The 120142-nt window shown below is 48.9% G+C and overlaps 5 protein-coding genes, 1 long non-coding RNA gene and 2 other non-coding genes across 28 annotated transcripts in view; 5 read left to right on the top strand and 3 right to left on the bottom strand.

Moving 5' to 3' along the window:
• Positions 1–8465, top strand: part of DUSP23 (dual specificity phosphatase 23) — a 20170-nt gene extending 11705 nt beyond the window's left edge. For 4 of the 15 annotated variants that reach the window (XR_013529439.1, XR_013529444.1, XR_013529447.1 and 1 more), the window contains 3 exons: positions 1937–2042; positions 3641–3807; positions 7837–8465. The gene's annotated coding sequence lies outside the window, so the exon portion shown is untranslated. Of the gene's footprint in view, positions 546–1936; positions 3808–7770 lie in introns of those variants that run through there. The other 11 variants (XR_013529441.1, XR_013529445.1, XR_013529450.1 and 8 more) reach the window with 6 other exon arrangements.
• LOC118149393 (U4 spliceosomal RNA) lies at positions 1620–1760 on the top strand. The gene has a single exon (XR_004736764.1). It is a non-coding gene; the product is annotated as a U4 spliceosomal RNA (small nuclear RNA).
• Positions 8466–14886: 6421 nt separating the features above from the next.
• On the top strand, positions 14887–25788 carry FCRL6 (Fc receptor like 6). The gene is given in 8 exon segments (XM_035279144.3): positions 14887–16658; positions 16661–16786; positions 17269–17553; positions 17710–17991; positions 18395–18520; positions 22790–22924; positions 24707–24738; positions 24839–25788. Coding segments are annotated over 8 exon segments (1251 nt in total). The 5' UTR covers positions 14887–16399; the 3' UTR covers positions 24845–25788.
• A 12637-nt stretch (positions 25789–38425) lies between these two features.
• Positions 38426–49421, top strand: SLAMF8 (SLAM family member 8). 2 transcript variants are annotated; one of them, XM_002760161.6, is made up of 5 exons: positions 38426–38495; positions 41305–41631; positions 45037–45342; positions 45423–45530; positions 46991–49421. In XM_002760161.6, the coding sequence occupies exons 1-5, from the start codon at positions 38456–38458 to the stop codon at positions 47065–47067; spliced, it is 858 nt and encodes a 285-aa protein (XP_002760207.3). In that variant the 5' UTR covers positions 38426–38455; the 3' UTR covers positions 47068–49421. The 2 variants fall into 2 exon arrangements, with proteins under 2 accessions (XP_002760207.3, XP_017821881.4); XM_017966392.4 differs by having other exon boundaries at positions 45423–49421.
• Positions 49422–61957: 12536 nt separating this feature from the next.
• Positions 61958–62022, bottom strand: LOC118149357 (small nucleolar RNA SNORD64). The gene has a single exon (XR_004736739.2). It is a non-coding gene; the product is annotated as a small nucleolar RNA SNORD64 (small nucleolar RNA).
• A 415-nt stretch (positions 62023–62437) lies between these two features.
• Positions 62438–73263, bottom strand: VSIG8 (V-set and immunoglobulin domain containing 8). Its single transcript, XM_035280080.3, has 7 exons — positions 73079–73263; positions 69401–69579; positions 68760–68961; positions 68417–68638; positions 67270–67389; positions 66648–66843; positions 62438–65764 (listed from the first exon to the last, which is right to left on the bottom strand). The coding sequence occupies exons 1-7, from the start codon at positions 73125–73127 to the stop codon at positions 65488–65490; spliced, it is 1245 nt and encodes a 414-aa protein (XP_035135971.1). The 5' UTR covers positions 73128–73263; the 3' UTR covers positions 62438–65487.
• LOC118149250 (uncharacterized) lies at positions 65582–78517 on the top strand. Of its 3 annotated transcripts, none has more exons than XR_013529453.1 (4): positions 65582–65788; positions 66675–71542; positions 72003–77369; positions 77883–78517. It is a non-coding gene; the product is annotated as an uncharacterized LOC118149250 (long non-coding RNA). The 3 variants fall into 3 exon arrangements; XR_004736621.3 differs by having other exon boundaries at positions 66675–69682; positions 71344–71542; positions 72003–78517; XR_013529452.1 differs by having other exon boundaries at positions 65582–65706; positions 72003–78517.
• A 4543-nt stretch (positions 78518–83060) lies between these two features.
• CFAP45 (cilia and flagella associated protein 45) lies at positions 83061–112911 on the bottom strand. Of its 4 annotated transcripts, none has more exons than XM_054247825.2 (12): positions 112753–112911; positions 105474–105599; positions 102493–102635; positions 100389–100533; positions 99893–100063; positions 98249–98427; positions 96211–96340; positions 91770–91916; positions 88262–88375; positions 87479–87672; positions 83618–83842; positions 83061–83263 (listed from the first exon to the last, which is right to left on the bottom strand). In XM_054247825.2, the coding sequence occupies exons 1-12, from the start codon at positions 112765–112767 to the stop codon at positions 83185–83187; spliced, it is 1668 nt and encodes a 555-aa protein (XP_054103800.1). In that variant the 5' UTR covers positions 112768–112911; the 3' UTR covers positions 83061–83184. The 4 variants fall into 4 exon arrangements, with proteins under 4 accessions (XP_054103800.1, XP_002760208.2, XP_035135975.1 ...); XM_002760162.6 differs by lacking the exon at positions 112753–112911 and adding an exon at positions 111583–111646; XM_035280084.2 differs by lacking the exon at positions 112753–112911 and adding an exon at positions 111547–111646.
• Between the last annotated feature and the right edge of the window lie 7231 nt (positions 112912–120142).

The following is a 120142-nucleotide window of genomic DNA, read 5'->3' on the forward strand; positions in this document are numbered from 1 at the left end:
CTAAAGTTGGCAAGGCTAAGGGGAAACAGGAACTCCTAAACTGCTGAGGATAAGTAAATCAGTACAGTACCCTTGGAGAGTGATAAGTTGACTAGTTCACCCCCAAATCCAGTCACTTCACTTCATATATATTTGCAGACAAACACTGCATTTGAGTAAGTTGGTGACATGGATGAAGCTCCTAACGTATTCATTAACGTGATGCATGTTTTATTGAGCACCTACTATATGCCAAGCACAGTTCTAGGGTCTAAAAATTGAGTGTGAACATAAAACAAAATGTCTGCTTCCATGGAGTATATATACAGCCTTGTTTAAATAGGCAAAAGCTGAAAACAACCTGAAAATATGTTGTTAGGAGAACGGACAAACACTGAACTAGAGATACCAGTATCAACAAAGATGTGTTTTGGAAACAATGGTGGTTGGGTAGGGAAGAAACTTGCTGATACAAAATACTATGTGTATGACTAAAAACAATAGTATAAATTGTGTGTTGGTACATACATATGTTACACAAATAAATGATTTGGACGCCTACCAAACTTGGAATCTTAGCTGCCTCTGAGAAGGGAGAGAGAAAAGACCAGGAAGGAGAACTTCAATTTTAAGTGAAATGCTTTATTTCCTAAAAAGAAAACATCTGAAGCAAGAGTATGCATGAACGTGTTCGCCGTGTGTGTTTAGGATGTTAAGCATACAGATGTTTGTTGTAGCTCATTGGGTCCTTTTTTATTTTAGTTCAAGATAGGGAAGTTTTTGTTTTGTGTTGCTTTCAAATTTTGGAAAAGAATTAGGGGAGAGGAGGATTAAGACCTTATCGCCTAGTAACTCAGGTGCTGGAGGCTGCTTTAAATGTGCCTCTGAGATCCTGACCTCCAACCACCTGACCCTTGTACAGGGAAACTGGGAGAGAGAAGAGCAGAGTCCCCCTCCTGCTGCTGCTGCCCTAGATCTCAGCAAGCTGCTGGGTGCCGGCTATACCCACCTCCCCGCCACCAGCTAAGTCAGCGAGAGAGTGGAGCTCCATAATTTCACCCACACTGCCGTGGGAGTGGAAATTTGCTCAGCCACTTTGAAGAGCAATCTGGCACTATCTAGTAAAGTTGAAGAGACACATACTCTATTACTCAGAAAATCTGTTTTTAAGGTTTTACCTTAGAGAAATTCTCAAATATGTACCCAAGGAGACATGTGCAAATGTTCTTTGCAGCGTTGTTTATAATGGCCAAAAATCGAAAATGGCGTCATTATCCTTCATTAGAACAGATAAAATCAGACATGTGTATTCAATGAAATACTATGCCGCTGTGGAGATGATGAGAGCCACACGTGTCAGTGGGAATCCATCTCACAAACGCGGCTGAGGAAAAGGGCGAGTTGCAGAGTCCTCCACCGTAAACTACCATTTACATAAAATTGCAGCTGTTCTGAACAGTACCACATATTGCTGATCAGTGCAGGTATATGCAGTGAAAGTATGAAAACACTTGGGAAGGATGAATGTCAGGTTCAGGGGTTACTTCTGGGAAGGGAGAAAGAATAGAATTAGGGAGGAGTTTATACGGGACTTCAGCTGATACGGCGCTATTTTATTTCATTAAGAAAAACGAAAATCTAGCTTTGTGCAGAGGCAATATCGTAGCCAATGAGGTTTATCCAAGGCACGATTACTGCTAATTGAAAACTTTTCCCGATACGCCACCATGATGACTTGAAATATAGTCGGCATTGGCAATTTTTGCCTGTCTCTGCCGAGACTGAAATTTAAAAAAGAGAGAGAGAAAACCTGAAGCAAATATGGCAAGATTTTTTAATTAAAAAGTATTGGGTGGTGAGTACCCAAACATTTCTTATGCTTTCATATGCTTTTCACTTTTGAATATTTAATAAGATGTATTTATTATTTGTCTTTATTATTTGTTGATTTATTTAGAAAGGGCAGGAAGAGAGGTGGTGCATAGGGGAAGAGCCTCTGAGACGAAGAGAAGAGTGGGCCAGGTACGTGGCTCACACATGTAATCCCAGCTTGGGAAGCCCAGGTAGGTGGATCACTTGAGGTCAGGAGTTCAAAACCAGCCTGGCCAACATGGCAAAACCCTGTCTTTACAAAAAATACAAAAATTAGCTGGGCATGGTGGCACGCGCCTGTAATCTCAGCTACTCTGGAGGCTGAGGAAGGAGCTTGAACCTGGGAGAAGGAGGTTACAGTGAGCCCAGATTGTGCCGCTGCATTCCAGCCTGGGCAACAGAGTGAGACTGTCTTAAGAGGCCTTTACAGTAATGTAGGCAAAGGACATTGGTGAACTCCATTGTAATGGTGGCAGAGAAGATGGAGAGAATAAGGTGAATTTGAGATATATTTTGAAGAGAAATCAGTAGAACTTGGGAATGGATTAGGTATGAAGGATGACCGTGAGGTTTGGATTTGGGTAAATGGTGGTGCTGTTTACCAAGATGAGAAAGCTAGCAGGGATAAGAGCAGGGACCATGACAAGAGCTGTTTGTGTGTTTGTTTACTTGTTCCCAGAAAGGAGGAGAGGGACAGAGTTTTATTTTGGACATGTCAAGTTCGAGATGATTGTGACCCACCCAAGTGGAGGAGTAGAGCAGGGCAATTGCATATTCAGGTCCAAAGTGCTCGGGAGAGGTTGAGTCAGATCAGGAGATGCTAATCTGGGTGTCACCAGAGTATGATTTCCAGCCTTGAGACAGTGTAAATAGCAAACCCTGAGCATCCCTACGTTCAGTGTCAGGAGAAAGAGGAGGATCCAACAATCAGACTAAGAAGTGACTGGCGAGGCAGGAGAATCAGGAGAGGGGGACATGATGCGTTCCAAGACAGAAAAACATTTCAGAAGCGGTGCTGAACCGTGGAAATGCAGAGTGGCCAAGTCAGCAGAGGGCGGAGAATCCCCTGTTGGAGCCAGCAACACAGGCGTCGTTATGACTTTAGCAAAAGCAGTTCAGTGGAGTGGTGGGGGCTAAGGCCAGATCACCCATGGTTAGGGGGTGAGTAGAGATTGCAGAAGAAGGAAGGGTGTGGGTAAGTCTTTTGGCCCAAACGGAAGGGAGGAGAAAGATGGGGAGGAAGCTGAAAAAGATGAGCGAGGCAAAGGAGAGGCTTGGTTTGCTTTGGATGTTATTGTGCATGTCCATATGCAGATGAAAAAAAATCCAGTAGAGAGAGAAATTGATGGTGGGAAAGAGTAGAGGGAATGAATGCAGGAAGGAGTGCTTTGAAAAGAGGAATGAGAAGGGAATCCAAGCACTGCAGCCTCACTCAGCAAGTCAGGATTCTAACTCCAGCCCGTCTGGCTCACACGCCATGCTCATTCCCAGGTGCCTCTTTCACTCACCCATGACTATCCAACTCCCAAAGTCCAGTGCGCTAATTCCTTTGCCACCATCTCCGCTAAAGACACGGGTTTTATAGTCTTCACATTTCCATCTGGGTTCTGCATCTACCCGAGGAACTGCAGGAGAAAACACGCAAACTGAGGAAAATTAAACCTGACCGATTTTATGCATTCTAGATAAACGCACGAAATAGACTATGTTTGACAGTGGTAAACAGAGAACCCCAAAAATATCCAATTTATCACTTTAATTATATATGCTTTTCTTCCTCAATCTCCAGCCAAGAATGAGCCCCCAGCCATTTTCGGTTTTTTCTGCGGAGCCATCCCCTAATTTCTAAAGCTGTTTTTGGTAACCACAGACTTCCCGTCAAGGATGTGTTATCTGAACCACGCTGAAGACTTAACCTGCTGCCTACGATGGCACATGCGAGGAGGAATGCAGTGGGTATGTACGAAATCGAACGTAAGGAAATAGAGAGCAGTGTGGAGTTCTGATTCAAGGGAACATCATAAATTAAATTGACGTCCTCTGAAGAAATTCACATTCTCCTACTGCCACGAAGGAAAGTAATAGGTACTCAGTTATTTGGATACTAAGCTAATGCAGAGTCAACCAGCCACCGTTAGGAAAGTAACCTTATCCTAAAATCCACTTATTCGTGAATAAGAGAATGAGAGGGTAAGAGGGCCTGAAGGAGGGCAGGAGAGAAGGTGGTTAGCAGCCATCACGCTGACTGTCGCTGTACCTGAGCAGGAGCAGGGAGGAGGGGGCCTCTGCCTTATTGCAGTCTCCATCCCACACAAAGTGTTGAACACCTGCTTCCAGGCACTGAGGATACAGCAAAGAGCAAGACAGAAATGGGCCTTGCCCTCAGAAAGCTTGCAGTCTCTTGGGGTAGTGCACTCAAGAGGCAATCACAGTACCAGGGGAAGGTGCTGACTGCTCAGACAGGGGATGTATGTGCACCTAACTGAGCCTGGTGGGGGGACAGTGGTCAGGAAAGTGTTTCTGTGGGAAGGGTTGTTGTACAAACTTTTAAATCTAAGCCATGACCGAGATTTAGCCAGACTGGCAGTGAGGGTGGGCAGTCGGGAGATTACAAACAAGGAAAGCATAAAGCACGTGTGTGCACACAAATACACGCATCCATTATCTCAAAGGGTCATGTGAATGGGAACATTATTGCTGCTTTATCTTGCACTTTGGGGAAAGTCAGAGTCATGGCAAGCCGTTTCTGACTCTCAGTCAGGGTGAGTGGAGATGTTGAACAACGTAGGAAACAGAAAAGGACCAGGTTGGGAGGTTGAGGCTTGGTTCAGCCTTGACAGGGTCAGTAAAAGGAGCCTCTGAGACCTCCACATGGAGCTCTCCAGTAAGCAGCCAGATGCTTATATCAGAAGCTCAGGCTTATTGCTTGGGCTAGAAAGAGACATTTGGGATTCACTGGATTAGCGGTCGCAGTTTAAACCATGGCACAGATGAGCATGCTTAGTGAGAGAAACACTCTTCCTAAAAGGGGAAGTGAAAAGAGAAAAGGGCACGGGAGCAGGGGAGGAAGAACTTCACAGCCACTAGAGAAGGGAGGCTGAGCCTGCCGAAAAACATGGAAGGTGTTTCTGGGAGACATGGTAGGAGAACCAGGACAGAGCTGCTTCACGGTGGTTTAACATGGAGGGAATAACCACAGTAACGATAGCAGCGTGCACCCAAACAAAATGAGGACAAAACCTGTCCACTGGGTAAGCCAGAGACGTGAAAGAACCACATCTGAAGCCAAACTGGAATAGGCTGAAGACGAGTGAGGAGTAAACTAACACACACCAGTGCTTGCCAAACCTTTTTGCTTTGTGGAAATACAGAAAATTATATTTCAGTGGACAATGGGCAGTTGCACAAGGCTGCTCCCAGCTGGAAGTACGGCCCCACGCTGGTGCTCTGAGGGCTAAGGAAATCGAGATTTTATAACACCTATAGCCATTTGAGATACACCAACATGTCCCAGAATACCAAGTGGGAAGGTCTGCCACAGAGCACTTTCTCAGCTAGCGTGGCTGTGAACTGGGGCTCCCAGAGGGGTGTGGAATCAAGGTGCGCTTGCTGGCTCAGTTTGGTTTGGTTAGAAGAGTCTTTTTTAAAAGGATTTAGCATCTTTCAGAAGCATCAGTGGAAAAAAATCCAGTTGAGATGGGGGCACTGAATTCATGGGAGAGAAAAGGGTAGTATAGCATTGGTGGTATAAATCTCCTTAGAAGATACGAAAGAATCCAATTTTAGGTGGAGGGGCAAATGTACATGATACCGTGTGTGCAAAAGTGTAATTCACTCTACAATCCTAGAAATTGGATGTCCTTATTGCCATGTTACAATTTTAAAACCTGAAGCTTAGTTAGATTAAGTCACTGCCCCAGGTTCTTGCCTAGTAAGCAGCATAGCCAGGACTATAACCTATATTTTTCTGACTCCAAAACTCCTAACAATTATGTTTAGGTGCTAGGCCTAGAGATGCAAAGATGAGCTAGATTCAGTCCTTGCCTTAGAAGAGGTCATATACTAAAAGTAGAGAGAAACACTAAAATAAATATAACATGGTGTGATAAGTAGAATAATGGTGACAAGGGGAGCAATGCTTTAGGAAGCACAAAAACTATACCCAAGTATATGCCTGTCACTTCCTGAACTCATGGAGGCAGGGGTAGACTGGGCAAACCGCAAGGGCTAAAGAGAAATAAAAATACCCGGATGGATGGATGGGTGGCTGGGTGGCTGGGTGGCTGGGCGACTGGTGGGTAGATGGATGGATGGGTGGATGGGTGGGTGGATGGATGGATGGGTGGGTGGGTGGGTGGGTGGATGCTTGGATGGGTGGATGGGTGGATGGATGGATCGATGGGTGGATGGGTGGATGGGTGGGTAGATGGATGGATGGGTGGATGGGTGGGTGGATGGATGGATGGATGGGTGGGTGGATGGATGGATGGATGGGTGGCTGGGTGGCTGGGTGGATGGATGGATGGGTGGATGGGTGGGTGGATGGATGGATGGATGGGTGGGTGGATGGATGGATGGATGGATGGGTGGCTGGGTGGCTGGGTGGATGGGTGGCTGGGTGGATGGGTGGATGGGTGGATGGGTGGATGGGTGGATGAGTGGATGGGTGGATGGGTGGGTGGCTAGAGAATAATAGTTCAATATGAATAGAGTCCCTCCTTAGGGCAAGTGATGTTCATGTAACCACAAGAGGTCGCTGCAGACCCGATGCAGATGAATTTTTTCCATTGCCATGCTCTCTCCAGTAGCTTTCAGAGAGAAGGGTTAGGATGGATGGAGAGAGGGAATGAGGGTGGTAACCAGATGCCCCATAGCATTTTCTGCCCTCCATACGCCAGACCCAGGGTTTCATGCCTAGTCTGGCTCCATCTTCACCCTACTCCTCGTCATTTCCACTCCTGTCCTAAGTTCTAGGCTTTTGATATGTTTCTCCAACATGTTCGGCCTTTCAGACCTAACTCAGAAATGGTCTCAGGTTTCTTCTTGGGCCTGTAGCTCCAGCTACGAATGAGACTCCAACCCCAGCCAGCTTTCTGGCTAAGTGCCTTTGCACAAATTACTTCATCTTTCTAGGCCTCACCAAAAACACTAAGGTTGGGTGGAAGGCTCTGGTAGTTCAAGGCTTCCTGACCCCCACTTCTTACACCTTCACCAAGCACTTCCTGCTGGCCAGGCTTTGGCATAAGCCTACAGTATCCAAGAAGGCAGACACTTGTCACATGTAGCTGTTTAAACTTTTTTAATTTCAACTCAAGTAAAAACAATGAAAACTTCGGTTTCTCCATCTCATGAGTCAATTTCAAGTGCTTCACAGCTCTATGCAGCTACTGAACTGGACAGCCCAGAGAACGTTTTCATCATCACTGAGAGTTCTATTGGACCTTGCTGTCTGAGCGCATCGCACGTTTTTAATCGTGTTCAACTTTCATAACCAAACTGTGATGCAGGCATAGTTATTTATCCACTTTAGAGATAAGGACCCTGAGACACAGACTGGATACAAAAGTTAGCCAAGGTCTCTCACCACATTCGGATCCAGAGTGAGGGTCCAAGCTCAGATGTTTGGCTTCAGAGCCTATGAACCATGCAGAGCTGTCTGCTACCCCAGGTTCTCCTGCTCTCCCCTCCCGCCTCCAGGAGCTGCACTAACTTATCCTATTCCCCAGTGGCCATTGTCCCTGACTACTGCCTCCCTGACAACTGACTCTGAGTGATGAGGGCACCAAGGCCTGGAGCATCTTCTAGATGAGGATCCACACTCTATTTTTCTCCCAGCTCCTGTTAGCCCCTCAATTCCCTTAGAGTACTAGTGTTAGTATCATGGGTTTTCACATCTCCCCTAACCCATCCCATTCTCAGTTCAAGGTCAGCCTGGATCCTGGAAGATTTCTAACCTGCACAGCAGCCCTGTTGCTGTTCTTCTAGGGTCACCTTCATCCCCAAGGGAATGACGTGCAGCCAGCCCAGCCTAGAGAGCCCGTGTCACCAACACCTCTGAAGGTGATACAGCAGCATCTCACTCAGCAGAGGAAGTGCGAGAAGTCGGGCTGCAGTTCACACTCTCCTGCTGCTGGAACCCAGTGAAAGTAGAAGTTGCCAGGGCCGGGGCTTCAACCACTCTGTGTGCAAACCACAAGCGTTTGCAAGCTAGACCACTTGCGGTCATCCCCTCTCTCTCTCCTGCCCCAGCTGGAGGCCCCTGCTCTGCAGGGCCTCCACACCCCCACAGGACCTGCAGCTGAGCCAAGCTGGAGGCAACTCAGGAGATATATCGAAAAGAGAACGATAGAGGAAAATATACGAATGTTGCCATCTTCAGGTGACTGGACAAAATATCCACTTTCTACTCTACTTTCTCAGTCCTTTTACCTCTTTCCTAAACAACTGAGTCAGCAAAAAAAAAAAAAAAATGCCTGGCAGTGTCAAATTAATTTCCCACTTCCACCGAGTCAGAGCATCTAGGGCAAGAAAACTTAGAAAATTCTCTCTCTCCATTCCTGGCCTCAGCAATAAGCACATCAAATTCTGTCAGGCTGTGCAGAAGTTCTCACAAAGATTTCCAGGAAGAACTTGACCGTCAGAAAATGCCTACTTAGCCATGCATGGTGGCGCGCCCCTGTAATCCCAGCTACTTGGGAGGCTGAGGCAGGAAAATCGCTTGAACCTGGGAGGCAGAGGTTGCGGTGAGCCAAGATTACACTCCAGCCTGGGCAACAGAGCAAGACTTCCTCAAAAGAGAAAAAAGAAAAAGAAAATGCTTCCTAGTATTTTGCCTGACTCCGTGTTTCACCTTAAACTCTCCCATTCTGTCCACAGAGGAGATGGGAATGTGTGACCTCTTTCTCTGTTGAGGGACCGTTGAATAATTTCCAGTTTGTATCTATTACAAATGATGCTGCTGTGAGCACTCTTGTACATGTTTTTGGATGCCCATATGTATACATTTCTGTTCAACATGTACCCGGGAGTGAAAATGCTGAGCCATCAGGGATCCCTGTGATTAGTTTTGGTAGTTTCTACCCAGTCATTTTCTAGTGAGTGTACCAATTTATATTCCCACTAGTAGTGCACAAGAGTTCTAATTTCTTCACATCCTCACCAATACTGAGTAAAGGATTGCATGGGGAGGGTCACTGGGTTCCCCCCACCCAGCTCAGTCTCAGCCAGTATCACTCCCTTATTCTTACGGAAGGTGTAACCGTATCTCATTGTGGTTTAAATTTGCATTTCCATGGTGATTTATGATGTCAAGCTCCTTTTGCTATGTTTATTTGACATGTGGATATCTGCTTCTGTGAAGTACCTATCCAATTATTTTTGTCCATTTTTCTAGTATGTTGTCTGTGTTTTTATTTTGTTTTGTTTTGTTTTTTTGAGACGGAGTTTCGCTCTTGTTACCCAGGCTGGAATGCAATGGTGTGATCTCGGCTCACCGCAACCTCTGCCTCCTGGGTTCAGGCAATTCTCCTGCCTCAGCCTCCCAAGTAGCTGGGATTACAGGTGCGCACCACCGTGCCCAGCTAATTTTTTTTTGTATTTTTAGTAGAGACGGGGTTTCACCATGTTGACCAGGATGGTCTCAATCTCTTGACCTCGTGATCCACCCGCCTCAGCCTCCCAAAGTGCTGGGATTACAGGCGTGAGCCACCGCGCCCGGCCCATTGTCTGTGTTTTTTTACTGACTTGCAGAAATTCTCGTATTTCATACACAGGTTCTTTGTTGCCACACGTACTTAAGCTATCTCATCACACCACAGCTCACCTAGTCCCTCTCTTCATGGTGTCTTTTAAGGAAGAGTTCTTCTCAAAATAATACCTGCCAGTCTTAAAAGCCTCAGATTCTGAAGCTCCATCTGTGCTCTACTCTGGACCCATCGATGCCTGATTCCTTCCTGAACTGAGGATCCTGTGAACCATCCTCAGAGCTCCACTTCTCCATCCCATTGCAGCATCCACACACATCTGCCTCTGGAGACATGAGGGCCTCCGAAGCTGGGAGGTCACTCGGGGGTCAAGGCGTAGATGAGCTTAGTTTTCCAGTAGTGCACCGTCTCCCAGGCTGAACGATGCTGAGGCCAAGCAAATTCGGGCAGACTCTGGATCTTTCTAATGGAGGTGTCCCATAGCCATGGTCCATCCCGGTTCCCTGGCATGGGCTTGTTGAAGCCACAGAAAATGTCAGGGATTTATTAGTGATTTACTGACTCCTTCGTGCTTCACATTCAAGTAAATGTACTCATGTAATACTTCTTCAACCAAAGAGGAAACACCAATTAGAGCTTTTTAAGTTTCTTTCCCACTTCCTTTTCAACTATCAAGCTGTTGTACCACCCAGCTCAGGCCACCCACCCAACCTTCGGGCCTGAGGCCTGGTTGCTCTCTGCCAGCTTTGCCCCTGCCTGAATCTGACTTGTGTTCCCTCCTCTGTGCCGGGACAGGCCCCATGCTGCTCTGGACGGCTGTGCTGCTCTTCGGTAAGTCACCGAGCATGGGCATCCCCTCCCAGAGCACTAAGGATTATAAGTCATCCCTGAGACACCAAGTTCCTCATCATCCCTTTCCCAATTCCAGTGGGATTGTGACTGGAGCTCAAGACAGGTGGGTGCACCTGGGCATGTTCGGGAGAGATGGGCACTGGGATACGAGGGTCTCCCCAGTGTCTCCTATTCAATTGTCCTGGGTTCTTGGCAGGGCAGACCTTCGATGTGTCAGAGATAAATTAGGGAGGCAGAAAAACACATTACAAGGCCCCCTTACATCCCAATGACATTTCTACCTTATGACATCGGGTTAAAACACTCATCAGAGTTGCCTCAAAAAGAAATTGAGGTTACAGAAGGGAAAGAGGCTGCTGGGGGCAACAGGGCAGGGGTCAGGGAAATGAGGGAAAACAGTCCCTAGCATTTTGCTTAGCGACGGGAGGTGGAATCTTACAGGGTGACATATTTTTATGGAGCCTCAGCGTTTTCTTAGAACCAGTTAACAATGGCCAGACTTCTCACCTGGTTGAAAGGCCTGTGCTCTGAGCAACCAAAGACCTTTTCAAACTGACAGTCTCTCTTCTGCCTACATCTTCTCTCTGTTGGGAGCTATTTCAGATCCACGGACTGGTTTGAAGAATCAAATCCGTCATCCCAGCCAGGTCTCTCTTCTCTTCATTTCTCCTCATGCAGGTTACTTGTAACTGAAGGAGCTGGTCTAAGGGTAGAGGATTGCACGGGAGGGTCACTGGGCTGCCCCAGATCCAGCTCAGTCTCAGCCAGTGTACCTCCCTTATATCTAAAAGAAATAATTTGCGCATATATTTTGTTTCACTTTATAGTTTCCAAGTGGACCTACTGTTTGTTTAATTCTTGATCCTAATGGCTTGTTTGCTGTTTGTTTTCATTGAACTGGAAAAGCATAACTGTCCCTAAATATAACCTCTTCCTGAACAGACTTTTTGAGAATTTGACCCTGTGAGGAAAATGCCTGTCCCTTCTCCAGCATAGCATGCTACTCTGTTTGTTCTCTGGGTGGGCATTTGGACAAATGAAAAGGTGTAATGCTCACACTGAGGCAGGGGCGGGATGGCCTAGTGCCTGGACATACTCCAGGCAAAAGGCTCCCGGGGCAGTTGGCACTGCCTTGCAAATTCATCTAGATACAGTCTGTGACTATCCCAGCATGGAACCCAGGACAGGGATGCCAGACAGAGAAGGAGGAGAGAAGGGAGTCAGTGACCAGCTGACTGGTGCACCGCGTAATGGAGAACCCAGCACCTGCAAATGTGGCCCCACTTGATGCTCAGGGAAAAACAGCCTAAAACACAGGCCCTGGGGCTGGGTGTGTAGGAACATTTCCCGTACTGCGAGTGTAGAGCTGCTATTTCTGCTCTCTAGAGCAGGATGTGGTCACAATAAGTTGGTGGCTATTACTGTTATCGGCTGTCAGGGCTCCAGGAGGCTAGAAACCCCTACACTAAACATGCTGGAACCTGGATGAATTCTAAATATGTATTTAACATTTGGGAAATTTTCTTCTGAGTCTTCATTTTCTTCTGCGCTGAACATTAGACAACTTCCGTCCTGCGACTGGAGCCTGGCCCCGCATATTCACACAGCATCCACGGGAGTGTGTCACAGAGTCCCATACAACCCTCCCAGCAATGTGGCTGCTGCAGCCTGGCACGGCAGCATGTCCCACAGTGGTAGATCTCAGTGGTAAGATAGTTCTTCGTGTTGAGCTCAAATCTGCCTCCCTGATGCCTCTAGTTTCCATTTCTGTCCTATAAAGTGACTCAGAATAAGTCTCTCCCTTCTTTTAAGATTAGCCCACCAAGTATTTTGGTTACCTCCTCTGTTGCATGATTCCCAGATAAATATCTCTCAATGCCCCAGCCACTCTAAGAGGAAATTATCCTGCTCCCAGAGTTGGTGGGGCGGGGAGAGGCTGCTGCCTTCATTATTCAGCTCTATTATACAATTTGATTTGACAGTAACTCTTGGCCACCTCAACACACTGTCACCTCATCTTCAGCATATAGCTGGCAGAGGTTCCCGGCCCTCATTGCAGGAACTGCTGTGAGCAGGTGTCACCCACTGTGTATGTTCCCAGTTGGCTGCTTGTTTTGATTACAGGAGGCAATTTTGTAATCCCGCCTCCAAAATCTTACAGTATCATGAGCAGCAAGTCATTGGGATTTGGGGGCATGAGCTCATTTTAAGTGCATCTATGCTTCCTGAGTGCCTTCTCTCTTGTTTCTGGTTTCGGTAGCCTCAACCCTGTTAGTTTAGCACTTTGTAGCTGCAAAATTGTTTTCTGGTGAGGAGGGGGAGGGAAAGAAGACATAACTACAGAGAAAGGTCTCCGTCACTCTGGGGTCAGGCCTTCTTTCTGCTTTCAGTTAATGTAGTAACCACTTTCCCAGGCAGTGGGTCAATATAACCTTCACAACTACACTGTAAAAAAAAAAAATGACTATTATTATTTCCATTATGTGATATGACAGAATGAGATATTGAAGGCTCTGGAATTTAGACAACTTGTTCAAGGTCATACAGAAAGAATGAAATTCAAGACTCAAGTCCAGGTCATCTGATTCCAAATTCTGCATACTTTCCACTACACCAAGCTCATAGATAGGGGAATGATAAGGAAAAGACTCATTGTTCTGTACACTCTTGAGAACTTATGACTGAGCTGACCCTGAGCTGAATAGAGAATTGAGCTGAAAGATTCCATCTGTGTCCAAAGCAGTGTAGAAAGTAAAGATGACACCATGTGGCACAGCCAAACATCTGCCCTTGGAGGGTTTTCACCCACCCCTCCCAAAGCCAATCTTGCATTTTTTTGGTGTTATGCAAAATACCTAGGATGTGTCAGCAATGAAGGACACAAGTAAATGTGTGAGGATTGGCTGGACTCACTGCCCTCAGCCCTACATTCATTCATTGTTTCACCCCTTGCCCCAAAGTCCAGAATATCCTTCACTGCTTCGTATCCAACTATGCCCTTCAATTTAGGGTCTTCCATTGCTTGGGCTATTCAAACCTATCTAAGCCATATCTGTCATCATTTTGTAAGTTGGTCTCTCTTCCCAGGCCACCTATTCTCCTCACACATTCACTCATTTAAAAGCATAAATGCAGGGCCGGGCGCGGTGGCTCACGCCTGTAATCCCAGCACTTTGGGAGGCCGAGACGGGTGGATCACAAGGTCAAGAGATCAAGACCATCCTGGTCAACGTGGTGAAACCCCGTCTCTACTAAAAATACAAAAAATTAGCTGGGCATGGTGGCGCGTGCCTGTAATCCCAGCTACCCGGGAGGCTGAGGCAGGAGAATTGCCTGAGCCCAGGAGGCGGAGGTTGCGGTGAGCCGAGATTGCGCCATTGCACTCCAGCCTGGGTAACAAGAGCAAAACTCCGTCTCAAAAAAAAAAAAAAAAAAAAAAAAAAGCATAAATGCAGCACATAGAAGATGCAAGCATGTTGTGGGGTGCATCTGGCTTGTCTGTAGTTCTCTCATTCATCCATGCAGCCTGACAATGTCTCACATCTTTTAAAGATTACTCTTTCAGGGAGCTTTGCCTCCTCAGTCTGATCACTTCCATACTCTTTTCACCAGAGCTCCGTGGACAGATAAGACCACAGGAATCAGGTTCTGCCCTTACTGTATGGGTTCTCCTGTAGATATTGGTGGCAGGACCCTCAGGCACATTTGTGCAAGAGTCTAGTCCTGTGTTTTCTACTTTTTGCTTCCCACCCCATACAAGTGGATTCAAAGAAAAGCATTCATGTATTTATTCAGCAGATGCTTACTGAACACAGACTATATTCCAGGCACAGGTCCTAGGCGTAGAAAATATGGCAATGAGTAAGATAGGCAGAGTCGCCACTACTATGGGGCTTACATTCCAGGCAGAGAGACAAGGGATAACATGTAGGCAATTTAAGGAATAAGATAAATTCAAATAGGGATAAGTGCTTTGATGATAATATAATGGGGCATCATTTTAGTGATTGGGGAAAATTATTTTGATTGAGATCCCAGGGAAGATCTGTCTGAGAAGGCAGCATTCAATCTATATAGGGCAAAGAGTTCTAGGGAGATTTACCTTAGACGCTGAGTGGTTAAGAGCTGGGTGGTTGGGTGGCTGGGAGGCTGGGTGGCTGGGTGTCTGAGTGGTTGGGTGGTTGGATGATGGAATGGCTAGGTGGCTGGGTGGTTAAATGGTTAGATGGTTGAGTGGTTGGGTGATTGGATGGTTGGGTGGTTGGATGATGGGATGGGTAGGTGGCTGGGTGGTTAAGTGGTTGGATGGTTGAGGGTTGGGTGATTGGTTGCTGGGATGTCTAGATGGCTGAGTGGTTGGGTGGCTGTATAGATGGACAGTTGGATGCTTGATGGCTGCGTTGCTTGGTGGTTGAGTGGCTATATGATGGGTGGTTAGAAGGTTGTGTGGGTGGGTGGGTGGGTGGTTTGGTGGCTGAGTGGTTGGATGTTTGGGTGGTTGGTTGAATGGGTGTAAGTCCCCATTGCTGAAGTAACAGGCTCCCTGTCAGAAAGTTCTTTTTGCTACTTAACCTAGTTGTGTTACTTGTTCTCTTGTAGTTCCCTGTGTTGGGAAAACTGGTAAGTGTTGTCCATGTCTCTTCTAGCTCAAAGTATGTCTATGAGCCAAAACTTACTGGATGGGAGCAGGACAGTGCCATGGGGTCCCCCAGGAACATCTGCAGAGCGGCACCAGAGTAGGCCTCTTCCTCAGGGATCTTGGCCTGTTCCCAGGAAGAGGAGAAACCTGGAACTCCACTAGTCTAAGGCCAAGGGCAGTCCTAGGGTGACCCAAGCCTCAGCAGTGGGGTTCTAGACCTCTATTCTATTTCCTTAAAAGTGACTATAGCCTCTGTCTTTTCTCCATGTGGATCTGAAGCTCCTATATTCTCAACTCAACAATACCGGGACTCCGTTCCTTCCTTTTATGTTCAGAGAAGCAGGCACCTTTGTCTGCTGATCAGTCTTCTCCTTCCTTCCTCGGATCCCCTTCCCTCCACCCCATTCTGTCCCACTGACCTCCGTGGAGCTTTCTGTCAAATAGGAAAAATTCTCATCTATGAAATCTTGACCTCCAAGGATATGCTCTGTGACTCCAGGGGAACAGAATTCAAACCAACACTTAGTGCTGCTAGAAAAAGCAGCTGTGGGAGCAAAGCTTACCATTTAGTAATGCAGTGAGCATCATCACTTTCAGGGTGAGGAGAGTGGGTTCTAAGGATCTGGAAGATCCAGGCAAGAGCAGGATGTTCCGGGGCTCCCTAACTGCTTACTCCTCATTACTCTCAGGCCATCAGGCCTGTTCAGAAGGCTGTCTGGGAACGGGGGTGTCTGGCTTATCAAAGAGATGATGCTGCTGCTGCTGTGCAGGTGAGGGTGGATCCCTGGGAGCTCTTCTGCTCACATCAGGGCACAGAATACATTTCAGGAATAGTGACAGAGAGAACAGATCCCTTCCGTGACAGTGGTGGAAGCTGAAACCCTGCTGAGTGGGGAGATGGAGTCTGGGCCTCAGAAAACCCAATGAGGAAGGCAGGAAGGAGACAGCTAAGGCTGTGACACCTCCAACACTCCTTACCAACTGCTTTCTGGTGGACAGAGATGCCACTATTATCAGAAGTGAAGGCTGAAGAAAGTGTCACACTAGGTAGCCAGAGGATGAGAAGTTAGTCCAGGCTGGAGGGAATTGAGGCAGGAGGAATGAGGCAAGACAACGAACAGGATGAATGCAATTAAGCCGAGCTTGCCAAGGCAGACAGGAAAGTGCGATAGAAAGAAGACAAGGAGGGTGGGTAGGAAGAAACCCAGAGAGAAGACACAGAGAATGGGAGGGGAAGGGAAAGGAATAAAGAGAAAGAGGGAAAAGGAAGGAAAGAAGGAAAGGAAGGAGAGGGAGTGAAGGAAGTCCAGTCCTGCCCTGCCCTGGCCGGCATGAAGGACTGGAGACAGAGACAATGCACCGGTGCCATCCAAGGGCCTCCATCCCCAGCAGAGGCCTTAGGCTGGGGGACAGAGGGAGAGAAGTGACCCATGGGACCTGCTGCTCCAGGGTTTCCCTGTTTCTGTGTCTCACAGCCTGGCTGTACCTCCAAGCCTGGCCAAACCCTGTATTTGAAGGAAAGGCCCTGACTCTGCAATGTCAGGGATGGAAGAATGCACCACTGTCTCAGGTGAATTTCTACAAAGATGGGAAAGTCCTTCATTTCTCTAAGGAAAGCAGGCTCTGTCCATGGGAGCAGCAACAGTGCAGAGCCATGGCCAGTACCGCTGCAACGGGCAGGTGATGTATATTCCACAGACATTCACATAAACTTCAGAGGCTGCCATGGTTCAAGTCCAAGGTGAGTCACCAGCTTGGGAGTTTGTGGGGCAGGAGGTACCACTCAGGGGTCCTGTCTCTAGAGGTCAGTAGCTCTCTGGGCAGGACCGTTGTCTCTGGCTGCCCCTCATGCTGGGCCAATGTGTGGGGCCCTGAGGTTTCCCAAGATGTTGTATGAATGTCTCCCTCCCTACCATGGGACACATCTGGAACCAGGAGAAGGAGCAGGGAGATCCCTGGGAGGGGGTGCTGGGAAGAGGATGGACCAGTCCAGGCTCACCCTTCGCCTGTGTGGACTAGAGGACCTCGAAGGCCCCCACTGGCTGTGAGGGAGTCAATTCAGAGCTTGTGGGTGAGGACAAGAGGACAGGTCCTGGGGATGAAACTGCCTCCCATCAGGAACCCCGGGCTGCAGCCTGGGATGAGTAGAAGCTCAGGCCTCAGCCTCCTGGGGCTTCATCACCCTGGACTTGCCTCCTGAGCCCTGGGCCTGCATCTCCCCAGAGTTGTTCCCACCTCCGGAGCTGAGTGCCGTCCCCTCTCCTGAGCCCCGAGAGGGGAGCCTGGTGACCCTGAGATGTCAGACAAAGCTGTACCCCCTGAGGTCAGCATTGAGGCTCCTCTTGTCCTTCCACAAGGACTGCCGCACCTTCCAGGACAGGGGCCCCCACCCAGAACTCTGCATCCCAGGAGTCAAGGGTGGAGACTCTGGGCTTTACTGGTGTGAGGCGGCCCCTGAGGGTGGCCAGGTCCAGAAGCAGAGCCCCCAGCTGGAGGTCAGAGTGCAGGGTAAGTGCACGAGTGCAGTGAGACGCCCCCAGGGGTCTGGGCATCAGGCAGTGGGACCCCCTGGGAGGAAGGGAGTTGGGAGAAGGGTCCCTGGGAGAGGTGGAAGCCAGGGTCCTGGGTGGTCAAGCTAAGCCTCCCACCCCATATATGTCCCAGCTCCTGTGTCCCGCCCTGTGCTCACTCTGCACCATGGGCCCACTGACCCTGCTGTGGGGGACGTAGTGCAGCTCTTCTGCGAGGCCCAGAGGGGCTCCCCTCCGATCCGGTATTCATTCTACCTTGATGAGAAGATTGTGGGGAACCACTCAGCTCCCTGTGGTGGAACCGCCTCCCTCCTCTTCGCAGTGAAGTCAGAGCACGATGCTGGGAACTACTCCTGCAAGGCTGAGAACAGAGTCTCCAGAGAGAGGAGTGAGCCCAAGAAGCTCTCTCTGAAGGGTGTGTTTTGTCCTCCAACAGAGCTTTGAGCCCCAGCAAGCTGACAGGGTCAGATCTCACCCTCTGTGTACCTCCCACCATGCCTGGCACAGTGCCATGGCAGCCACTGCATGACCAAGCGTGGACCCTAATTGGTCCATCTGTCCCCTGAGCCTGGCAGGGAAATACTGAAGTCCATGGGGAGTGGGAAGCATCATTGGGGGGGAGCAGTAACATGGTCACTCACGGTGTCACTGTCATCCTTGCTGACATCGCCTGAGCCATCCCTCATGCCCACCTACAAGGCTCCTCCCAGCCAGACGGCTCCCCCAATACCAGTCATTCTGCCTCCTGTTCCAGGCTGGAATGCATTTCTGAATTTTATCCTCAGTGCTCATGGCCACCTTCCTCTCCCCACTCCCAGGTTCTCAAGCCTTGTCTACTCCCACAGGCAGCAACCGGCTGGTTCCTTGGCTGCCTGCGAGCCTGCTTGGCATGATGGTCATTGCTGCCGCACTTCTGGTTTATTTGAGACCTCAGAGAAAAGCTGGTCAGTAACTCTCCTTGGCTTTCTTAGCTACCTGCCTAACCTTTGAAAAGCCAGAGTCTGACAGGACCAGCCACTCTCTTCTGGGTGCGGGGTGGGAGGAGGGACTTCTCTCCCTGTGTCACACAGAGGGGCACATGGAAGGACAGTTAATGCTTCCAAAACATACACACACACACATGCACTCACTCACATGCTGGCAGTCATCCGGAGATGCTCACAAACACGACCACACAGTCAGGCATGAACAGAACATAAACCGATGAATTACTACAAGCCAAACATGATGCATGTCAATGTCCTTTACATTAGAAAGACAATCTGTGGCTAGCAGAGCTCTGGTCTGCTTAGCAGAGGAGAAAGAAGACAGAATTACAGTGCATATGTACAGGCTCACTCACACACACTCACGTTGTACAGTACTTTACTGTGGCAGAGTGTGCAAAGGATATTAACTATCACAAAGGAAATACGATCAACAAGACTGAGCAACGGCCTGGCCCCAGCAGTACCTTTAGTTCCATAGCCTTGAGCCAGTTCACTATAAGACTCACTAAATCAGCTTCCTCTCCAGGGATACTGAAAGGGTTTAAGTTAATGAAGAGCATTTATCTAACACCTCATGTATTAGAGTGGCACATAGTGGGTGCTCAGTAAATTCTCATTCTAATCTGAGCAGATCACACCAGCAGGTTCCCAGGCTGCCCTTTCTCCTCTGTGCGTTCTCTAACTCTTGTAATCAAAGTCACCGAAAAGAAAAAGGTTGGCTAAAATTCTGATGTGGAGGAAAACAATCAGACAAATGACATATTCCAGACTCTCTTCTTCTTCCTGTCTCAGTCGTGATAATTAAGAATGAATGTTGGCTTTCATTCACAAATGGTTACGTGTTTATTCCAACTCTAACCTTTGCTCGCCTCAGGCACATGTAAGGAATGGCTACCAGTGCCAGAGCTATCTGGTGTCATTTCATTCCTAGGGTTTCAAATAAGCCTACAGAGATTCAGATAAACCCCACTTCCTCCTCTGCAGGGCAGTGTTTTTCTTTTCTACTTGTCTAGGACAAAGGTCATTGCTCTCATAGACCTCCAAAGCTATTTGCTTATTTAAGTTTGCAGCCCCCTCTGCTGAGAAATTTGGGATGAGCTTTCCAGGAGCTGGGCCAGCCTGCTAATTAAGGAAGACCACCCAGTCATATGTTCAAAGCATTCCTTTCTGCATTCATCAGGGTAGCTGAAAGGGTCGCTCCTCATCCCTAGTCCCAACACCCCGCCTCACCAGGCGCCTAGTGGGGGCTTGGACGAGACTTCAACTTCCTCTCCCCTTGTGAATTTGTAGTCTTCTGTCCATACCACTTCCTATCCCCACCCTTCTCACTAGTCTTGCCTCTGGATTCAACACAGGCTAGGTTTGCTCTAAGGTATCCCTTCCTAGTGGGGAAAAAGGAGAGGAGGCCCAGAGCTATTGGGGAGGTAGCTGGAGTAGGGAACCACAAACCAAAGATCTGTGAGTTGTATGTCATTGTGTCTAATAAAACCTCCTCCCAACGATGCAATCTTCCTTTGCTCCAGAGTCAAGGTCTAAACAGGCCAGTCCCCAAAGTAAGATGGAGTCAAGAAGACCATGAGCTTCAGCCACAGCTATCAGAGTCAGGTGGCAGAGATGGAGGAAAGACTGGTCCTTTAAGAGAAATAGGCCACATGGCATCATGGGAAGACTGGGTGTCAGAGCTATTGGGGAGGCAGCTGGAGTAGGGAACCAAACCCAGCACACTGCCTATTTTTGTAGATAAAGTTTTACTATAACGCGGACATGCTCATTTGTTTATTTTGTATGAGAGCTTTCATACTACAGAGTTGAATCATTGTGACAGAGACTATACAGCTCACAAAGCCAAAAATATTTACTGCCTTTTTGACAGTAAGATCTGTGAGTTGTATGTCATTGTGTCTCATAAAGCCTCCTCCAAATGGCCTCAGTAACACAGGCATTTCTGTTTCTGTCCACTCACCTCTGAGTCAAAGCATTAAAGGCAGGGTAACGTAGCACAACTTTCTCCCTCTCCAGCCCCGGACAAGGTGGTGAAAGTGTGGTCACTAGTGAAAGATCCTCAAGAAGAAGATGCCTTTCACAGGGAACAAAAGAGCATCCTCTTGATGTAGAGATTATATACCCTCACAACCAATCCTGAGCAGATGGGCTCCATTTTACCAAGGAGCCCATCTCCCATGCAAACAGGACGGCTGGTGGTGATCTTAATATCTCAGAATGTCGGGCACACAAAATATTCTTTAGAATATTGCTCAGAAAGTCACTTTCAGGTCCAAATCTATAGCTACACAGGAAAAACAGCCAGATCAATAGCCTTATTCTCCACACCCAGTTCTGAGAGTCTCAAACCATTTCCAGATAGCAAAGCCATTCTTCAACAAACAGAAATATACTGCCCTCAAAGACAGTCAACAGATGAGGTGTCCAAAGTCAATTTTTAGAACATTTGACCAAGGATGGTGTTACTGGAATGAGAATGAGGATATGGCCGTGCAAGGGGTCCACTTCAAAGTAGCACATACAGGTTCTGCTGTGCTTGTTTAAAAGTGTTCCTTTTACTACCTGTTGTCATACATCGCATAAAACAAAAGTCTGCCAAACTCATGGAACTCTTCATCGAATGGAGACTCAGAAACTGGGCTCATTTCTCAGCCCTGACAAATGAGCATTGGAGAATGCTTAATCATCAGGGATCTGTCTAGGTGTCCATAAATGCCCTCCTGATTTTATAGAAGAAGCAAGCCATTTCCACATATTCTACCCAGTGATTCTGATGCTTTCCAGCTGTTAGAGTAGTAAGTATTTTTTGGGCACCAGGCATGAACCAAGTGTCCTAAAATCTACATGTGACCCAATGCCTATCCCAGGAGTTACCTTTGAAGGTATGAAACCACCTGCTGTTTCAGAGGCAGTGTACTAATGGAGAAAAGGCATGAAACCTGGATTAAGATTCTGTCTCCACCACTTACCATGACCTTAAAAGAAGTCGCCTCTCCCAGCCTCAGTCACCTCATCTATGAAATGGATGTAAAAGTATCAACCTTTGCAAGATGCTTGTGAAGAACATTAGACACCAAAGAATTAGAAAGCAGGGTGTTTTTGAAATCTATGTGCTGGTCACTGGTAGGCTCTTTACTAGGAAGATTATGTTTTATTTGGATTGCCTGGCCTATGGTCAAAGTTATTATTTTTTCTTCCTTCAGAAAAGTGGCCTGACTGGTAAGCCTAGGCCCTCTCCTTGCAAAAATGTGATCCATTCTTGCTGGTAAGCCTAGGCCCTCTCCTTGCAAAAATGTGATCCATTCTTGCTGACCTTACTTCCTCCTAGTTTGTGATTCCCAAGGAGCCATCTAGGGTATTTTTTAAAGGAAACATCCCATAAAAATCAACCACGTCTAGACCTGTGAATCAGCCCTCCTAATCAAACCAGCCTCAAACTTCCAGCATCCTCTCTGCCATTCTTGCTCACAGCTTTCCTGTCCCCTGTCCCACCTGCCTTCTAAGAGATGCCCAGTGAATTGTGCCTTTGTATCTCCTAGGACCCTTTCCATCCCAGATACCACCCACAGCTCCAGGTGTGGAGCAGTGCCCACTATATGCCAATGATAAGGACTTCCAGCAGGATGGCGCTTTGCCCATGTGGGCCAAGAGCTTCTTAAGGGCAGTAAGAAAAAGGAAGCTCTCCCCAGATGACTCCAGTTCCTGAGCCCTGAGTCTCAGGAATTGGAATCATCTGGGAAAGGAAAACAAACAGCTTCTAGGAGGGCGTGATGAGGGAGCGCTGTGGAGCTGGTGGTGAGAGAGGGAGGTGGGAAGGGAGCCAGGGCTGCAGGAGATGCGGCAGGGAAGGTTTGGACCAAGGGTTGGCAACTTTACGGCCCATGGTCCAAACCCAGCTCACTGCCTATTTTTGTAGATAAAGTTTTACTATAACGCGGACATGCCCATTTGTTTATTTTGTATGAGAGCTTTCATACTACAGAGTTGAATCATTGTGACAGAGACTGTACAGCTCACAAAGCCAAAAATATTTACTGCCTTTTTGACAGAAAAAGTTGGTCAACCTGTGGTTTAAACCATATCAGGGCTAGGGAAGCTGCAAAAAATTGCTAAGGGGTCCAGACTCCTCCTGCATGATGGCTACCCCCACGTTAGTGACCAACCCCCATTGCCACTTATCACCATGACAGAGCCCAGATAGGCTTCTCTCCATGTCTTCAGGACACTTATGGCGTGAGGTGGGAGAGTCAGGTGGATCCTCTTTAAGCCTCATTCCTTCTCCAGTGCATCACCAGGAAGAGAAAAATGAAGGTGTCATCTACTCTGCGGTGCATGGAACCTCAAAGAGGAGTGGAGGTGAGTGATCTCGGGCCAAACTTGATACCTTTCCGAACAGAACTTTTGGACCTATGATGAAAGTATCACTGCAACTCTCATTGCCACCTTACCATTACTGTCATTACTGTGACCACCACCGCCACCATCAGCAAGACCATCGTATTTACCTCCATCATTGTTACCACCATCTCCTCCTTCACATCACCTCGGCCTTCACACCATCATCAGTGCTACCAGGACCACCACCACCATCTCCTCCTTCACTACCATCTCTGCCTTCACCATATCATCAATGCTACCACGACCACCACCATCATCTCCTCCTTCACTACCACCTCCGCCTTCACACCATCATCAATGCTACCACGACCACCACCATCATCTCCTCCTTCACTACCACCTCCGCCTTCACACCATCATCAATGCTACCAGGACCACCACCACCATCTCCTCCTTCACTACCATCTCTGCCTTCACACCATCATCAGTGCTACCACAACCACCACCACCATTTCCTCCTTCACTACCACCTCCGCCTTCACACCATCATCAGTGCTACCAGGACCACCACCACCATCTCCTCCTTCACACCACCTCCGCCTTCACACCATCATCAGTGCTACCAGGACCACCACCACCATCTCCTCCTTCACTACCACCTCCGCCTTCACACCATCATCAGTGCTACCACGACCACCACCATCATCTCCTCCTTCACTACCACCTCCGCCTTCACACCATCATCAGTGCTACCACGACCACCACCACCATCTCCTCCTTCACACCATCGCCGCCTTCACACCATCTTCAGTGCTACCATGACCACCACCCCATCTCCTCCTTCACTATCACCTCCGCCTTCACACCATCATCAATGACCACCACCACCATCTCCTCCTCCATAGCACACTCACCACAAATACCTCTAGGACCACTACATTCATCCCATTCTCAGCATCGTCTCCTCCACCACTGTTACCAGGATAACTGCAGAGTTTTTTGCCCTTTCCGAAACACTGGGAAGGACAAGAAAATATTTTTAAAAAATGATGCAATCTTCCTTTGCTCCAGAGTCTAAGTCTCAACAGGCCAGTCCCCACAATAAGATGGAGTCAAGAAGACCATGAACTCCAGCCACAGTTACCGGAGCCAGGTCACAGAGATGAGGGAAAGGCTGGTCCTTTAACAGAGAAATAGGCCACATGGCATCATGGGAAGAGTGTGTGTTTCTGAGTCTCAGAACTGAGTTTGAAACCTGACTTTATGTACTTACTCACTGTGTACTCAGCAAGTCAAGGGCCCTCTCTGAGCCTAAACTATAAAGGAGAGACAATGCCTGCTCTGCAAGATTACTATAAGTTGTTAGCAATGGAACCCAGGTTCTAGAAACAACCCTTAAAAATTGCCTACATGTAATAGATGTTCAAAAACAGGGAATTTTGTTATTGCTGTTGTTTTAATGTCTTACCTGCTCTGCTATTTCAATTGCTAGTCTGCAAAAATGGCGTGAATTGGCCTAGGGTTTCTGCTCCTTTCTGCAAATGGCAGTAGGGAAATGAACAACCAAGGAATCTCTTTACTGAGGGCAGGTTGCCCAGGACCTGAGGTCACACCACTGGTGTGTAGTACAACTGGAACTACAACCCAGGCCTCCCAATTCAAGGTTGAGGAGGAGTAAAAGGAATCTCTCCCGCTGGGTTCCCTGGCTCTCCAGAAGAAGACAGCCAGCCAGGATGGGTGGGAAGGAGAGGTACTCGCTGTGGTGCAGAGACCTGACCTGAGTGCGCTCTTTCCCCACAGCCAAGCCTGCTGAGTTCACCGCGGGAAGAAAGGTGAGCTGGGATCCCTGTTCCTTTCTCACCCTCTGTCTTACATCTGCCTCCTCATCCTGAGCCGACTCTTTCACAGGACTGTTCTGTGTCATCTATGCAGAGGTGAGATGCCTGCAGCCCAGTGAGGTTTCATCCAAGGAGATGAATATAAGAAGCAGGACCCTCTGCGATCCCCTTGGTGACTCTGAGGAGGTTCTCTGCTAGTGATGGTGTTTTCCTGTCAACACACACCCATTCCCAGTCTCCAGTGCTCCCTGGGAGGACAGTGGGCTCCTTGCCTCTTTTTGTGGGTCCTTCAGTTCCCAAGCCCAGCATCACAGAGCCCTTGAGCCCTTTTCCTGACCAGGAGAAACTGAACCCTGAGTTCTCTTCATAGCAGAAGACCAAGCAATGGAGTGGAAAGGGAGATGCCCCCACCAACAGACACACTTAAGTTCAAGCAGTGACACTGGACACAGAAGCCATAGATGTTTTCTTTCCATGCAAGCATGTGTTAGAGTCAGTTGCCCCCAATATATGTAATCATCCCCTCCACCACTGTAACCAGGATATATATATGAAACAGTCATGTGCCACATCACATTTCAGTCAATGACGGACTGCACACACAACAGTGGTCCCAGCAGAGTATAATGGAGTTGAAAACTTCCCACTGCTTAGTGATATCATGGCTGCCTTAACATCACAGCACAGCACATTTCTCACGTGCTTGTGGTGATGCTGGTACAAATGAGGTACAGCGCGCTAGTCATAAAAATATAGCACATACAATGATGTACAATAGCTTATATAAAAATGTAGCACATACAATGAGGTACAGTAGCTTATATAAAAATATAGCACATACAATGATGTACAGTAGCTTATATAAAAATATAGCACATACAATGATGTACAGTAGCTTATATAAAAATATAGCACATACAATGATGTACAGCAGCTTATATAAAAATATAGCACATACAGGCCAGGCGCGGTGGCTCAAGCCTGTAATCCCAGCACTTTGGGAGGCCGAGGTGGGTGGATCACGATGTCAAGAGATCCAGACCATCTTGGTCAACATGGGGAAACCCCATCTCTACTAAAAATACAAAAAATTAGCGGGGCATGGTGGCACGTGCCTGTAATCCCAGCTACTCAGGAGGCTGAGGCAGGAGAATTGCCTGAACCCAGGAGGCGGAGGTTGCAGTGAGCCGACATCGCGCCATTGCACTCCAGCCTGGGTAACAAGAGTGAAACTCCGTCTCAAAATATATATATATATATATATATATATATATATATATATATATATATATACATATATATAGCACATACAATTATGTACAGTAGCTTATCATATAAAAATATAGCACATACAATTATGTATAGTAGCTTATACTTGATAATGATAAACAAATATGTTACTGGTTTATGTATTTATTATAACTTTTTTTTTTGAGATGGAGTCTTGCTCTGTCGCCTAGTCTGGAGTGCAGTGGCACGATCTTGGCTCACTGTCACCTCTGCCTCCCGGGTTCAAGCGATTCTCTTGCCTCAGCCTCCTAAATACCTGGGACTATAGGCACGTGCCACCACGCCCAGCTAATTTTTGTATTTATTAATAGAGATGGGGTTTCACCATGTTGGCCAGGCTGGTCTCAAATTCCTGATCTCAGGTGATCCACCTGCCTTGGCCTTCCAAAGTGCTGGGATTACAGGCATGAGCCACCATGCCTCACCCTGAATTTACTATAATTTTTATCATTATTTTGGAGTATATTCCTTCTTCTTATTTTTTAAAAAACAAAGAAAAGTTAACTATAAAACAGCCTCAAGCAGGTCCTCCAGGAGGTATCCAGAAGGAGGCATTGTTATCACAGGAGACGACAGCTCCATGTGTGTTACTGTCCCTGAAGACCTTCCAGTGGGACAAGATGAGGTGATGGAGACAGTGATATTGATGATCTGACCCTGTGTAGGTCTCGGCTAATGTGTGTGTTTATTTATGTCTTAGTATTTCACCAAAAAGTTTAAAATGTTAAAAAACAATTAATGGAAAAAACTTATATAAAAATATTTTGTATAGTTGTACAACGTATTTGTTTTAGTCTGTCTCCCAGGCTGAAGTGTCGTGGCACAATCTCAGGTTAATGCAACCTAGAGTCTCACTCTGTCCCCCAGGCTGGAGTGCAGTGGCATAATCTCGGGTCACTGCAACCTCAGCCTCCCGGGTTCAAGTGATTCTCCTGCCTCAGCCTCCCGAGTTGCTGAGATTACAGGCATGTGCCACCACACCCGACTAATTTTTGTGTTTTTAGTAGAGACAGGTTTTGGCCATGTTTGCCAGGCTGGTCTCGAACCCCTGGCCTCAAGTGATCCTCCCGCCTTGGCCTCCCAAAATACTAGGATTACATACATGAGCCATCATGCCCAGCCTGAAGAAAATATTTTTATGAATTTAGTGTAGTCTAAGCATACACTAAATTCTTAGTGTTGATAGGGCCTGCAATAGCGTACAGTAACGTCCCAGGCCTTCACGATCATGCACCACTCACTCACTGACCCACCCAGAGCAACTCCAGCCCTGCAAGCTCCATTCATGGTAAGTGTCCTATACAGGTATATTTTATTTATTTATTTATTTATTTTTTTTTTTTTTTGAGACAGAGTTTTGCTCTTGTTACCTAGGCTGGAGTGCAATGGCATGATCTCAGCTCACTGCAACCTCCACCTCCTGGGATCAGACAATTCTCCTGCCTCAGCCTCCTGAGTAGCTGGGATTACAGGCACGTACCACCATGCCCAGCTAATTTTTTATATTTTTAGTAGAGACGGGGTTTCACCATGTTGACCAGGATGGTCTCGATCTCTTGACCTCGTGATCCACCCGCCTCGGCCTCCCAATTTTTTATCTTTTATATTGTATTCTTACTGTACCTTTTCTGTGTTTAGATATGTTAACTACAAAAGTATTATTGCATTATAGTTGCCTATTATTCAGGTTTGTAGCCTAGAAGTAATAGGCTATACCAAAAAAAGAAAATGAAAAACAAACAAAAAACAAAGAATAGGCTATACCCTGTAACATAGGTGTGCAACAGGCTGTACCATCTGGCTTTGTGTAAGTACACACTGTGATGTTTGTACAGTGATGACATTTCCTGGCAACACATTTCTCAGAATGCATCCCTGTCATTAGATGACTCGTGCATAACTTTGTACATGCGCGTGTGCACGTACGCTTCTCTTATGGTCCTCAGTCCGTTTGAATATGCTTACCTTGATGCTGAAAAGAAAGAGCATCTGCTGCCCTTTCAGAGCCCTTGGCAAGTCAGAAATGCTTCGAGCTGTATTTGTATGCACTTATTTTAAAAAGAAAAAAAACACATTGTAATTTTGCCTTGCTGTCTGTTTTTTCTCATCACTGGCCCCTTTCTCAGTCCAAAGGCCAATAGTTGAAGAGGGAAAAGAAATGAATGAAAGGGGCACTGTTGTCAAGTGGTTCTAGCCAGCAGAAAATATTACCAGGTTTACCCCAAAACATTGTTCTCTCAGAGGAACAGGAAAGCATTTTGAATCTCTCTCTATTTTGTTCTTAAAGGTCGGTTCTTGGGATATTGATGAGTACTATCTGAGAGGTGCTGCAGGGAGATTTTCAGGATTGTGTGGTCTTTGAGGCTGATTTTTTTTAAGACAACATTGACCACTGTTCACTGTCCACGTGATCATGTAAGATTGCAATGCTGCATGCTAGTTGGTTACATAAGACGCAACTCCAGTGACCAAAGGTGGTTATAAGGGATGGAGGTGTGTTCAAGATGGCGCTGGCATCTTTGAGCAGAGCCTGGCTGTGCAGCACCATTTGATTGATTTAAACACCCCAGAGGTCTGGTTGTTGCTGTTGTCCTTTCCTGTGAAAGTCACAAGGGAAGTTACAGTCTAGGTGAACTTGGAGTTTATAAGGTTGGTTTTGTTTCTATTTTGTTTTGTTTTTTAACATTTTCCTGTAGTGCTATAGCTGTGGATACTATCACCTGCATGCTATTTCTAGTGAGTGCTAAATACAGTATGGGCTAATGACAATAACAGCCTAGGGTGCTGCCAGGACTGCCGTGGGCTTATCAGTGACAGCCCCCATGTGGGTGGAAGAAACCTGTCATTTCCTTCTTACATGTGTTTGAAATACTAAATGAATAATTTTTTGTTCTGAGGAAACATGATGATAGTAAAAATATTTTTATATTAAGGGTATCATAAAATGGATATGCCCCACCTCTCAAACTAAAAAGAGAAAAGAAAAGAAAGAGCATGACTCTACATCCCAGAGGGCTAAACCCAGGGCAGCTCTGAATGCATTTCCAGCTTCCAAGCTGCTGCTGAGCGCATGAGTGACCAGTGGGCTGAGGAGCCTCCCAGAGATTCAGCAAGACCAAGGTCAGCCAGAAAAGGGCCTGGCCCAGGCAAAGTCATAGAATCCTTGACACCAGAGCCGGAGCCCCACAGGCACTGAGAGCTCTGTCTTTCCACACAGCCCCACTCCTGTTCAGATTCCTTCCAGTTTACCAACGACAGAGCTGAGGCTGGCCCAGAGCCCTGGCTTGTGGAGTTACCTAGTTAACCCTTACTTGTTTGACAAGTCATGTGGTTGCAGCATCTGGTTTTTTTTGTTAATAGAGGTCTATCAATTGGTTTCATATTGTTCATCAATATCGACGATTTGCAGCACCTAATAGTTCTATTTGCTTTGTTCAAGGAGTCTATCCTCCTTGATGACTGAAAGTGGTCAATAATGGATTGGTTATACTTGCTCCTCTGACACCCTGTCTCCAGCTTCATACGTCCCTGCTCTGGAAGCAGAGAAAGTAAGGTTCAGCTTACAGATGCTGGACTGCATCAGACCCCACCCACCTGACTGATGAAGGAGACATTAGTGTTATCAGGGATCTCCTGGCACCATGGAGCTGCAGGCATCTTGCATCTCCCCTGGACCAGCCATGTTGACATCACCTGGGAGCTCGTTAGAAATGCAGACGCTCAAACTCAACTCCAGACGTGCTGAATCAGAACCTGCGTCTCAATAACATCTCCAGGCAATAAGTATACCCATTAAAGTTTAAAGTCTAAAAAGCACTGGTCTACTTAGAAGATACAGACCTCATTGGAGTACATCCAACCTCTCCCCGTCCTCATCTTTCTCTTCCTCATCCTCCTCTTCATCTCTCTCATACCAGTCCAGTCCATGTCCAGAATACCCCAGGGATTCTCCCATTTGTCAATAATCAGAGACTCCCCCCACCCTCCCCGGGAGGACAGAGAAGCACAAGCCAGCTACTCTAGAACCTCAAGGTCCTCACTAGTCAGTCAGGGGGTACCAGCAGAACCCAAGTCCTTGCCACTCCGTCTATAAAATAATGCCCCCTTGTAAAAAGTCAAAACATAGACAAGACAGCTCATGAAAGAAAACTGATGATGGGGACTTGGGAGGAACCAGCCCTTCCAGATGTCCCCAAGGTCCACTCCTCGAGTTGTCACATCTTTCCCCTCCCTGTCCCACAGCAGTAATACTCAATGTATGGGTCATAGCTTCGTGCCAGTCTGTGAATTGATTTTTACTAGTCCGTGACAAGTTAAGTAGAAAAATTGAAGCAAGACTTTAGAAACATTTAGAGCAATCTGACAAAGTAATTTTATGTTTGTTTAATACAATCATAAAAATCAGAGCTTGTCTTTTGTATGTCTTCTCAATTTCATTTATCTAGTTGTTTTCTTCAAATGTCTCTACAAAAGTATAGGCCTGCAATGAACTGGAAATTAAAAAATAAAAAACAGGTCCTTCAACACAGATAGGTGAGAAGCCCTATCCTACACACACACACACACACACACACGCACACACACAATCGGTCTGGTCTCTGAGGCACCTTGCTCTATGCCTGTAACACCTCTTCTCTCCACCCAGCTCTATTTGCACGGCTGAAAACAACCTTTTCCCTTTGTTTAGAAAAGAATGAGCTGGGATTTTTCCAAATGAACAATTACTAAGAAAATTGAAGAAAAAGAAAATCTCAAACCCAATAACTTAAAGTAGAGATTTCAAAGGAGGCCCTGCCCTTCAGCCCAGATTCACTGGTTTCCCTGCTGTCAGCCCACCCCGCCCTTCAGCCCAGATTCACTGCTTTCCCTGATGTCAGCCCACCAAGCCCTTCAGCCTAGATTCCCTGGTTTCCCTGAAGTCAGCCCACCAAGCCCTTCAGCCCAGATTCACTGCTTTCCCTGATGTCAGCCCACCCTGCCCTTCAGCCCAGATTCACTGCTTTCCCTGATGTCAGCCCATCAAGCCCTTCAGCCCAGATTCACTGGTTTCCCTGATGTCAGCCCACCCTGCCCTTCAGCCCAGATTCACTGCTTTCCCTGCTGTCAGCCCACCCTGCCCTTCAGCCCAGATTCACTGCTTTCCCTGATGTCAGCCTACCAAGCCCTTCAGCCCAGATTCACTGCTTTCCCTGCTGTCAGCCCACCAAGCCCTGAAGCCCAGATTCACTGCTTTCCCTGATGTCAGCCCACCAAGCCCTGAAGCCCAGATTCACTGGTTTCCCTGCTGTCAGCCCACCAAGCCCTTCAGCCCAGATTCACTGGTTTCCCTGATGTCAGCCCACCCTGCCCTTCAGCCCAGATTCACTGCTTTCCCTGCTGTCAGCCCACCCTGCCCTTCAGCCCAGATTCACTGCTTTCCCTGCTGTCAGCCTACCAAGCCCTTCAGCCCAGATTCACTGCTTTCCCTGCTGTCAGCCCACCAAGTCCTGAAGCCCAGATTCACTGGTTTCCCTGATGTCAGCCTACCAAGCCCTTCAGCCCAGATTCACTGCTTTCCCTGCTGTCAGCCCACCAAGCCCTGAAGCCCAGATTCACTGCTTTCCCTGATGTCAGCCCACCAAGCCCTGAAGCCCAGATTCACTGGTTTCCCTGCTGTCAGCCCACCCTGCCCTTCAGCCCAGATTCACTGCTTTCCCTGCTGTCAGCCCACCCTGCCCTTCAGCCCAGATTCACTGCTTTCCCTGATGTCAGCCTACCAAGCCCTTCAGCCCAGATTCACTGCTTTCCCTGCTGTCAGCCCACCAAGCCCTGAAGCCCAGATTCACTGGTTTCCCTGATGTCAGCCCACCAAGCCCTAAAGCCCCATTTCTAGTCCGCAGTCATCACAGCAGGAACCTGCTTCTGCTCTGCAGGACACCGGTGGGCTGGGGCCATCTCCAAGAAAAAATGGGACATCCACCATTCTCTAGAGACAGACCCTGCAGACACTGAGGAAGGGTGCCCTGGGGAGGCCAGAGGGCTGCTTTCCTACTCCCCCTTTTCCATGGCGATCCTGGCCTGACACAGAACTACCAGCCACACTAGCCACAGGCACGGGCCATGCCAGCCACAGGACTCCCGCCAGTAGCCTCCTCACATTCTCAAGGCTCTGTGCTGTGAAACATTGCTTCTCGCTTTAAGTCAAAGCTAAATGCAAACACTTATTCAGCCAGAGTGACTTGTCTGCCTCATCTTAGGGACCTGGGTTCTATGAGGCCACATTACCTACAGGGTAAAGAGAGAGGAAAGAACTCTATCTGGGTTGCGGGTGGAGAGGCAATCTGGAGCAGCTCCTTAAGGGCGAGAGCGAGAAAGAAGCCTCCACCTGGAGGCCTTGTGGCTGCCCTCTGGTGGCCCTCTCAGGCATTTGAGGTCTTGCAGCTGGCTTAGACTGGGATCTGACCCATTCACTGGACAACTTCAGCGTAAGATATGATTAGACACTGGTCCTTGTTTTGTAAGTGAAAACACAATCCAGATACAAGCGATAAAAATGAAACATGGCCCTTCTCTAAACCTGGAAGACTGAACACATTGGGATTTCTTTCAATTCCAGGTTTATTCTTGAATAAGCGTCCACCAGATAGCTCTGTGTCCTTCATATCTACCGTGACGACAGTGACTACTGACAGGGTGTACAAGATGAGAAAGGCCCAGGCTTTTTCCTCCAGCACCGGGATCTTTTGTGTCCTTCCTGCCACCTGTTCACATCTCCCTCTGCACTGCTGAAGAGGCTGCGGTTGGCAGAACCTGGAGCTGACAGCACGTCTGCTCCTGGAGCATTCATCCCTTGCTGTGCCTTTGCTCAGAGGGCCCCTTTTCTCAGCTTCTCTGGAAGAACAACCCATGTTGTACTCGTGCTGGAATTCCTTCCCACGTGAGGCACAGACGAGTATTGGGGCTGAGCCTTTTGTTGGGAGTATCGTGACTACTGGCACCATCAGCTGGATTTCTTGACCCCAGAAGGCTTACACAGCTCGATGCTCTGTGTTTGTTAGATGTATTAGTGTGCACGAGATGGCAATCCAGGTGTTCCATGAGTGAATGAATGCCTGCGTGAGCTTCAGGTTCCCCCTTTCTGCCTCAGGAAAGCACAGTGTGGCTCTTTTCTGTTTTATGCAGGCTTCCTTCAGATCTCTGGGATGGTGTGTCTTTGCCTCAGAAGCAGACCCACCTAAGCCAAAGACAGTTTCCATCCAGCCTCCTGCAGGCTGTTCCATCCCACTCACTTTCCCCTCTCACCTCGGTTTCTCCAGCTGTGTGCACCATGCCTCTAGTTCATCGAAGACCCCACTCCCTCTACTTCTCCCCAGGACCAGAGTGAGACAAGAGAGGCACAAAAGTTAATGGGGCACTCAGGCTCGCAGGGGTGCCAGCGCCATCTCATGGGAGGTAAGACCATTTTGCAATCATTTCCCATCTGCAGAGGCTCAGCAACAGTGGGCGTTTCTAAGAAGTGACAGAGGCAGGCTCCTTACAGGGTCTTCTCCCTGTACGCCAGTCCCTCTTCCTGCCATGTCATGGCACTGCTGCCTAAGCTGGCTAGCCGGGGAGGGGTGCACATGGGCTCCCCTGCCCCAGGCAGCCTCTTGGGTTGTGGCTCCTGGTGGCATGGTGCCTGCTGACAGATTAAATGAAAACAGACACAAAGACAGGGGTTAGGTGGGGTCCTACCTTCCCCTTTCAGTCCCCATCACACCACCTGCTGGAAGCAGTGCCCAGAGGCCTACCCACACTCCAATAACACCCTTCCTCTTTGGCTCCCACTTTGGCTCCCTAAAAGCCTGCTGAATGCAACACCCCCTCCTTCCTGCCAGCTGCTTTGCCTCTGCCTCCTTTCCTGCCTGGCTCCCCTTCTCTCCCTGCTCCTCAGGCACCCCACCTTTCTTCCCCTTCTCCATCTCTCCGCCTGAGAGAAGTGTAGCCCCATTCTGCCCCCAGGCACAAAGCTTCACCCAAATTCCACCCCACCCTGGATCTCCACACCAAGCGGCTAGGGGTTCAGCAGCCTGAGGGGCTGTGGTCAACACCTGCCCTCACCCCCTGCCCGAATTAAGGTGGACTAATGGTGGGTGCAGGCTGTTCCACATGGCAGATGGAGCTGCTGCGCCTGCCTCAGCCACCAGTGCAGCAGATGCAGCCGAAAGGCCCCAGGGAGTGGAGTCGCAGCACCGGCTGCCAGCTGCTCTCTTAATTAAGGAATGTGGGAAGTGGCCCCTTTGAACTCACCAGCTAATTTACTCCTGTGCACTCCCCCCTGTGGCTGGGTAATTAATATGGTGTGAACCAGTGATTAGCGAGTAGAGAGAACCTGCCTGCCACAGACTTAACCCTTCCCTGCACCTGGGAAGAATCGCCACCTTCTTAGTCCACTGGTTCTCCAGTGGTCACATGGGCAGCAAGTTTTTCCCTTTGGGGAGGTGGGATTTTTGTTGTTGTTGTTGAGACAGAGTCTCACTCTGTCGCCAGGCGCCAGGCTGGAATGCAGTGGTGGGATCTCGGCTCACTGCAACCTCCGCCTCCTGGGTTCAAGCAATTCTCTTGCCTCAGCCTCTCGAGTAGCTGGGACTACAGGCGTGCGCCACCTCACGCAACTAATTTTTGTATTTTTAGTAGAGACGGGGTTTCACCACATTGGCCAGGATGGTCTCGATCTTTTGACCTCATGATCCACCCGCCTCGGCCTCCCAAAGTGCTGGGATTACAGGCATGAGCCCCTGTGCCCAGCCGGAGGTGGGATATTTTTCAGTCTTCACTCAACCTCCTCCCACCCTCTTTCCCAGCTTCCTCAAAACTCCCCTCAAGGAAAAGGTCTTCGGGTGGGGGAAGGGCTGTGAGTCATTCCTTGCCTGTATGGACCACTATGGGTGACCAACTCTCCTTAGTGGGAATGTAACTCCCCACTGTCTTCTCCAAAGGAATTCAGGATCTGGCTCCACGCTGACCCCATGCCTGCATCCCACAGCCCTCCCAGTCCTAAGCTTTGACATTTTAGAATCATTCAGTCCAATCCAACAGATGCATGCAGGGCTTTGCCTCATCGAAAGCCTGTCCTTGGCCATATTCAGGGTGCAGAAATGAAGGGGATGCCCTCATGGAACTCCCTGTCTGGGAGCAGAGAGTCAGAACAGGGGATTGCCCAGGATGAAACACACCTTTACCTGCATTTACTCAGGTTTCCCGGCTTCCCTCTCCCTGGCCATTTAGTAGCAATTGTTAGTATTTGAGTGCTAACCTCACCCGACCCCAATTTAAACTTTCACATGTGTTCATTGGCAACACTGAGAGGTAGATACTATCATTGATCCCCATTTCACAGATGAGGACACTGAAGCACAGGGAAGTTACTTTGCTCAAGGTTTCACTGCTGAGATTTGAACTCAAGTCTGAATCATGCTTGAGTTCGGAACTCCTACCCTCATGCGTTGTATTCTTAAGTCTCACCTCAAGTACCACTCCCTCCATGGAGCCCTCTCCAGCCTCCCACTTGCCCTGGCAGGGTCAAATCTGTCCTCTGGCATCCAGGGCACACATCTGACATTGGTCTTGCCACACTGGTTGTAATTATTGGTTTATATATCCCATCTTCTGTGAACTCTTTAAGGTCGGGGCAAAGCCTTTCATCTCTGTGTCGCTAGCTCCTGGCACCTAAGTAGATGCTCAATAAATGCCTGATGAATGAATGACGGATTTGGCAATGGAGTCATAAATGAGTTCCCTCCCTTGCCCTCTCCACCCCCCAGCCAGACAGCTTCCTAGTTCTGCCCCTTTCTCGATACACTAGACATTTCCTTCATCTGCAGGCCCTTCTCCCTCCCACAGGCCCATCACAACAGACAACAGCTTCCCCTCCCTTTTTGCTCTCTCCCCACCTGCCCTGCCTGCTGTCCTCCCACCCCCACTTAAAACCTACAACAGCCCCTCCGTTCAAACAGTGCTTCCAGAGCGTTCCCCCAGTCCACCAGCCACAAACTTACCCTGAGTGGGGTGCTTGTTATAAGCACAGATTCCTGGGCCCCAGCTCACCGTGATAGCACCTCTGAGAATCCAAGTGCTAAACGAGGTTGAGAGTCACTAGTGTCCAGAATAACCTAACCCAGTTTCCAAGGCCTTCACAATCTGCCCCCAACCTCCTTTTCCATTCTTCCCACCCAGCCCTTAAGGACTCCTGCCTGCTGTCCCTCATCCTCTGTGGAGCCTAGTTGGTATTTTCCCATGGCCACATCCCTGCACACTCTGCCCTCCCCTTCTGCCCAGAGCCCACCCCCAGCCTCTGGCCCTCTCCTTTCCTCGTGCTCTCTAAACCATGCTCATCTTCAAGGCCCAGTTCAAATTCCACCTTCTCAGGAAGCATCTCCTGCCCATGTCTGTGAAGCCCTCCTTCCCACCCACTTCTGAGGGCTGATTACCTGTTTGCACAAAGTGGTGTCCATCTGCAGATAAGCCTTCACTTTCTCTGATGCGAAGGATTATCTCTACATTTTGGTTGTGAGTACCTGGAGGGCAAAAACCTTACCTAAAAAAATCCTCCCTCTGCAGCAGGGGGTATTCTTGTCTGTGAGACATGAGCTGTTTAGTGGCCCAGGGCAGATTAAATGAGGCAGCAGCAAATACTGCTGGTGTGGGGAGAAAGTCCAATGCTGAGGACCTGGCAGTGTTAGAGTGCAGGAACTCAACAGAGTCTGAGGAGAGAAGCAGAGGGAAGGGCAGAGCAGGGCTCCCCACAATCAGCAGAGTGCATTTTCAGCAGCCCCTGGGGGAGCTGAGGTCCCTCCCTGCAGGCCTTTATGAGAGGAGGCAAGTACTAAGTAGGGACGAGAGATGGGAGCAGCTAAATCCTAATGCCTAGTTCCTGGCTGAGTCCAAAGCTCAGTGTCCAGTTTGATTGACAGGTGAGGGGCTGTGCAGGGCCAGATACAGTGAGCCACCCTCCAGACTAGCAGGAACTTCCCTCCAGGGCAACACAACCTCTAAAAGCCTTCCCCGACAAGAAACCAAGAAACTTGAAGTGAGAAGAGAAACAGGATGAAGAGGAGGTGACTGTGGCAAAATAGATTACACTTCAAAGGTTGAAGGTCAAGTTCCAGCTCTGCCCCTCTGTGACCTCGACAAGGGACCTACCCTCACCCTGGTTTTCCCATTTTCCCATTTCTAATGGGGTGACAAGATGATCCTCTCAGAGGAGAGGTGCAAGGCTTACATAAAGCCAAATGTGTAGCCATGTCTAGAATGTTCTCCCTCACTTAACAAATACTCATGGAACATCCATAATGTGCCCATCACTGAGGGAAACATAGAAAGGAATAAAAGACCACGCTGGCTACACAGTCTGTGAAGACCAGAAAACTGCCACAAATGACACACCACGAGTAAAGAGGGAGGTGTGGGCATGCGCAGGGCACGAGGAGGGGGCCTGTCACCTGCCTGTGGTCTGGAAGCCTGGAAGGACATCCTCGCTGGCTGCATAGCCGTGCTCTGTTTGCAAAGATAAAGGGAGCAGCCTGCCTGGTGGGGGGAAAGGACAACACGGGGAAATGTGAAATCAGTAGTTCTGAGAAGAGGGCCTTCTGGCTTGATATGGCTGGAGAGCAGAATGGATGTGGGCGACCAGCCTGGGGAAGAAGACCTGACTCAGGAGGGCCCGCCTGCAGAGCAGAGCATTAGTCCTCATCCTGAGGGCCATGGGAGGCCACAGAAGAATTTTTTTTTTGAGATGGAGTTTTGCTGTTGTTACCCAGACTGGAGTGCAATGGCATGATCTTGGCTCACCGCAACCTCCGCCTTCTGGGTTCAAGCAATTCTCCTGCCTCAGCCTCCTGAGTAGCTGGGATTACAGGCACACACCACCATGCCCAGCTAATTTTTGTATTTTTAGTAGAGATGGGGTTTCATCTTGTTGACCAGGATGGTCTCGATCTCTTGACCTCGTGATCCACCCGCCTCGGCCTCCCAAAGGGCTGGGATTATAGGTGTGAGCCACCATGCCCGGCCGTACAGAAGAATTTTAAGCTAGAATGAGGAGGACAGATAGCAATGAGGCAGGCTGGGATGCAGGAAGGTCAGCGAGACTGCATCCCAGCCTGCCTCAAGGCAAGGAGGATGTGGCTTGTGTGGGGGCTACTGTCACCATGTGCTAGCCAACCACGTCATGTGAAAGAGGCTGATTTACAAGAATCTGCTCCTGAAAGTCCAGCTAAGCCCAGGGCCAACTTCCACTTTATTCTGGATGTTTTCACTTTTGGGCATCTTGTTCTGAGTCAAGATTCCTCCTTCTGAACATGGGACTTTCCAGAAGGACCACAGCTCCTCCCATGCATCCACTTGGCCTGGGAGGTTTTGGATTTGGGTTGTCGAGGGAGTTTGCCTGCCTCTCCAGAGAAGGATGGCCATGTGGCCCCTGTGGAGCCTGCTTCTCTGGGAAGGTAAGTGGGACAGGCAGATGGCCTGTCATCGGAGAGCTGAAGGCACCTCCCCAGCTGCGGACGCCAGATGGGCAGGGGGAAGCCACAAGCTGAGGGCGGGTAGGGAAGACTGGAACAAGCTCTTGGGCAACATTCTAAGCTGGTCAGATACAAAGAGATGCAGGGTCCTGGGAGGGAGGAGGTGACAGCTTGAGGAGTGTTCTTGTCTGCGAGACATGAGCTGTTTTGTGGCCCAGAGCAGTAAAAATGAGCCAACAGGGGATACTGCCTGCTTGGAGAGAAAGTCGAATGCTGAGGACCTGGCAGTGTTAGCACGAGGGAACTCAACAGAGTCTGGAAAGAGAAGCAGACAGCAGGGCAGAGCAGGGCTCCCCACAATCAGCAGAGTGCATTTTCAGCAGCCCCTGGGGGAGCTGAGGTCCCTCTCTGCAGGCCTTTATAAGCAGAGACGAGTACTAAGTAGGGGTGAGAGATGGGAGCAGGCTGAATACGGCCCACGTGGGCTTGGGGGTGATGTGATGTTGGGGTGGCTGACACGCGGGGTTTCCTCCATACTGAGCGATCCCTCTGTCTGTCTGATGCCTGAGTTCCCTTTCTTATCAACAAGGAGCCAAGGTGACATGGGTCAGCACTGCCAGGCCAGGGGTGAGGGTTTGTGGGGTGCCACAAAGATTAAGATGTCATTGTTTACATCAGAAGACTCACAGGGCCTTTGGGTTGCTTTGTCTCATCTCCCTGCCTGGGTTCCTGGCCCTGAGAACTCCAAAGCCTGCAGATTTCTTCAGCATTTCTAAATGTGCAGGAAATCACATCTTAACCTCAAAAGAGGCCGCAGTCTGTTTGGCTCACAAAATCTTTCAAATCATTGGACATGTGAGACAAAAATAATTTGTCTTTTTTTTTTTTTTTTTTGGAGATGGAGTCTTGCTCTATCGCCTAGGCTGGAGTGCAGTGGTGCCATCTCAGCTTACTGTAGCCTCTGCCTCCCAGGTTCAAGCGATTCTCCTGTCTTAGCCTCCCAAGTAGCTGGAATTACAGGTGTCTGCCACCACGCCTGGCTAATTTTTGTATTTTTAGTAGCCACCAGGTTTCACCATGTTGACCAGGCTGGTCTCAAACTTCTGCCCTCGTGATCCACCCACCTCGGCCTCCCAAAGTGCTGGGATTATAGGCCTGAGCCACTGTACCCAGCCCACAAATAATTTTCAAATGGCCCTTAATGATAAAAGATCTGGGTGCCTGACCTGATACAGACCTCTCATTTTTCAGTGGTACTGAGGCCTAGGGAGGGGAGGTGACGTGCCAAAGGCCACACAGCTGATCTGTGGCAGCACCAGGAGCAGGGAGAAGCTAGGTCTTGGTTGACATCCAGTGCAATTCTCTTTGTGTTTTATGTTCCTACTCTGCATTAACAAGGAGGGACTGGAATTAGCATGGCCAAATGAGCAACCATCTAGAACACATCACATTGCCCACACCTTCATCACCTCTTACCCTTCCCTACACCCCGTGCCAGTGTCAGGCAGGGGGTCAGTCCTCAGCAGAGTAGGCCATTCACTCAGTACCGTTACGAGGCTTCTCCCATAGCCTGTTCCTTCAGGAACAGTAGTGGGCACTGGAAGCTCGATGGAGAGAAAGAGCTCACGGTCTAGTGGGAAAGGCTGACTCATAAACAGACTATAAAAATAGAGGGATAAGGGTAGTCATCATGGTGACCCCAGGCCACTGTGAGAACACAGGAGAGAATATGTAGCCTGCAGAGAGGGGTGGGGAGGTCGGAGGAGGCATGTGCTGCAAGAGTGAGCAGAGGAGTCAGGGGCACTTCAAGCGGAAGTGTCTCCCATACACCTCTGCCTCAGAAACAGTCCCCAAAAACAGCTTCTTGCCATCTCACCCCCCTGTTCCTCCTCCTGTTCTGGATCACAGAGAATAACATCCGGTAGAGCCCAAGGACCTGGGAGCCATCCTCAACTCCTTTCTCTCCTTCACTCCCCAGAACTGATCTGTTACCAGATCCTGCTGATTGCGCCATCTTCACGTCTCTCAATTCCCCCCACTTCTCCCCATCCTGGTTGCTCCTTTCCTCTATTCAAGTTGCCATCATTTCTCCGCTGGACTCATATGAACAGCCTCAGTCCTGCCCACCTCCAGGGCATTGTCCACATCTCTGCTGGAGCGATCTTTCTAACCAAGCATCTAATCCTGTTACTCTCCTGCTTAAAACCTACCTGAGACCCCCACATTGCTCTGCAGATAAAGCGCAAACGCCAGTGTTGCTTTCAGGGCGCTGCGTGATCTGACTCCCACCAACTCTGCAGTGTAATTTCCTACTCCTCCCACAGAGAACTACTCTCAGTTCCCCAGGGCACCAACTCTCCTCCTCCAGGCCTTTGTCCGTCCTGAGCCCTCTGCTGGAGTCACTTCCCTATCCTGCTCCAGGCCACCCTCAGCTTGGCCTGGCTGATCACGATTCCTCTTCAAGGCTCAGCTTAACCGTTTGTTTTTTGAGCCCATCCAGGCTAGGTGAGGTCCCGTCACCCTAACTGTGTTCTCACAGGACATCCCATTTTTCCCTTCATATTTAATTGCTTTCGTGAATGTCTGGCTTTCTCTGTAACCTCCATGAATGCGGAGACTGGGTTATCTTCCGTATGTTTTGTCCCTGGTGCCTGGCATAGTGCACCTTCAACTTGAGTGGAGGGAGTGTGGGTGGAAGGGCCCCAATTCACCCCTTAGCAGCTCAGATGCATGCAAGAGAAGGATGAAGAGCGTCGGGCAGGCAGAGTGACCAGGGGCTCTGTTCTTTCAGCCCTACTTCCCATTACAGTTACGGGTGCCCCAGTGCTGAGCAAGGTTGGGGACTCTGTGCTGCTGGTGGCAGTGCGTCCCCGTGGCTTCCAAGTCCGTGAGGCCATCTGGCGATCTCTCTGGCCTTCGGAGGAGCTCCTGGCCACGTTTTTCCGAGGTTCCCTAGAGACTCTGTACCATTCCCGCTTCCTGGGCCGAGCCCAGCTACACAGCAACCTTAGCCTGGAGCTCGGGCCACTGGAGTCTGCAGACAGCGGCAACTTCTCCGTGTTGATGGTGGACACAAGGGGTCAGACCTGGACCCAGACCCTCCAGCTCAAGGTGTACGGTGAGTGTGTCTGACACCGCCTACCTGACCCTCTTTTCCCACAAAGCACCAGGCAAGCATCCTGAGTCATAGCAACCCGGGAGAGCTGGGTCCCAGAAACCTCTGGTCTCTGACCACGGTGCTGACTCAGGAAACTGCTGCTCCCTGGCAGTCACATCTAAGAAAATTCCTCCTGGCTGCATCAGCCAGGCTTCACCGTTTCACAATGCTTGCCTGAACTCTAGCTCAGTCTTTTCGTGGCTCAGTGGCCTTGGACACAATGCTTAGCCTTCCTGACCTGCACCTTTCTCCTTTGTAAATGGGCATTATAATATTACCATGTAAAGTACCCATAGGGTAAAATGCAGTGGCATTTGCAATGGCATCCAGGACAGAGCCTGGCCTATGCTTCCTCAGTTCCAAGAGACCATCACAGACTATACGATGTGCCATCAGTCTGTGTACCACTGTAAAGGAAAGAAATGCTATTACAAACTAAACTGACATAACTGGTTTATTTAAAAACTAAATTATAGACACATGAACATGTATGTTCATTGTGGCACTATTCACAATAGCAAAGACTTGGGACCAACCCAAATGCCCATCAATGATAGACTGGACAAGGAAAATGTAAGCACATATACACCATGGAATACTATGCAGCCATAAAAAAGAATGAGCTCATGTCCTTTGCAGGGACATGGATGAAGCTGAAAACCATCATTCTCAGTAAACTGACAGAAGAACAGAAAACCAAACACCACATATTCTCACTCATAAGTGGGTATTGAACAATGAGAACTTATGGACATAGAGAGGTGAACATCACACACTGGGGCCTGTCGAGGGGGTCTAGGGGAGGGATAGTATTAGGAGAAATACCTAATGTAGATGACGTGTTCATGGGTTCAGCAAACCACCATGGCACGTGTATACCTATTTAACAAATCTGCATGCCCTGCCCATGTTCTCCAGAACTTAAAGTGTAATAATTAAATAGTAAAAAATTAAATTATAATGAAACTATAATTAAAAGTATAGGATCTACATATTTCTTAAAAGAGCTTCTGAGATTTTAACTACATGTGATTCACGGGTTCTCTCCATCATTCATCATTGCAAAACAAAACATCCCAAAGCCTACTGACTGAAAACAATGACTATGTTTATTTCTCATAATGTTGTGGGTCGGCAGGCACAGCTGGGTGGAACTTCTGCTTCGCGTGGGTCTGCAGTGCCTACTTTCAGCACCTCAGCTGGCTGCATGGACTGGGGGCTGGTGGGCCTTGTTTCCCCACAACACCTCCACCACAGCCACCCTCGTCACCTTCATCATTTGCCCTCTCGTCAAGAAAGAGTGGCTTTCAGCTCTCATTTATCTACCTAATGGATTGGAAAAGAGGCACAGGTGACCCTAAACCACTGTTTCAGTAAAACCTTAGCAATTTAGATAGAGTGGAAGAAGCGGGGAGTCCAGATTTAAGAATGGAAAGCAGGCCGGCCGCGGTGGCTCAAGCCTGTAATCCCAGCACTTTGGGAGGCCGAGGCGGGTGGATCACGAGGTCGGCAGATCGAGACCATCCTGGTCAACATGGTGAAACCCCGTCTCTACTAAAAATTACAAAAAATTAGCTGGGCACGGTGGTGTGTGCCTGTAATCCCAGCTACTCAGGAGGCTGAGGCAGGAGAATTGGCTGAACCCAGGGGTTCGGAGGTTGCCGTGAGCCGAGATCGCGCCATTACACTCCAACCTCTGTAACAAGAGCGAAACTCCGTCTCAAAAAAAAAGAAAGATTGGAAAGCAGAGGAAGCAGCTGGGAAGAGGGTAGCAATGAGGGAGACAAAGGCTGTAAGCAAACTGGGGAGGCGTCTCTAATTCCCCCCCAGCCCGAGATAGCTGACTGGCCGTTCTTGGGCGAGCCACCCAGGGTGCTGATGCAATTGGAAGGTGCATTTCTGGATCCACACAGCCCTGAGGCTCATCTTGGCAAGCAGAGCGCTGGCTGGATTTCAGCAACCCCCCACCACCTGTTACCCTGTGACCTCCTTAGCCCAATGCCCTTGTGCAATGAATAACCTACCCCACCATACAGGCAGCCCTGGAGCCTCCTCCGATCTGAGTCTCAGCTGCCGAACATGTGAAATGAGGACATTGAATGTGATAATACATGCAGCACCCACACCACTAAGCTCTAACATGCCTTGTTCTCAGCATCTGAATTACAGATTTTAAGGAAATTGCTGTTTTATTGCTTCCAAATACATAGCGTGATTAGAACTAATTGCACGAAACTGCCAAGCAGCCGTCCTTAGGAGCTCTGCTTTGACAATAGATAAGAATGATTTGAATTAGTAGATCAGTTACTAGAAATGTCAATGGGTGTTTCCACTGCGCTTGATCGTGTTTGGAAGCAGCTTGTCCTCTTAAGTGGTGTAAATATCCCCCCTGTAATCTTTGTTTATACTATTAGTGTGCCCAGCAAATCATTTCTCTTTCATATCACAAATCCCACCAGACTGAGCTAGCATTAGCGAGGCTTTTCTCTGCTTGACTTTGGAATGCTGTCAGAAACAGAGCCCTCCCGTTGTCACCAGAATGCTCTCCCACTGGCCTCCTTTCCACTGAGACTCAGGATTTCCTCATCAACCTGCAAGGGAAAGGGGATCTGTGGCCTAGGACGCCAGGATATCCGTGTGTTCAGTGGCCAGCCATCAAGCACCCACTATTTGCCAACACCAGAGAGCTAAGGTTATCGAGCAAGTGAGACAGAACCCCCCACCTCTGGGCCCCTCCTTCACAGCATTTTGTACCCTCATAATTATTTTATTAATTATTCATAATCATTTGTCAATACTTGTCTTTCTCACCAAACTCTAAGCTCCAGAAGGCTAGGAATGTATTTGTTTTCTTGCTTGACTTAATAAAGGCTTGTCATCTCTTGCTGACTGACTGACACATTGTGGGAGAAATACTACAAAAAGAGATAGAGTGCTGGGAGAGCTCAGAGCCACGCCTGGGGTATCAGGCAGTAAGTAATGTGTTCCAGCTGGGCCTTGAAGGATGGGTAGGAGTTTCCTAGGAGGAAAAGAAAGGGAAGGCATCTGTGTGCGCAGATGAACCATATGAAAGATATTCAAGAGCATGACATGTTTGGGAAAACTGCAAATTAATTAGGATGAGCAGGGAGAAGCAGCAGGAGGTACGGCTGGAGAGACAGGCATGAATCATTTCCTGAAGGGTTTTGAATATCAAGCTAAGGAATTCAGCTTCTGTGCCGTGGGCAGTGGAAAGCCAGACAAGATTCTGGAACAAGACAGGCCTAGTCAGAGGTGGCATCTAACCCTGGGTGGAACCCAGAGCCAGAGATGTGCCCCCTGCCCAGCATCCCTGGGACCCACACCTGCTGTACTTCTCTTTCCCAGATGCAGTGCCCAGGCCCGTGGTACAAGTGTTCATTGCCGTAGGAGGGGATGCTCAGCCTCCCAAGACCTGCCAGGCTTTCTTGTCCTGCTGGGCTCCCAACATCAGTGAAATAACCTATAGCTGGCGACGGGAGGCCACCATGGACTTCGGCATGGAGCCACACAGCCTTTTCACAGATGGACAGGTGCTGAGCGTTTCCCTGGGACCCGGAGACAGAGGCGTGGCCTATTCCTGCATTGTCTCCAACCCCGTCAGCTGGGACTTGGCCACAGTCACACCCTGGGAGAGCTGCCATCATGAAGCAGGTATGCTGAGGGCCAGCAGTCAATGGTTGAGGGCTTATGAAGCATCAGGTCCACCTCTGACCCCACCCCTCCATGTTCAGCACCAGGGAAGGCCTCCTACAAAGATGTGCTGCTGGTGGTGGTGCCCATCTCGCTGCTCCTGATGCTGGTTGCTCTCTTCTCTGCCTGGCACTGGGGCCCCTGCTCAGGTAGGAGTCCTGCAGGTGCAGGAGGTAGGTGGAGGAGGTGGAGTTCCTGGGGAGCAGGGGGGAATTGTACCTCCTCCTGTTTAGGCTTCAGATGATCTGCCCCTTCTTACCTCTCCCACCTCATCTCTTGGCCTTCTCTAGATCCTCATATCTTGGTTTCCAACCAGATCCAACTACTTGAAGTTTCTTTTGTGGTTCTCTGAATAAACGGTTCTCTCACATCCATCTGCAGACCTTTGTACGTTATAGTCCCTCTGCCTGGAACACACTTGCCATGATTCCCACCCAGCTTCCCTCCTTCCTGTGGCTTTCTCCTACTCAGTGTTCAAATTGTGCTTGCTCCAGAAAGCCTTCCCTGATCTCCCCCACACACAGGCTGATTAATTCCTTCCTTTGATCTTTATTACTTACCCCAATCAGAGAACTATTTACACTTACTTCCCCACTGAATTCTGAGCCCTTAAACGGAGGATGCTGGGTCACCACTGGGCATGTGAGTGGTTCCTGAACGTAGCTGGGATTGACAAACATTGTTGAGTGGGATTCTAGATTACTCCCAACCCCTTCTTGCCAGAGATTTCTACAAAATGGCTCCCTAAGAGAAGCTGTTCCCTGGGCGGTGGCTGATAGGGCTGCCTTCTTGAGAAGAGGAAGGAAGGGAAAACCCTGAGATCAGACCAGGCTCCAAGCTCTACATCCAGCTCGGTCCCTGCCTCCGCCCCAGGATGCCCTGCCCCTGAAAGAAGCACCTGACTGACCAGGGCTCCATGGCCGTTTCCATCCCAGGCTCTCACGGCTGGCTTGTCCCAGGGTGCAGAGAGGGGGTCAGCAAGGAGGAGGCACTGAGGCCCCATTAGGGTGGGAAATTTTAAAACATTTCCATTCCTTCCCCAAAAACCCCATAACCCCTTAGCCATCCCCTCCCAGTTCCCCAATTCCTCTCACAGCCCTAGGCAACCACTAGTCTACTTTCTGGTTCTGTGCTTTTGTCCTTTCTAGACATTTCATATAAATAGAACTGTACACTATGTAGCCCTTTGGCTTGGCTTTTCTCACTTAGTGTACTGTCCTCAAGGCTCAGAAAATAGCACCTTTGGCCACTGAGAAGGAACCCAACCACCTGGGATAGTAGAAGGCTCCACACAGGGAGTCCAGAAGCTGGTTCTGGCTCTGCCGCATGGCTTCTGTCCAGTGATTTAACTGGGTCCACCACAGCCCTAAGTTTCCACACCTTCTACAACCAAATGTATGGCATAGTCGTAGGTCAAGGTTAGACATTAGGAAGAATTTCCTACTCTTGAAGAGCCTCCTTTTCCAGGGTGTTGGAAGACCAGGAGAAATGTCCCTTTGCTTAAGGGGACCTTGGGCTAACACACTTAGGATTCAGAGGCCTGCAGGCAGGCCAAGGATGCCAAGACTACAAACATTGGAGGGGTAACTCTTTCTGATGTATTTACCAGGGGAAAAGAAGAAGAATGTCTGTGCTGACAGGGTGGGTCCAGAGACAGAGAACACCCTTGTGCAGGATCTGCCATAAAGGACAATATGAACTGATGCCTGGACCATCAGTAACCACTGCACAGGCACATGATGCTCTGGGACATAACTGGTACCTGGAAATCGCCGTGGCACCTCATATCACCCACGGGAATCCTGTCCTGCCTCGATGGGGCAACCTGAGCAGCCATCACACTACGTGGGCAGAAAGCACCAGCACGTTTCACTCCTGCCCTTTTCTCTCCCACCTTCGCACATCCTGGCTCCTCTCTGGGCAACACGGGCCAAACAGAACATTCCCTCCAGGACACTGGAAGTTATCCAGGATCCAGATCCACAGGGACAATGATTGTCCAAGGCATTCCTCCCCCACCACTATTCATAAAGTATCAACCAAATGGCACCAAAGAATTGCCTCCAACCTGGGTCCCAGGCACTAAAAGATACTAGATATTTGAACTAACAGAAGAACTCTGAATCACCCATGCCAGCTTCGGCTTCGGCCCCAGACCCTGCCATTTGAGATCCCGATGCTTTCTGATGGCCAAGGCGTTGCTATAAGAAAAAGTCTAGAAACAGGTGAAAGTGAGAGGTGGGGGTCAGGGGTCTCTCTTTCTGGCCTGAGGACTTTCAGCTAATCAGAGTTCATGGCCCCTCAAAGGTAATTGCAGTTGTAGACACTGAGGAGAGTTGACAACCCATGGTCGAAATGGGCTCTGTTTTGCAGGAAACACCATATTAATAGACATCCTCACCATCTGCATCCGCTCTCACGCCTCCTGCCGGATCTGGGAGTGGGGATGAAGAGTCTTTTCTCACTTTCCAGCAGTGACCAGGAAAAGAAATATTGAATTTGTCCCAGCCAACAGGACATTCTTGCACAACTTCAAGAAAAGCAGCTCAGCTCGGTATGAGTCTTCTGCCTGAAACTGAGCTGAGGGAGTGAAGAGCCATAAAACACTATACAGAAGGAACATTACAGAAAGAAAGGATACTGAGGTACTCAAGAATCTGCCACATTTATTTTCAAATGCAAATGTTCCAAGGGGAGGGAACAAAGAACACCACTGCCCAACAGGAGGTCTGTAGCGGTCACTCTGACTCCATCAAACTCTTTACTGTGGCCGTCTTTGGAAGATACATTCTGCCCTTGAGTGATTCTGTCTAGAAAAGCTCTGGAGTATTGATTGCTACTGGAAAAACACTTAATGAGCTAAACTTATCCTAGGAGATTATTAGCTGATAAGGTTCACAGTTTCTTTTTTTTTTTTTTTTTAATAAAGACAGGGTTTCACCATGTTGGTCAGGCTGGTCTTGAACTTTTGACCTCAGGTGATCCTCCCGCCTTGGCCTCCAAAGTGCTTGGATTACAGGCGTGAGCCGCCACACCCGTCCAAGTTTCACAGTTTCTCTCATCCACGTGTAACTGTATTTTTCCTGGGGCCTCACTCAAGTCTGGATAATAGAGCGAAAGGAGGCATTGAAGAAACAAGGGTGGGTTTGAAAGTGCTGTTTTCCCAGGGTGCCTTCAATCTCCCCACCTAGGATGTCAGTCCCATCCAAGGACCTTCCCTCTTCTCCCCAGTTCCTGGACAATCACTTCACCATGGACAAAGGCTCAGCACAGCTAACCTCCAGACCGCATCCTCAACCTGGCTGTTCCCAGATCCTCCCTGCCTGGCCTGCTCAGAGGTTCCCCGTGGGTAACCTGGCTTTACCAGATCCATTTTCTTTCCCGCATCCAATTCTCTCCTATCACCTTCCCCCAAGATTGCCTGAACAAGGCACATGGCCACTCAACCTAGCAGCTTGTGCTGTCCCCACCTGCCACCTACAGTCACACCACATGCCTGGTTGCTGAATAGTGCAAAACTGGCCTCAGTCCCTGAAAAGGATGTGGAAAGGAAAGCCCAGGAGCTGACAATGATCCCCAGTGGTTTTGTGGGGAAAAAGTACACAGCACTCCCACCTTTCTTCTCTTCATCTCCAGGGCCCCACATCAGATCAAAGCAGCTGTGGATGAGATGGGACCCACAGTTCTCCCTCCACAAGGTGACTCTTAGCAATCTCATTTCAACAGCGGTCTGTAGGCTGGTGCCCCAGGATCACTTTGAACAGATCCACACTGCTCAAATAAAGTTCTCATCCTCACTTGTCAACTAGTGGACTAATAACCCGCCACCAGAAAAACACAAAGTGCTTCCATGAGACCAAGTCTGTGCTAATAAGCATTGAGACTGATGCTTTAAAAGTCACACCACAACAAATATTGATTCAGGGCTCAGCATGTGCTGGGTACATTTCCTGGCACTTGGGAATCAGTAGTGAAGCAAAACCCTTGCCTTGGAGAGTTCATGTTCTGGATAATATAAATAAACAAGTTGGCATACGTCAGATGTTGTGAGTTTCTTTTAAGAAAGATAAGGCAGGCCGGGTGCAGTGGCTCACGCCTGTAATCCCAGCACTTTGGGAGGCTGAGGTGGGTGGATCACAAGGTCAGGAGTTCAAGACCAGACTGGCCAACATGGTAAAACCCTGTCTCTACTAAAAATACAAAAAATTAGCTGAGTGTGGTGGCTCATGTCCATAATCCCAGCTACTTGGGAGGCTGAGGTAGGAGAATTGCTTGAACCAGGACCCAGGAGGCGGAGGTTGGAGTGAGCCGAGATCACACCACTGTACTCCAGCCTGAGCGAGACTCCACCTAAAAAAAAAAAAAAGAAAGATAAGGCAGAGTAAAGGGTTAGAGAACAATGTGTTGGGGAGACAGGGTCTGTCTTGGATAAAGCAATCGGATAACACCTTCATTGGGGTGACATTTGAACTGAGGCCCAGTGAAGTGGAGGAGGTGAGGATGCAGTGGCAGAGTGTTCCAGACAGAGACCAGAAAATGCAAAGGCCCTAAAGAGACAGCATGGTCGGTGTTTGCAGAGAAGACAGCGGAGGCCAGAGGGACTGGATCCAAACAAGGGAAGGAGTGGGGAAGGGTCCGCAGAGACAGCCTAGGGCCACATCCTGTGGGTCTTCCTGGGCTTCAGAACGCCCCTTTGTTGGAGTTCGGATGACAGAAAGCACCCCTCAAGAGTCTAAATATCAGACTCCTCCCAGAACACCCTTCAGGACGCTCGGAGTCAGGCCAGAGCCCTCTCCAGATCTTCCTTTGCTCTTCCTTGTTTTCATTTGAGCGACAGTTTCTGCATCTGTTCTCTTGTGCGAAGGATGAATACAAGAGCTGCTAGGACAAAGGGCTCATCAGACATGATGTCAGAGAGAACGGGCGGGGGAAGGGGCATAGCAAAAGAAAAGAGGTAGCGAGGACTTTTTCTCATCAACGGAGACATGAACTTTCAGCGCCTCATTTTTTTAAAAGCTACTGCATGAACCGAGATTGTACCGCTGCACTTCAGCCTGGGTAACAGAGCAAGATCCCGTCACAATTTAAAAAAAAAAAAAAAAAAAACTGCTGCAAACATTAATGCCACCTCTGGCAAAGCTTCCTTCCATGTGTATTAAGAACCAGCACCTGTTCAGTTAGTGACTCTTGGTTACTTACTGATCTTCAGAGGAAGCACCACCTCCTTCCAGATTTTGCTCCCTGGCTGCCTACATCTGTTCTGCGTACAGCCTGAAGGAAGGGCCTCTAAAAAGACAAAAAAAAAATAGCTATCCCTAGATCTAGGAGAGCTGTAGTGGCTGCCTCCCCTCGGGCTGTGCCTTCATCAACATTATCTGCCAGGAGGGGCAGGCCGTGGACGTGGGTAAGTAGTGGGGAGACTCCCACAGTGCAGCCAGCCCGGGTCCAGGTCTCAAAGCCACACTTCTGGGCAGACCCTGGAAAACTGGAGTGTCCCAAAGAGAATGACCAGAATGGTGAAAAGTCTAAAAATCTTATCATATGAGAAATGATTACAGAAACTGGTTATATTGACGCTAGAACAAGACACTCAGAGGAGCATAGGTTGTCAAATATTTGAAGGGCTATCACATAAGCCCAGACTGTGTAACTGGGACCAATGGAGCCTGTCACTAAAAGGCAGATATCGACTCATATGAATAATAGGACCTTAAAGCTGGAAGGAAATCTGTGGTTACTCGGTTCAAGTTTTTTTTATTTCTCATGTGGATACCGAAACTCAAAGAGAATATTACTCCTCTGAAATTACATAAATTAGTGGCACAGTCAGAATTCCCTTTAGATTATCTCAGTCAGTCCAGTCCCTTCTACTGCACCACGCTACCATGGAAGAGTGTTCTGACGAGTGGGAAAATCCAAATACGAAGCAAACTCTTTCAATGAATCTGCTTAAGCAGAAACCATCTGAAAGCAATGCTGTGAGCTAGAGACTTAGAGTAATAAAGTATAAATCAGGCCGGGCGCGGGGGCTCACGCCTGTAATCCCAGCACTTGGGAGGCTGAGGTGGGTGGATCACGAGGTCAACAGATCGAGACCATCCTGGTCAACATGGTGAAACCCCGTCTCTACTAAAAATACAAAAAATTAGCTGGGCATGGTGGCGTGTGCCTGTTATCCCAGCTACTCAGGAGGCTGAGGCAGGAGAATTGCCTGAACCCAGGAGGCGGAGGTTGCGGTGAGCCAAAATCGCGCCATTGCACTCCAGCCTGGGTAACAAGAGCGAAACTCTGTCTCAAAAATAATAAAAATAAAAATAAATTAAAGAAAGAAAGGCCAGGCACTGTGGTGTACATCCATAGTCCCAACTACTACGGAGGTTAAGGTGAGAGTATCACTCAAGGCCAGAAGTTCAAGACCAGCCTGGGCAGCATAGTGAGACCCCATCTCTAAAAGAAATAATTAAAATTAAGAAATAAAAAGAATGGATGAATGAATAAACGGATAGTCAAAAGAGGCCAATGAAAGGATTCTGCTAGGGTATCAGGGAAAAAAAAGCCATGATATCTCTAAAGACAACGTGTTCTAGCTTCTCTTCTTGTGCCTTCTTTTATAGTTTGTTGCTTGAGGAAGGTATCAGAATTGAAAAGAGACTGATGGGAAGTGATAATCCCATTACCAGGAAAAAAACCCAGCAAATCAGCCAAACGTGAATGCAATACATACAGTCATTAAAAATTGTATGTTCTTTAGAAGATTTAAAAATAAGAGGAAAACGTTTATATCAGTCAAGGGTCTTTGGAGGCAAGCAACAGAAACTAACTCTGGTTTTAACTAAAAGAAAAGAAGAAATGTATTAGAAAGCTGTGAGTAACTCAGAGAACCAAGGAAAATGTTACCCAAGCCTCAAAAGCACAAAGACAGGGAGCCTTGAGGACGCGGGCCTCAGGGCCTCCGAAAATAGTTCTGTTCTGTTTTCTGTTCCCCAGTTGCTCACTTGCTTCTTGCGGCCAAGGTCCTTCCTCTTTGATGGAGTAGGGCGGAGTTATAGGACATCTTATCAGAAGCCTTTGCTAGTTTAACAAAAGAGAGTACAAAACGAAGCTTGAACAGGAAATGCACCCGTCTGTTCATTCAGTAAGCACTTACAATGCACCTACTATGTGCCAGCACTAACTGGGATACAGGAATTACTAAACAGTAGCATCACCCTCAAAAACCCCACCCTCAAAGAGCTCACAGACTGGGAAGAAAGCAATGTGTCAACAAAGGATTCCAGTGAGTCCACAGGGACACAGCCCCTAGCGTGAGCTCAAAGGCACCTCCTGGCCTGTAAGACCTCGGTCCCCAGTGACAGCCAGTCAGGTCCCCAGGGGAAATGGTAAAAGGAGAAGGCCTTGCCTGGGAATAAAGCTTCAGCCAGCAGAAACTGAAGACAGCATGGCATGGTGGTGTCCTGGGTCTGGCCTTCCCACAGGAGCATCACACTTTTGTTTAACTGTGTTTCCTAACACCAGGACATCTCATGCTGGTAGCTTGTCTTCAGATTTCCCTTGAGATGGTGCAGAAAAGGGAGAGCTGCTCACAAGGGCTAGGGACTGGTTCCATCCTCCTGGTGATGGTTGGGGTGGTCCTGGCTGGGATGCCTGGACTGAGAGGCTGATGCTGTCCTCTCTGCCAGCCCATCCTGTTGGTCTTCAAGCCTGTACCCACTGGCTGGGCCTGCTAAGACTCCTCGGGAGTCTTCCAAAGTCAGATAAAGTCTTTGAAGTCAGTCTAACCAGAGAGAAAATGAAAAGGTCGAAGCTCTGTCTGCTGGCAGACCCACTCACCATACGCCCGCCTTCAGCGGGCTTAACTGCAGGTGGTCAGAGCTCCAGCATACTCACTGCAGTCCTGCTCCCAGGCCAGGGAACCACCACCCCCGCTCCCACCCCTCAACAAAGCAGACACAGCCAGCTGGTGGCCTGGCCCTCTCTCTTCCCTTCACAGAAATACCTGGGATCCCTCCTGCCCCTCATTGCTAACAATCTGACAGCCTCACAGTCCCGGAAAATCCCTAATAATCCCCCCACACACCCAGAGCACTGGCTTCCTCCTGAGCACATGAGCACAGATCCCACACACAGGGGTGCCTCCACATGAGGATGGGAGAGAGGCAGATGGCAGAAGGACTGACCACAGCCCCGGCCACTCCCAGGAGAAGGACAAGAAGTCCAGGGGAAGGCCTGAGGCTCTTGGCTTACCTGGTGTCCTGAGGCTTGGGCAATCAGGAGAAGACAGAGCTCTCATCCATGCACCCATCTCAGGAAGACCTAGACCAGAGGCCAGAGTCACCAGCCAGAGCCTCAGCCAGGGCCACACAGCTGCTAATGGAGTGTTCATTCTTCTAGAGGCTGCGTCTAGAAAAGACAACCCAAGCAGGATGCCTGTCAGTCCATTCCCTACCCAGTCACCCCAGGATGCCAGGCCAGCACAGATGGTATCACACCTACACCAAGGCATGAAGGCTGCTGGCCTGGCATGTGCTACAGAAGGGCAGCTCTGGCTCTCCTCCATAGGTGCATTCACCTGAAGCTCCCTCTCCCCCTTTTAGATCACACTTCAGAAAGACAAATGGGAATTCTGGAACCTCCTTCCTGGGTTCATCTCACCAAAGATGGATTAAAATGCCTACATGTACCCTGGGTGGGTCTGAAGGTAGCTGAGGGGCAATTTGTGACAAGGTGTGGAGGAAGCCCGGGATGTGCACAGCTGTGGTCCAAGGCTCTTCAAGTGAGAAGAGAAAGGGTCTGATTTAAGGGCCTGGGCAAGGGAGCCAGTTCTTCCTATGCTGGGAGTTCTGGTATGAAGAGTCCATGATGTCTGAATCCAAACCTGGCCTTCCAGGTCATTGTGAAGGTATATTGTCAAGCCAGGAGGATGGAACATATTTTATGTAATAATACGTTAGCTCAATTTATAATTACGAATGTTATGGGTGGGCCTCAATAGGGAGACCCCTCCCATTGGACTTTTTCCATCATAATCCCCTCCCACCCCCTGAACCTGAGGCCTTCCCCATGACTAAGAGCAAACCCCAGCTCTCACTGCAGCTCAGAAGCAGCACAGCAGCGTGGACCTGGAGTCACTCTCGGGACAGCAGGCCCTGATTTCCTGGAGGACTGATCTGCTGGTCCACAGCAGTCATGGTTTCAGCATATCTTTAGTGAGTGCCCACCCCATGCCAGACACACTAGGAATAGAGCTGTGGGCACGGCAGGCGGATCTCTGCATTCATGAAGCTTGCAGGCTAGTCAGGCAGAGACAGACACTGTACAAATGAACACAAATGTTTAATTAAAGCTGTGCTAAGCCCTGTAGAAGAAAATAGCTGAAAACCAAGAGCCAGAATAACAAGGAAGCAAAATATAGCTAGTGGGAGGACAGAGGGTAGGGCCCCCCTGAGGAAGAACGGTCAAGCTGAGACCACTGGGGAGAGGCAGAGTCAGCAAAGCAAAGAGTTGGGGAGGAGCCATGCTGGGAATGAGCATCCATGAAAGCCCTTCTGGAAAGATCTCTGCCCTTGTGAGCATCTGAGGGAAGGTCCCCAGAGCCAGAGGGCAGTGAGCAGGAGGGACTCTGGGAGGAGAGGATGGCAGAGGTCAGATCACACAGGGTCTGATAGGACATGGGGAAATTTAAAAGTTAATTATAGATGTAAAAGCAGGCCACTGAAGAGCTTTAGGACAGGAAATGACATGATCAGACTCACATTTTAAAAGATCACGCTGGTGGCTGTGTGGAGAATGGACTGAAGGGGCCAAGAGTGAATGCAGGGAAATGAAGTTACTGCAGGAATCCTAGGAAGAAACTGTCATAGCTTGGAAGGAAGGTGGGGAGAGAGAGGGAGAGAAGTGGGTGACTTCAGTACATATTTAGGAGCTAGGAAAGAGTAGACAAGACTTGGTATCCTTGGTTGAGGGAGGAGTCAAGGATGACACTGAGGTCTCCGACACGAGTAACCAAACAGATGGAGGTGCCGTTTACCAAACCGGGAAATACAGAAAGAGTTGGTCTCAGGGTGAAGTCACAAGTTAACTGGTCCTTAATTATCAGGGAAGAGGGGCTTTAAAAGGACCACATACTAGGAGGCTGAGCAATATATTGGATTGAATCATATGAAAATTGTCATTTTTGTAAGTTTAAAAATACTCAAATACAAGTCATTTCACACGATTCAGTCTAATAATTTAAATGTAAGATGACATGAGGAAGAAGAGTCTTCTCTTCTGCTGCCCTGAATCCACCCCCTATAAGGACAACTGGGACATGGCTGTAACCAAGTACATGTTGGTAGAGCCCCTTTGACATGAACCTGGGGATGGAGGGACTGCAAGACAAGAGGGCCTCCCACACACCCTCAGCCCGCACTGGTGGGGCCCGTGGTGTCCTGGTCAGCTTCTCCACCACCTGCACTGAGTCCTGCCTGCCCAGCTCCAGAAAGCCCTGAAACGTTCAGGAGCCAAGGTTCAGAATGGCGGGGAGTGATGGAACTGCTTCAGTAACCATGGAGAACTGTCCCTGACCCCAACCTCTCTGAATCCAACCCGCCTCATACCCAGTCCTGCAGCATCCAGAGCCTTCCTGGCCAAGTCACCGCCCCTGTTGCTTGTAAAGGCTCCTCAGACAGCGTCAGGGGCTTCACCTCAACAATCTACATGTGGCGGAGTCAGGACGGCAGAGGAGATGAGCTTTCTTCCTCACGTCATCTTACGTTTACATTACTAGATTGAGTCATATGAAATTATCTATTTTTAAACTTACAAAAATGACAATTTTCATATGATTCAACCCAATATATTGCTCAGCCTCCTGACCCAGTGAATGTGATGGGGGAGTCAAGAGAGAGAAAGGACGGAGTTGCCATCAGCTGAGATGGGGAAGACAATAGGTGGGGTAGAGGCAGTGTCTGGGACATGCGAAGTTTGAGACATCTGTCAAACATCTAAGCAGGTATGTGAGTGTGGAGTGCAGGAGAGAGGGCTGGCCTGGGTGTATAAATGTGGTTTTAAGTAAATAGGTAGAGAGTTGCGGGGAGGGGGGGGCGCTGGGTAGGAGCTTATTCCCATCCTTATTCCCATCCTTATTCCTCACTTTCTCAGACTGTGTGCTACAGTCTCGGGGAGGCTAATGTTTACTGAAAAGACAGAGCAGCCTTTCCCACAGGAACGACGTTGTCATAGCAGGTTAGGCTCCTGACCGAGGATCTGTTGCTCAATGTTTTCATGGCAGTGATCACAAACGTGGCGTGCCTTTAAGTCCTTAGTACACCGTGAATGAGAAGCCCGCGTGCAGGATAGGAAAGAGCTTCCAACAGAGTCTGTTAGTCAAAGGCGCAGGGGAACTGTGACCTGTCCTACAGAGCTGAGCCCAACCTGGCCCACGCCCCACCCCTGGGGGGCCTGGAGCACCGGTGAGGCTCTTCCCCGGGCCCTGGCTGACTCTGCTCCCCAGGTGATGAGTGCACCTGGGGAGGGCAGGGTTCACGTGCACCTCTGAGGGGGATCTGGGGGAGATACACGTGGCATCTTCCATCTCATGGCCTTGAGGCGACCACAGGCATTGGCTACTGTCATCAGCCTAATTTGAGGGCGGAGTCTCTAATGCAAACTTCATCCACCACACTCTTTTTAGGACAGGCCACCGAAGAGACGTTCTCAGCTCTCAAGAGAGTAGATGTTGAGAAAAGGAAGAGACACGGCCCCGCGCTCAGGGGAAGCCTAGTTTGATGGAGATGGGAGGACGACAGGACACTCCCAGGACACTGTGAGGATAACAAACACTTGTCTGGGACCAGGGGAGAGACTGGGATAAGAGCACAGGGTAAGGCCTGTCTGTCTTTCTGAGGAAAGAGGAGGAGGCGGAGAGACAGGTAGGGGAGTTTCATGGATCAGACTTGGCAAAGGGCTGAGGTGAGGTGGGGGCCGGAGCAGGGACTTGGAGCCCAAACCCCAGCATTTGGGTAAGCACAGAAGCCAGTGCAGGTGAGTGACTGCAGGGAAGAGCCACCAGGCTGCAGATGGCATCCAAACCAAAGAGGTGGGCAGACCAGGGGGCATCTGAGGGGACTGAGAGGAGGAGGCTTCCCAGGCCAGAGGCAAGCAGGAAGTGGGGCCTGGATTGGGCTGAAGGAGTTCACTTCCAAGGCGGAATGAATTCTCTGCAAAACGGTGAAGAAAATCTGTGTGCCCCCTGCCAGGAAGGTCCGTCCTCAGCTCTGGGAAAGCAGTGTGGTAACCTTTCAGGAAGGGCCTTCCACCTGGGAGGGGTTGTCAAAGTCCAGGCTACAGAGGGCACCACAATGAGCCCCGGGTCCAGAGGGAGGCCAACGGGGGCCTGAGTGCCAGGAACTGAGGTCTGGCAGCCAGGAAAGAGCACGGAAGGGCACACCCTGGCCCGGGGGCCCACCCTGTGGATTCTGGCAGCTTATCTGACTCCGGGACCCTGCCGAGCTAGTGTTTCAGGTGCTTCCTCGTATCATTAGGGTCATTATTACTAATGAGGATTGCTGTCAATATTCACACTTGCATGTGGATTCCAACACTCAGAGGCAAGTCCTGGTCCTCCTCCTTCTCTACTGGCAGCTTCCTGGATTCCCTGCCTCTTCCTCCAGATGGTGAGCCATCTCCAGTTTCGATCCCAAGGCTTCATTCTTCATGCTCCGTCCCCCACCCCGTGGACCTCCCACCATCCCAGCCTCAGTCCCCAACCTCTGCAGGGTTAGATCCATGCCTCCAGGCCTGTCCTCTTGTGGGAGATGAAATTACATTCTAGGGATTTGGAGGGCTGAGGATCAACCACTTCCCGAGCCTACATGCCAGGCTCTGTAATATGCCTGTCACACAAAAACAGCCCTATTGCTATTCCATTTTACAGACAAAGAAACTGAGGCTTTGGAAGCTTATTAAATAACTATAAACCCACATCTGTCTGACTCCAAAACTGAGGCTTGTTTTCTTTGCCGATGTGAACATGTATCACAAACATGTATTACAAGTTTTCTTCCTCCTCCCTTCTTTAATTCCTCAAGAAACCTACACAGGAGTCTGCTGCCACCTCAAACTCAGTCTCTATGACGCTGTGATCAGCGATTTCACCCCATCCTCCTCTGCTCAGTTTCCTGCCTTTGTCCAGGCTCCAGTCTCCTCCTTGGTCCTCAGTGTCCCATCCTGCACATCTGCCTAAAATGCATCCAAGAAGGCTGGAGAGGGCTATGGCCACAGAGGGATGGCAGAAGGCCATCCTGTCCACTCCCCACCAGCAGGCACGGTGACCATGCCCAGCTCCTCCAGATTCCCCAAAGCAGCCACTATCCCACCTTGCCTGCAGGTTCCCACGTCCCCCACGCACCCCTCTGCAGCACAGCCTTCCCTCTCTAACTACGAAGAACTGAGTGCAATCAGTTTTGTTTCCATACACCAGGGATAAATAAAATGGTTACTCCAGATGAGCTGGATGAACAGAAGGTTAACTCCAGAGCAGGGGCTTCCCAGGTTCCCACCAAACCAGGGGAACGAGCCGTGAGGCGACTCCCTGGGCAGCTTAGTGGATGGGGCTATAGAGCTGTCTCCCTCCAGGCAGGCCCCAACCTAAACCCGTAGGAGTGAAGTAATTTTTGTGACTCTGAAAGAATCATGATTGGGTAATTCCCGAAACACTCTTGTTTCCAGTGAGGCAAAATAATAATTATTATCATTATTATGATTAACCCCTCCCCAGCGTCACCACAGTCTGACTGGGCCTGGAGTAGCTGAAATGTAATTGAACAGCATGAATGGTAATAGTCACTCAAAGAGGAGCACACAGAAGAAAATTCCTTGGGACTCTATATGACTCATGGCCTTGAGAATTAGGGACTTAAGAGAAGATGACTAGAGGATGACTTCCTAAAGGCTGGGGAGAGAGTCAGAGAAGGAACTGAGACAACGAGGACTCACAAGCATCTCTCGAATGGATTTCCCATGGCTGGATGCCCTGGGAGACGTGTGTGCAGATTCTGTGGATGCCAACGCAGGTTTCTGATGGCTACCAAAAGAGAAACCTGGAACCAAGGGGATATAAATCATCTGAATAATTGTTCAGTGTCCTGAGGAACCAGAATTTAGCTCTAGCAAGGCTGGGGAGAGATGGAAAAGTAGAACTAGGGAGTAGAATGAAGACCACTTACATAGTATTCAATAGAAGTAGCATAACTCTGTGCTGTTTGCATCTCTCTAGAAAAATAGCGAAGAATCAAGACTGTACTTGAGATTCCCATTCTTGAGGCAACACTTGTTTGCCCAGCCGTCTGCTTGCCTGGGGTCATGCAGTCCACCGAACTTTTCCAAGCCAGTTGTTAAATGCAGCCATTATTAAAAAGTTTAAATTACATAACTCTATAACTAAATGATATTAAAGCAAACGTGGTAAGTACTCAGAATTCACCACTTCCTAATAATTTTGCTACAGTTCACTATTACCTAAGCTCTTAAAGTTATTTACTTCCTCTATTTTATCTGTATCCTGGAAATACTACACAATAATGTGCTACCAAACATTTCTCCCAGTTCCATGCCAGTGACATCATGTTGGGAGCTTGAATTCAGCCATAGTGGAAGTACTGACATCACCGAAATCAGCAAAGACTACAAATCAGGGCTTCCCAGCCCCACCCACCCTCCGCCCTACTCCCAAAGCCACTGTTGAAATGTATCACCATGAGTGTTCTCCTCCAGCACTGAACAAGATTTCATGCAGGAGAAATGAAGAGAAAACACCAAGGTGTCCCTGAAGCAAAATTGCAGAAACAGAAACTTCCCTCCCTCATTCTCCTGGGGTGGTTAAGTACAGTGATGACTGTGATCTCGGCATTGGATTTAGGAACTCTCTACCATCCCTGTTGACTCAGCCTAACAGGAAGTTGTTCTCAGAGTCTCTCTGAAATCTCTCTTGCTGCTTTTTAATGAGCCTTTCTTGCCAGAGCCTCACTGGTCTTACCTCCCAAATGGTGGCTAAGTCTGATCGTAGTTCCCTTGCTCCTGGAATGATGGGGAAAGATGATGTCATTCAACCACCTGCATGGCCAGCTGGCTGTGTCCCTCAGCACCTTGCAGGAAGCTGAGCCGGAGGCTCCTCAGACTCGGGGCACCCTCCCCAAGTCATCCTGTACCATCACTGCCTTAGGGCAAAAGCATGCCAGACACAGTGCCCTGCTGAAGATCTCTTAATCTATAACAAGTCATCTTATAGATGCTCATAAATATGACCAAATCAATGAAGGGATAGATGGTTCCTGGTATTCTCTTCTCTTCTCTGTATTTAATGTCCTTTCTTCTCATTCTCAAGAACTCCCCAACTTCCCACCCCCAAGTCAGTTGTCTCTGGTTCCTTTGGTCTCATTACTATCTCTCATATCTTCCAGCAAGCTCTATAAAAGCAGATCTGGCAATGCCATCACCCCTTTGCAAATACCCAAGGCATCTCGAGGGTTTCCTAGTTATATGTTACTAAGAAGGGTTTGAGGGCTTCCTAAACCCAGACACTTTGAGACTCATGCACATCACACACTTCCTGTGACCCTAGAATAGAAGCAGGAAAAACGAGGAAGACTAGCTTCTCCTCAAGAGAAGAGACAAAGAGAGAAGAAAGATGCTGGGCTCTCGACAAGCAGGCAGCTGGGGAAAGGCAGGTAGAATGAAGTGCCCTTGAAGTGCTCTTCTGAACACCCCTTACCAACTAGACCCGGCAAGTGTCCAGTGTGTGCCTGTTGCAGCCATCTTGTATGGAGTGCAACCACTTGATCCACTAGAGGCAGGTGAATTAGAAATGCAACACTCTGGGGTCCCTAAGAGTAGAATTCAGATCAAGGGATAAAAGCTATCTGGGGACAAAATCTGGATTCCAGAGAAATATTCTGTTGAATATCAATAGTCAGAGGCAAGTGGCATGCCTTAGAAGGTAGTGAGCTGCCATTGGAGGTTTTCAAGAAGAGGTTGAATATCCATTGTCAGGAATTCTATAGAAAGAATTCAAATCCCAGAGAAACAGCCTGCTGTCCTGGAATCAAACATGCCTAGATCAAATCCTGAATTAGTATCTTTGTTGCCTTGGTCAAGATGCCTAATCCCTCTGAGCCTCAGTTTATTCATTGGTATAATGGGAATAATACACACTCTCATAGTTAAAGTAAGGAATAAATAAGACAAAGAATACAAAAGCAGCTGACAGTAGGTGCTCAATAAATGCCAATCCCCTTCCCACCAAAAGACCAGGTTAGCTGGCATTGAAGGTCTTTCTACACCAGAGAGTATGACTCTGAACCCTTGCCGGCCATTAAGAAAGAGGGCATACATCTAAAGAGATAAAGAAGTCAGGATTAGGTCAATGAGGGGAAGAGAAAGAGGGCTGCTAAGAACAGTCAGGGAATATTTGGAGGTCATCCATGACAGATCCCCGTTCTCCCATCTGCCCTTCTAAAATAAAATGGAAAAGTAAAAGTGGGGACTTAAAGTCCAGCCTGAGGGGCCTCAGTTTCCCTATGTGTAGAGTGAATAAGTAGGATTTTTTTTTTTTTACTGAACTTCGCTTCATCATGCTCAGTAAACACAGCTCATTGTAAGCCCAGCCAAGGCCTTTCCCAGCAGCTCATTCAGCTACGTAAAACCGTGATACCTGCAGACTGCACATCCCTTCCCAAGGACAGGGGGCCTGGGAGAACGAGATGACTAGTTTTATATGACAACGGATGGGAAACAAAAACAGTATTGACTGACGCCAAATTAAGGGGAAAATATGAAGGAAAGAAATCAAAGACAGAGAGACAGAAACACACACACACACACAGAGAGAAAGAGAGAGAGAGAGAGCAATCTGCCAAAAGAATAATATTGAGATCCTGGTTTGGTACAACTAAATATAACATCTTATATTTCTACAGGCAAATTGCCCAACAAATTGAAATAGAAATATTCCAGTGTTATTACAGACAAATATAATGTCAACAGCTTGCTATTCTCCTCAGTAATTCATTATAAACCAACTTAAAGAGTACATTGAAAATATCCGCCAAAATATTCCAGAGTTAAGTGTAAACAAAGAGCATGAAAGAATCAAGGATGAGCAGATAAAATCAAGGCAGGCCAAAAACATGAAGCACAAAGTCCCAAAGGATTCTGAGGGAGGTCTAAGCTCAGTTCTAACATCCGTGAAACAAGGGACCAAAGTGTAAGGTAACATCCAAGTTTTAGCATGGAAATAATAGAACCCACACGACTTTTCCTGATACACGTCTCCTAGCAGATAGGAAACTGTTGATTTCAGAAACTGTATCCTTTCAAATATATTTTTGCTACCAGAGCATAAATAATCTAACATGAAATGAACTCTATAAATAGCTATACAAATAAGTTACACATAAAATGAGAAACAGCCCAAACAATTCAGATGTACAAACACCTATCCTCTGTGTCACTATGTTATCCTCATCAGCTCGTCAAATACAAAATCATTCACATTCATCGAATACCCAGTTGAGCTATGAGGTTCCTTCTTAAATCTTGGGCATTTAGGACGCACCTGGTTTTTGTTTTTGTTTTTTTAAGTTTAATCTTGCTCAGCAAAAGAAATTAATCCAGCCAACCTTCTCATACTAATCATTTCTATTCCACATTAGAAATTCTTAAATCATGAATGGGCATGATTTAAGTGAGTGGGCATTGCGTTGGCAAAGTAGATTCCAAAGCCCAACAGAGGTGATGTTGAATAAAGAAGGATTAATAGAGCTGTGTCTTCTTCTTCTTCTTTTTTTTTTTTGAGATGGAGTTTCGCTCTTGTTGCCCAGGCTGGAGTGCAATGGCACAATCTCGGCTCACCGCAACCTCCGCCTCCTGGGTTCAGGCAATTCTCCTGCCTCAGCCTCCCGAGTAGCTGGGATTACAGGCACGCGCCACCATGCCCAGCTAATTTTTTGTATTTTTAGTAGAGATGGGGTTTCACCATGTTGACCAGGATGGTCTCGATCTCTTCACCTCGTGATCTACCCGCCTCGGCCTCCCAAAGTGCTGTATTACAGGCGTGAGCCACCGCGCCCGGCGAGCTGTCTCTTCCTGTCTGCATCCCCCTCCTTGCTGTGTGACCACCTGGTCCCTTTATCAACAGAGGAACTTCTATAGCACTGCCCACCTTACTTACTGTTTGCTTAGCAAGTATGTCCTCGGAACTTTATCTCAAACATTACTCTTCTATGAAGCACTCCCCATCTCACTAGACAAGAGAGGGCTTTTCACACCTATTAACTCTAACAGGGTTTACTGGTTTCCACTTTTTAACCAAAAATGACTAAAACATCCCCCAGAATACATTGTAAATATGACAAGGTGTTTAACAAGTGCTAGTAGATACTAAACAGCCCTGTTAATCCCTATCTAGGAATGGCTGACTACTTCAGGGTGTAAGAGGACCGAGCTGGATTTCTGATAGGCCTAAATTCTAACCACAGAATAATCCAGCATAAGGCAGTAACTGTAAAACGTCTAAAAACTTTTTTTTCTAACATAGAGTAATGCTGCCGCACTCATTCATTCACTTGGTATTTCTCAAACATCCCTGTGGAATGGGCTCTGCACAAGTTGACCAACTGTAGACAAGGGAAGAAAAGCAAAGCCACAAATTAACTGTTGTAAACCCCCGGCAGCATCCAGGTGAAGGGACTTACCATACTCTCCGAGTTCCAAAACATAAGCTGTATCAACATGATTCCCCTCCTTCCTGCACTTCACCTAGCGCCCTAGAACTGTGGCACTTGGCTTTTTCTAATCTAAGAGGTGGTAGTCTTATTTTCACATGTCCTTGTTTCTTTATTTCTTTCTTTCTTTCTTTCTTTTTTTTTTTTTTTTAGACAAGAGTCTTGCTCTGTTGCCAGGCGCCAGGCTGAAGTGCAGTGGCACAATCTCGGCTTACTGCAACCTCCGCCTCCCAGGTTCAAGCAATTCTCCTGCCTCAGCTTCCCAAGCAGCTGGGACTACAGGGGCACGCCACCACACCCAGCTAATTTTTGTATTTTTAGTAAAGACGGGGTTTCACCATATTGTCCAGGATGGTCTCGATCTCTTGACCTGGTGATCCGCCCGCCTCGACCTCCCAAAGTGCTGGGATTACAGGCTTGAGCCACCGCGCCCGGCCACATGTCCTTGTTTCTATCTCACGGGGTACCTGTGTCTTCTGTGATCCAAGGACAAGTTTCCTTTCAGCTTTCAACAACATACAAAGCCTCCCTAGACCTTCAGAGCACATTTTTCTAAACAGAAAATATTGACACGTGAAAATTTTGAATATTTAGAAATGGCAAGTCTATTGCACTTTGCCAGTTTCTCTTATCTATGATCGTTTATTTTGCGGTCATAGATATTCCTAATTCTTTTTTTTTTTTTTTTTTTTTTTCTGTTTTCCTTTTCTGTGCACTTTGTATGTTGTTGAAAGGAGTAGCATTGGATGGATCCTTCCAGCTCTGATTGCCAGAGATCCAAGCAGAAGGAGGGAGGAGAGGGGCGGGGACGGGGCGGAGCGACAGAAGCAACCCTCCCCGGCCCTGGGCAGGACCCGCTCCCCCCGACCCGGGTGCCCAACCTCCGTGGAACGCGGACAGCCACTTCGGACTCACGTCTCAATGTTTCTTTATTGTGCCAACACTGCAGCCTCAGAGCTCAGACCTCACACACAGAAAATTCGTCCAGACGGACCCCCACCCACCCGGCCCCCGGGGCCCTCTGCTTAGGCTGGGGACACCCGGCCTCCGTCGTCGGCCTCTTTAGGACACTGACTGGGCCTCCTACTCCCTCCCTCTCCCCAGAGCCTTCGGCCCCGGGGAGGCGGAGAAGGCTCGAGATCGCCTTCCTGCGCCCTCGCCCGCCGCCTCCCACTTGTGGGGAGGAGGCTCTGCCTCCCGACGCATTTCCTTAGGGAAATGCCTTCACCCCCAGCCGCCTGGCGGCCTGGGGCGAGCGAGGTCGGCACCAGCCCCGACGTGTCCCCAGCTGCAGGCAGAGAGCCCAGCGTCCTCCTCCCGGCCAGGGCGCAGCCCGGCGGCGCGCTCACACCAGGAGACCGTTCTTGCACTGCGCCAGCCCCTCGGCACAGTCGGCCGGCTCTGCGCTCTTGACCTTGACGTAGACCGGGGAGGGGCCCGCTTCGCAGGCGGCGGCGGAGGCGGTGCAGGGCGCCAGGGCCACGTCCTCGGGGCCACCGCAGGGCGGAGGCGCGTACTTGCGGCGCAAGGAGCGGCTGACGTTCTGCGTCGGGTACCCCAGGAGGTGGGTGACGCGGCTGCCGCGCCCGCTGGCCTTGCACCCGGGCGCCACGGCGTCCTCTCTGTGGAAAACAACAGGCGGGCGGGTGAGCTGGCTGCTCCGCGGCGCGGCGTGGGCACGGCCTGGGCAGAGCCGGGGGCTCTTGGCAACCTCTGGTCTCCCGCACCTCCCTCCACCTGCCCTCGCCTCTCTCCCTCGGCCTCCACCTACTCTCCTTCCTGCCTCTTCCTGGGCCGGCGACCCTGCAGCGGTCCCAGAGCCACCATCCCCATCCTCCAGACAGGGCCTGTCCGCGCGAATCTGGACAGCCCCGCAGGCAGCCCCCTCCAGGGCCATCCAACCCCTTACTGATGTTTCGCAGGGCGATCGCCTCTAGTAGAGATCCAGAAGGAGCTGCTTTTCCTCTTCTTCTTTCCTTAGCTAGCCCTGCCCTTGCACGTGCAATCTCTCTCTCTCTTTCTCACCTCCTGCCCCTCAATCTTCTCCATCTTTCCCTCCATCCCCGAGGCATTGCAATCATTAGCACTGCTAGACTTGTTCTATTTTTATTTCTAGTTTGCTTCTAATATAAGTAATTAGCACTATTCTTATCATTAGCTCTTCTTAAATAATCACGTCAAAGTTCTCACCAGCGTAGTACAGGGGAAACATGAAGAAACGCAGGCCCTGCCCTCCAGGAGCTTACAGTCTAGACAAGACAGACAGACAGGTGCAAGGCAGGAGGGAAATGGAGGGCAGGAAGCAGAGGTGAAGACGGGGGTGGAAGGGGGAGGGAAAAGCCATGCGTTGGGTGGCAGGTCGACATGCCGCAGTCCCAGCACTCCGTGGCGATGGCGGGCAGGGTTGGGGTGGGGGGCCCAGCCGGCCGCTGGCAGGCAGGAGTGAGGCGAGCAGGGCGCCGGTTCCCCGCCGCACAGCAGCATGCAGCATGCATCAGGTTTTACCTGATCTCACTAGCCAAGTCGCCGCAGGCCCCTCCGCCGACCCCGCCGCCGTTGCTGTAGCCGAAGGCACCGCGGGCGACGCCCCCGGAACCCCCGCAGCAGCAGCAGACGAGCCCCCAGATGCCTACGGCCAGGCAGCCCAGCGCCAGCAGAGAGCCCAGCACCGCGCCGATGATCACGCCTACACGCCGGGAGTCTGTGGAGAGAAGTGGAGGCTGGTCAGGCTTTCACACAGCATGGCAGGTGCCTGAGGACCAGGACCAGGAGGTGCCAGGGCAGGGGTTAGTGGGAAAGAAGCAGAGGGACCCAGGGGGTCTCTGAGCCCTGGGACAGGCAGTGGGGAAGATATGGGGAGATGCAAGTTAACTCCTTGTGTCAGCATGCTTCTCCCAGGGCTTCCAGCACAACGCAGAGTGGAAGCTGTGCTGGGAAGGTGAGACCCCGCTCCATAGGGGTAGTTGTACCCACTGATCTTGGCCCACTTGCAGGAGAGGAGATGGGAGTCCCCATTGGCAAATGGATGGCAGTGGAAAAGCAGAAGCAGCTGAGGCTCTGAACTAAAACCCAGCCACCTCCAGTTCAACCCGCCCAACCACTCAGCCCCTAAGGCTGCTGCACCTACCTGAGACCTTCACCTCCACCACGCAAACACTATAGCCCACGTTGTTGGCCACTGTGCACTGATACAGCCCATCATCTGCTCTGGAGATATCCTTCAACACCAGGTCCCCATTGTTCAGGCCTGAAAGTGAAGTGGAGAGGCCTGGTCTCTGAGAGCTCCCACCCCAACCTCAGTCCCTGCAGGGTGGGGGATGGGACACCCACTCCGGAAGAAGGGAAGACTTATGCATGTGTGTACAAGTCCGCGCGCACACACACACACACACACACACATCCACTCCACTCTCCAGGAGAGTCACCTTCCCCCTGCTGTGACAGAGATGCAAGGAAGACCCCTCTCCCAGCAGCAAGACGGAAACACCATTAATTTGCTTGTGACCTTAGGGAAATAGGTCCCCTCTCTGAGCCTTGGTCTCCTCCTTTGTCCAGTGAGGACAGGATTAGACCAGCGGAACTCTAACATCCCCCCTAGCTCTATTATTCTTTGGTTGAATCTTTTCAGCTTCTCTGTGTACTAGGAGCTTTACACACCTCCCCCTCCCCCATTTAACCCTTGTATGCTTATGAAAGGTATATATTAGTATTCCCTTTCCATATATGAAGAAATCAAGGCACAGGGAGGGTAAGCCGCTTGCTTTAGACTTGCAGCCAGTCAGTGCCCCTGTCAGGATTCAAGCCTAGCTCTGCCTGAGACTCTCTCCAAATTCGCCATATTGCTTTTGACTGACTCTGCACATTTGCCTTATCATCTCCCCTCAATAGCAGCTGCTAGGCCTCAGCGCCATGGCTCACACCTGTAATCCTAGCACTTTGGGAGGCTGAGGCGGGTGGATCACCTGAGGTCAGGAGTTCGAGACCAGCCTGGCTAACACAGTGAAACCCTGTTTCTACTAAAAATACAAAAATTAGCCAGGTGTGGTGGTGTGTGCCTATAATCCCAGCTATCTGGGAGGCTGAGGCAGGAGAATCACCTGAACCTGGGAGGCAGAAATATATATATATAGCAGCTGCTGGGGCAGGCACAGAAGGAGGGTCTCCCACAGGGGTTCCAGGTTTGACTTGAGGCCACCCAAGGAAACCCCAACAAGGTCCCAGAGTCCCTGATCTTCCACTCATCCCCACACCACCCTCGCCCAGGGCCCTCTCACCTTGGCTTATGGAGTTGTGGAAGGACTCCTGGTAGGACAGCTCAGAGTGGTAGCTGTGCTGGGAGATGTACGACCCAGCTCGATAGGGGTAATGGTGCCCACTGATCTTGGCCCACTTGTAAGAGAGGGGCTGGGAGCCCCCATTGGCATAGCACTTCAGCACCACGTCGTTGCCATATGTCATGTGGCCTTCAGTCCAGCACATGGGCACTGCGGGTCGTGCTGCAAGGAGGCAGACAATTGTAAGCCAGGGCCCAGCAGAGAGACAGCCAGGCTCACAGCAACCAAGCTGCCCTTGGCTCTGAAGCCAGGGGAAGAGGAGCTCAGAGGAGTCTTGCCATACCTTGGACAGTGACAATGACCTTCCGGGTGGCCATGGTGGTCTTCTTCACCCGGCATTCATAGGTGGCTGTATCAGATACCTGCAGGTTCATGAGGTTGATGGAGGCATCGTACTGGCTCGGGTCCGAGGCTGCAAAGCGGACCCTCTGCTGCAGATGGGGAAGGTTGCCATGATTGATCCTCTTGTCCTGGTAACTAAGGAACTGTGAAGAGGAGAGGAGAACAGGTGGTGAAACAGGCAGAGCCGAGGAGGGCCATGTGGGTTTGGCTACTTTGGGCAATTCACTGAACTTCTCTGAGACTCCGTTTTCTCAACTGAAAAATGAGAATGATCATGCCTGATCCACTGACCTCTTACAAAACTGAGGAGATCAAACAATTGGAAAAGTATACGGTCAGACTGGGAACTTTTTGAAGGCAGAGACTGTACCTTATCTTCCCTTTAGAATGGGGCGGGAGGAGGAAGACTAACTGGCTAGCTTAATTCACAGTTGCAGAGCTCTCGTCCCCATTGCCCCATTCCCTGAGAGGCCTTGGGGGAGGTTCAAAGACTTAGTTTTCTTCTCCCCTTGGGATGTTGGCTGTCTAACAGGTAGACATCAGGAAGCACAGAGGAAGAAGATCCCAGTGCCCAGCACTCACCACGTTCTCTCGGTGGTGGGCGGGGTCTGAGTTGACCTGCATCCACTCGATATCCAGCCCATTGGGACCATAGTCCTCAGGGTCCAGGACATAGGGGCAGCCCAGCCTCACATTATCACCTTCTGCCAGGTACAGGACCTCCTGTCCATCCCCGTTGATCCGCACAGCAGACAGCAGTGCTGGGGGAGGGCAGAGAAAACGAGTGGTAGCTGCAGATCTAGGGCTTCAGGAGGAGTCAGCATCATCCCTTCCCTTCACATCTGCTGTTCACTGCACCCAGAGGTCAGCTTTCACAAAAAGGGCTTTTTAGTGGGTGCGTATATGTGTGTGCATGAATTTTTATAGGCATGTAACAACTATATGTTACACATGGAGCTATACGTATAGCTGTTATATACAGCCGTTATGTATGCTTGTATGTATATGATTATGTGTATGCATGTATGAATATGTATACATGTACATTGTATGTTTATGACTATTTGTGACTGCCTCTGTGTACTGTGAGGTTATTCATGTATATGACCATGTAGCATATCTGCTTGTATATTTATGTGATAGTGCGGATGTGCTTGTGTGTGTGTGTGTGTGTGTGTGTGTGTGTGTGAAGGCATGTGGTACACACAGAGGTGTCAAATGCTCTGATAGAAGAGCCTGGCTGGTTAAATGTCACCTGTCTGGGCTGAGTGAGGTGCTCCTGTCCAGAGGCAGCAGGATGGTTACAATGGCTTCTGGGGCTCCTCTCCAGCCTGAGAAGCCGAAGACTGCATGTGTCCATGTGTGTACGGCATGTGTGTACACGCATGTGTATGACAGCATGTGTCTGTGTCTGTATGCCTCTATGTGGTTCTATACAGTGGTGTGTGACCATATGAGGCTATGTAAGTGCTTAAAAGTGACAGTGCATGCTTGTGCATGACAGTGGGCAGCTGTGACCAGGAGCCTGGCTGTGTTCATGTGAGATAGTGAGTGATTGTGTGTGCCTGGGACTGTGGCCACAGGTATCTGTAGAACAGTGTGACTCTTTCGTGACTACACAGCACTGTGGACTGTGTGTGCTTCCTCTTATGTGATTGTGTGGCTCACATGCAGCCACCCCCACAAGCTGGCTCCCAGTGAGGCCCCTCCTGCCACTGAATCAGTGGCAGGCAATCCTGGGTGAGGAGCCAGGATCCCAGGACCCAGGAGCTCAGGACTGAGCTCCTGTCCCTCCCTACCCTGAAGCCCCAGGCAAGCCTATGCCCAACCGGTTGGACCCAGAGAGGGATAAGACCGAGGGTGCGTAGCTAGGGCCCCACCCTGGACTCTGTACTCCACCACCCAGTCTCTAGCAACCCTGCCTCTGCAGGCCCCTCACCAGGCCTCACACACTCTCTGTCCACTTTCTTTTTTGAGTCAACATGTCTTCTGGAGTCACAGCCCCAGGTCTCAGTAATCATTCTGTTCTATCATTCTGTGGCTCAGGACCACGTTTACACTTAGAGATTTCACACATGCACACACACAATTACAGTCACAGGCAAACAAAGCAACACGTGGTCCACTCTTACAAGCCTTCAAAATGCAGATACATACCTAGGTGGCCCCACCTTCCTACACACAGAGACACTATTAGATTCATACAGACACAGACACAATCTGCACATAAACACAGAACATACTGATTCAAAAGACACACCCACTGTGTTCATATAGTCCCTGTGTGTGTTCTTTCAAGACCAGACATATCCATGGAAGCCCTGCCAGGAAGGCTTAGCCTGGCTTCAGCGAGGCCAGCAAAGGCACTCTCAACACTCTCAACACCTCAGGGATCTCTGAACTTCCCTCCTAGGAAAACTGGCTGGACCATCAGCCCTGTCCTAACCCGGCTAGACTCCAAGGCAGCCCAGAGCAGGCAGGCTGGCTGTTGGGGCTCTAACGGGACCTGGTGATGCCTCTTCCAGCCCCAGGCCAAGAGAACAACAGCTCATTCCTGAGATAAGGATCCTGCTGCCATCTGCCAGATCCTGAAGTGGCTCAAGGCAAGCCAGGGATGAGCCAGAACTCGGCTGAGAGGAGAGGCTCCACCCTGGAGAAGAGCCGCTGGAAGCACCCACGCAGGGAGGACTCTCTCCATGCCATAGGAGCCTGCCAGGCAGGAGGGTAAGCATTCAGGGAGAGGGGCTTGGGAAAGAGGGACAGGCTGGAAGAAATGCACCTCTGCCCTGCACCAGGCTGAGAGCTTCTTCAATTGTCCCAGGCCAGGGAGCCTCACCCAGCTTTTCTATCTCCTTAGAAGTATTCTCAACCTCCTCCCAAGGGTTCCAGACTTTCCGCACCCCTCCCTCTCCTTGGGAAGTTGTTCCTAGTGTCTCACCTTGATTCCTCTTGCTGTAGCATTAAGGAAGTGCTACAGGGAATGAGAGGGGAGAGGCTAGAGAGGGAAGAAAGTCAGGGTGGGAGAGAGCTGGGTGGCAGACTTGAGGAGGAAGGGGAATGGAGGAATCACATGGTGGTGATTCTTTGCCCCCCACAAAAGCACCAGAGGCTGGCCGTGCTTTACGGGGTGTCCTCTCAATAGTGGTGCCTATTCTCTGCTTATAAATTCTTTCTGAATCCTCAGGTGCTTCCAGAACTCCTGACCCTCCCTCTGGAGGTAAGGGAGTGGAGAAAAGGCAGCTCCAGCTGAGGGTATTGAAGCGTGAATGCAGTCAGCACCAAGTGTCCTCGCACACCCATTGACGCACCGCACAGGGGGATGTCCAGATCCCCACAGCACAGCTGGAGCCTCCCAAGTGGACTCCGCCAGCCCTGCTCTCACCAGACAGAGAGGGCTGCGGCTATCCTGCCAGAAATGTCATCATTCCCACACAGGTGCATACACTCACATACACATTCACGCTCACACAAAAGCTGAAAATGCACCCCACACACACACTCCTCTTTCGTGCCCCTTCATCCCAAATCCAGACCACAGGAGGGACTCAGTGATGTCGGCACACAATGTCCCTTGGTGGGACTCACCACAACCTGGGCAGGAAGCTACCATGTCCAAACTTGAGCCCTGCTCTGCAGACCTGTCCTGGTGGGGTGAGAGGTTTCTGGAGTTGCCATCCCTGCCACCCTCAGGCCTCATCCTGGCATGGGGCACTATTCTGGAACTCTCATAGCACACAGGGCCCAGAGCTGAGCTCTCATTGGCCACAATGGAAGCAATCAATCACTCAGACTTACGCCAGCCTTAGTCTCTTGCCCTTTCAAGGCAAGTGACTCCCCTGCCCCTTGGACCTGGCCTTGGAAGAGAAGTCGCCCTGGGAATAGCACACAGTCTGATGAAAATTTATCCTTCCCAGGTTCCTCCTCCTACCCCACCTCCAGCTCCCACAGAGTAATCCCTGTCCTTCCAGGCACAGCATGAGCTTGCAGGGCACCTGCGCACATGTGTGAGCCCCACAGGGGACATGCAAAGATCCACTCAAAGACCCTCACACCACAGACACCCACCCTGATCCTCAGGCACAGGCTCTCCTGGGGAGAGGACCCCTGGCAATACCCACATCCGGCTGCAGCAGGGCAAGGGTGGGCAGCACCCCTCCAGGCACCTCAGGCAGCTTCAGGCTCCCCTGTGAGCCCTTGCTGCACCGTTCGTGCCCACCTAGCCTCATGCTGGCTGTCTCTGCCCACTGCCCAGCCCCGTACCTGGGCTCAGGCACACAAGCAGTAGGTGGAATGCTCCTCCAGCTCCCATGTCTCTAGGCTTGGTGTTGCCTCCGCCTGGGCTGGGTATCCCGTGGGCTGGTGGTGGTGGGTGTGAGGGGGTGGGTGAAGGGAGGGGGAGCTGAGGGCCCAGACACTGCCTGGGGTGGCAGGAAGGTGCAATGAGTGCCCGACTGGGGAGCAGCCGGAGTTATTTCTATGGGAGGGAGGGGGCCTAGTCACCGCCTTGGGGAGGAGTCCCAGGAACCCTAATTAGCGGGGTGACAGGGTGGCCTACCCAGGCATTACCCAGCCCTCACCCAAGCTCTTCCCTGTCCCAAGAGTGGCACAGGACAGCCAGCGGAACTTGTAATTAGGCACCTGTTAAACTTCACTTCCTCCTGGCCACATCCTCAGGGTGACAACAGTCACCTCGTTTACAGCTTCCAAGAGCTCCCTTCACCACTCATTTGCTGCCTTCTTCCCTGGGGGAAGTGGGGAAGAGGAAGGAGAAGCCAGGCTTGGGAGGAAGAGTGGCCGGGCCCTGAAGAGTTAATCCTGATCCCAGGCCATAGGGTTCCCCAGCAATGTCCAGCCCACCTTCCCCAGAGGCCACAGGTCTTTTGAAGGGAGTCACCCCTCCTGAGCTGAAAGAGGAGAGAATGGGTGTGTGCAGGAACAGAGTCTCCTCCTGGCTGGCCCCTCTGGAACTGTGCTCCCCAATCATACCTGACTCAAGACCATCCGCAAGTGTAAGGGGATCCAGGGTGACTGATGGACTAGTGCGGGAGTGTTGGAGAGAACAGTGCCAAGAGGACTGACAGGGGAAGGGGGTCCCTGTGGAAGCATGTGCACCCCTCAGCAATGTGTGTGTGGGAGGAAGAGAGGATGTCTGTGCCAGATGTCTCTCTGAGGACGGCTAAGCCCCTCTCAGTGAACTTCTTGAGGGATCGCTTGGTGTCCTGGCTTCTCTGCCCAGAAAGAGGGGCCAGGTCTTGGGGGTGAATGCAGTCTGAGTATTAACTGGGTCCTCGAGACCAAGGACCCTCGTAACCTCAACTGGTCATCAGGCTGACTAAGCCAGCACAGTTCTGGGTAGGTTGGTGCTGGGGTGGGGAGGGTCCTGGCAGGTGGCGAGGGGGCAAGTGGAGGGCCCTCCTTGTTGGCTGGTCTAAGGGGGACAGAACGTGCCTGTGCCTCTCTGGATTCCATGGTGGGAGTCAGGACATGAGTGACCCCATTCAGTAAGTAGCTCGACTACCTCGAAGGAGTCAGGGACTGTCCCCCTTCCCTATCGTGGGGCACAGAAAAGGCAGAGGGGGAAGAGTGTTGGGGAGAGTTATGGGGCACAGGGATGCTGCCAGGGCCCATCACTCTGGGGAAAAATAAGACAGAACATTAAGAAAACACAAGAAGTCCACGCGTCTCTGCGTTCCAAACCCCTGCACCCAACCCCCAACAATAACAGGGCACTCAGACTTGGCAGATGTACACAATGAATATCTTTATTTCCTTACTTATTTTTAGGTTTATGGGATTTTCCTGCACCCTTTGAAGAGCAGGGATCATTATCCCCATTTTACAGATGGGCAAACAGAGGCCTGGAGAAACATAGGGATTCAGCCAAGGCAGCTGGGGCCTGAGTTGGGATACCCAGGTACCCAGGCTGTCAGTCCAGAGTGGTCCAAAGAGAGGTCTCGGTGATCCTGTGGATTACTAGACCCACTCACAAACAAGAAGCATGGAAAGTCAGGGTGGGTGGGAGGGAAAACAGGTGAGTCCATGAATAGAGAAAGCAGTAAGGTGGTGGCTTTATAAAACTGAAGGGCAGGCTTGGGATGTAACTGGGTTCTGGATGTGGGCTAGTGTTCGAGCTGGGGTTAAGTCTGGGGTTAGTTGAATTATGAATGAGGTTGAGGTCAGATTTGAGGTTGGGATTAGAGCTAAGGTTGGGATTAGGGTTAGAAATACAGCCAGAATTGAGGCTAAGGTTTACGGCTGGGATTTGTGTTATGAGAAGGAATAGAGTTTCAGTTTCATGTACAGCTCTGCCTGGGGACACAGCTAGGACTAAATCAAAGGCTGGGTTTAGACTGATTTAGGATTGGGGTGACCACTGGGTTAGAACTGAGCTTGAGACTCACGTTGAAATAGGCTACGGTTAGGTTGGAACATGGTTTAAAGACATGTAAGCAGCGGGAGTTGATGAGAATTGAAGATGAGGTTTTATTTCTGATATAGACAGACTTCAGCCTCCATCTGCTCAATCCAGGTTTGGCTCGAATTTTCACCCCTTAGTGTGGGGAGACTACCGGTGGCACATGTTGACTGGGGTCTCAAGACTTTGAGGAGGAAGCCAAAGGTACACGAGCCCATCTAAGGGGTATGAGGCCACCAAATCCCACAGAGCATGGACCCTCTGAAGTCCTGCTCCACTACCAAAGCTCCCCAGCTGGCCAAGCTCCAGGAGAAGCATTTGGGGAAACGAAGGAAGCTATTGACGATGAATGGGGCTCTGACACCAAACTGAACTAGAAGATGGGGTCCAACAGAGGGAGTCTCACTGGGTGGGAGGAGGGGCGGTCTGCATTTGGAGTCCTCGGGAGATAGGAGTTGGGAGAAACTAAGGGCCCACATGCTCCTAGAACAGCCCCTTTATGGGGCACCGCATGGGGGTCCTTCAAAGCCTGAAAGGGCAGAGTGCCATTGTTGTTCCCCTTGACCTTCTGAGGCTTAATTGCTACCTCCTTGCAATTTGAATCCTGTAAAAGAAGCTGTCAGCCTTCCAGCCCTATGCCCTGAGCCCTGCAGGATTTTCAGGGAGGGCAGCGGTGGGGAGGCTGTGGATGGAGTGAAGGCACTGGGGTGTCAGCATAGTTTCCACAGCACATGTCGCTGTCCCACAGTCCCCTCTCTCTGGAAGCAGCCACCGTCTGTGATTATCTCTGGGCCTTATCCTCAGCAGTGGAAGAGGGCCCCACTCCTAGGAAGACCCCATTCCAACTCCTCCCTCTCATTTTTCCCAACCCAGTCTCCACCCCAAACACCTCATTTCCCCACCCACTTCCTTTTCAGCTTTTATAAAGGTCTGGATCTAGGAGACTACTGGGGTTCCCTCTGTAGCCCCAGAGAGAGAGAAGAAAGAGATTGGGAGAGACAGTGATGTGTTATAGGGCAGAGACAGAGACTGGGACAGAGACAGACAGAAACACACGTGGTCTAAATGGCCCCTCCAGAGGCCCAGAGGGAGACAGAGGAGGCAGGGGGCACAGGCCATGAGCTGAGTCCCAACACCAATTTCCAAAAGGGCCCCTTGCTTTTTCCTGAGAAATCCATGACTCTCCAGGGAAGAACGGCCCTGGTTTGGGTGGTATTAGCTTCTATTCTAAGACAGTCACAGAAAGCTAAAGACAGGTCTAGAAAGGAGTAAACAGGGAGATGCAGGAGGTAGAAAGAGGCTGGACAGAAACCCAGGGAAGTCCAGAGACTGCTTCCAGGATGAGTGCAGCCCAGCCCCAGAACATTTTCGGGAAGGGCAGGCAGAGGGCTTGGCCTGCCGACTCTTCCTCCAAAGTCCCTTTCACGGCAACTCCACCCAGCTCCTCTAAGCCCTGCCCTCCTCTGCCTGGGCCTGCCCACCCCAACCCCTCTCACTGGCCGCCAGACTCCCTGGGCTCAGGCTCAGTCAAGCTCCCCACAACCCCTACCTTGGCTGGCACTGGAACTTAACCCTTTTTTTTTTTTATTTGAGATGGAATTTCACTCTTGTTATCCAGGCTGGAGTGCAATGGTGCAATCTCAGCTCACCACAACCTCCGCCTCCTGGGTTCAGGCAATTCTCCTGCCTCAGCCTCCTGAGTAGCTGGGATTATAGGCACGCTCCACCATGCCCAGCTAATTTTTTTGTATTTTTAGTAGAGATGGGGTTTCGCCATGTTGACCAGGATGGTCTCGATCTCTTGACCTCATGATCCACCCACCTAGGCCTCCCAAAGTGCTGGGATTACAGGCGTGAGCCACCGCGCCGGCCCTGAACTTAACCCTTTCTAGGCTCCTCCGCACGCAGTCAGCAAGCTCCTCAGCCCCCTCTCCCAAGTCCCCATGCAGCCCAGGGCTCGCCCTGCAGCACCCAGGGAGGAGTTGCCTGCAGAGGAAACCTCTGAGGCAAGACCCTGGGAGAAGCAGCAGTGAGAGACTATGAATAGGCAGAGAGTCACAGAGAAGCCAAGGAGCCTTGCAGCTGCTGTCCATCCACCCGGCTTTCAGTGACGATTTGGAGGTGGAGGTCTGCCAGGTGAGGCCATGGTTGCATGAGAAGGGCAGGGGGCTCAGAGGTTGCATGGGTGGTGCTGGGACAACATCGGGTTCTGGTTACAGAGAGAGATGAGATCAACACGTGGGGTTAAGTTTGAGGGTGTGGGTTGGGTTCGAGACTGAGGCTCAAATCAAGGCTGGCAGGGAAGAGCCGTGAACACAGGTGACACAGGGACTCCCCAGACCCTTGCTCAGGTTTCCCAAGCCTCAGTGGTTCTGACTGGTACACTTCAGAAAAAGCGGGATTCTAGGATGAGCCTGGATATGCCCACATCTCCCCCATCAAGCAATGTCCTGAAGCTGACAGACTCAGAAGAGCAAGCAGCACACACACAGTCCCCATCAAGTAAAGGAGTGGCTGGCACTGTCACTACATCAGCAGAGCACAAGAGCAAAGGGAGGCGATTGAACACCACCAGCTGAACTGTTAGCAAGAAATGGGTGGACGCAAGAAGAAATCGCTTGAAAAGCGTATGTGATTTCCTGTTGACAGGCCTCAGCAAGAATGAAGAGGCTCTGAAGATAAAGGTGTTTTCACCTTGCCAAGACCAGCCACATCCTGCAGAATCTCCATTCATTCAGCAAGCAGCCAGGCTTTAGGCTAGGCCCTGGGGAAATGGCAGTTAAGGAGGCTCAGTCTCTATTCTTACAGAGAACCCCATCTGATGGGGAAATGGCTCCTGGCCCTCAATGTGGTAAGCTGCAGTAATATGTGGGAGGCCCCTGGCCTAGTGGCAATGATGTTTAAGCCAAGATCTGAAGGACAACTAAAATGGCGTGCCACAGAAAGGAGTAGGGGGTGGAGCGAAGTGGCCAGGGGAATATTTCTGGGCTTGGTAAGTAAACCAGGTCCCTGCCAGACATGGACTGAGAGAAGCAAAGCCAGGAGTGACCGCTGATGATTAAGGAAGATCCTTGAGAACAGAATTTCTTGGGACCTTCTACCCAGAACACCAGAGCACCTCACAGGGATCAGAGCCAGGCCCTTGGGTGGATTAAGCAACCAAATTGATTGCTGAACCATGTGTCTGTCTGTTTACGGAGAGAGAAACTGTGATGAATTAATCCACAGGTCCAATGGGACTTTGACTTAATTTGTAGAAATAAAATTTAATTTTGATTTTGTCATCTGGATTCCCAAAACACATATCCACAGAGGGGAACTGTGGTCCCCTCGACCTGCAGGGTGGCCCGGGCCTGCCCTGCCCCACTGGCAGTTGCCCAGGAAGATGTGTGGGACAAAGCTGCAGACGGTGTATGTCTCCTTCGGAGCCTTTCTCATGAAGCCCGTCCTGACCAATCCTCTCTGCCCTCTGTTTGTTTCGTGTTTCCTGGACGCTAGGATAGAAGGCATCAAGGGGAAGGTGGTGCCACAGGGGCGGGGTTCAGAGCCAACACAGCTCTGCCAGGGCTTCAGGGACAGCAGAAGTATTACCTGGCAGGAGGGCAGCAGGCCCAGCCCAAGGGATAAAGTTGAAGATTCCCCACTTCTCCCAGTTTCCTCCCCTCAACAACCCCTCCCTGAAAAGCTCGGCATAGCCCTGTGATTCCAGAATGACAGGCGCTTCCCCTCAGGGTCAGCCTGCACAGCGGCCGGGTAGACGGTATCTGAAGAGATGTTGTGTAAAAAGAACCTGGCCTCGTCTTGTGTGGTCCCAAAGAGCAGAACTAGGTCCACGCATTGGATTCACAGGAAGACATATTGACTCAGTGTGAAGAACCTCCTGGACATCAGGGCTGATCCGAGATGGTTTGGGTTGCATTTTGAGGTAGTGAGTGCCCTGTCTCAGGATGCACAAGCTCAGACTGTCCAACCATTTGACTAGAGTTTACAAAGGAGATTCAAGCATCAGAGACTCTTCGGGGTCTCTTTCTGCTTTGAGATTCTAAGATTTGGTGTCCATCCCCCCTACCCAGGGACAGAAAAGCTCATTGGCTCTGGACAGTTTCTTCCAGGCCCAGCCTTTCTGCTCCCCACTCCCATTCAGCCCCTTCTGACTCTTGTTTCTGGTTCTTCTGAGAAAGCATCTAAAATCTCAACCCTACTCCTGGCCAGCCTCAAAGTCGTCAAGGGCATTGAGATGAGATGACCCCTCTCTTAAGAGGACATAGGTGAGAATGCAAAAAGAAACACGGAGCTTGTACCTCAAGGAGAATGTCCCAACTGGGAAGGATGTGAGATTTGGGAGCAGGAGAGAGGAAAGGTCTGAGCTATTTAAAGCCAGACAAATCAAGAATAACTCTACGGTGTCAGAAATGAGGACCTTCCAGGTAACCTTGGCTTGGTTTCCCCTGACATATCTCAGAGTCTGGTAGGGGAGGCAGGTTGCCGTAGGCAGCAGTCCAGGAGGGGAACAGACCTATGGTCTGGAGTGAGCCATCTGCTTCTTCCACAGTTCTCCACCAGCTCCCATTCTTTGCAGAAACAGCAGTTAGGAGGAGAGAGAGTGAGAAATAGAGTGAGGAGCTCACTGTCCCTGAGCCTCCATAGCCCACAAATCCAGACTTCTTGTCTGAGGCTCCAGCGTCTCCTTCCACGATCACTTAAACCGCAGCCACTCTTCCTCACCCTGAAAGCCTTGTCTGTCTTTGAACTCTCTCAGCCCCTTTCATCTGACCCTAATCCAGACGCTTTTACTGAGACCAAGTAATGTCCAGCTGTGATTTGAGTCACAGGTGAGGGTGCTTAGGCTTTCAGGGGTAGTAAAGGGCATCCCAGCACCCCACTGAATCAGAGACAGCATGGCTTAGCTACCAGGGCAGCTGCTGAGTCACTTCCAGCTGGAGCTCCTTCTGCAGCTGGTGCAAAAGTACTGAGGCCACCTCCAAGCCACAGCAGAGCGTGGTGTGGGCAGCAGGCACATGTGGGCAGGTAGGGCATTGAGCCCAGCCAGGAGCCAGAGGCACGTGCCTGGGAGGCAGCTGCCGGCAGATCTGACTTACTGCCCCAGCAGGGAGCCTAACACCTAGATTCTCTAGAGTGGACTAGTTCGGTCTGACACTATAAGGGCTGGAAAACCTCCCAAGGCAGAAGACAGGGGCTGGGAAGTCCTCAAGAAGCTAACATGTACCTTTATACATAAAATAATGCAAAAAATAGATATGAAAAGATCAGCTATCCATATAACAATGTCAATAATAGTGTGGGCACTAGAAAAAAGGCTTTATGTTAACAAAGACAGTGTGGCAAACTGTCCTTCCTGCTTATCTCTTACAGCCTTTCACACAGACCTGTGCTGATTCAGTAGCTTAGATGGGTACACGGAGCTCCCCATCTCCACCTCTGAGCATGAGAAGGGGAAAGCTGAAACCTCTTCCGCAGAAAGCACCCCCACTGAAGGTCCTAGGAACCCACTAGAGTCCTCAAAAGAATGCCCATTTTCTGCTTTCTTTGTCTTCAGGCCCTAGCCTTACTCTGTAGGCTCGGCTCACAGTGTCCTGCTGGGTCTGCCACCAGAATCATGCAACCTAACTCCACCAGCCCCCACGTGAAGCGGGGAGATTTCTCTGTAGTTAACCCCACTGCCATTCCTGAATGAGATTGGTAGAGGGTTTTTAAAAGATGCCCAGAGGTAGTTGACTGGCCTCAGATCCCAACTGCCTGCCTGGCTCTCAAGAGTGCCACGCATCTTCGAACTAAAGTCTTACTGGTTCAGACTAGTTCAGAGCCCATGAAAGCCTGGGTGTGGCTTCTTAGGAATCCTGAGAGAAGAAACTGAACCTCTCTTTCACTTTGTGGGCCAATTCCAAGATGGAGAACTCCCAATGAGAGTGGAAGGGTCAACCCTGGGGAAAAGCCCTGAGATTCTCTCCCAAACCGTCTTCACTTGCTCAGAAATGGCTACGTTCTCACTTCAAAGCCCGGCCTTTATTCGTGCAACCTATAACTGCCCTGTGTCCAGGCCCAGTCAAGACAGTCTCACCTTTAGTAAGGCCTTGGGATCTTCCAGGACCCAAACACCTACATTTTCACCAGCAGTAGCTCTGGTCAAATGCTGGCCTCACTTTCAACCTGTGGTGTCGGCGCATGTTTCTCTAAGTGGGCCCAGAAGTTAGCAGTGGGTGTGGAACCTCCTTTCTCCACAGGGGCCCATTTTTTCCAGTCCTGAGACGGATGACTTGGGTGTGAGCCTGGGAAAACCCTAAACACCCAGGCTCTTTCTGGCTTCGCTGAAAAAGAGGGTTTCCTGAACTAGGCAAAGCCTTGTTTCCTGGTCCCCACAGGCATCCACTGAGCAACAGATGATGCTCAGAGAGAACCTTTGCCAGTGTGCCAACTGCAGATGAGTCCCGGAATCCTCAGCGGCACTGCTGTGCCTTCTCTCCCATCTGAAGCTGGATACCACGTCTTCCCGAGACCCTCAAGGAGGAAGGCATCAGCTTCCCTGGGAAGGAGGGTTGCAGTTAGGAGGGCTGAAGCTTTAGGAAAGCCTCTTTCCCAAAGAGCTGGTGGGGCGGGGCAACAATGTTTCCTGGTGGGAAAGGTGGAGAAGGAGCCTGGGGAACCCGTGGCTGTCCTGAGCAAAAGAAAGCACAGGAAACAGCTTACCGACTCTCCCTGGGCCCTATGAAAAGAGGACTCTTGCCTGAGGCCCTTGTAACCTGGAGTTGTAAACATCCAGGACGCACCCAGCAGCTTCCTCGCCTCCTCTGGTGCAGGGCCCATCGAGGAAGGCAAGACTGGGGGTGCAGAGGGACCTCATCATCACAGCAGCTGGAGGAAAGCACTTTCCCCAGGCATGCAAAAACAGGGACGTGCCTCCATCCCTACAAGCTGGCACTCCAGCCCCAAATGGGCACCTGACAACCAGGTGAGAGGCCAAAAAGGCAGAGATATTCCGAGCAGCTCGGGGGAGAAAGCAGGAGCGGACTGGCACAAATGAGAGGTTTCTGAGGGGACAGCCAGGTCTGCTGTGCTCAGTTGAGTGCCTGGAATGTGCCTGGCATGTGGTAGGCTCTCAGCGAGTTTCTGAACAAGTGAATGAATGATGATAGTTTGGGGCAAAGTGAGAAAAGTTAAAAACAGATGAAAATGGCTTGGGATCCCCAGCTATGGGAGTGAGGCGGACTGAGGAGAGCCCAGCCACAGGAGGGGGCTGAGTTTGGGTGAGGGGACTGGACTGGCAGGGTGGGGAGTGTGGGGCTCTCTGCATGCCCCAGTGGGGGATGGGCCAGTGTCTGTGTTGTAGCACCGCCTGGAATTGAAAGGGTTCCATCAGGAGAGAGCCAAGACAGGCAGAGTGAGCCCTAGGTTCAAACATCACCCCCCCACAGATGTGATCTGAGTCATGCTTGTGATCCCAGTAAGAGCCCTGCCTCACCCAGCCCTGATGCCTCCTTCACCAGCTCCGCCTGGCCAAGCCTTGCCCCAGCCCCTCCCTGGGAGGCATCTGTTGCTCACCCTCAATGCGCTGAAATGCTTCTGACCTGGGTGTCGGGGCAGAGCAGAGATAAGATTGTTCTGAAAGTTGACATCCCAGGGGATCACAAAAGGCCAGGAGACACCAGGACAGAGGGACCTCCTGCTTAGGAGAAACCATCATAAAGGAGCGTCTTCCCATTCCCTTACCCTCAGCACCATGCCACCCACACTCGGACCCTCCACAACCTATTTTGCTCCACTTCAGTACCCGGTAGCAGCCAGTTTCCCATGAGAAAACCAAGCTATTCCTGAGAGAAGTCAAATCGATTTAATCTGTAACTATGAAATGTCTAGATTAGCAGCAATTATGGACAACCAGAGCCTAGGCAGAATCTGTCCCCCGAAGGCATCCTGGGGACCACGAAGGCTCCCGTCAGTTCACAGAGGTGGCTGGCAGGATGTTAGCTTTGCGCTCAGCTTCAATGCAGTACTTCTCAGGAAGGCCAGTGGCTCTGCCAGGGAGATGCAGGGCAGGTATAAGGAAAGGTGCTGGACCAGACAGGAGGCAGGAGGAGGCAGGCTCTGGGTGGGGTTTATAGAACCTGGGGGCCTGCACTCCCCCAACCCTGCTCTCACAATCCACCCCACAAACAAACATTCATGTCAGGGCTCCAGCATCCTGCCAAGGAGTTGCCAGACAACCAGGAAGACCCCATCCCAGGACTTTCAGCTGGAGCCCCCTTTGGAGGGATGAGCCCTGAGCATCTCTGCCATGGCCACCTCACCCCCAAATCCCACACTTTCTAGCCTGTTGTGCCAACTCTTCGGGGAAGGGAAGAGGATCTGTGGAAAAGATTCCAGCGCACCTCAGCTCCTTAAGCTTCGTCCTCTTGATGTCATCGATGCGCTCACGCCGTTTCTGGGCCTCCTCTTTGAGGCGCCGGCCCTCCTCAAAGGTGGCAATCCGGTTCTGCACCTGCTTCTGCTGGTTCTCGCGCACCTGGCGCCGCAGCTCGTTGGCATGCTGTAAGCGCCCTGTGGCCTTTTTCTCCTCCTCCAGCCTCTCCTTCTCAATCTGTTCTCTCTGAGCCCTGGGGGAGGGAAACAGGAACGGAATGAACTCAGCTGAGCTGGCCCAGGCCAGGAAAGGTGGTGGGGGAGCCTCCTGGTTGGGCTCTTCCAGCAGACATGCCTCAGAGACCACAGACCCCTGAGCTCCAGGCCCCTTTTGTAACTCAAAGATCAGCCCCAAAAGCTGCTGTCTGTGTGTGCCCCCTTCTCTCACCCAGCCAGGACTAGCTCCAGGGTCTCGTGACTGTATGTCATGGGCAGGCTTAGAAGGGCCCCCAGCTTGGTTTGGTGCTCTGCTTTCACTGTTTTGAAATTCTTGATAATTTTTGGACTCCACATTCTCGTGCTCTGTCACCCAGGCTGGAGAGCTGTGGTGCTATCATAGCTCACTGCAGCCTCATCCAGCTGGGCTCAAGCGATTCTCCCACCTCAGCCTCCCGAGTAGCTGGAACCTCAAGTGGGTGCCACCACACCCAGCTAATTTTTTGTTTATTATGTGTAGATATGAAGTCTTACTATGTTGCCCAAGCTACAGATTCTCAATTTTCACTGCACTAAAATATGTAGCCAGCCTTATACCCAGGGTTTCACTGGGAGCTACTGTTCCTACCCCTCCCTGGTAACAATGCATAACTCCTCTCCAGCTTGTCCTGAGACTTCGCCTGCCTCCCTACCTCCCTCCCTTCCTTCTTTCCTTCCTTCCTTCCCTCCCTCCCTCCCTCAATGCTTAGAAACATAAAAGATGTGGTAAAGTGTCATGCTGCTCTATCCTGGTTAGTAAAAGAAGGAAGGGGCTCAGCCTGATATCTCTCAGCTCTCTTCCTGATCCATCTCTCCAAATTTCCTTTAGAAACCTCTGCCACAGAAATACTTCATGGACCCCGACATCAGGGAGAAAATCACTAATGATAACAAGAAAGGCTCAGAAAACACTCAAATGAAACACATTCACATCTCAGAAAAAATGCAGTTATACCCCTTCTTAAGCTAACATCTAATTTTGTTCTCAACATAAGTAAAAAAATGAAATGTACAATCACCTTAGGCAAGGATCTCTCACCTGCTCTCCTACCCTAGAGTCACTGATACCCCAACAAAGGTACCTACAACACTGCTTTGCATCCTCATGTCCCTCTAGCTTTCTTCCAAGATCCACCATACATGGGGCATCCTCTCCACTCCCATCAACTCTTTCCATCATGCAAACATTTCTTAAAATGCTACGCCTTCTACAGACTTTCCAGTTTGCCCAAACAGAACTGCTGGCTTCCTGAGCCCTCTGTATTTAGACACCAAAACCTGACTGCCCAGACACATCTCTGATAGCAAGAAGACTCTCCTCTGTGCCTTGCCATTGTTTTCCTGTACTTAGAACAGTTTTCCACTGTTCCACCCTCTTCTGAGTGAAGGGGAAAGTGTGGAAAAGGGGGACTCTCTCACTAGAGAGCCTCGGCAGTGCCAGGCAGGTAAAAATCCAAATGAGGAAAAACTTGGTCATTACATTGGGTTAGGGCACTGATCACAGAGCCTAGCTGCATTTTAGAATCTCCTGGGAGCTTTGGAAACATACTTATGCCTGGGCCTCACCCCAGACCATTTAAATCACAATCTAGGGAAGTGGAGCCTGGTCATCAGTATTTTTCAAAAGCTCCCAGACATTTCAAAAAACCACTTGGGGCCAGGCGCGGTGGCTCACACCTATAATCCCAGCACTTTGGGAGGGTCAGGCAGGTGGATCACCTGAGATTGAGAGTTCAAGACCAGCCTGACCAACATGGAGAAACCCCGTCTCCACTAAAAATATAAAATTTGCTGGGTGTGATGGCAGGCGCCTGTAATCCCAGCTACTCAGGAGGCTGAGGCAGGAGAATCGCTTAAACCTGGGAGGCAGAGGTTGCAGTGAGCTGAGATCATGCCACTGCACTCCAGCCTGGCAACAAGAGCGAAACTCCATCTCAAAAACAAAAAAAAATATATAACTAACACTGGGTAGGGGCGGTCAGCCATCTCTGCTTAGTCAACAGGCTGAGAATAACAGGCATCCCTCTGTCCAGAAACAGAGCCCACATACAGGCCATACAGGAGGCTGTGCTTTTGAAGCAGAAAAAGTCGGATTTGGGCTGTGGCAGAGATGCTCCTGAGTGAAGACACTATCATGGCGGTCAAATGGCCTTGGAGACACTAGGCCTAGATACTAACCTACAACAACAGGTGAAGCTGAGCTTCTCCAAAAAGGCTGGTCTAGCTTTAATAACTGGCTAGTGCATATGCTTCAGGCAAACGACGCAAAGGAAAGACAAATGGGCCGGCAGCAAAAGGAGGACTTAAATTTCATTTCATTAATATTTATTAGTGCCTGTTAATGACAACACAGATGTCCAAAGGCAGAGAGGCCAGTGGGGCGAGAAAAGACATCTGGAAGGCAGTCTGTGGCCCAAGGGCAGAATTTTTGAGGGTATTCAGAAAGCTACTTTCTTCACTAGGTGTCCAGTGACCATGGCACAACCCTGGGGGCAGAGAAAGCTACAGAGCCAAAGGGCATCACAGCTGGGAGGACAGGCTGGGGCCCGCAGTCCAATAAAAGACCAAAAATCTGGCTCTGGTAAGGACAGAGGCTCCTGGAGACCTGCTCTGCCTGTAGCTCGGCGTCTGGATAGCCTGGTCTGGCATGCAACTAACTAGCCATTGCCAAGAGGAAAGACCGAGGGCATATGGACCAAGAAAGTGATGCTATACTGTTCAGTCTCTACTTATCTGAACGTAGGTCTGTCATTTTGTATCACCTCAATTCAAATATTGCTTGGCTTGTTTCCTTTTGAAAAATTCTGATGTTGCAGAGCAAAAAGAGTCATTCCCAGTTAGACCAGGAGAACACCCCCAGGGACCAGGCCTGGGGGTGGCAGACCTGACTGATGGAAAACAGAGCAGAGAGGGAAACCAATGGGAGCTGTGACTGACTATTGACTGCTTTCGGGGAGGGAGCAGAACACTGAGAGATGTGAACACTTAGCTTCCACTTACGTGTTGAAATTAGCATTGAGCCAAAAGGGAAAACAAAAATAAAGGGATAAAGAGCTACCATGGAAGAAAGATGGATTAATGTCGGTGCAGTCCATCCAAACACAATCCCTTTCCTGCAGAATGGGCAAGAGCAGTGTTTTGTTAATTTCTAATGTCCTCCATGGCATCCAGCACAGAGCCCTGTATTTTCTGTGCTTAATGCGTATTTGTCAAATGAATGGCAAACAGCTCCCTTAAAGTCCTGCTCCGATGACTCACAATCCTTGGTGTCTGAAGTTCTTCTATCTTTCCTAAACCACTCTTCTTGCAGTTTCATCCCTAATTTGAAGGGGCCATGGGTCAGAGGGCAGCAGAAGGGACAGATTTTTACCTTTATTTATAATTTTACCGCTCCGGGGTAAATAATCCCAGTTACCACCAATTCCTTAGGCAATTCCAGGTGCTAGCTCCCAGTTCTCTAATCACAAAATGCTTGGCCAAAGTGATTTTTAAAAGCTTCAATCGTCCATCTAGTTACAACGATCCCACCAACCCAGCCAAGATGGACAAGCATCTGACAACACGCCAGAAAGCTTCTCTCTATCCCATATGGACCATACGAGAAAAGAAATCCAAGATCCCCAGGCCCCTCCTACCGAAGAATCCTCTCGAACTCATCCCGGTCCCGCTGCACCTGAACAGCCAGAGCGTGCTCCTTGAAAGCCACCTGCTCGAGCCGACTTTTCCGCAGCTTGGCTTCTGTTTCCATCTTCTTCTGCGCATTTTCCTTTTCCTTTCTGCGCCACTCCCTGTCTGCAACCTCTTGGTTGCGCTTGGCCCGCAAGGCATCCTGGTAAAGTTGGCAGGGGACCAGTGAGGGCACAAGATAGCTTGAGGTACAGACCAAGTGCCTTTAAGAAAACACCTACTTACAGACCGTCTGCTTTGAAAAGCACCATGAATTTCTCTGGCAGCTAGCTATTCTAGGAAAGGATAAGTGGAATCCTGTCATCAGACTTTTGGGTTAGAAGATAACCTGAGGGGTCATCTTGTCCTTCCAACCCACTCATTCGGTTCTTTCCCTATACCTCAGACATCTCCAGACAGTCTTGAAATTGCTTCTAATTTTTAAAACTGCTAATGATGGAGATACCACACTCTCCCCTGGTGACACATTTCACTGATTGGTTGAGCCTGAAAGTTCTTTATGGAACAGTGAAAAACTTTCTCTTGGACCTTAAGCACACACTGCACTGCCCAATCCCTGCTGACACAGGCCCTGGGGGCAGGCCCACATCTTCCTTCTGAGACTACTGAAGTCTAGTAACTTGCATTCCTTCCTCCACATCTCCACCCTCAAGGCCATTCTACAGGCTGTCAAATGGATGGATAGGCAAGGGAGTGGAAGAAGTAGGGGGAAGTCAAGTCTAAGCAGGTACCTGTTCTGCCTGGTAATCCTGGACCTTCTCCTGCATGGCTCTCAGGCGGGCGATCTCCTTCTCTTTCTCCCTCCGGATTCTCTCCTGCTCAGCCTCAAACTCTGCTTCTCGAGCCTGGTGGAAGGAAAGTCCTTGCAGAACAGTTGCCATTGCCCCAGCCTTGCAGAGAGAAACAAAATCCCTACAAAAGAGTTTCCAATAGCTCCTCTACCACTTCCTGACTCATTTTAAAATAGGGCAAAATGAGGCCAAGCACTGTGGCTCCTGCCTATAATCCCAGAACTGTGGGAGGCTGAGGCAGGAGGACCACTTGAGCCCAGGAGTTCAAGACCAGCCTAGGCAACAGAGGAAGACCCTGTCTCTACTAGAAATCTAAAAATTAGCCAGGCATGGTGGCATGTGCCTATAGTCCCAGCTACTTGGGAAGCTGAGGTAGGAGGATTGCTTGAACCTGGGAGGTCGAGGATGCAGTGAATCATGATTGCACTACTGCATTCCAGCCTGGGCAACAGAGCAAGACCTTGTCTCAAAATAAATAAATAGGGTTAAATGAATTTAGCAATGCATGAACATAAAAACCTTTGTAAAATGCTTCACTGTTTACAAAACACTTTCCCATGTGTTATCCTAGAGAGCCCTCACAACATTTCACGAGACAGATATTATAGATGAGAAAACTGATGGTCAGAGAGATCAAAGGTCTTGCCCAAGATTACACAGGCAGTAAACTACCTAACAAGATTTGATCACAGGTACCCTGACCCTGGCTTTCACTCTCCTTCCACTATGTCACAGACAATTTTCAAGTTGCAAGGCTGCTGGGTCAAGCGACAACTGTGGTTCTCTGCCTGTCTTGTAAAGTGCAGCAGGTGGAGGTTATCTCATTACTCCCTGGGCAAAGTGTCAACCATGCTTTGGGCAGTCCCACAGTGGTTAGTAGATACTTAAAGAATGAACCATCAAAATTAGCCCCCTTTCCACCTCTCTGAAAGAACAAGCGGATCCTTAAAAGCTTTCCAAGCCCAGCTTCCCAGCTGCCATTCTTGAGCAATTGTAAGATGAATGGTACAGGTTGGGGGGAAATGTAACCTTTCTATAAAGAACCTTCCTGGCCAAGCGCGGTGGCTCACACTTGCAATCCCAGAACTGTGGGAGGCCAAGGCGGGTGGATCATGAGGTCAAGAGATCAAGACCATCCTGGCCAACATGGTGGAATCCCGTCTCTACTAAAAATGCAAAAATTAGTTGGGTGTGGTGGCAGGCACCTATAGTCCCAGATACTCAGGAGGCTGAGGCAGGAGAATTGCTTGAACCCAGGAGGCAGAGGTTGCAGTGAGCCAAGATCACAACACTGCACTCCAGCCTGGTGACAGAACAAGACTCCATCTCTAAAAACAAAAACAAACAAACAAACAAAAAATAAAATAAAATAAAAAATAAGAACCTTCCTTAGCCCTCATTCTACCTGCCCAGACTTCTGTGAAGCCCAGTGAGTTGCCCCTGTAAGTTGTACAGGGCTTTGTCAAGCTGCTTCCTCTATCTGCCTTTCCTTAGACAGCAGGACAGAGAACTCTGGGTGCTTGTACAACCAAGCTCTGCTTTTAGCTCTGGCAAAAATAGATACCACCGTGAGGTCGGTAAGGGCTTGTGATATATGGAGACACTTATGGTGGACTGTGGACATGCCCAGGTGACTGATCCTGTGGCCAGTCTCCAGCCTCTCCCAGCTACGCCTTGACAATGTCCTTTCCATGATAAAGACAAAACATACTCCTCTCTTGCTTAGAAATTCATGGCGATTCCTTATCATTCCACCCTTCCAACTCTGCCCAAGGTCCAAGACACCCACAATGACTGCTCTTAGCTCTCTGGCATCTCGCCACCCTCATTTCTTATTATGACCACTACAAACTCTCTGCTGAAGCCAGAAAATCTGTTCACTAACTCCTACACAGGATTAGCTCATTCTCCCCACCTTCATTCACTCAAAAAAATAGTGGTTGAGTTCCAATGGTGTAGCATTATTCTAGGTATTTTCAGGCTAGTCTGACTGGACACATATTGAAACATCCAATATATTTTGAGTCATCAATGACTATTTCACAGGATAATTGTGAAGATTAAAGGAGATAACGTGTGTAAAACACTTAGCACAGAGCCTATGCACAGACTAGGTGCTCACTACATGACAGTTATGTGATTGTTATTATGTAGGAACCATCTATATCCATCCCTGCATTCTCACTCTATTGCTTGCACCAAGTGTCCCCAGCATCCAATAAGAATACTGAAGCCAATAAGTGAGCTTCGCTGAGCTTTGTTTCCCATCGTTTGCATTCAGAATATATAGGGGTACCAAATATGCCATTCAAATTATACTCACACCCTTCCCTGCCCTTCTTTAAAAATCCCTAACTATAGAGAGGCATAGAGAAGTGCAATGTGTTTCTGTCACCCCAGAATTTCAAAACTAGCAGGGCAGACAAGACCAACACGTGAAGAATTTAATAACGTTCCTGCAACCTTGAGTACTTCCTCCTTTTTACATAAATCCATGTTCACTTTATCTAAACCATTCTTAAAAGCCTTCTTCTACTCTCCAATCCACGTGGACCCCAATCATTTTCTTTTTTTTCTTTTTGAGACGGAGTTTCGCTCTTGTTACCCAGGCTGGAGTGCAATGGTGCGATCTCAGCTCACCGTAACCTCTGCCTCCTGGATTCAGGCAATTCTCCTGCCTCAGCCTCCTGAGTAGCTGGGATTATAGGCACGTGCCACCATGCCCAGCTAATTTTTTGTATTTTCAGTAGAGACGGGTTTTCACCATGTTGACCAGGATGGTCTCAATCTCTTGACCTCGTGATCCACCCACCTCGGCCTCCCAAAGTGCTGGGATTACAGGCTTCAGCCACCGTGCCCAGCCGACCCCAGTAATTTTCTTACTCAACTTTGCCCCAGAATGAGCTAACACATTCATGAGCTACACCCATCTGTAACCATCTGCAGGTAGGGCTCTCTCCTCCACTGTGCATTTACTCTGTCCTATAGGTTCTTCGGTGGGAGATGGGGCAAGACTATTTTCTGAGTCCAGCACCCAATACAGGATGCCCAATATAGGCATTTGCACAAGAAAGTTATGGAACCACCTACTCATGAATACCAGGGGTATCATTATCCAAGTCATGACAAATCCACAAAAAACTCACTTTCACCAATAGTTTTAGCTTTCTTTTCTGCCTGCACATGGCCCTCATCCCAACTTCTAATCAAAGGTGTTAATGAGGATACAGCTAATTTGGGTGCCCTTCCTAGGCTGTCTCTGTTAACTAAAACGGGGACTGGCTAAGATGAAGAGACAAAGAAGCCAGGCCCTTGAACTAAGGCTGTGCATCTCAGAATGAGGGCATGGCTGCCTTCCACTGGAGTTCCCTTGGTTCTCAGGCCTTCTTCCTCTCCTTGTGACAGGCATTCCATTCCTAGCCAGAGGTCCCAGAAACCAAGTCCCTACCATCTTCTTCTTGGTAAACTCCATCACCATCTGGTCCGCCAGCTTCTCCTGAGCCAGCAGCTCTGCTTTCTGTTTCTGGTTTTCGTCATTGATGCGCCTAATCTCAGCTTGCATCTTCAGTTTTTGCTGCTGTCTTCGTTCCATGTCCTGCCAGGAAAAGTAAGAGAGCCTCAGAGTACAAAGAGGCAAGACAAGAGGCCGCTGGCATCCAGGTACACAGAGAGACAGACAGGGGCAGGGGACAAACGCATTGCCTGCAGTCTAGTGTCCACAGCTATCCTTTGTTAAAGCTGCTTTTTCAAGGGTCGTCGTTGCCCTCTTCAACCAAATGACCAACTTGACTTTGTGGCAGCCTCTGATGCTGCTGATCTCTATACTTTCAGGAAGCAGAAGCTCTTAAAAGTTCCACACAATTTCCTCTCACATGTCTTGCTAAATCCTACCCCTGTGGCTTTGCTTCCTCCTGCCTTCAATTTCCCTCTCCCATTTAAACCCAACTTTCACTCTCACTCAATGGTGACAACTGAAATAAGAAATATTGCCCAACTGAGTACTTTCTACTTGAGCACTGCACGTAGACTATCTCTAATACCTAAATATGTCCCAAAATTCTACAAGGTATGCCTTGTTGGCCGGAACCAGTGGCTCATGCCTGTAATCCCAGCACTTTGGGAGGCCAAGGCAGGCAGATCACCTGAGATTGGGAGTTCGAGACCAACCTAACCAACATGGAGAAACCCTGTCTCTACTAAAAATACAAAAAATTAGCTGGGTGTGGTGGCAGGCTCCTGTAATCCCGGCTACTCAGGAGGCTGAGGTAGGAGAATCACTTGAACCCCAGGAGGAGGAGGTTGTGGTGAGCCGAGATCGTGCCATAGCACTCCAGCCTGGGCAACAAGAGCAAAGAGGAAAACTCTGCTCAAAAAAAAAAAAAAAAAAGTAGGCCTCGTTATTTCTCTTGCTCCAATAAAGAAACTAAGGCCTAGCACTGACGTGACTTGCCTACCGGCCACACAGATAATAATCTCCAGGGCTAAAATCCTGAAACATGTTCTGCGTGAATTAAAGTTTCAACCTGCTCTGGAAATCCTGCTTGATTGCCTCAACTTTCAGTTCTCTCTCCATTTCTGAATTCCCTCTGCACTTAAGATGGTGCCACGCCTCTTGCAAGGTGATCATATGCTGCCTTGCAGGTCCCCACTCATTTCATATGTATTGCTCTGCCCCAGCTACAGGACAAGGGGCCTTGTGTCACATATCCTCTCTTCCCCAACGACATGGAGCCCAATGCAAGAAAGATAGCAAATATTCAATAAACTATTCCTAAATGAGGCGGGGAAGGTGGGACCAAAGTGAGTGGCATGTGAGAGAGAAAAAAAAAAGTTCTTAGACACAGAGAAACATGTGATGGAGATCAGAGTGCCAATGTGAACAAGGTCCTTTTTAAGGAAGGATCTCCCTCCCTTTCCCAGCCCTGAGCCTTCAACAGCTCTCAATGATCAGACCACTTCTGAGCCAAGCACATTCTCAGGGGCAAAGGGGCACTGGAATTAGGGGAAGAGCTGGCTCCCCAGTCACCTCCAATCAATCTCAGGCTCCTTGCTTTAAGTTCTTCTATTGGTTAACTCACCCTACCGCCTACACTGTTTCCAGCTCCCTCCATTTCTCCAAAGACTAAATCCCTCCCTGGCCTTCTAGTGCTTCCTCAGCCCAGCTGCTGCCCTGATTCATCCCACCAAGGTAACTCTCCTGGTGGGTCTTTCCCTAGTGCCGGCTCTCTGCCAGCTTGGCTCACTGCCCGGTTCAGGGCTCCTTCCTTCAGGAAGCTTTCTGAACCAGAGTGGTGTGGTGACTGCCTGCCTCTGAGGTCCGTGTGGTGCATGAGTCACAGATGCTCCCTCTCTCTCATCATACTTACTTCTTTGCTCACTCCACTTTTCCCCTTCTGCCCCTCCAACTCCACGCTCCTTTTTCCCCTTCTCCCTTTCTTCTTTCCTTTCTAACTGCTTCTCACTGATGTTAGGCCTGCCATTTGTATCACAGACATCATTTAATCTCGCTGGCCGTCGAAGCTAAAGATGCTGTTGATTTCTGATGTTTGACACACACGCAATCATGTTTTTATTTACTTCTTTCCCTACTTATTTTTATTTTATTTTTATTTTTTTTTTTGAGACAAGAGTTTCGCTCTTGTTACACAGGCTGGAGTGCAATGGCGCGATCTCAGCTCACCGCAACCTCCACCTCCCAGGTTCAGGCAATTCTCCTGCCTCAGCCTCCTGAGTAGCTGGGATTACAGGCACACACCACCATGCCCAACTAATTTTTCGTATTTCTAGTAGACACGGGGTTTCACCACGTTGACCAGGATGGTCTCGATCTCTTGACCTCCTGATCCACCCGCCTCGGCCTCCCAAAGTGCTGGGGTTACTGGCTTGAGCCACTGCCCCCGGCCTTTCTTTCCCTATTTATTTACTTTTTGGATTGTTTTTATTGATTCATTTCATTTCTAAGACACCAAAAGACTTTCCCTATTTCTTTTGAAGCCATCCCAAAGCAACCCCAGATAAACTAATTCCCTTCACTCTCCACCACTTTGCTAGCAGGGTGGGAAATAATACCCCTCGTACCACCAGGAGATGATACAGTAGGTCTAAAGCCAGGAAGGCACAGATTTCTACCCTAAAATTGCCTAATAATACTCCCTGGAGACTCGGGGAGTGCCTGTTAGAAGGACGTTAAAACGATAATGACACAACATCAGTGCTGACTCATGGACTCCTAGAACTTCCTCAGTGAGCCGACCAATTACCACTCCCCACATCAAGCTGAATTTTCCCATCTTCACTTCTCGCCCACTACCCTGCATATGTGCCCCATGCCTTTCCTTCTTGACCCTTTCCCACTCTCTCTCCCCTGAGCCAGGAAATAAAGTAACTTGGCCAGGTCTCTCATTGTCTTCACCCTACTGTTCTCCTTCTCATGCAGTTCACAGGGCTATGTGCCCCTTCAGTTTCCCCAGCTACCAAGGCGATCTTGATTCTACTTCTCTAGCAGATCCTCACACTGCAGGTGTGGTGAGAAGGCTTCATAATTACAAGTCTGCCCACCTGCAGGACTCTTCATGGCCCCTGTCACTCACCACCATCAGATGCACTGGCTGATAACAACTTGACAATTCATAAACACAGGGGAGGAGGAGAACCATAAAAGAATACGTGTTCCACAAGTTAAATGGCACCATGAGGAGGCAATCACACAAATTCAGAATGTGAGATATTATTAAAGGCAACTGGCCTAGCTGCTTCAAAATATCAGTGTTATAAAAAGAATGAAGAAATGAATGAATGAATGAATGGGGAAACTCTTCTAGATGAAAACAAACTACAGAAATACAACTGAATGCAATGTGCAAACCTTGATTAACATCTAGTTTGGAAACAAGAAAGCCAGAAAGACATATTTGAAACAATTGGGGAATGTGAATGTGGATTAAATATTCGATGATATTATGGAATCACCGAATTCGAGTTTTTGATGGAGGAGGTGATAATGGTATTGGTGACATGTAAAAGAGTGTCCTTGTTCTTCAGAGTTGCAGGCTGAAGCATTTAGAGGCAGAGTGTCAAGATATCTGCAAATTACTTTCAAGTAGTTTAACAGTAAAAAATACATATATACACCTAGAAAGAAACAAGCAAGTAAGGCAAATGATTAACAATCATTAAATCTAGATGAAGAGTTTATGGGTGTGATACAATTTTTTCAACTTTTCTGTGTGTACAAAAATTTTCAAAATAAAAAATTGAAGGGAAAAAATAAATTTTCCAAGTGCCTGCCATGTCCCTCACTGCGCTAAAGGGTTTTATACATTGCTACAGCCCAGAGAAGGTACATAGAAATCTTCCTAGTTTGGGCAGGTATGTCATCATTTCTTTTGCAATAGATATGCCTACTAATTTTATTTGGACTAACAGGAAGAAAAGATTTGACTTCATAACACAATTAATAACAATGGGATGCTGTGTACTTTGAGTGAAGTAACAGCAGGGAGCCTGGAACTAAAATATTGCTACTGTTTATCTATGAAGTATGTAATATCCCTAGATGATGGAAGGAAGACTATAAAACATCCCTATGTTTACTTGTGCAAAGCATGTAGCCATCTATATCCTTTACCCGTCTATTCACAATGATATGTCAGTCTTGGACCCCAAGTCCCTGGGAGGTAGGGACAGTATCTATCCAATCACTGCTCATCCCCCAGCATGGCACCGTGGTGAAATAAATATTTAACATGGCAATAAAAAGTAGAAGGCGATGTTGTGAAATGAGCATGTGCCTGACAGAAAATAAGTCACACCCTGAAAGCCCAGAGTCCCGAAGGGTTTTGATGCTGCTGCTGGTGGTGAAACGTGGCACTGTCCGTCTGGCCTGTTACCTTTAGATCCTCTTCTTGGAGCTGCTCCATATATTCCAGCATCTGCTCCTTCTCCTGCTCCCGCTGCTCAGCAAGCAGCGATCGCTCCTCCTGGTTCTTTTCCATCTGTTCCACAATTTGCTGCCTTCCTCTAGGAGGGAACAGTGCCACCGTGTCTTAGACAACCAGGGTCCACGTCTCCCGGGGTCCGACCTCCACCCAAACAACTCCCAAGATGGGTGATGTCACAGAAACAATTTCACAGTTGTCCCCTAAAGATCGATATGCTTCATGAGCCCAGACCAAGGTCCTTCCCCCAGAAAGGACCTCAAGGGTCGGCCTTCTTTCTCCTGAGCTCCTGTCTAAGGCTCACTCTTCCTGAGATTCTCCTTCTTTATTTTTTTGCCCAAGAGGGCACCCCACTTGATAAAGCACATTCTACCTTCCAGTATATAAAGAGTTTCTCAAGTCCTACCCCCTCCCAAGTCTTCCCAGAGCAATCGTAGGAAGCTAGCTGAACAGTAAAAAGACCAAGAAAAACAGGGTCTACAAGCGGTTTGCAGTGATTCCCTATGTGTTAGTGGGATGTCAATAGACCCCATGACATATGAGGAAAGGCTGGAAGAATGGCAGGAGACACAGATTAGGATAAGAATCAAGAGGAAAGAGTATGAGAGTCACATTCAGATGGAGTGCTTGAATGGCTTCATGACTCCAGATGAAATAAACAGGAGTCAAGAGTAAAGGGTTCCACGGAAACAGGTTTAGGCTCAATATATTACCAGTGCAAATCATTACCGTTGTCGAATGAGACAGATTTTTCCTTTGCTGGAGCTGTTTGTGCAGAAGACGGACAGCCACTTAGCCACTAAATAACCTTTTACTGAGAACCTACTATAGTATACCAGGTACCTACCAGAAGTGCAGAGGTGAATGTACCAGGTATCGTATACCAGGCACAGGGATGAATGGTGCCAGAGAACAGCATACAGTTGGGGAGATAAAACTGCCATTCAGGTGGCACAAGGATTATTTATAGAGGTAATTCATATATAATATGGTTGGTGTTCTAAATCTAGGACACTATTATTCTATAATTTACTTGCTCTGGGACTTGTCCTTTTCTGCCCAAAATGAAGGGGAGACTGGATTTATTCATCCTAACATGAATTAAGCACCAACTACAGGCCTAACACTCTGCTAGGCTCAGAAGCTACAGAAATGGATATGATAGGATTTGTCCCCAAGGAGCATAGCATCTAGGAAGATCTGAGAGCCACAGCACAAGAGTAGGGTGCTGGAGTCTAAACACAGAGTGACGGGAACAGAGAAGGGAGCCACGAAGCCTATCTGGTGACATGAGGGAGGTGACAGCAACATTATATATGAAGGGAAGTAGAGAGCATTTTCCAGGAGGAAAAGGAAAGAGGATATTAAAAAAAAAGAGAGGACAACAAAGAATCAAAACTTGTGACCAGGCCTGGCATGTTTGAGGCCTGGGAGAAAGCACAGAATACATAGCAGATAGGAGTGAGAAACGAGATTGATCGCAGCCAGACGGTGAAGTGCCTCCTAGGAAATGGAAATAAGCTTTTACAAGTTCTGTGACTCGGGTCGGGGACAGTCGCTCATGCCTGTAATCCCAGCACTTTGGAGGCTGAGGCTGATGGATCACTTGAGGTCAGAAGTTTAAGACCAGTCTGGCCAACATGGTGAAACCCCGTCTCTACTAAATTCAAAAATTAGCCGGTGTGGTTGTGTGTGCCTGTCATCCCAGCTACTTGGAAGGCTGAGGCAGGAGAATTGCTTGAACCTAGGAGGTGGAGGTTACAGTGAGCTGAGATCATGCCACTGCACTCCAGCCTGGGCAACAGAGTGAGACTCCCTTTCAAAAAAAAAAAAAGTTCTATGATTCTATGTATCACTTCATAAAGTTATGAGATAATAAGTAGATGACAGTAATGACCATTTCATATCTCTTCCCTCTTTGCTAGGCTTCATGGACATAAAGATACATGGAAATAGCTTAGAGAGAGAGATGCCGAAACCACATCTTTACCGAATTCTTTCCTCCCTCCTCTTCCTGTCCAGTTCCTCCTGCCTTTGAATGGATTTCTGCCGCTCCACTTCCATCATCTGATCCAACCGCTTCTCCTCTGTGTCCAATTCTTTTTGGATCTGCTGCTTCTCCAGGATTTGGGCATCCCGGATGGCATGGCACTTAGCATTGAGGATAATCTGGAGAGTGAGATAAAACTTGGCACTAGGCCCAGGGATAGTAAGTTTAAGGGGAAGAAATGGAGACAGAATGCTGTGCTGCTGAGCATGCTGGAGGTATGCATGACTGCTCACAAGTCAGGGAAATAAGAACGTTCTTATATTTACCTTTCCCCTTAATACAGTTTGGCTCAAACATTTACTGGCCTCCTGCTGGCTGCCAGGGTCTGCGCAAGGAAGGACCTAGAATAGCATCTTTCAGGGAGCTGCATCTTAGGGTTTTGGTGGTAATGGGTCACGCTTTGGAAATATGATAAAAGCAATAGGCCCTCTCCTCCATCAGATTCACTTACATATATACACACAAAATTTCTGTAAAACTTCAGAGGCCCATTGTTCCACTTAGAGACCCATGAACTCCAGGTTAGACCCCTTGTTCTCCTCAGGGGAGCTAAGACACTCTTGCAGAGGCCAGGCCACAGGATTTTTAAGCTGGAAGAGCCCAACGTGACACAAAAGGAATGAAAAACCACAGGCCCATCAATAAGAACCCAAAAGTAAAACCTTTAGAAAGTTAAGGAGGTGTAGGCAGGGAAGATGGTTACCTGAGAGACAGAAATCAGAGGTGAAGGGATCGGGGATTCAGCACTTTTCATTTGGTAAGGAAGTGAACCACATGCAAATGAGTTACAACAGAATTCAAATGAGCCTCTGGTCTTTTTGCTCTCAGCCAAAGGAAGAGCTTTGGGTACTTCAAGAAGCATCCAATTGACTCGAACACCCTATGTGGCCAGAACTGAACTAGAAGGATGAAAACAAAAGTAGCACCTCACATGTAATTTACCAATCCACAGCTCACAAGCTCACAAAGCCTCTCCCATCTATTAGCTTATTTCATCCTGCCAATGATTCTGCGAAGTAGTTTTGTTTTGTTTTTGAGACGGAGTCTTACTCTGTCACCCAGGCTGGAGTGCAGTGGCATGATCTTGGCTCACTGCAATCTCCACTTCCCGGGTTCAAGTGATTCTCCTGCCTCAGCCAACTGAGTAGCTGGGACTACAGGCGCGCACCACCATGCCCAGCTAATTTTTGTATTTTTAGTAGAGACGGGGTTTCACAATGTTGGCCAGGATGGTCTTGATCTCCTGACCTCGTGGTCCACCCGCCTCAGCCTCCCAAAGTCTTGGGATTACAGGTGTGAGCCACTGCACCCAGCCTCTGTGAAGTAGTTTTACCACCTTCAAGTTACAAATGAAGAAAGTGAGGCTCAGGGAGGGCAAGTGACTTGCCCAAGATCACACAGCAAGCAGGTGGCAGAGCCAGTCCTCCCTGTGATCACTGCAACTACCATGGCAGGTGCAGCCCTCCCCACATCCCACCCCTGCCTGCGCCCCCACCAGTCCCTGGCCTGTCCAGTGTGGGAATAAGAGGAGGGAGGAGGGATGGCAGTAAGTGCTCAGAGGGAAGGGAGAGACTAAGAGCCCACCTTGCTCATGTCCTTGAGCTCCTCCTCCTGCTCCATCCGCAGCTTGTTGGCTCTCTGCAGGAGGTTCTGGGCCCGCTCCTTGGCCACCTCCTCCAGGTCGCTCAGCTTCTTGTTGTTGTTCCACATCATCTCCTTCTGTTTCATGATCTTCTTTCGTGTCACCACTGCATCCTAAGGGAGACCAGTCTGGCTCAGTGGGGGATTATTTCATGCATTCTGTGCCCTGGGCGCTAGCCTGGCTACCACGAGTGACCCAGTACGATGATGCCCTAAGAACCGGGAAGTCCCACAGCCCGGCTTCACTCTCAGCCCTCCCGTTGGCCCCGGTCGCTCCCACCTCTCCTCTCAGGTATTGATCTTTTGTCTCCTTTCTGCAATATTTCTTCATTAAGTACACAATTCATGCCTCCTTTCAGAGTCCCCTAACGAGAGTTCCCCAGTGCATTATTATTCTGCCACGCCTCTGCAGAGGTGAAGGCTTATGGAAGTTAACTACCATGATGGCTTCCTTCTCCTTCTTGAAGGCCTGGTCCCTGGCCTCAAGCTCTTCTCTGGTCAGGACATGGGATCCCCATTTGAGTCGCTCAAACTCCTCTGGACTGATGATTAGGGATTCCCCGGAGGGATCCTCTGTGGGAACACTGACACAAGAATGAACAGTTAGGGAGGGGAGAGGGAAAGCTCTCAGCACCACACTTCAGGCTTCTCTGCTCTCTTCCCCTCTCCCCATCATGCCAGTGGACATCCTCAATGGCAGAAGAGACTTTAAGTGTGCCCTGAGTTCACTGAGGAGTAGAGGTTCCAAGTGGTGGGGGTGGGGGGGCGCAGAATCAGGTAGCATTACAGGCTAAAAAGAGACATGTTAAGTCCTTTGTCTATTAGGTCCAGCTCATACGTTACCTTCCCCGTGCAGCTGTCTGACCCCCCCACCAAGGCCCAATAGATCCCTTCCTCCTCTGAGCCCCACTGCACTCTGTTCTTACTGCCTGTATCACAGCCAGTCTTGCAGGCTCTGTTTCCTTTATGAGCTCCTTCAGGACACAAACTCTGTCCCAACCACACTGGCAGCCTAGTCTCTGGCACAGCGCTGGACACAGAGTGAGAATTCAAAACAAAGCTGTTGAATTAAACTTTTAAAACAGATTATCCTCAAGGATGACATAAAAAGGACAAGGGGACGCCAGACAAGGTTGATATAGATGCTAGTTAGAATCCTAAGCTTCCCTGCCCATCCAGCCCAAAGAGAAGCTTTGAACGCTAAATATTAATTAAAATCTATGATCAACAATGGCCAGAGACATGTCCATAGACTTCTCCTTTCTAGCTGTCCAACGCATTCAACAAACCAATAGCTAATTATAATGATTACAAGCAAATGACATACATTAAAGATGGGGGAGGGAGTAGTTAGGGGGGTGGGAAGAAAGCTGCTTCTGGGTGAGGCAGGTACATGCCACTTTAACAGGTACATGCCAATAAGACACAGACGGCCTGAGACAGGAAGTGAAGTCTCATCTAATAAAGCTGGTGTGTGTGTGTGTGTTGGGGGAGGGTGGTCCAGGAGACGGACAGAATGAGTGAGTGGATTCGCAGCTTGGCCAAAAGCTTGTGTTCCACAAAGCAGCATGGCCCTAAACAGCCTGGGATCTGGAGTGCCCAGGGGTGATCCAAATCTAAGACAGCAGTTCATGCTACTTTCAGCATCCCTGAAAAATAATCAGCGACTTCTCCTCCAGCGTGTTTTCAGGACTATGCCTCCAAGAAGGAACCTCCCTCGGGCTCCGGGAGTGACTGCAGGGCTCCAGCCACATCTGGCCACTTGATGCCAGGGCTGACCAGCCATGCTCAGGAAGGGGCCGAAGTCAAACACAGCCCCCGGGGTGTGTCCCAGATGTGCCTCCCCAGCTGTGACACAGGCAGCATTTTCTGGAAGTTCGGGTTGTTAGGGGGTGGAGCCAGAGCAGGGAGAACGACGGTAGAGAGTGAAGCACTAACACAAGAGCTAAACCACCCAGCACGGTGTTGGCCCAGGGCACACCGAGCTAGGCCTAAGCCCCACAGGAGGGGCTCAAGCCTGGGGGCAGCTCTAGTCAGGAAGTGGGGCTGAGCTAATCCCAAAGGAACCCAGGGAGCCCCTGTGAATTTCCTCTTATGGCCTTAGAGTCTGGGAGGAAGCCAGGGGGTAATAAGGCATCTCGTCAGTTTCCCTTTGCTTTGGATTCTTAAATGCAGCCGAAAGGAAGTGACTCATCTAGATACTTCCCTCTACCGTGTGCTCTAATGGGGACTTCAGAGAGGACTCACTAACCACCTTCCCTCTACCAGTCCCTTTGAGCTCATGCAGCCAGCCAGAAGTAAGGAAGGAGAATGAAGCTGAGAATAAAGGACAATGGCAATAATAGATACAACAATGTGAGAAACAAGAGAGGCTGGGATGGAGAAGAAAGAAAGAACTATGAAACGAAAAGGGGAAATGAATAGGAAAGAAGTGGGGATTGGACCAACAGGATGAAACCAGGTGGGTTTACGCATCTCCCTGCAAAGATCCTTAGCAAAAGAATGGGGGCAGGACAAAGAAGGGCAGGGGACTGTGTACTCACATGAGTTCTCGGACCATGTCCCGAGTGATGAGCTGGATAGTCTCTGGCTTGCGATCCAAGGCCACGGCAGTGAGAGATTTTTGAAGGGTATGCTTATCTCGGAGCAGCACGATGGGGCTGTCGCTCTGGCCCTGGGCTGGGGACTATGAGTTCACAAAGTGTAGCTTAGAAGCTTGTCATCCCCACTTCTTGCTGGTCAGTCCTAGCCTCACGGATAGAGCAGCATGATGCCACATATCTGAGCATGGCTGGATGTGTTCTGTACTGACCAGCTTTTCTTTTCTTTTCTTTTTTTTTTTTTTTGAGACAAGGAGTCTTGCCCTGTCACCCAGGCTGGAGTGCAGTGGCACAATCTCAGCTCACTACAGCTTCTGCCTCCTGGGTTCAAGTGATTCTCCTGCCTCAGCCTCCTGAGTAGCTGGGATTACAGGCACCTGCCACCATGCCTGGCTAATTTTTGTATTTGTAGTAGAGATGGGGTTTCACCATGTTGGCCAGGCTGTTCTCAAACTCCTGACCTCAGGTGATCCGCCCGCCTGGGCTTCCCAAAGTGCTGGGATTACAGGCATGAGCCACCGCACCCAGCCCTGATCAGCTTTGCTGAGAACAAGTCTCTTGTTCTTGTACAGACACTCATCGCAGAATAGTAGGGATAGCAGGGAGTGGGAGTCACTAACGTGTGTCTATACCTAGTCTAAAATCATCAGGAATGAAAGTAAATTTCTGGTCCGTAGGTTTTCCTCTCACCATGAAAGATTTTCCTTTGTGAAAGAAGAAATAACTGTCTCTCTGGGACCACATAGTGAGTCTGAACCGATACAATTTCTTCCAGACTCTTAAAATCTATAACATTAGCAATTTTAAATTCTTTCTTACAATTAAATTACTTTAAACCACCACCATCACCACCCCCCACCACCCCCACAAAAAGAAAGCCATATTGAGGGGATTAGAAATAGCTAAATGACTTGCAGAACCTACCCTTAAGATCTAAGGGTAGTTCTCTACCAGATGATTGAGCTGGTGGTGAGGAGGTCACTGAGTTAGAATTCAGCAAGAACACAGACTAGTTGTATGATTTTTTTTTCAAAATTTTCTGACCGTGAGGGAGTTAGATAACAAGAAAATGAAATCCCTTGTTTCAGAAAATGTCTAAACACAGGAAAGAATCTGTCAGTAATGCAGCAACTGTGATCCCGGGCAGAGGCAGGGGGATGGCCCCGCCTGTCCTACCTCAGTTTGCACCCACAGTCCCCTGTGTGCTGCTGCCACCTGGTGCCTGTCTCTACTTTCACGTGGGCACAACTCAGTCGTGCCACAGGCCACTTCTGCCCTCTACTGCCAGTTGAGAGACTTCCTGAACTCTTACCCACCAATAAATCCAAAGAAACTGGACAAGGGACACGCATCTTTCTGATAGCCCCCTTTGCCAGCCAGCGTGACTACTCCTGGAGAACTCAGCCAATTCCACATCTCTCTCTGCTTTGACTAGAAAACTCCACGTGCATCCAAAACAAACAAACAAACAAAAATGTAAGTGAAATTGCATGTTGGCCAGTGGGGTGATTCATGCCTGTAATCCCAGCATTTTGGGAGGTCGAGGCAGGCAAATTGCTCAAGCTTGGGAGTTCAAGACCAGCCTGGGCAACATGATGAAACCCTATCTTTATAAAAAATACAAAAATCAGTTAGGTGCAGTGGTGTGCACCTGTGGTCCCAGCTACTTGGGAGGCTGAGGCAGGAAAATCACTTGAGCCTGGAAGGCGGAGGTTGCGGTGAGCCGAGATTGCACCATTGCACTCCAGGCTAGGTGACAGAAGTGAAACCCTGTCTTAAAAAAAAATAAAAAGGCTCATGCCTGTAATCCCAGCACTTTGGGAGGCCGAGGAGGGTGGATCACCAGGTCAGGAGTTCGAGACCAGCCTGACCAACATGGTGAAACCCCATCTCTACTAAAAAGACAAAAATTAACAGGGCATGGTGACATGCACCTGTAATCCCAGCTATTCAGGAGGCTGAGGCAGGAGAATTGCTTGAACAGGGAGGTGGAGATTGCAGTGAGCTGAGATTGTGCCATTGCACTCCAGCCTGGGTGACAGAAGGAGACTCTGTCTCAAAAATAAATAAATAAATAAAGCAATATTCCCTTACCAATAGGAAAACTGCTACAGAGTGAGAGTCTTCTACGTGAGTTAAGAAGCCTATCTTAATCCCTCTGGAGAGTCCTCTTCGATTCACAATGAAGATGTAGTAGAGCAGGGACAGACATCAGCTCTCCTCTCCCCAGCTGCCCCACTGGCAGAGGGATTCAGGTCATGATTGCTGTCTCTCTCTCTCTTTTCCCCTTCTCTTAATCTCTCGCTGCCCTTCTCTCCATGTCTCATTCTTTTTTTTCTCCTTCCCTCTCTTCCTTCTCACCTACTAAACCCCATGTGTACCAAAATCAGTCAAAGCTCTATTATCTAGCTCTCTTTATCTAAAGGAGTTGTCAACCTCTTGGTCTAGATAACACTTGCAAATAAAGACCTGCTCATTTCCCACAGCAACGTAATTGTTTCAGTTGAGCAACTGGGAAAGGAGGATGGTTTTGTGTTGTACTCTGAGGCTATTATCCTTGGACGGAGGGGGAAGATGTTGCTCTTGTCTGCAAGCTTAGCCCATCAGCCCTCCAATGTTTCCACCACGGAGATCCCACTGAGCAACTATTGCACTCTCTGCAGCTGAGCTTCCCTTTTGACATCACAACAGATTTTAAACACTGTGAAGACATGACAGATTCCAGGGTAGAAGCCAGATGCCCCTGTTTATACAGGCCCCACTAGATCTCAAAGCTTTGCAGCTCAGGTCTCAGAATTCCCCTTTGCCTTCGGTCTGAGAATTACCTAAGAGAGCAAGGTTACTCGGCATAAGCTTTGTCCTGAGCTACCTTTTTGGGGCTCTGCCTGCGTAGCATCGACTCAGAAGGACTTGTTGAGGATTACCTTGATATCTCCAAAGAGGTTCTCATCCACCTCAGAGCTCACGGCTTTGGTCCGATAGCGATTCTTATTCCTGGACCTGTTGGAAGCGGCAGAGGAGGAGCTCAGGAGGCCAGCTGTGCTTAGCGGCTGCAGGAAGAGGCAGAAAGTTTGGGTCATCAGTACCGAGTGGCATCCAGACCTTGGGCAGTCAACAATTCTCCAGCCCATGTCGGGGGAGTGGGTGGGCATGTGAAAAAGAAACAGGGAAAGCAGCTGTGTAAACTCTGACCCCTAGGGGACAAAGAGCAACAGATGGAGGGCATCCCCACAGAGCAGGGGGGCTCTGCAAAAAGAGAGCTCTGCACAAAAAGCGTTTCTGTGAAACAGTTGATCTCATAGAAGTAGAGAATAGAATGGTAGTTACCAGAGGCTGAAGAGAGGAAGGGGAGGAGCATGGGGAGAGGTTGGTCAATGAGTGTGCAGTTGCAGCTAGATAGGAGGAATAAGTGCTGGTGCTCTATTGCACAGAAAGGCCACTATAGCTAATAATAATGAACTGTCTATCTCAAAAGAGATACACAATATCTAGAAGAAAGGAGTTTGAGGAATAGAAATGGTGTGATGATTAAATGAGATAAGATGAAGTATTTGATAGCACAATAGAATGACTAGAGTTAACAATAATGTCTATTACTATATATAAACATATAGTAATATACATGTATACAATAATGTATATTAATTTATATTGTATATTTCAAAGTAGCTAGAAGAGAGAATTTCCCAGCTACTTGGGAGGCTGAGGCAGGAGAATTGCCTGAACCCAGGAGGCGGAGGTTGCGGTGAGCCGAGATTGTGCCATTGCACTCCAGCCTGGGTAACAAGAGCGAAACTCCGTCTCAAAAAAAAAAAAAGGTAGCATCTGCGAGGACCACTAGACGACTCCAGGCTTGTGATAAAGCTGATTCAAACCTCACTCTGGAGGAGCCCAGGTGCCCCACTCACCCCTCAAAACTGGGCTATCTTGAAGGAATGGGCCAGACACACTGGGTCTTCCCAAGCTTGGGAATCAGCAGCTGTCAAGGGAACAGGGCAGACAGGGAAATATATCACGTGTTCCAGGTCACTAAAGCCCTGGACGGTGGTCTGAAAGCTCCTTCTGACCATCCAGACACCCCATTATCAACCAGACACCCCAGCACCTGTTCCACCTGTATCAGGTTTTCACACTCACTTGGACAATTCTTTTCCAGCTATCTCTGTGCTGTACATTTGACACTGCTGTGACTGCATTTCCCTCACTGCCTGGCACAGCCAGCAAAAGGCTTACACAGGGAGTCTCCCTCTACATCCTCAGCCAGCCCAGATAGAGTAGAGCGGAAAAGCTTGGATTTATTAAAAGGTAAATATAGCAGCCCCAAGGATGCCCAGTAACAGCCTCTGAAGGGTTATTATATGGTAGGAGGTGAGTTACGGCTCCCCTTCCCACCAAAAATAGAATAAGAGGAAATGAATAGAAACTTCAGTTGGTGGGATTGAGGCTAAGCATTGGGAATAACTGGAAAAGGTGGAAGGCTTTGGATCATGAGTTTTGTATGTAATTAAGGGAAAAGGCACAGTGCCTGGCACATAGTAGGAACAATATAGCAATGTGCATTTGATGAAGAATGAATGAATGAAACCAAACAAGATGACCTCTCAAGGACAAGACTGCAGACCAGATTGAGATGGATACTTTTCTGGAATACGCGTGCCTGACTCCAAGTCACTCCACCATTCCATGTTTTCCAGATCGCATATGTGGTCTCCACTGTGGATAATAACGTATGTGAAAGGGCTTTGAAATACAGATGGAAAGTATTATTGTTTTTCATTTGTTTTCCTGTCTCTTTTCAAGGACTCTAACAGGTTTTCCCTTGTCCTAAAGTGTCCGCCAGATTGCAGGTTCCTCCCTGCCTGAGCCTGCATCTCCTGCTTCCTATACCCTTGGTACCCAGGTCAAGAGGAAGTCATAGCAAGGACTGCCTGAGCCAGAACAGAGGAAGAAAAACAGATGACCACAGAAAAGTGGCCACTGAGCCCGACAGAGGGAAGCTCTGAACTCTAGGGCTGGGTGGCTAAGAAAACCTCGTTTAGGAAATGCTGACTTTGAAGCCACAGCCTTACACCAGGGTTAGAATAAACAGTTTTGCCAAGACTAACAAGGATTAAAGGGGTCACTGTATAAAAGTACTCGGAAAAAAAATGAAGAACCAAGCATAAATGGAAAGTTGGATCCCTCTGGCCCGGAGGCAATAGGGAAGTTCTTTTAGGAGGTGGAAGGCTGGTATTCTTCCTTGCATGACCGAGTAAATATTGCCAAGAGGCTGAACAGTGCCTATCGAGAAGCACGTCCAGTCCTGCTTGCGGGGAGACAGCTCTGGAAGGGAAGGCAGCTGAGAAGGGGAGACAGCTCTGGAAGGGAAGGCAGCTGAGAATGGGAGACAGCTCTGGAAGGGAAGGCAGCTGAGAAGGGGAGACAGCTCTCGAAGGGAAGGCAGCTGAGAAGGGGAGACAGCTCTGGAAGGGAAGGCAGCTGAGAAGGGGAGACAGCTCTCGAAGGGAAGGCAGCTGAGAAGGGGAGACAGCTCTGGAAGGGAAGGTGGCTGAGAAGGCAGGGGGGCCTGGGGAAGATGAGGACTGGGGACAGATAAAGATGCCAGCTCTGCTTTGATATTTTTGTATTGGTGACTCAGCTGACTCCCCTTCTCTTCATAAGCCGTCCAACTCCTGGAACACAAAAATTCGGCCACAGCTAGGAGCTCTATGAGAGATGCAGAAAGATTCGCTGATCAAACAAATGATGATACTCACTTACAGTCATGGATATAGGATGATCTCCGTAACATGTTAAGTTGTAAAGAAAACAGACTGTAAGAGGCACAGACCACTATACCTGTCTAATTTCTTTGTTTTTAGTAGAGATGGGCTGGTCTCAAATTCCTGACCTCAAGAGATCTGCCTGCCTCAGCCTCCCACCATGCCTGGCCTTATTCAACAAATATTAACTCCTCCTCCGCATTCCAGGTATTTTGTGTGCTGGGGACACAGAAGAAAACAAGACAAAAAAGAACCCTGCCCTTAGGAGCTCACTTTCTAGACAATAGTTAGCAATGCTCAATGCTCACTGCTTCTGGAGATGTTAAATTGGGTAAGAATTAACAAATACCTATTAGATTTGGTGCTTAGAGGACTTTCAATAGTCAATCTTCAGTAACCTTGAATGAGTGTTTAATGGAGCCATGACAATAAAATTCACATTTACCATGCAAAAAAAAAAAAAAAAAAGAAAAGAAAACAGACTGTAAGAAACACATAAGGCTGGATGCAGTGGCTCATACCTACAATCCCAGCACTTTGGGAAGTCAAGACGGTGGGATCGATTGAACTCAGGAGTTTATGATCAGCCTGGGCAACATGGCAAAACCCCATCTCTACAAAAATTATGAAAATTAACCAGATGTGGCGACGTACACCTATAGTCCCAGCTACCAGGGAGGCTAAGCCAGGAGGATCACTTGAGCCCAGGAGGCAGAGGCTGCAGTGAGCCAAAGTTAGTCACTGCACGTCAGCTTGGGGGATAGAGTAAGACACTGTCTCAAAAAAATTTAAAAAAGAAAGAAAAAGAAATACGTAAGTATTCTTGGCCAGGAGCAGTGGCTTACACCTGTAATCCCAGCACTTTGGGAACCCAAGGTGGGTGGATCACCTGCGGTCAGGAGTTTGAGAACAGCCTGTCCAACATGGTGAAACCCCATCTCTACTAAAAATACAAAAATTACCCGGGTGTGGTGGCACATACCAGTAATCCCAGCTACTCAGGAGACTGAGGCAGGAGAAAGACTTGAACCCAGGAGGCGGAGGTTGCAGTGAGCTGAGATCATGCCACTGCACTGCAGCCTAGGCAACAGAGCCAGACCCCATCTCAAAAAGAAAAAGAAATGCCAGGCATAGTGGCTCATGCCTGTAATCCCAGCACTTAGGGAAGCCAAGGTGGGTGGATGGCGAGGTCAGGAGTTCAAGACCTGACTGACCCAAAACCATGAAACCTCGTCTCTACTAAAAATACAAAAAATTAGCTGGGCGTGGTGGCAGGCACCTGTAATCCCAGCTATTTGGGAGGCTGAGGCAGGAGAATTGCTTGAACCCAGGAGGCAGAGGTTGCAGTCAGCCAAGATTACTCAACTGTACTCCAGCCTGGGTGATGGAGCGATACTTTGTCTAAAAAAAAAAAATATATATATATATATTCTTGCAAAGATGTTTGTATAGCAGGTATGCACTCAGAATGTATTGTTGAAAGCATGTTCACAAAAATGGACAGTATGTCAGGGCAGCTTTACCATCTTAAGATGTTTTTTGTATTGAATAATTTTCTGCAATGAGTAACTTTTTATGACCAGAAAAAAAATGATAAAACTATCTTTATTTGAAAACAAAGCATAGCAACGGGCCTGGTGCCCCAACTCTGAAAGTAAAAGAGTATAGACCTTAAAAAAAAACCACAGCATTCCCATGCGCCAGACCCCTTGCCTTTTACTCTGACTGATTCATGCAGTTATCCTCTTTCTTCAAATGGGACCAAGTTGGCCATCTGTAGGATGCCACCAGAAGATAACATCCTAGTCAATACTGAGGTCCCCAGCTCTCCTGGATGATCTTGATCATTATTTTTCTAAGAGTTCTGGAAGTCTGCCCAATTGTGAGCCTCAACACCCCTACTATCTCTTCTCACTCCTTTAAATATTCTCCAGACCTAGTTGAGTGGCAACTTCCGTACACAAACACACACACACCTGGCCTGCCAGAGATCACTAACTTAGACCCACTGCTTCTCAAAGGCGTCCATATGCCAGTCCTATCCCAGGGATTTCAGAGGGGCTCAGTCAGTGAGTCAAACCCCTGCCCAAAGTGGCTCCTGGATGGGGAATCCCTGATCTGGGGGCTTTGAAGCCCAAAAGGCTAGGCCAGGTGCAACTTAAAATCTGTGAGAGCTTGGAAATAGGAAATTCTAAAAAGAGGACAGAAAGGGAACTGACATTGACTACATGCCCTTAGAAGCCAGGCATCACGGTAAGTGCTCACATATATATGTATGCCATTGCGTTTGTAAGGAGGGAAGATGGGACACTGAATCAAATAGAATGCATAAATGAAAGGGAAGCACCCCACACACTACAACACTGCAGGGAGTCCTCAAAAGTCAGGAACTGCTCTTTGTTGGAGACTTATTTATTTAATAATTGACAAAACTCTTCTGAAGTTCACTGAGCCCCGGAAAAGCAATGCAGCCTCTGGGCCTGAAATCTGTCCACAAGTACACTGAAGTAGCAGCCTTTGCCACCTGTTGTGCCCCAGACATTCTAGGTCAGTCCCAATAACCCAAGATTCCAACACTTCTCCTCTGCCCTTCCCCTTCCCCTTCCCCTCTGGGACCAACATGCTCAAGCCCAGGCATCCTTCCTCCCAGGCCTTGCTGGCCTTCTCAACCTTCAAGACCCTGACAGTCCCCCCCATCCCAGCGAACCCCAGGCTGCCAGGCCTGTCCTAATATCTCTCCTGGGCCTTGCAAACCTGACTGTCCTCATTCACTCATTCATTCATTCATTCATTCATTCACTGGCAAATATTTATTGACTATCTACTGAGGGACACTAAGCCCCACGAACAGAAGAAAAACCTGAGGCTCAGGCACATTAAATGACTTACCCACAGTCACCTTGCTAAAGTGGCAAAACAGGTACCACTACCCGTTATCTAGCCTCCTCACCAGTGTTTTTCCCACACACCACATTAACAGTCGTTGGTCCACGGAGGCCCCGGTCTCATGGCATAAAGGAGAAGGTTGGGACATCCCCTTCTCTCTAACTCTCCCGTTCAGCTCACTCCACATTTCTAGTCACTGTCGACACCATCCCTAATTCCTCTTCTAAACCCACCTCAGGATCTCCCTTGCTTCTTCTAGATGTGTTCTCCTTGCTCCTGGGCCTTTCTAACCCCTAGACCCAACTCTGTCCTCCCCTAAACCCCCAATTTCCCCACTCAGAGTCCCCACCAAATTCAGGAGGCCCCATCTGAGGTTCTCCCTCACCATCTCCTCAGCCACACGCCCTGATTCCGGACCTCTGCCGCCGTCCCGGCGCCGCCAAGGCACTGGTGTTTACGCGTTACCGTGGCAACCACTAGCTCGCGTTCTTCGGCTCAGGCCCCGCCCCCGACCCCGCCCCTCCCACCTCCAGAGGGCAGTTGCCCTGTGATGGTGGCTTGGGAACCCGAGACCCTGCTCGAACCGTTCCAGCCCCGCGTTCCAGCCCAACCGCGGCTCTGAAAGAGTGACCCGCCCTGGCGTGCCCTGCTCTCCACTTTGGCTTTGGCCAAACTTTTGGGTCAGGACCCGAACCTAAAGAGCTTACCATAGGTCGTTCTAACTGTCGGCGGCCCCAAGTGCCTGGCCCAGGGTCACAGTTTTCCCCAGGGACTCCACCTAGGTTACTATGGTTACCCTTGCCCCACTACCCAAGAGGTGCCAAGCCAAACCCTGATGAGTGGTCTGCAGAGAAGCCAGCAGGATCAGATCAAACTAGTTTCACAGCAGTAGAGAGTCTGATCAGGTCAAGAAAGAACTTCCAGCCCTGAGGATGTCTATGCAGTCTCAGGAGCAGTTTCTTAAACTGCGGGCCTCAAATCTCAGGTTAAGAATCAGCTGGGAGAGTTTATTAAAAATATAGGCCCAGCCCAGCGCGGTAGCTCATGCCTGTAATCCCAGCACTTTGGGAGGCTGAGGTGAGTGGATCACAAGGAGTTTGAGACCAGCCTGGCCAATATGGTGAAACCCTGTCTCTACTAAAAATATAAACATTCGTTGGATGTGGTGATGAGTGCCTGTAGTACCAGCTACTGGGGAGGCTGAGGCAGAAGAATCACTTGAACCCGGGAGGCAGAGGTTGCAGCGAGCTGGGATCACACCACTGCACTCCAGCCTGGATGACAGAGTGAGACAGACAAAGAAAGAGAGAGAGAGAGAGAGAGAGAGAACGAGAGAGAAAGAAAAGGAAGGAAAGGAGGGAGGGAGGGAGGAAGGCAGGCAGGCAGGCCCTGCATTAGACAATCAAGAGCTAAGAAATTGACTTTGGGGAACTTGTCTTTTAACACTTCCTAGCTGGTATGTACTGTTCTAGAAAAGCGTTTAGGGGTTTAATCACTTTTCCAATTTGGTTTGGCCTCTCTACCTCCCAACTTGAAGGGATGGCATTGAGCTCACCTCGATAGGCTGCATGCTCCAAGCCTCGGGAAGCTGTCCCACGAGACCACGGATACTTGTCTTCCTCCAGTACTGACTAGCTAAGCTCTTGGTGTGGCTCTGTGAGTCTCTCCGCAGCTTTCTCAAGCCTCTCTCCAGACCCTCACAGCCAGCCTTTCTGAAGCTCTTATTCCAACTTCAGCACTGAGGGCTGTTCCAACCCCCGGGGGAATGGAAGAAGGGAGACAAGGTCACTTCTTGCTGCTTTTAAAAGGACTCATTCCAACAGGCTTTACATTCCTTCCAGAGATTTCCCAGCCTTTATCTCCTTTGGGATCAAGAGTACAAAACTGTCCCCTGCCCAGAGTCCCGAAAAGTGTTGAAGGCTTAATCAGAGGGAGAATAGAAGGCCTGAAGTGGAAGAGCACAGTCCTTGGGAGGCCTGGGACTGAGAGAACGGGCTGTTCTGTTCCTGGGAACCCTCCTCACTAAGCCTTGGCATTATAACCTCCTTCGCTGCAGCTCAGAGAGAAGGGAAGACAAGTAACCAGCCCACTGTGGATAAGGCGCTTCCTGTCTTCTCACCCCATTCCCCCAGCCACATCTGTGTGATGCAGTTACCAACCCTGTAACCGAAGAGGAAACTGAGACCAAGAGAAATAACTGTCCAAACTCAAAGCCTGTATTATTTTCTCAGCCTGAAGAATGATTCTCTGAAGAAACGGTGCAAAGTTGAGGCAGGAAGGAGGGAATGACAGCCGGCAGTATAAGGGACTTGCCTCCCAGCAGGCGATTACACGCCTATAATCGCAAAACTTTGGGAGCCAGAGGCAGGAGGATTACTTGCATCCAGGAGTTTGAGACCAGCCTGGGCAACATAGGGAGATCCCATCTCTGAAAAATTCAAAAATTGCCAGGCATAGTGGTGCAGGCCTGTGAACCCGGCTACTTGGGGGGCTGCCCTAGGAGGATCACTTGAGCTTGGGAGGTCGAGGCTGCTGTGAGCCATGATCATGCCAATGCACCCAGCCTGGGGGCAGAGTGAGACCTGTCTTGAAAAATAAATAAAATAAAAATGTATCTCAAAGCTAACAATGCTTAAGCTTCAGGCCTCTCATTTACATAAGCACATGTCAAGGCTCAGATAAGAACCTTTGGCAGTGTGTCTACAGATATACCTTGGAGATATTGCAGATTAGGCTCGAGTACTGCAATAAAACTAATATCACAATACACTGTGAGTAACACAAATTATTTGGTTTCCCAGTGCATATGAAAGTTACATTTGAACCATACTGTGGTCTATCAGGTGTGCGACAGTATTATGTCTAAAAAAACGTGCACACCTTAATTTAAATATACTTTGTTGCCAAAAAGGGCTAACAATCATCTGAGCCTTTGGAGAGAGTCATAATCATTTTGCTGGTGGAGGGTCCTGCCTCAGTGTTAACGGCTGCTGACTGATCAGGGTAGCGCTTGCTGAGGGCAGAGGTGGCTGCGGCAATTTCTTACAATAAGACACAGTGAAGTGTGCTGTATCAGTTGACTCTTCCTTTCAAGAAAGAGTTCTCTGTAAGATGTAACGCTGTTTCATAGCATTTTGCCCACAGAAGAACTTCTTCGATGTTTTGATCTTTTCTCATGAATCGTGAATGTTCTTAATGGAATCTAGAATAGCAAATCTTTTTCAGAAGATTTTCAATTTACTTTGGTATTGGAAATAGATGCTCAGTGCCGCAAAGAAAAATTAGGACCTTGACAAAGGATCTTTCACCAACGCAATTTTTACTTCCTGGACTGCAGGAAGGGTACCCTCGCTAGCCATCATGCTAGGAGATTACAATGAACAACGGAAAACAGACAAATTTAACGCTTATGTATTTGGGGTCATCCTTACTGCTGTGTCTGATCTCCATTGGCTGGAGCCAGACCTCACAATCTAAGCTAAAACCTGATTGGCTAATAACCTTTCTAAACAGGTAAAAGCAATGGAGAGCTGGGACATGCTTGTGAGCATGCCCAGCACAGATATCTTGGTTAAAATACAAGGACATAGAATATACTACGTACCTGTAAGCATGGCATGTCTAACAGCTACATAGGATAAGGCTTAACAAAGTTATTAGCACACTTATTTTTTAACAAGAAAGGAAACTTTAAAAATGAACTTTTCTATTTCCCACACTTAGCATCAATCTTCTCAAGCCCTGCCACTGCTGTATCATCTAAGTTCATGAAATTTTATAAATTCTTTTTTGTCATTTCAATAATGATCACAGTGTCTTCACCAGGAGTAAATTCTTTTCTGTTTGTTTGTTTTAAAGCTCCATTGTCAGTGGAATAGGAGTAGATTCTAACCCCTAAGAAACAACCCCTCACTGGGTGCAGTGGCTCACACCTGTAATCCCAGCACTTTGGGAGGCTAAAGCAGGCAGATCACAAGTTCAGGAGTTCAAGACCAGCTTGGCCAACGTGGTGAAACCCTATCTCTATTAAAAATAAAAATAAAAAAATTAGCTGAGCATGGTGGCGTGTGCCTGTAATCCCAGCTACTTGGGAGGTGGAGTCAGGAGAATTGCTCAAACCAGGACCCGGAAAGCAGAGGTCGCAGTAACCAAGATCGCACGATTGCACTCCAGCCTGGGCTGTAGAGCAAAACTCTGTTTCAAAAAAAAAAAAGAAAAGAAACAATTCCTCATCCATTCCAGTTTTCTGAGATTGCAGCAACTGGGTCACATCTTCAGGTTCCATTTCTGATTCTAATTCTCTTGCTATTTCCACCATGTCTGCAGTTACTTCTTGTGCTGAAGTCCTGAACTCCTCAAAGGCATCCACGAGAATTTCAATCACCTTCCTCTACACTCCTGTTTACCTCGATGTTTTGATCTTTTCTCATGAATCGTGAATGTTCTTAATGGATTCTAGAATAGCAAATCTTTTTCAGAAGATTTTCAATTTACTTTGCCCAGATTCATCAGAAAAATCATTATCTGTGCCAGTTATAGCCTTACAAAATTTATTTCTTAAATAATAAGACTTGAAATTGGAAATTACACCTTGATCCCTGGGCTACAAAATGGATATTGTGTTAGCAGAAATAAAAACCATATTACTCTTCTGCTACATCTCCATCAGAGCCCTTGGGTGACTAGATGCACTGTCAATGAGCAGTAATATTCTAAGGAATCTTTTTTTCTGGGCAGTAGGTCTCAATAATGGACTTAAAATACTCAGTAAACCATGCTGTAAAGAAATGTGCTATCATCCTGGCTTTGTTGGTCCATTGATAGAGCACAGGCAGAGCCAATTTGGTATGATTCTTAAGGACCTTAGGATTTTTGGAATGATAAGTAAGCATTGCCTTCAACGTAAAGGAACCAGCTGGCTAGGTGTGGTGGCTCATGCCTATAATCCCAGCACTTTGGGAGGTAGAGGTGGGTGAATCATTTGAGGTCAGGAATTCGAGACCAGCCTGGCCAACATGGGAAACCCTATCTCTACTAAAAATACCAAAAAATGAGCCGGGCATAGTGACATGTGCCTGTAATCCCAGCTACTCAGGAGGCTGAGACATGAGAATCACTTGAACCCGGGAGGCGGAAGTTGCAGTAAGCTAAGATTGTGCCGCTGCACTCCAGCCTGGGTGACAGAGTGAGTCCCTGTCTCAAAAAAATAAAAATAAAAAAGGAACCAGTTGCATTAACCCCTAACAAGAAAGTCAACCATCCCTTGGAAGTTTTGAAGCATTGACTTCTCCCTAGCCATGAAAGCTCTAGATGGTATCTCCTTCCATAGAAGGCTATTTCATCTACATTCAAAATCTGTAAATGTAGCCACCTTCCTCAGCGTCTTAGCTAGATCTTGTGGAAAACCTGCTTCAGGTTCTGCGTCGGCACTTGCTGCTTACCCTTGCACTTTTATGTTATGGAGATAACCTCTTTCCTTAAACTTCATGAACCAACCTCTGCTAGCTTCAAACTTTTTTCTTCCTCACCTCTCTCAGCCTTCATAGAATTGAAGAGCGTTAGGGCCTTGCTCTTGATTAGGTAAACTTAAGGGAATGCTGTGGCTGGTTTGGTCTTCTATCCAGAGCACTAAAACTTTCTCCATATCAGGAATAAGGCTGTTTCTTTGGCTTATCATTCATGTGTTCACTGGAGTAGCACTTTAATTTCCTTTAAGAACATCTCTTTTGCATTTGCAACTTGGCTAACTGGCACGAGAGTCCTAGTTTTCAGATTATCTTGGCTTTTCATGTGCCTTCCTTGCTGAGCTTAATCATTTCCAGCTTTTTATTTTTTTCAGAGAAAGATGGGGTCTTGCTACATAGCCTGGGCTGGACTCCAACTCCTGGGCTCAAGCCATCCTCCTGCCTCAGCTCTTAAGGGGTGGGAACTACAGGTGTGCCCCCTCATTTAAAGTGAGAGGCATGCAACTCTTCCTTTCATTTAAATGCTTGCAGGCCATTGCGGGGTTATTAACTAGCCTAATTTCGATATTGTTGTGTTGAATACACACAACATTTATTGATTCGGTTTGGCATTTTATATAGGTGCTGTTTGTGATGCCCCAGGACAATTACAACAGTAATATCAGAAATCACTGATCACAGATCACTGTAGCAGATATAATAATAATGAAAAAGTTCGGAATATTGCAAGAATTACCAAAATGTGACACAGAGACATGAAGTGAGCACATGCTGTTGGGAAAATGGTGCCGATAGACTCACTCAAGCAGTGTGTCACACACATTTATTTTGTAAAAACTGTAATATCTGTGAAGCACAATAAAGCACAGTGCAATAAAATGAGATCTGCCTATAATTCAATGGCAGGAATAGACAGGCCAGGCACAGTGGCTCCTCATGCCTGTAATCCCAGCACTTCGGGAAGCTGAGGTGGGAGGGTGGTTTGAGCACAGAATCTCAAGAACAGCGTGGGCAACATTGCAAGAATCCATCTCTATTTTTTCTCTTGCTTTTTTTATTTGTATTATTAGATGAAATTGAAGCCTGTCCACCCTTTTTATTTAAAAAAAAAAAAGGGATAGATCTTTTTTTTTTTTTTTTCCTGAGACAGCGTCTCACTCTGCCTCCAGACTGGAGTGCCGTGGCTCAATCTTGGTTCACTGCAACCTCCACTTCCCAGGTTCAAGCAATTCTCCTGCCTCAGCCTCCCCAATAGCTGGGACTACAGACAGGCTACAGCCCAGCTAATTTTTTTATTTTTAGTGGAGACGGGTTTTCACCATGTTGGCCAGAATGGTCTCAATCTCCTGATATGGTGATCTGCCTGCCTCAGCCTCCCAAAGTGTTGGGATTACAGGCATGAACAACTGCGCCCGGCCACAATAGACAAATTTTTAATAGAATAAATAGGCCCTTGGATTGTTTGCAATCCAATAAGAAGAAAATTCCATTAATACATTGGGAAAATACTAAGTGTCTTGTTTATTTGACATAAGACATTGACATTGTGGAGACTATATAAAATTCACATTAGTACACTAAAATGAGGACCTATGACAAACTGGGTAATGAATGCCATCAATTCAAAAAACATATAGGAGTCAGGTGTGGTGGCACATGTCTATATTCAGCTACCTGGGGACTGAGGCAGGAGGGTCTCTTGAACCCAGGAGGTCAAGGCTACAGTGAGCTGAGATCATGTCACTGCACTCCAACCTGGATGACAAAGTGAGACTCTATTTCAAAAAAAAGAAAAAGAGAGAGAGAGAAAAGAGAGAACATTTAGGGTTAATTACTAAACAGTGCTCTGAAATCACACAACTCATATAAAATTTAATACAGATTTCCCCAAACTGACAACAATCACAAAAATTGACATGATTTACAAAAAAACTGTGAAGTGAAACATTCTTTTCTTTTCTTTTGAGACGGAGTTTCACTCTTGTTACCCAGGCTGGAGTGCAATGGCGCAATCTCGGCTCACTGCAGCCTCCGCCTCCTGGGTTCACGCAAATTCTCCTGCCTCAGCCTCTTGAGTAGCTGGGATTACCGGCATGCGCTACCATGCCCAGCTAATTTTTTTTTTGTATTTTGAGTAGAGACGGGGTTTCACCTTGTTGACCAGGATGGTCTCTATCTCTTGACCCGCCTCGGCCTCCCAAAGTGCTGGGATTACAGGCGTGAGCCACCACGCCCAGCGAAGTGAAACATTCTAATCTATAACAGAAGTGTTGATCAATCCATGCCTGTGATATTTATCTATCAATCAATCAATCATCTACATATATTTTTCAGTCCACCATTCCTGGCTCATAACTTCCATAGATAGTCTTTGTTATAATGTTGGGGTGTCCTAGGTCTCAGAAGCAGGCCTCAGGAAACAGAATCGCTCTCTCTGATCTTCTTCCTCTCTCCTTTCATCTGCCCTAATCTGGTTGTGGGCCACAAGATCCTCATTCCAGAGAGAGTCATGTCCCATACCCCAAGTGAAGGAATGCTGCACAGAGAGGCCAAGAAGAATCTCAACAGACAGGTCCTGTGGGGTTTTCCCCAATCTGTCTCTTTATATATATATAGAGAGAGAGAGAGACAGAGACGGGGTTTCACCATGTTGGCCAAGATGGTCTCGATCTCTTGACCTTGCGATCCTCCAGCCTCGGCCTCCCAAAGTGCTGGGATTATAGGTGTGAGCCACCGCTCCTGGCCCCCAGTCGGTCTCTTAATATCAGATTATTCCCTTTTTGTCCAATCATATTTCTACATAATGTCCATGCTTCAGTCATGGCTATCCAAGTCTCCATAAGAGGCCTGAGAGGACAGAGTTCAGGAGCTTCCAGATAGCTGAACACCTGGAGGTTCCTGGGGGTGGTGCAACCGGAGAGGGCATAGAAACTCCACACCCGTTTCTCCAAAGTCACCCTATGCATCTCTTTAGCTGTATCCTTTACAATATCCCTTATAACAAATGAGTGAATGTAAATGTGGCCCTGAGTTCTCTGAGCTGCTCCAGCAAATGAATGGAACCCAAAGAGGGGGTTGTGGGAACTCCAACTTGAAGCCGGTCAGTAAGACGTTCCTGACACCCAGACTTGTGACTGCTGTCTGAAGCGGAGAGCAGTTTTAGAGGCTAAGGCCCCAACCTTTGGGATCTGACACTATCTCCAGGTAGACTGCATGAACTGCATTTGAGCTGTTATCTGCTGCAGAATCTACTGCTCGTTTGCTGGTGGGGACCAAACCCCCACGTTTCATCACAGATGTCTCCTGTCTGCCTTGATTGTTGTTGTTGAGTGAGAGAACAAGAAAAAGCATTCTGAGTGTAGAAAATAATATTAGAATATTGTTGTCATATGAAGAGACAAAGTATATGCAGGCAAAAGTGCAACTGGGTGCGGTGACTCATGCCTGTAATCCCAGCACTTTGGGAGGCTGAGGCAGGCA

This window comes from Callithrix jacchus, chromosome 18 (assembly GCF_049354715.1).
Source record: "Callithrix jacchus isolate 240 chromosome 18, calJac240_pri, whole genome shotgun sequence".
Lineage (NCBI taxonomy): Eukaryota > Metazoa > Chordata > Mammalia > Primates > Cebidae > Callithrix > Callithrix jacchus.

What these genes read in the sequence shown, in the direction of transcription:
- SLAMF8 (XM_017966392.4), top strand. Translation starts at nt 38,456, where the DNA reads ATGGCCATGTGGCCCCTGTGGAGCCTGCTTCTCTGGGAAG. An exon ending in GAGCCTGCTTCTCTGGGAAG is followed by an intron (nt 38,496 to 41,304) that starts GTAAGTGGGACA and finishes CTGTTCTTTCAG; the next exon opens with CCCTACTTCCCATTACAGTT. An exon ending in CCTCCAGCTCAAGGTGTACG is followed by an intron (nt 41,632 to 45,036) that starts GTGAGTGTGTCT and finishes TCTCTTTCCCAG; the next exon opens with ATGCAGTGCCCAGGCCCGTG.
- CFAP45 (XM_035280084.2), bottom strand. Translation starts at nt 111,585, where the DNA reads ATGGTGAGGGAGAACCTCAGATGGGGCCTCCTGAATTTG. An exon ending in ACCTCTTTGGAGATATCAAG is followed by an intron (nt 102,636 to 105,473) that starts GTAATCCTCAAC and finishes GTGAACTCATAG; the next exon opens with TCCCCAGCCCAGGGCCAGAG. An exon ending in AGTTTACCAAGAAGAAGATG is followed by an intron (nt 88,376 to 91,769) that starts GTAGGGACTTGG and finishes TCCTTCCACCAG; the next exon opens with GCTCGAGAAGCAGAGTTTGA.
- VSIG8 (XM_035280080.3), bottom strand. Translation starts at nt 73,127, where the DNA reads ATGGGAGCTGGAGGAGCATTCCACCTACTGCTTGTGTGCCTGAGCCCA. An exon ending in GGTGGAGGTGAAGGTCTCAG is followed by an intron (nt 66,844 to 67,269) that starts GTAGGTGCAGCA and finishes TTCTCTCCACAG; the next exon opens with ACTCCCGGCGTGTAGGCGTG. An exon ending in GACTTGGCTAGTGAGATCAG is followed by an intron (nt 65,765 to 66,647) that starts GTAAAACCTGAT and finishes TGTTTTCCACAG; the next exon opens with AGAGGACGCCGTGGCGCCCG.